The 140,469-nt window shown below is 44.1% G+C and overlaps 13 protein-coding genes and 2 long non-coding RNA genes across 22 annotated transcripts; 9 read left to right on the forward strand and 6 right to left on the reverse strand.

Moving 5' to 3' along the window:
* The first annotated feature begins 9,206 nt into the window (after positions 1-9,206).
* Positions 9,207-11,496, forward strand: LOC4345690 (chorismate mutase 2, cytosolic). Its single transcript, XM_015793648.3, has 5 exons — positions 9,207-9,557; positions 10,488-10,574; positions 10,678-10,821; positions 10,910-11,002; positions 11,129-11,496. Exons 1-5 carry the CDS (start codon positions 9,279-9,281, stop codon positions 11,378-11,380), a joined length of 855 nt encoding a protein of 284 aa, XP_015649134.1. The 5' UTR covers positions 9,207-9,278; the 3' UTR covers positions 11,381-11,496.
* A 1,343-nt stretch (positions 11,497-12,839) lies between these two features.
* Positions 12,840-14,429, forward strand: LOC136351473 (uncharacterized). The gene is made up of 2 exons (XR_010734655.1): positions 12,840-13,784; positions 14,105-14,429. It is a non-coding gene; the product is annotated as an uncharacterized lncRNA (long non-coding RNA).
* A 2,288-nt stretch (positions 14,430-16,717) lies between these two features.
* Positions 16,718-19,809, reverse strand: LOC4345693 (uncharacterized). 3 transcript variants are annotated; one of them, XR_001548391.3, is made up of 4 exons: positions 19,470-19,809; positions 18,773-19,110; positions 17,777-17,934; positions 17,027-17,637 (listed from the first exon to the last, which is right to left on the reverse strand). XR_001548391.3 is itself a non-coding variant. In XM_015795195.3 (3 exons), exons 1-3 carry the CDS (start codon positions 19,543-19,545, stop codon positions 17,512-17,514), a joined length of 540 nt encoding a protein of 179 aa, XP_015650681.1. In that variant the 5' UTR covers positions 19,546-19,700; the 3' UTR covers positions 16,718-17,511. The 3 variants fall into 3 exon arrangements, 2 of the variants coding, with proteins under 2 accessions (XP_015650681.1, XP_015650682.1); XM_015795195.3 differs by lacking the exon at positions 17,777-17,934 and having other exon boundaries at positions 16,718-17,637; positions 19,470-19,700; XM_015795196.3 differs by having other exon boundaries at positions 17,022-17,934; positions 19,470-19,653.
* Positions 19,810-22,297: 2,488 nt separating this feature from the next.
* LOC4345694 (AUGMIN subunit 8) lies at positions 22,298-28,815 on the reverse strand. The gene is made up of 7 exons (XM_026027337.2): positions 28,588-28,815; positions 25,286-26,690; positions 24,999-25,118; positions 24,479-24,595; positions 24,257-24,346; positions 23,948-24,055; positions 22,298-23,037 (listed from the first exon to the last, which is right to left on the reverse strand). Exons 2-7 carry the CDS (start codon positions 26,552-26,554, stop codon positions 22,978-22,980), a joined length of 1,764 nt encoding a protein of 587 aa, XP_025883122.1. The 5' UTR covers positions 26,555-26,690; positions 28,588-28,815; the 3' UTR covers positions 22,298-22,977.
* A 6,525-nt stretch (positions 28,816-35,340) lies between these two features.
* On the reverse strand, positions 35,341-37,419 carry LOC4345695 (protein STRICTOSIDINE SYNTHASE-LIKE 10). The gene is made up of 3 exons (XM_015794103.3): positions 36,693-37,419; positions 36,217-36,483; positions 35,341-36,102 (listed from the first exon to the last, which is right to left on the reverse strand). The coding sequence occupies exons 1-3, from the start codon at positions 36,986-36,988 to the stop codon at positions 35,613-35,615; spliced, it is 1,053 nt and encodes a 350-aa protein (XP_015649589.1). The 5' UTR covers positions 36,989-37,419; the 3' UTR covers positions 35,341-35,612.
* A 210-nt stretch (positions 37,420-37,629) lies between these two features.
* LOC4345696 (uncharacterized) lies at positions 37,630-40,008 on the forward strand. 2 transcript variants are annotated; one of them, XM_015792579.3, is made up of 8 exons: positions 37,630-37,782; positions 37,909-38,055; positions 38,180-38,304; positions 38,446-38,542; positions 38,633-38,742; positions 39,275-39,349; positions 39,798-39,879; positions 39,982-40,008. In XM_015792579.3, exons 2-7 carry the CDS (start codon positions 37,986-37,988, stop codon positions 39,846-39,848), a joined length of 528 nt encoding a protein of 175 aa, XP_015648065.1. In that variant the 5' UTR covers positions 37,630-37,782; positions 37,909-37,985; the 3' UTR covers positions 39,849-39,879; positions 39,982-40,008. The 2 variants fall into 2 exon arrangements, with proteins under 2 accessions (XP_015648065.1, XP_015648064.1); XM_015792578.3 differs by having other exon boundaries at positions 39,798-40,000.
* A 66-nt stretch (positions 40,009-40,074) lies between these two features.
* On the forward strand, positions 40,075-44,317 carry LOC136351117 (uncharacterized). Its single transcript, XM_066303439.1, has 3 exons — positions 40,075-40,978; positions 42,159-43,702; positions 43,786-44,317. The coding sequence occupies exons 2-3, from the start codon at positions 42,230-42,232 to the stop codon at positions 43,807-43,809; spliced, it is 1,497 nt and encodes a 498-aa protein (XP_066159536.1). The 5' UTR covers positions 40,075-40,978; positions 42,159-42,229; the 3' UTR covers positions 43,810-44,317.
* Positions 44,318-49,807: 5,490 nt separating this feature from the next.
* On the forward strand, positions 49,808-54,220 carry LOC4345697 (AP2-like ethylene-responsive transcription factor At1g79700). The gene is made up of 7 exons (XM_066303440.1): positions 49,808-50,265; positions 50,364-50,446; positions 50,695-50,783; positions 50,958-51,031; positions 51,237-51,287; positions 51,379-51,455; positions 53,179-54,220. Exons 1-7 carry the CDS (start codon positions 50,084-50,086, stop codon positions 53,871-53,873), a joined length of 1,251 nt encoding a protein of 416 aa, XP_066159537.1. The 5' UTR covers positions 49,808-50,083; the 3' UTR covers positions 53,874-54,220.
* Positions 54,221-54,541: 321 nt separating this feature from the next.
* Positions 54,542-63,095, forward strand: LOC4345698 (histone-lysine N-methyltransferase ASHR3). Its single transcript, XM_026019861.2, has 10 exons — positions 54,542-55,388; positions 57,448-57,573; positions 58,232-58,258; positions 58,635-58,752; positions 58,901-59,000; positions 59,168-59,261; positions 59,490-59,568; positions 61,066-61,237; positions 61,386-61,466; positions 62,705-63,095. The coding sequence occupies exons 1-10, from the start codon at positions 54,672-54,674 to the stop codon at positions 62,790-62,792; spliced, it is 1,602 nt and encodes a 533-aa protein (XP_025875646.1). The 5' UTR covers positions 54,542-54,671; the 3' UTR covers positions 62,793-63,095.
* A 660-nt stretch (positions 63,096-63,755) lies between these two features.
* Positions 63,756-69,407, reverse strand: LOC4345699 (probable LRR receptor-like serine/threonine-protein kinase At2g23950). Of its 2 annotated transcripts, none has more exons than XM_026019859.2 (11): positions 69,130-69,407; positions 68,901-69,033; positions 68,675-68,746; positions 68,372-68,515; positions 68,179-68,250; positions 68,003-68,062; positions 67,682-67,818; positions 67,368-67,553; positions 66,916-67,284; positions 65,337-65,723; positions 63,756-64,785 (listed from the first exon to the last, which is right to left on the reverse strand). In XM_026019859.2, exons 1-11 carry the CDS (start codon positions 69,218-69,220, stop codon positions 64,754-64,756), a joined length of 1,683 nt encoding a protein of 560 aa, XP_025875644.1. In that variant the 5' UTR covers positions 69,221-69,407; the 3' UTR covers positions 63,756-64,753. The 2 variants fall into 2 exon arrangements, with proteins under 2 accessions (XP_025875644.1, XP_015651005.1); XM_015795519.3 differs by having other exon boundaries at positions 65,337-65,728; positions 69,130-69,403.
* Positions 69,408-76,744: 7,337 nt separating this feature from the next.
* On the reverse strand, positions 76,745-77,931 carry LOC4345700 (glycine-rich cell wall structural protein). The gene has a single exon (XM_015794102.3). The coding sequence runs from the start codon at positions 77,650-77,652 to the stop codon at positions 76,969-76,971; it is 684 nt and encodes a 227-aa protein (XP_015649588.1). The 5' UTR covers positions 77,653-77,931; the 3' UTR covers positions 76,745-76,968.
* A 34,821-nt stretch (positions 77,932-112,752) lies between these two features.
* LOC4345701 (tetraspanin-8) lies at positions 112,753-113,947 on the forward strand. The gene has a single exon (XM_015794067.3). The coding sequence runs from the start codon at positions 112,865-112,867 to the stop codon at positions 113,696-113,698; it is 834 nt and encodes a 277-aa protein (XP_015649553.1). The 5' UTR covers positions 112,753-112,864; the 3' UTR covers positions 113,699-113,947.
* A 3,908-nt stretch (positions 113,948-117,855) lies between these two features.
* LOC4345702 (uncharacterized protein At4g14342) lies at positions 117,856-122,060 on the reverse strand. Its single transcript, XM_015792669.3, has 5 exons — positions 121,809-122,060; positions 120,843-120,913; positions 119,901-119,986; positions 119,694-119,817; positions 117,856-118,235 (listed from the first exon to the last, which is right to left on the reverse strand). Exons 2-5 carry the CDS (start codon positions 120,846-120,848, stop codon positions 118,188-118,190), a joined length of 264 nt encoding a protein of 87 aa, XP_015648155.1. The 5' UTR covers positions 120,849-120,913; positions 121,809-122,060; the 3' UTR covers positions 117,856-118,187.
* Positions 122,061-130,345: 8,285 nt separating this feature from the next.
* Positions 130,346-132,303, forward strand: LOC9269955 (uncharacterized). The gene is made up of 2 exons (XM_015793468.3): positions 130,346-130,698; positions 131,959-132,303. The coding sequence occupies exons 1-2, from the start codon at positions 130,485-130,487 to the stop codon at positions 132,021-132,023; spliced, it is 279 nt and encodes a 92-aa protein (XP_015648954.1). The 5' UTR covers positions 130,346-130,484; the 3' UTR covers positions 132,024-132,303.
* Positions 132,304-132,760: 457 nt separating this feature from the next.
* LOC136351509 (uncharacterized) lies at positions 132,761-139,896 on the forward strand. Of its 4 annotated transcripts, XR_010734726.1 has the most exons (4): positions 134,389-134,747; positions 135,112-135,223; positions 135,424-135,559; positions 136,030-139,896. It is a non-coding gene; the product is annotated as an uncharacterized lncRNA (long non-coding RNA). The 4 variants fall into 4 exon arrangements; XR_010734723.1 differs by lacking the exon at positions 134,389-134,747 and adding an exon at positions 132,761-133,953 and having other exon boundaries at positions 135,424-139,896; XR_010734724.1 differs by having other exon boundaries at positions 135,424-139,896.
* The last annotated feature ends 573 nt before the right edge of the window (positions 139,897-140,469 follow it).

Here is a 140,469-nt window from a genome sequence, read left to right on the forward strand (position 1 = left end):
TCTTGATACACAGACCAAGGATAAGTAGTTCTACTTATCATTCATTTAAGCATGCTACTAGTCATTCCTCGTAAACAAGCGATTCATTAATATTTACATTTCTCAAAGCCCATGTAGCCAATCATGTGTGGAAGAATGAAGAGTCATGCATTAAATTCGAGAAAATCATTAAGATGATAGGTTGTTGGATTGAAATATGCCTATCAAAAATAAAATTTTCAGATTTAAAAATATGACTATCAAAAATAGATGGAGAGAGTAATTTTTTTAAAATAAGATGGACGGTTAAACATTGAACACGGATTCTCATGACAGCACTTATTTTAGATGAAAATAGTATTAAAACGTTAATAATGTTATCCACTAAAAAAACGGATGGAGTATTTACTACGGGTTTTACTTGTAAACGCTCGCGACACGCCGGGCCGTCTCAACGTCGTACGTCTCGGGCTCGCCCTCACGCGCCGCGCCGAAACGCCGGAAACGTCCGCGGGATCACGGCTGAGCTGAGCCGTTAGCCTACGCACCCATTTACGTGTGACGGATGGCATATATATGCTACTACCTGCTGCAGCTTAAGATAGCTAAAATGCTAAACCTGCCGGTCAGCTAGCTAGCTAAGGCCGGAGAATACTAATTAGTGGAATTAAAGTCAATTAGAGATTATTCCTTGGAAGATCAAAATAGAGGTAAAATTAAGTAAGGTAATTAAATAGTTTTCGACGACGATGGACAAGTGACAGGTCGGGTTCAAAGCAATTATGGTGCCAATGTTTTGTCTATCAATATTTAGTTTAGTGAAAACAATGTTCATATATATGTATTTAGTATTTGGGATTGATGATTGATCGGGATTCAATCGGGACCAGCTAGCCGATCGATCCAGAGAAGGACGTACACGATCAATCGATAGAGATGCTCAGTTTGCTCGTCAGAAGCTGGTAGTTGTGCTAGCTAGATCAAAGATATGACGACAAACTCCACGTGAACAATTGGTAGCTCGATTACTACATCAGCATGACGTCACCGGAAGCCCTTTTTTTATTTGGACAAATCCTGAAAAGCCCATATTGTTAACACCATGTACTTATCTCAACTGCCCATGCTAATTAAAAAGGCATTGTCTTCTGACTCGATGCAGAGAGCTAGAGCAAGAATAGAGAATCGCATGTTAATTAATTAGAGATAAACAAAAGAATGTGAGCGTGTGTATGGGTGGCCAAATATTTCAGTCGCATAGTTTAATCGTGCATCGGTTAAAACTTCTAGTCAAGTATGCATGACTTTTTTTTAAAAAAAAAACACAGTTTTCTTAAGCTTCCTAAAAAACTATAGTTTTCTTCTACACAGATCATCTACTCAATCTCCACGTAATAAGAGTTGTTGCTGGTTCTATTGCTGAAGATTCTTCATTTGATTTCTTTGTTTAGATTTCTCTCAAGCGCGAATCTTTTGAGTCTGAAAGTGTCCAATGTTAAGAGATAAACATCAACAAAGAAAAGCACCTAAATATTTGAGGTCCCATTTAGAACAAAATAATTAATGCTTCAATTGCTTCGTACGTAATTTCTGGCTAAGATTCTGTGAAACTCATGTGTTCCAAACAAAGGCATATATAAGGAGAAAGCTAGTCCACCAATGATTATTTCTGACCTTTATTATCGATTTCTAATCGGTACCGACATGTTTCTGTTCGTACAATTATGTTTCCGATATGTTTTTGTTTTTACAGTTCTGTTTCTACTTTTGATATTTTTATGCCGTTTTCATTTCTAGTTTTACTGGTTTTTATTCTGTTTTTGAATTAAAAAATATGATTACGGAAATAATTAAGCCTGATGTCTGACCGTTTTCGACAATTTAGTCTTTAAGCCTTCGAAACACCTTAAGTTTTGTCAAAACCGAGCGTAGCTCTCACGATGGTCGATCCACTTGCCATCTTCGTTTTCATGTCTTCCTTTGCACAGCCCTTACACCAATGATAGTAGCTCTCCACTCCCCTACGGCTGGACTCAACAAACGCGCTCGAGCAACAAATTGAAGTGTTTCTCATGGACCGCCTGGAGCAGTTAATCAAGGGTTCAAAGACGCATCAATTTTCCAAGGTCTCTGCACAAGTGGACTACTAATTTTGTTCTGATATTCATGACGGTCCAAATTAATTCGTTCAGATTTGATTGGTTTAGTCAAAATCATTTGATTTGTTGGTGGATAATCGGGTTAATTAGTTATACATTGGGATCCTTCTTTCTCTCTTTCCATGATTGTTGATGGAGGCAACTATCTGAAATCGATCTAGAATAGACTGGCAAACCATAGGTCCATATTGGTAGCTACACTAAAAGAGAAATGCAAGCAAGAAGCGCAAACAAGGTGAATAGGGAAACAAAAGAATTACACTGGTCCACGGCCTGGTCGAGAAAAGAGAGGAAAAATGAATTTTGAAGAAAAGAGTCAAAGAGTGTAAAAACATATTTTCACAGCCAACATAATAACTCTCTCATATAGAAGTGGCATGGAATGGTGATATCCAACTTTTCGACCAAGTGTCACAATGCACTAAGTTTCTTGAAAGGTAACTAAGAGATTAGGACAAAATTTAGTGGCATGAGATGAAATTTTCTCAAATACTACCTCCGTTTTTTAATAGATGACGCCGTTGACTTTTTCTCATATATTTGACCATTCGTCTTATTCAAAAAATTTACGTAATTATAATTTATTTTGTTACGAGTTGTTTTATCACTCATAGTACCTTAAGTGTGATTTATATCTTATACATTTGTATAAATTTTTTGAATAAGACGAATGGTCAAACATGTGAGAAAAAGTCAACGGCGTCATCTATTAAAAAACGGAGGGAGTATGTAATTTATAAGTAGATAAATTTTACAATATTTAGTATAAACTAACAGATATCAAGACTAAAAAAAATATGTACCTACTGGTAACTTAAATCACTCTTGTAATTAGTAGCCCAACAACTCCCTGTATGTGTGGTGCCGGTTCGATAAAAAAAGAAACTTTTTGTCTATATGGTTAAAATGACATGAGTTATCTCCCCTAAAGAGAAATATATTGTACTCTCTCTGTTTCATATTATAAGTTATTTGATTTTTTTAAACTTCTTTAAGTTTGATTAAATGTATAGAAAAATATAGTAATATTTTTAACACAAAATAAATGTATTATAAAAATATTTAATAATGATAATTTCATATTTTAGATGTTTTTAAATTTCCTATAAACATGATCAAACTTACTAAAGTTTGACTAGGAAAAAAATAAATATTTTGTAAAATGAAATAGAGGGAGTACTGGTTGGTTGGGTGAGGAGGCGTGGGGCTAGACACTAGACAAATACTTCCTTCGTTTCACAATGTAAGACTTTCTAGCATTGCACATATCGATATAAATGTTAATGAATCTAGATATATTATATATCTAGATTCATTAACATCTATATGAATATGGACAATGCTAGAAAGTCTTACGTTATGAAACGGAGGGAGTAGTATCATACTATCATGGCGTCCGGCTCCGGTCTCCTGGAACATGCAAAGCAAAGAGCACAGCACTGGAGCAGCCGAGCAGAACGCACATGTAGATCTAGTGATCACCCACCTAAGCAAGCAGCATGGCCGGCGGTTGGTCTACGCCACAGATGGTGCTTTGCCCGATCATCGACTGTCTCCCTCCGGAGTCCGGACCCTCCCGGCCATGCGGACGTGGGCCAATGCCCAATGCCTGCATCATGGCGATCGAGTTTGTGGAAATCCGGCCGTTTTTGCTTTGGTGTCCCATACGACCATACGCCCGTACGTGGCGACCGAGCAAGCTACATCCCGCGAGGCGCGCGCGTAAACAAAGAAGCTGCTAAGAGCAGGTACAATAAGTCTAGTCAGCAGACTATACTAATACTATTGACCTTGCTCTAAAGGCAAAAGCCGCGTACAACCTATTGGTCCCTGGCCTCTCTCCAACAAATCATGAGACGCGTGAGGACCCTCAAAAAAAATATAAGAAATTATAAACATGTTAGAAATTAAACACGGGATATCGGATTAAAACGTCACACTTCTTACCACTATATGTCAAATGCATCTTGTGAGACGTGAGGCCCCGCCGGTTGAGAGGGAGAGCGAGAGCTGCTCCGGATGCGCGCGGTTGGGTTCACTGTGGTTGTGATTCTCGTGTCCAACATTCAACCGTCTCTCTTATTTGATGAATTTATAAAAATATATTTAAGAACAAAAGTCACACGTAAATTACTATTCATGTTTTATCATCTGATAACAATAAAAATACTAAGCATACAATTTTTTCAAATAAAATGGAACAGTCAAACATTGAATATAATACCATTTTTTAAGGTAAAGTTGCCAAAAAAATATCTACATTTAATTTGTTGCTAAATTTGCTAAATACATAAAAAAATCATGCTAAAATTTGGTAAGATTATTTTAAATATAATCTAGACAGTCCCTAAACAATGTAAAACTATGGTCTTTTTTAGGGAGGGTGGAAGTACTGCAGAATCGATTTTTTTTTCCGGAGCTCCTGTAGCTGACGTCCACTCCCACAGTCCCACTCACGCGAGGGGCATGGCCGCAGCCGCGGACTCCTGGTGTGGTGTGGTGTGGTAGTTGGGAGGCTCGATTTCTCCAAGAAGTTGCCGGTTTTGACGGTCGTGGCCGTGACTCCGTCTAGTTGCGCCGGTTTACTACTCTACGGAGTACTACTACCACAGAGAGCGCGGCGGGCTGCACGAGCGACGACTGACCGACCGGCGAGATTAGCGTCAATTTGCACGGCGGTCTCGGACTCTCGGTCCAGTATACGACACGACTCGGTTAATTTACTTTTTACCTCATCCTTTCAGCTAGTTGTCTGGTACAGCTAGAGGGGCACCATAGGGGAAAAGCGAGACACTCATGTTTTATGTTATGTTCATGATGATCTCATCAGTACAGTACTTTCTCTCTCGATCGGAATCTGTCAACACGGTACAAAAACGTCAAACGCGTGCACAATACAGTATATACTATAGTAGTACTTGTTAAGACAAATAATCATAAGAATCATAAGTTTAATCATCAGTAAGCTACTGACCTACTGTACTGGGACAGAAACAGTACTACGGCTGCATGGGCGTGATCAAGCCACTGTTCATTCCTGTGCAGTTCCTTCACCGGCGAATTTTCCTGCATGCGAGGGTGGAAAAAACGTGCTAGTATCTACTTTTAATTTGCCTAGCTTGGCGACTATTCTTCAGGTTTGGTGGTGGATTCTAGCAGGGTTCAGAGCTCAGATTGTCAAGTTTTGGCAGTTTCAGTTTTCAGACCTCCAGTCGCTTCGGTGAATTTAGCCGGTTAATTAACTTCCTAAAACTGGCGTACAGCTCGAACGTGATAAAGCACTTGAGTAAAAGACCTGTTAGCTGCATGCGGTTAACTCGCAAATGGGGTTTTCTAGAAGAGCACAAGGACGAATTAGAACGCAAATTAAGTTCATTGCTTGCCTGTAAAAACGGGACTCGTGTATGTCAATTCTCATCAGGATTTCTGCTTCCGTTTTCCCTCCTTTTTCTCCCATCAACAACGGCAACAACGAAAGGAGATGTGCACTAAATTATTATTAAGGAATATTACGTGAGATTTACTGTGTACACCGGTCTGCAATATGCGTCGCTTGTTACTCCAGCTCATCCGATTGGAGAAGAGGGACAGGTAGTGAAATACTCCTTACTAAAGTTTTCGGCATGCATCTTTTCCCCTAAATTAATCAATCCCGAGAGCCGACAGTGACTCCTGCATGAGTTATGATATGCTGAAACAACTCCACACGTCGAAAATTCAGACAAAATTCTCGCACGATGCAGGAGAATAAATCGTACACCAGCTGGACCCATCGCCAATGGCTGCTAAATCCTCCGGTGTGTGATGCCGACGTGTCAAGGAAATTAAACGGGATATTAAACACGTGTTCCGTTGCTAGCACACGCTTACACGTACAGGGGATTAACGTGGTTTGGGCACTCTGATCAATATTTAAAAAAGTAATTCTCTCCCTTGCAGCCAAGTTAATTAATTTCCTTATCATTACTTGTAAGATTCAATTCCCACCTGATAATTGATGATAAATCAGCCTTGCTACCTACGTACTCTCTACGTCCAAAAATAAATCAATCTAAAATATGATATAACCCTATTCTAAAATAACGAATTTGGACGAATTCTTTTAGGGCTGGAGGAAGCATACTGGGTGGTGCTAGGAGTGCTTCCAGTAAACTGGAGATGTTAGGTGTCCACTTCACTGCCGGATCATGTTCTGCACTACTAGTAGTACTATCTGTTGGTGCCATTGCTTTCCGACAGGGCAAACAGGACAACGGGAGCATATGCAGCATAATTGGCACTTTTGGCACTTTTGGCACTTGGACACCGGAGACTACTCGTTGTCGGTAAGGCGACCGGCCATGACCGGCGCCGGATGCAGCCCACAAAAGATGGTTGCCAAAGTGCTACTCCGATCCTGCACTGCCCAATACCCATCTATGTGCATCCCACCAGCCTTTTACTATTTGCTATTCCACGAACGCCGCGACGACTAATTCGAAAGTGGCATACTCTTATCTTTGCTTTGCTTTCTTTCTTTCTTAATTTCTTTCCTTTTGTTCATCACTTTTTTTCAAGTTTCTTTTGCTGTGTGTAATGAGCTTACTGGCGGAGTATGTAGGGCTGAGTGCTAATACTTCCTCCGTCTTTAAATATTTGACATCGTTGATTTTTTTAAACATGTTTGACTATTCGTCTTATTCAAAAACTTTTGTGAAATATATAAAACTATATATATACATAAAAGTATATTTAATAATAAATCAAATGATAGGAAAATAATTAATTATTACTTTTTTTTTTAATAAGACGAACGGTCAAATATATTTAGAAAAGTCAACGGCATCAAATATTTAAGGACGGAAAGAGTACTATTTGTTATTCAACGATTGCTGTGACGACTAATTCGAAAGTGGTATACTCTTATCGTTGCTATCTTTCTTTCTTTTTGTTCATCACTTTTTTTTCAAGTTCCTTTTGCTGTGTGTAATGAGCTTACTGGCGGAGTATGTAGGGCTGAGTGCTAATATTATTTTTCAACGGCGTGGAGGGAACCTTTAACCGAACCGAGGACCTAGCTAGGACCATAGTGGCATACTGGCATAGTGACTGAATCTTGATTCGATATGGACCGCCAATGTATGTGGGAAAATGTCGATGAGTGGGGATTAATTTGGGCATTAGGAGTACTTTTTAACTTTTTGGTGCCTGTCTCGCACCGACCTTGCACGTTCTTGAAAAGATGGTTTGGTGGTAGGGTAGAACATTCTAGGCCTTTCCAAAGCCATTACCTACGAGCATTCCAGGCAAATTAATTGATTTCTCCGGAAATTAAGCAGCATCGACGTAAAAGAAGATCAACATTCAGCAAAGACCAATTTAGGACAGGAGCTTCATTAGCCGCTCTACTGAACAGTTTGCACCTACCAACATACTGTGACATACTGTATCGTCGTGGTATCACCATGCATGGCCCATGTGTACCCATCCATTTATTTGCTAGTAGTAAAACATATCCTAACACTTATAATATTGTTACAGTGCCACAGATCACCGAGGATATGTATTCTTTAAGAGAAAAACGGAAAAGAAAATGGCGATATGGATCTGATTGATACGGCAACTCTCTGAGTGGCAAGCATGCCCCTAGTGCTCTGCTTCCTGTCTCCTATACTCAAAAAGCTTGATGGCGAGGTGCAACCACCACCATCCTTAGAGATCCATAGCCTGAGTCTGGGTCCAGAAGGGTATCCATCTGTTAAAAAAAACTCAACCTAAATAAGAATATAATACATTCTAATAGAACGAATCAAGATAATTTGCTATTCAGATTTGTTACACTCGAATGGATCATATTTCTAAATAAGAATATAATACATTCTAATATAATGAATCTAGATAATTTGCTATTCAGATTTGTTACACTCGAATGGATCATATTTCCTTTTAGGTAATTTTTTTTAAGGACGGAGAGAGTCTAATCACAATCTCAAATACTTCACCTATAAAAAAAAACTCTCCATACGAGCAGGCCGGGCCGAACAATGGTGTGAATTCGGCCCAGTATTGGGCCGTGACGGAGAATCACGCGCGACGGCCCACTCACCTCCCGACCTGGGAGCCACGGCCCACAATATTACGAGAGTAGTGTTTTTGCTGGGCCGGATGCGGCTGCGTGTGCTCGTGCGGGCTCCGGGCCGCAGGCTTCTGATGGGCCAATTGCCGATAGGCGGCCCAGGCACTGGCAACGATCAATATTTGGGCTCTGGGCTGGATGGCGGAGAAAGAGGCGGCATGGCCCAATAACACCTCGCCTAGATGGGCCTCAAACTCTCAATTCCGCTGATGGGGAAAACTAAGGCCCTAATCCCAAAGACAATGGGGGACATTCAGATTCTTGGTAGATGAAGTCAATATAAAGGAACATGACTTAATTTTTAAAGAAATCATGGAGCACAGTGCGTTTTTGCACTGGAAGTTTGGAACCTGACATTAATTCCTTCTTTGATTGGAATAGATTATATCCTAGTAGTATTAGGTATACTTTTTTTTATCTAATTAATTACTCTAGTTTTCAGGTTGAGGGTGACGGGGAATGTCACCCCATATCAATTTTTTTGGCATGTTATCCACAATGCTATTGCATTGTTTAACATTTCCTTTCCTGCTGATGAGGATCCTAATTCCTAAACTGAATCGTCAGATATCATTAACTGTATCAGAGGTCATCATCAGGGGATGATAAGATATGTACGCAGCCGCACGTAAATCGTAATATGATCATCTCTGCTCGCATACTGAGACTCCACATTTGTTCACATCCATTTGAGTATTTGACCTCTGAGCCAATCATATTCTGACTTATCATCCGTTTCTGAAGCTTCAACGTAAGCTGCTCACGCTACCTGTTTATTCAACGCTAATTAACCGGAGTTAATTGGATGGTGACTGATCCAGCCAGAGTTAGCCGCTGTGCACACACACACACACACACTGTCTAATCTAATCATCTCTTCCTTTTGACCATCTCCCGGCGTTCTTTCCGGTGACGAGACATATATATACACATATCGCACACACATCTGAATCATCTCATTGTTCTTCTTCTTTCTCCGTCTCTCTCTCTCTCTCTCTCGCTGTCTTTCCGAGCAGCAAGCAGCAATGGCGGCGGCGATGATTCTCTCCTGCAGGTATCTGCTCATCTGCAGCGCGACGCTTGCGCTGCTGCTGCTGCGACTGTGCAGCGGGCTGAGCCTGGACACGGTGAGGGAGTTCCTCACGAGGGAGGAGGACACCGTCGTGTTCGGCCTCATCGAGCGGGCCAAGCACCCGCGCAACACGCCGGCCTACGACCCCGGCTACCTCGCCGGCGGCGGCCATGGCCACGACGCCTCTTTCGCCGAGATGTTCGTGCGCGAGTCCGAGGCGGTTCAGGCCAAGGTGCGGCCGTTTTTGATATCTCAACTCTGGACTCTAGCTTGCTCCTCTTCTTTCTTGCTCCTGTGTGTTCTTGTTAGGATTCGAACTTGCAATGCCTGAACTCTGAAGCAGTATTTGAGTTCATCTCGTTTTTGTATCTTTTTTTATGCTCTTTGTTTTGCTTGCATTGTCAAATGTCAACGGTCTGCTATGTCATCTGGCGGTTGGGAGATTAATTGTCGAGATGTTGATGACCAGAAGTTGTTGTCTAAATGTTTTGACTTGAGCGTATGAAAATCGGAGTTGGACAATTTAATTAATTATCTAGGTGATGGCCTGAAGTTGTTGCTGTCTAAGTGTTTTGACTAGTTGAGCATATGAAAATCCTAGTCAAATGTTTCATGCTCTCATCAAAATTGTTTGAATAAAACTAATAATCTCTTTCATTTTACTCTCTCCATTCTAAAATATAGTAGTAAGGCTTATTAGTTTTTGGCTTGTTCTCCAACATTTTGCTTTGATTATTATTTTATTTTATAATATAATTATACATCATTAACAACTACTGAAATTAACATCATACAAAAATATTTTCAAATATGAATACAGTAGTACCACTTATATTAGCACTAAAATATTTGTATTGTTAGTTTCATTATTAATGAAAAAAGTTACAAATGTTGATTTTCTAATAAATATACACGCTTTATTAATCAAATCATGCATGCATGTCTGATCTGAAGGAGTGAAGAACTAGAGTAGCCATGCCATAAATGTGATATGTTTACTTTAAGCAAAGATAAAGAATAAGCATCTTGCAGTGGATTCAAAAAGCACACGTCAACATTAAACGGCACGTTACCAATATGATGCGTGAATTGTGACAAAAGACATCAACTAAACGTTATTTCAGCATCACTAATCCACATTTTCTGTTGGACTTGTCTACAGGCAGGAAGGTACCAAAGCCTGCAGGAGATTCCTTTCTTCCCTTTCAGAGTGCCTTTCACATTGGCACCTCCATATAACTTCACAACCGTAAGCGTTCAGCTTCCATATCTTTTAAAAAAAATCATCTAGAACAATGCTGAAAAAAATCTCAAAATGATCTTACTGAAACCATGGTTCATATAAATCGTAGGAGCTGTATTCTGCAGCCGCATTAGTTAATGTGAATGATGCCATATGGAGCATGTATTTCAATGAGTTGCTCCCTCTCCTGGCCAAGAATGGCGATGATGGCAACTATGCTGCAACTGTTTCATCAGATCTTGTATGTCTGCAGGTAACAATACATGCTACACTGCAGATCTTGAATTCATATATTCACATTTCATCCTAAATTTACATGGAAAGGTTCATTCTTATTGTAGGCACTCTCAAGAAGGATCAACTATGGGAGGTATGTGGCAGAAGTGAAGTTCATAGGCGACCAGCAGAACTACACAACTTTAATTCGTAACAAGGTAATTTTATCATTTCACCTACTCCTACATAATAAGTAACAAGCTGATCAGTGTTGGAGTGATCATGTACAACAGTACAATTATTTTTTGGAGATGAATCATCCAAGTGAAATTTGTCCTTCACAGGACACGGATGCCCTGATGAAATTGTTGACATCTGAAGCCCAGGAAGATGTGGTGAAGAGAAGGGTTCAGAAGAAGGCCATGGTGTTCGGTCAAAATGTGACATTGGATGGACCAGTTGAAACTGGCAACAGCAACAGTAGCCAAACAAGTTTCAAAGTTGATCCTTCATTAGTGTATAAACTGTATGACAAATGGGTGATTCCATTGACTAAACAAGTGGAGGTCGAGTACCTGCTCCATCGTCTTGATTGAATCAAGCATTTATCTAGCTAACCTATTTGTTCAAAGTGTAACTAAGTTGTCACATGAAAGATTGAAATGATACACCAATAATAACATGCAGCAAGGTCTGCAGATTGTTCAGTTCATCATTTTTTCAGATTGACTAGATTGGCTCAATAAAGCATTGCCAAAATATATTAAAAATAGTATGCTAAACAGATGAAAAGAAATCAAGAAAGACCACATCATCATGCTTTCAACAAGCCAACTGAGTGAAAGCCAATTCATGCTTTGTAGTTCCCATGTGAGCAGTACAAAATGAGCAAAAAGGTATTAAAGCAGCATAAGATCTTTCTCATGGCTACTAACAGTTGCCAATTCATAGCATCATATCCAACAAAAGATACAACATCAGTTAGTGACAAAATAATCGGAGTCCTAAAATCCCTCCAGAACAGATGTTAACACTCTTGTAGCTTCGAAAACTCTGGTTAGATGGGCAAGAGACGAATTATTTCATCCATTACCCAGTAAACACTTGCAGAAACTAACTGCAACATCCCCTGTTGGTGTAAATAAGTGATGTTCCTAGGACCCATTTGTAAATGTTAAGAGAATAGAAAGGAGGAGATGTGGGAACAGGGGAGTAACCCTGAAAAAACCCCCAAAATTAGACAATATGGTATCAGAGCCGAGCTCCTGGCGACCAGCGGCGGCAAAACCCTAGCCGGCGGCGGCGCTCGTGCCGGAGCAGGACGAAGTGGAAGACGGTGTGGAGGCGACCGCTGGGACTCGCGAGGTGGCGGCGCGACCTACGGCGACAGCGGCTGAGCGGCGTGCCGGGGTGGTCGGCCGGTCGCGCGGCCGTGGCGTGGGGGCGACGGCGCAGGAGTGGTGGCGGAGCTGCGACCAGGTGAGCCGGCTGGCCGCTGTTGCTTGCTGTTGCTACCCCGCCGCGGCTGGTTGCTGCGCCGGCACGGAGGACGACAAGAAGGGCACCGGCTGCTGTTTGCTGCTGCTGTTGCTTGTTGTTTGCTATTTGCGGCTGCTACTGCTTGCTGTTTGCTGCTGCTGTGGAGAGAAGGGACTGCTGTTTGCTGCTGCTATTGCTTGTTTGGTGGACTGCTGCTGTGGAGAGAAGGGAAAAGAGAGGAGAAGGTTGCTGTTGCTTGTTGTTGGTAGTGTCTTGTGTGCTGAAAAATTACAGGAGCAGAGAGCAGTAGCAGGTGAGGACTAAGGAAGCTTAGAAAGGGGGAGGGGAAATGTCTTCAGGGGTTGGAAAGGAGGTTGTAGATGCCTCCTCGGTGGTTACTAAGGGTGATATGAAAGATTTGCTAGAGAATTTGTTGAAGATGGGCATGATAGGTCCGAAGAGTGTAGCAGGGGGATTCGAACTGAAACTAGAATTGATGCCAAATGAGTTGAGGTTGGAATGGAGCAAAAATTATTTGAGTTGGTGTAGGAGAGCCCAATTAATGTTGAGAGCAAAGGGGGTGGATCATTTTTTGCAAGAGAGTTGTGAAGAGCCTTCTGATAAGGAGAGCCAAGCATGGAGAATGTGGAATACAACAAATTCCACCGTGGTATCTTGGTTGATGACCTCGGTGGCTCCTTCTATTAGTAGGATGATAGAGACTATTCAGAATGCAGCAATTGTGTGGAAGACATTGAGCAACATGTATTCAGGAGAGGGAAATGTAATGATGATGGTTGAGGCTCAGAACAAAGTAGAAAATTTGAAGCAAGAAGGGAGAACAGTCCAGGAGTACGCTAGTGAGTTGTAGCAGTTATGGGCAGATCTTGATCACTATGATCCTCTACAGTTGAAGCATGAGGAGGACATTGTGATTGGAAATAAATAGATGCAGAGGCAAAGAGTCATTCATTTCTTAAAGGGGCTGAACAAGGAGTTTGAGGACAGAAGAGCGGCTATGTTCTACCAGGCTACATTGCCCACTATGGAAGAGGCTATTTCTGCTATGGTGCAGGAGGAGATGAGGTTGAAACTGATGAGAGGTACAAATCCTACAAGATCAGCATACACTGTGGCTGATAATAGAGAATGCTACAACTGTGGACAAGTGGGTCATGTGAGCTACAATTGTCCCACTCCTCGGAACATTGGCGGTAGGGGGTTGATTCGAGGAGGGTATGGTGGATTTGGTGGAACCCGTGGTGGATTTGGAGGAGACCGTGGTGACTTTGGGGGGAACCACAGTGGTAGAGGAGGTCGTGGTGGAGATCGTGGTGGTGGAGGTCGTGGTAGGGGCGAGGTGCTCCTCAGGCCATGTAGCCATAGAGGAGGGTAAAGCTATTACCTTAACAGGTGAACAGGTGACACAGTGGGAGGAATGGCAGAAGAACAAGATCAATGAGAGCTCCAACACCACCACTCACTTTGGTAACTTCGCCAACTACGCTCAAGTGGGCGAAGGTATTCAGGCACAGGCACTTGCATCTACATACAGACATCCTATAGATTGGATCATAGACTCAGGAGCATCAAAGCATTTCACAGGATTGCATAATACCTTCACATCATACACCCCTTATGTCCACTCTGAAACTATCCAAATCGCTGATGGTACATCCAAACCTATTCATGGTATAGGGTCAGTAGAGTGCACATCATCAATAAACTTATCCTCTGACTTGCATGTTCCTTCCTTTCCAGTAAACCTTCTCTCAGTTAGCTCAGCTATTGACCAACTCAAGTGCATTGTTGTATTTGATGAGAACTCTCATCTGTTCCAGGAGAAGGGGACTGGGAGGAGGATTGGGACTAGAGTCAGGTGTGATGGGTTGTGGTACATCAATCATGAGGAACTGGGGCTAGCTGCGGTGGTTGGAAATGTTGAGAAGGAGATCAGTTTGCTTCATTGTCAGTTAGGACATCCATCTTTTGAGATTTTGAGTAAGTTGTATCTAGATCTCTTTAGTAAAGTGGATAAGCATAGATTGGTGTGTGATGCTTGTGAGCTTGGAAAACATACTCGGTCTACATATGTTGGGATTGGTCTTCGTAACTGTGAGCCTTTCATATTAATACATTCTGATGTTTGGGGACCATGCCCAGTTACTTCTGTGAGTGGTTTTAAGTGGTTTGTCACCTTTATTGATTGCCACACTCGTATGACTTGGATTTATATGCTTAAGCACAATAGTGAGGTCCTTCGTTGCTTTCAGGACTTTCATAAATTAGTGACAACTCAGTTTGATGCAAAAGTTAAGATTATTCGGACTGATAATGGAACAGAATATATCAATAATGAATTTGTGTCATATATCTCAGATGAGGGGATTATTCACCAGACTAGTACCCCTCCTCAAAATGGTGTAGCTGAGAGAAAGAATCGACATTTGCTAGAAGTGGCAAGATCTTTAATGTTCCAGATGAATGTGCCAAAGTACCTATGGAGTGAGGCTGTGATGACAGCTGCATATCTTATCAATCGCATGCCTTCTAGAATACTTGGTATGAAGTCCCCTGTTGAACTTTTATTGGGTAAGCGAGAGTTCAAGGTCCCTCCAAAGGTGTTTGGTTGTGTTTGCTTTGTGCGAGATCATCGACCTTCTATTGGCAAGTTGGATCCTCATGCAGTAAAGTGTGTGTTTGTTGGCTATGCTTCAAGTCAGAAGGGGTATAAATGTTGGGATCCCATTGGGAGAAGACTGTTTGTGAGTATGGATGTGACATTTCGTGAGTTTGAGCCCTATTATAAAAGTAAAGGAGATCTTGACCAATTTCTTGAGGAATTCTCGACTGTCATGGAGGTTGATAGTCGAGAGGGGGAGATAGAGAGAGGTGACACACATAGGAAAAATGTTAGTGACAAGAATGGGGAGACAGTGGTGGTTGGATCAATACCATGCTCTATTGACAATGCAAGTAAAGAAGCAGTGGAAGTTATTGGAGATACACAAGACAAGGATAGAGAAATGGTTCTTCATGAGGAGGATGGAGAAGATGGAGAAGATGAAGAAGTGGTTGTTGGGACAATTCCATGTCCTATGGAGCGAGCCGAAAAGGTGAAACAAAAGGATGTGCTAGTCTACCAAAGGAGGCGGTTTGATAGTCAGGGGGAGAAAAGAAAAGGGTTAGTGCAAAGTTAAGTTGAAGAGTTATCACATCCAGAATGCCCAGTCCCTGAATCCTCTCAGAACCTCTCTCCTACAGTCTCATTGGCTCCCCTTGAGATAATTGGTAATACTCCTCCCATTCTTGAACAAGTAGAATTACCTCTTGCACAGCGTAGAGAGACTAGATCCAATGCTGGTAGACCTCCTATACGTCTTGGTTTTGAGCATCTTAGTTCTATGCATGACATTGCAAACTATATCTTATATTCTCATGTTTCACTGGCATACAAAACATTCATTGCATCATTATAGACAGTGCCCATACCAAAGGATTGGAAGTGTGCAAAACAAGATCCAAGGTGGAAAGATGCAATGAGAGAAGAGTTGAATGCCCTTATGAAGAATAAGACTTGGGAGCTTGTAAAACTTCCACCAGGAAAAAAGGCAGTGGGATGTAAGTGGGTTTTTACAGTGAAGCAAACTCCTGAAGGGAAGGTGGATAGGTATAAAGCAAGATTAGTCGCAAAAGGCTACAGTCAAACATATGGAATTGACTATGATGAGACATTTGCACCGGTGGCAAAAATGGGTACAGTGAGAACTTTAGTATCTTGTGCAGTGAACTTTGGGTGGCCCCTCCATCAGCTTGATGTGAAAAATGCATTTCTTCATGGTGATTTATATGAGGAGGTCTACATGGAGATTCCTCCAGGATTTGGGAATAGCCAGACAGTTGGAAAAATATGTAAACTCAAGAAATCCTTGTATGGGTTGAAGCAGTTTCCACGTGCGTGGTTTGAAAGATTCAGGTGCGCAGTGTGTGATATGGGGTATTCTCAGTGTAATGGAGATCACACGGTATTCTACAAACATAGGGGGACATACATCACCATCTTGGCTGTGTATGTTGATGATATAGTGATCACCGGTGATGATGTAGAAGAAATCAGGTGCCTGAAGGAATGGACACCTAAATGTAGAAGGATATTGTGATGCTGATTGGGCGAGTAGTATGGATGATAGAAGGTCTACATCAGGTTATTGTGTGTTTGTTGGTGGTAATCTTGTTTCTTGGCGAAGCAAGAAGCAGGCAATGGTGGCTCGGTCTACCGCCGAAGCAGAATATAGAGCTATGGCTTTGAGTTTGAGTGAGATGCTGTGGATGAGGAGCTTGTTGACTGAATTGCGAGTGTTAAGAAGTGATACTGTGATGCTTCATTGTGACAATAAATCAGCCATCAACATTGGAAACAACCTTGTTCAACATGATCGCACTAAGCATGTGGAGATTGATAGGTTCTTTATTAAGGAGAAGATTGATAGTGGGGTACTTATGCTAGAGTATATCAAGTCATGTGAACAACTAGCTGATTGTCTAACTAAGGGGTTAGGTCCTAGTGAAATTCAATCAATATGTAACAAGATGGGTATGATTGATATCTTTTACCCATCTTGAGGGGGAGTGTTGGTGTAAATAAGTGATGTTCCTAGGACCCATTTGTAAATGTTAAGAGAATATAAAGGAGGAGACGTGGGAACAGGGGAGTAACCCTGAAAAACCCCCCAAAATTAGACAATATCCCCTCTGCCAACTATATCTTCAGGTCTGCAACCGCATCTCAGTTGTATGCAGTAATGCTTATGCACGGAGCATTACCACGTTTGAACTCCTTCCTACGTTCTGTTGGTGCCTTCTACCCCGGAAGTGATTCTCCAAGTCAGATGCAGATGTGCAATTAGCCTTGCAAGTGCTGCAACTCCATCTTGGCACAAACTTTTGGTTCTTTTCAACAAACTGCGCCACTTCCTTTGCATACACCTTTGCTTCCATTTCCTTGTCTTCTCTCTTCAGGGCTTCTAAGTTTTCTTGGTGCCTCCTACCTCTTAGGTGATTTTTTAAGTCCAGTTCACTTGAACAATTGGCTTTGCAAATACCATAATTCCATGTTGGTGGATAATGCCGTGTGACAGATAAGGACTCTGTTTCTACTTTCTTCTTCGTCCCAATAGCTTCCTTTCTTGATTCCAAAGCATTGTTTTCCTCGTTCCTATGGCCAGCAGAGTGCTCCTCGAAATAAAATTCATTGTGTATTCACTTGGATTCCATCACAGCTCCTTGGCACACATATTTTTTTGTTGTTCATCTGGAAAGTATCTGCACCCCTTTTCCTCTTCACTCCAGATGACACCTTTCTACGCATCTTGGCCTGTGTTATGATGAAAAATTATTAGAAAATAGAAATTACATGGTCAATCTTTTTTGAGAAAAGGCAAGAATAATATTGTTTCTATCCTTGACATAAAAATCATATCTATGAACATATTATTGGGCACCGGTAAAGCTACCGAATTCAGTAATATGATCTGCATAGCTTCAGGTTACATTTCCCTTGGAGATAAATTTCCCTTATCTAGTTATATTGTTTTCCATTCAATTTCAACTGCCAACAAACCAGGCAACATATGTGATCGTTGAGACTGATACGTGTAGCTTCCTTGTAGAGCTGAACAACATGCAAACAAAAAAATAGGTCACACTTCATCCCATACATGAAGTCAAATTCTTTGAAAGTTTGAACTCACCTGCCCTTTTGCATATTGTATCCATAGTCTACATATTAGAAACGTCCCATCTCCAAGAAGCATCGATTCACTTTACCATATTATAGTTAAACTAACAACATTTGTAAACTGCATTGCTTGCCTCTAGCGAAGGAATTGTCAAGAATGCATACAAAAATATTAATATTATTGAGATTATGGCCTCAATTTTATGAGAACTTCAAAACTAGGGTGGTATTAACTATCAAATGTCAATTATAAGAAGTACAAAATCAATGGTCCATTGAAATTAGGAATAACAAGGACTACCACTAGTAATAGAGACCAGAAGGCAAATTGCTTCCCAGTACAGATGATTCACATGAGACACTTTTTTAGTGAAAGATGCACAAAACATATCAAATGGCCTGCTTAGTGGCTAGTCATATTTTTGCACTACAAGCTAAATCAAACATAGTTAAGCATGCATGGTCAACTGGATTAGAAAACAAAAGAAATTGAGTAAGAAACAACTCAACGCTAAGACAAGTGGGTGGCTCCGAGAATACAACTAATATTTGGGAGGACACAAACCAAGTTTTCAGTTTATGTGATTCAGTGATCACTGAGGAACAACATAGACTATTATAACTAGAACACTACAGTTTATAAAGTGGATGGGGGAACAATCTTGAACATGGAACATTATCTATTCGTAACATATGGATAATCGATTAAAAGTTTTGGAAAGGGGACAAAAAGCAAAAAAAAAAACAAGATAATCACAGACACATGGCTCACCGCATTAAAAGATGCATTCTCTTCATCTGCTGTCCTATCCCATGGAGGTCGATACCATTCCTCGATCCGATCTTTCACAGGCACTCTAAACATGGATGCTCCTGCAGGCATTGCCATCGGTCCTCCTAACCAAAGCTCACCATGAGGCGAAGGGAATGTGTCACCGCGGACCGGCTGGAAGCTGACGGACAATCGCGAGGGCACATCACAGAGCAATCCAGTATCGCGCTGGACCTTGGCCTCCAGTTCTCTCTGCTCAGCAATTTCAGCAGCAATGACCTCCTGACGAATGCCCTCCTCCCAGAGCTCCCGGCGGAGCGCGTCCATCGTCACCTGCACTGAAACTCCCCAACCCCACCGCTGTTTAGTTTCTGCGCATGAGTAATTTACTCATAATTTCGCATGATCAATCTATCTCTCAGTCAATAGCACATCATTTACTCACCTTCTTTTATTATTATCGTCGTGTTCTTATAATATTTCGCAGGAAATAATTTTGATCTTGCCATAAACAAATTCCTCAGGAAATTGAAAAAAAATTACTACTGGAGGCAGCATAGAAGAATTGTAACGGGGGTGAAGCTCTAGATTAGCGAAAACACCAAATTCCCCCCTTATTTCAGAGGATACGAACCCACATTGTTCCTTCCACAGAATGACTGAATGAGAACAGCAGGGGAAAGTAGGGCCGTATTACCGCGCGGGGACGGGTGGGGAACGCCGCAGCCGTCGTCGGCGTCGACCGGGGCGGTGGCTCGGCGAGCGAACTCCATGGTTGGGGTGGGTGGGGTTAGGGTTTGGTTGTGGTGGGAGAGATGATGCGGGAAGCGGGATGGCTTCTCCGCTGCTGATGAACGACGCGATGGTTCAGCTTCTGGGCTGGGGAGGCGTGCGCTGCGCAGAGGTGGTAGACGAGCTTCGAAGCCTTGGGCCCTGTGCACGGAGTGACCGCGAGCCGTTGGATCAGACAAGAGGTCATCTTTGTACCGTCGGATGGGGGAAGCCCATCCGTCGCACGGAGGCGCCGGATGAAAGAACACGGGGTCTGATCCCCTACGAGCAAGTTTAAAATATCGTAAAATCTATAACGAGAGGCCTCTCGATCTGCTCTTAAGCAGCGACGTCTGGCGCGGTCATCCAATTTAGTCGAGAAGCATCAGAGTTTAGAATTTGAGAGAAACATAAGAGTGTTAGGCATCCATGTCTTTTTTCCCTTCTTATAAAATTTTCTCTCAAATTACTTGTCTAATCTACAATCTGAGTACACCATTATGTCCGTTGCAATTAAATCTTTACAACAAGATCTCGCATGATTATATTATGATGAAAAATTACAAATTACTTTTATAATATATCTAAATTACTTTTTAGACATATAAAAGTAAATTTAATAAATTCTAAAAGTAATGAAGTAACTTGAGACAAAAAGGAAGTAACTTTGTCGTCACATTAGAAATTAATCCGTTGTAGGGATAAAAACATAATTCTATCTAGAAACTAAATTAATCAGCACAAATTAACGAATTGACTAAAAACAATAATAAAAGTAATCACTTCATAGCATTATGAATGTATAGGAAGTAATTTAATCAAATCTAAAAGTAATTTATATATATGATAAAAGTAACTTAGTATATAATAAAAGTAATTTTCAAACATTTTTTTCATCATAATATAATCATGTAAGATCATGTTGTACAGATTTAATTGCAACAAACACAACGATGTAATCGGATCGTATATCAAATAAGTAATTTAAGAGAAATTTTTATTTGAAATTTAGATGGGTAATGAGGATGCAAATGGCAGGTACTACTACTTTTAGGTGCTACTACTTTTAGTAAGGGCATCCACAATGTAGAAATAAGAGGGGTCTTTAAGCCTCCAAAGAAGTCTATATACATTGTGGAAGTGGTCTATATAGAAGACATTTGGATGAGCTATCCTTAGCTATAAAGACCGGCCACAAGGATTAAAAAATTGGTACATCCTCTCCAATTCTGGTACTTGCCGCTATGAGAAGAAAGAGGAAGGCGGGAGGAGCACCTTGCAGCCGCTGCCATTGAAGCCATCCGTGAGCGTCGACGTGGATCTGCTCACGCGAGCTCCGCCATCCGCGAACACACCGGGGATCAACGGGCCGCCGCGGAACCGCTCGCGTGTGCAAGCTGTTGCCGTTGTCGACCGCGAGCGCCATCGCCGCCTCCTTTTACGAGCACCACCCGCGGCCGTCGGATCCGTTGTAACGGTGCCGTCGGATACATCTGATAGTTTTTTATAGGTCATAGACTGCCCTCACAGATCAACACAAGTCTTTTCTGCACACTTTGTCCTCACTCGTGCGCACCCGGGAAGAATTTCCCGATCAGTAGCACGCTTAACCCTGGAGTTCTTTGGAAATCGGCTTCCGGAAAAGAAGTTGCAACTTGTTGATATGAGTATTCTATTAATCCTATTAAGCCATGGGCTGGGATGTCACATCTGTGGTCCACCGCCAACGAGCGCCGCCGTCGTGGATCCGCTCTCGCGAGCTGTTGCCGTCCTCGTCTGCCGCTGCCATAAATGCCATCGCCATGTCTTTCATCGATGGGTTGGGGGAAGGTGTGGGGAAAGTGGCCGGAGGAAGGGGTTGGTTGGGATGGTAGGTATTTTATTAAAATGTGGGGTCCACCATAATGCCTTCTTCCTCCCATATACATTGTGGAGATGAAATATATTTTTGTGGGACCCACCTAGGGCCCACCATAAGGCCTACTTATGCCATATACATTGCTCATGCCCTAAGAAGGGTAACGAGTTGATACACACTATATTGTTTTTGGTAAAAAGGATAGTCGTTGGTTAGCACTAACGAGTGCATGCGCTCTCTGTAGTCGCGTCCTTAAAATATAGTCAATCCGCACCCTCTTGGGTACCAAACCATATAGAGAAGGCACTCTGTTATTTTTTGTACTCGCACCCTCTAACCATGGATCGTCCCAAAATAGAACAGCCTTGCCATCACCAAGCTGCCATCGCGTTGAGGCCATAAGAAAATCCTTCTCTCGCCGTGAAACTGGCATCGGCAAGCCTTGCCAAGGCTTGTCTGGTGCTGTGCGAAGCGACCAAAGCCATCTTGTACGGAGCACAACCCCTAAGAGGTCAAGGTTGAGGATGCCGAGGCCCCCAAGTTGTTTTGGAGTGCAAACCTTCGTCCAGGCTAGGCGGCAGTGACCCCCTTTTGCCTCCGCCGCTCCCTGCCACAGGAACCCACGTCGCACCTCGTCTATCCCCTTCAGAACCCACTTCGTTTTTATCCTGCTGTTTATGCATATCGAATTTTTAAAATGCACATATATGAGGGCTCTTCTACAAAAAGCAAAAAAGAAAATTCGCATTTTCGAAGCGGAGAAGTATTGCATATGCTAACGTCGCAAGTACATTGGCATGTTTGGTAGCGAAAAATGGAAAAAATTGACTTGCCCCATCTGAAAATTTTAAGAATTTCGTGGGATTTTCACAAGAAACAACTTAGATACTAGAAGATTAGAGAAAAAAAACACATATCCTCTTTTCTATTTCCCCATTTCTCTATTTCCTTTCCAATCGGTTTGTTAACAAGCAAAATACTATACAATGAGAATAGGTAAAGAGGGCAGCTCTCGTCATGACTCATGAGAGGAACACCAAAACTAGGAGTGGAGGCAATTTGAGTGCACTGTACGGCGAAAAAACATTTACACTTGAATCAAGCATCTCCTATCTTCCCTAAACACAATAAGACGTACTCCCTCCGTCCAAAAAAAAGCCAACCTAGACACGGATATGACATTACATAATACAACGAATTTAGACACGCTCATATCCAAAGTTGTTGTACTATGTAATGTTACATCTGTACCTAGGTTGACTTTTTTTTGGGACGGAGGAAGTAAGGAAGTGGGTCTTAACTCACTTGGCAAGGAAGTGAGCCTAATTCACTCGGTGAGAGGTGTTGGCATACACCCCTAACACCCAAGTTAGAAGTATTCTTAGGTTCAAAGACACCTGTTTCTTCTTCAAATTCTTTACGCACTGTGAGATGTTAACTGCAGCCTGCACAGCATCGCCGCTATGCATTGTCCCCAGGGGATGTTACTCCAGGATTTTGTATGTACGCTCCATTTTTACACCGTGCCTGTACATATTGAAAGCATGACTGGTTTCTTCAACTTGGATTATCAAAGTCATCCTAAAACTCCTTCCTTCAGTTGCATCAGATGAGTACGGAGGCTGGACTCCTGTACCTGAATCAACACCATGCAAAGATTGAATTGATGTTAGTACATTGCACAGTTAAGTAAGGCAGATCATGTTGTACAAATGAAGTCTGGGGTGTATGCAAGGACAAAGTATTTCTGCAAATGGCCAGAACTATGGCTACTGATGCCTACTAGAAATTGTCAGTTTCCAATCAGATAAGAACCAGATGTTCATCCCATCAAATAAATCCAAATCAGACAAGGCATGCAACTCTTGCAGGACATGCTACAGGGATTGTGGATATCTATGCTGCCCTCTGGCTGTGTCTGCAGACTGTTTCTGGCAGGTTGACCAACTAAAGTGGTTGGATTAATGCAGAAAACAAGTCGAGTAACCAACAACTAGTTTTCCAAAGGTGGGTAGCTACTGTGGAGAACTAATGGTTAGGAGTGCAAATGGCTCGGCTCATGAAAGCTTTGTGCAAGGGAAGCTCGGTTTGGCTCGGCTCGCTACGAGCAACGAGCTAAAACTAAGGCTCTGCTCAGCTCGTTAATGGGCTCAAGCAGGTCTAGGAGAAATCAAGCAACATTTTAACACATAGAATGTGCAATAAAGTGATAGGTTTCTTCAATATGTCATCCCAACACATAAATAGACAATATGACAATCAATTTTACCATTTTCAACAAATAAATAGCTAGAAAAGGTACAAAATTATTGTATATGACCCTATTGTACTGAGCCAAATGAGCTTGTGAGCGGCTCGTGAGCCAGCTTAGGCTTGGCTCATTTCAAAAATGAGCTAGGAAGGAGCTTGGGCTTGGCTTGTTTGGCTTTCGAGCCGAGCTATGCGAGCATGAACCAAGCTTGAGCCTGAGTTTATTGTCCACCCTACTAATGGGGGTTTTAAAGTGGAATGTTCTTTCGAAAGTTCAGACAGAGATTCATAAATACCTGTAGTTTTGCTGCCGTAGCTAAGAGCTCTCTACACTCACCAAGGGCAACCTTTTCTTGCCTTGCCATGTCTGAAAGTTCAGAAACCAAAGACGTCCTACCTTCAACCTGGTACACATATCCTAATTAATGTTACTAAAAGCAACAAAGACATTGTATCCTAATAAATTGCGGGCAAATTAGAGTATGTACTAATTTTAAAAGTTTTAGTTTATCAAACAATATTCTGAAAAAAAAAATTGAATGTTAGAACCTGAGCTGCTCCTCTTTTTTTGAAAAAGAAAAATATATGGTACGTTTATATCTAACCTTTGATAGGAGGTACAAAATTGAGGAACTCAAAGCTTGCATAACATCAACCGCTGAGCTTATAGAATTCTTAACTGCAACAGCATCTGCCTGTTAAATAACGGTATTGTCAGCATACCAGACAAACCAAGATAAGAGTATTCGATCAAAAAAGGAACAAGATAAGTGTAACTACAAATCCAAGATCATTTGACATTAAGCAATGATGGCTTGATCACGTACCTGTGCTCCTGATGTAACTGGAAGGCGAAGTGTGCATGCTTGTAAAGCTTCAATAGCCCCAATCAAAGTACTACCGTTCTCTCCTTCTAGTTTCGGCCAATGTTGAAGATAAGCAATCTGAATCACAACAATATGGCGAGAAGTAACCCACCAAGGATTTTTTTTAGATATAAAAAAATTGAAATGGGCTAAACACCCCAAATCACCAAATAACCGTACTTTAATCAAAATCTGAAATTTTTCAATGAATTCAATAAATTTCGAAAAAAAAAATCAGGGGGCACAATTACCAAAAAAAATCACTGAAAGATTAAAATTGACAGTACTTCTTCCCTGAATTTGAAAAAATGTCAGCCAAATCAGAAGAAGATTTTTCCAGAGGGACGGTATTACCCAATCACCAACTTTTTTTTTGTTATTTTCAGCCCCATATTTAAAAACCACATTTTTTTTCAAATTTTGAATGACTTCGAATCAAATTTAAAGGAAGCATATTTAGAGGAAAATTTCAACCAAGTACCTGCTCTTTTAAAACGTAGTACAGTTTGAGCTCTTGTTGCAGGAGTTGAACATCAATTCTTCTGACTGTAACAGAATCCCGCAGCTGCACGATACTTTTCCACACACTGTAAAGAATACTCTGTTTTACATGGGAGGAGAGAAATACTATATTAGTTGAACATTGCTTGCCCAATGAAAAAAATAATAATAAAGAGAATGCACCCACTAAGAAACAATGGCTTCATCAGGCACAAACTTGAGCAAAGCAATTAGAGAACAGACAGGAGCAAAACCAATATAGCATACCTCTATGCTACTCTTTTGGAAGGTTAGTGTATCTTCTGAACGAGCATTTACAAACTGCCACTGCAGGCATCTATTATACAGCAGACGTAATTGGTGAATATTCTCAAACTGGCTTGCACTCTTCTTCCCTTTCCTCGCATCAACTATATAGTTAAACACAAGAGGTGCAACGCCTGATTGACTTGTTGAACAACATCGTGATCGGCAAGGTGCCGAAGGCCTTGTCCTCAAAGGACTTTGAAAGGCTGTAGAAGCAGGGGATGCAGCTGACAAGACCTTGTTTGGTGACGACGAGCGATGTAGAACAGGTGAAGACAGAGTCCTGCTCGGGCGAGTAGCAGCTTTAGAGTTTTCTGATGTCTGTGAAGAAACATCACTACCAGATTCTGTCTTATCCTCTCTTCTGCTCTCATGTGTAGCCAATCTCTTTGCCAATCCGTTCAATGGCTGATTCAGACCATTGGCTTTGACTTCAGCTGGACAAATCCTCCTTGGTGAAAGCCCCCTTGTAGGGTTTGATGGAGTGACTGACCTGATAGGCGTGTTGGCAACACCATTGCTTCTCGAAGTTAAGACGGCAGAGCCACGGCCACCCATCATTGCCGCCGGCCATCGGTGTTGCTCAACGACCCTCTTGTTTGGAGTCTCTGATGGCCGAGCATTCTCACATTGGTTGCCAATGTTCCTCCCTCTAAGAGGACTTCTTTTCCTCTCAGTCTCGGTCACGTTTCTTGCCTGCACCTTGGTCTGGTCAGAAGATGAGCCATCAGCAAGCTTGTGTCTCTTCTTGGCAGAGGTTGCCATTGCCATGGACTCCTTCTGAAGCAATGGAGGCACGCTACGAGCTGATGCCCACAAGCCATCAGGGGGCTTTGTACTGGCTGCACGACGAGAGATGCCATGTACCTCGGTGGCTGCCGCAACACGCACCGGCGTCCTGGGCCTCGACGCAGCGCCGCCACCACCACCGGACGGCGTCGAGCTGGAAGAAGGCGTGGAAGACCTCCTCCTCTCAGCTGACTGTGCTCTGTTTGTCGATGCTGTGCCTTCAGCTGCTGAAGCCCTGCTCAGACTTGGAGACGTGCATCGCCTCACCGAGGAAGCAGCAGCCTGTGGCGCCGGCGTGCCGCCGGACTTGAACCTGGAGGCCACCTCCCTCCTCCGACCTGCCGGAGCAGCAATGTTCTTCTCCGGTGGCACCAGCGGCTGCCGCAAGGCGCAGTCGACGGTACCTGCGGCCTTCCTCCCCTCTGTCTTCACGGCATCCATGGAGTCGAGTAGCTGCTCCAAGAAACGCCCACATTGATGTACTGGCCAGCTATCACCAAAGCTACCCACCACTCTCCTCAGCAGGCAATATCACCAGAGAGATCTACCAAAAGACGACGCCAACCACCAGGATAAACTGATACAAAAATCCAAACATGCATGCGTGCATTAACCTTCTGACACAATAACACAAACAAACAAACATGAAGGCTCTCCGCCTCTCCCCTCCCCCACCAGGCCACCACGTCAAAGAACGGCAAATGCAGGCAACCAAACAGCATGGACGATTGCACATTATTCACAACGATGGATGACGACAACCTAGTGTCACGGCCATTTACATGCAAAGGATTGTCCAATTTGTTGCTACTGCCCACCCGGTCCCTCTCGTCGTGTGGGCGTAAAGTGCCCCAAGGAAGAAAAGGAAAGCTCCCGTGTTTGCTTGGTTGGGGCCTAGTACAGGATTGCAACAGTGCAGTAACTGCAAATCTGCAAATTAATCCAACATGGCCTCTTGATGTGAAATGCGAATTGCTGCTGCTACATGGTACTAGTTACATGGATGAGTTCGACCAAGGACGAGGAGAGAATTAGGTTCACCTTTTTTTTCCCCTGAAGTTGTTGGAGCCGACAGGGACACATGCGTCCACGCAACATGGATCTTTGTATCTAGATTCTAGAAAGTTTATTCTACTGCTTTCACTACTTGTTTTCTTCATCGGAAACAAACATTATGGGAATGGGATCATTCTTCGAAGAGTAAATTACTCTTTAAGAGTTAACACCTCACCATTCCAGAAGACCAGAACTACAAACTTGCAATGCATCGTAAGATTTTTGTACTGTTCGATGCAGGCAAGAAAACAAAATCCAAATCTACCAGATACCTATTCACATGGCACCAGCCGATGCAACAGTCACATTTCACTCACTGGAAAACATGAGCAGAATCTCCAAAATTCTCCAAACCGGCTTCGCGATCAAATGTGGCAAGAAAACGAGAAGGAAATAAATCTAGCTCGATGGCGTATATAAGACCCAAATTGAAGGGCCTATCCGTGCTCACGATGTACAGCGAATCGGAGCCCAATCGCACGGAAAGGGACGCTTAGCTTCGGCGCAAAGGGCTCACCCTTTTCAAAGCTCACTGTACGTCTGGATCGCGACGACAGCGCACGCACGCAGGAGCACGAACGCGAAGCGGCTGGGCCAACTCGAATCGTCCACTACCCCCACAAAAAAAAAAGGCAAAATTGGTTATATAGCATCGAAAGTTCACTTTTTAGTTTTATAGCACCGAAAGTTACCGGTTCACTTTAATAGCATCCAAAGTTCACCCTGTTCCCATTTTTAGCACTTCCGTTAATTTTTCCGTCCGTCTTTATCATTATTGATCCAGCCACACACATGATATTATATTTCTACCCCTCATTGACATGCATTATACTTGTACTTGTGAGGGGTAGAAACGTCATATCGTGTGTGTGGCTGGATCAAGACGGACGGAAAACGATCGAGAATTGACGGAAGTGTTAAAAATAGAAACATGGTGAACTTTAGGTGCTATTAAAGTGAACCGGTAACTTTCGGTGCTACAAAACCAAAAACGTAAACTTTCGATGCTATATAACCAATTTTGCCAAAAAAAAAAATCTCCGTTTCGAAACGTTTCGAATAGTAATAAATAAATAATGAACGGGGTTTTCCCGATTACTCGGAACTGTTTCAAATTGACGAGAGCGATTGCGGAATCTTTGAAACGAGAAAAAAAAATTGAAAGCCGTTTGGAATCTCGAATGTGGTGAAGAATGCTACAAACGGAAACAGATGGAAACAAATTTCTCCAATGCCCCCAAAAAATTTCACGAATCCCTAAAGCATTTGGGGGTTTAAGGATGAGGGGATTAGGATTTAGGAAACGCTGGGAGAATGCAGCTTCACGCACGAACCCAATCCGATCAGAGGAGGCGAAGCAACGAACAGGACGCACGAGCAGTGGAGCAGTATGCTACTAAGCTGCAAGTTGAACTCACCTCGGCTCGATCGGGGATCGCGGCGCGAGGAGCCCCCTCCGTTGCCGGACCGGCGGGTCGCCGCCGCCGCCGCCGCCTCGTCGGCCTCCTCGCCGCGCGCGAGGGATCGGAGGTTAGTGGCGGCGATGGGATCCCGAGCTGTTGCCGTGCGGCGAACTCCTGCAGATTTTCTCGCGTGCAGAGGAAGGAGGTGGCGTGGTAGAGGGAGGAACGCGCCGCACGGTTACTACTGAGGGTGGTGGTGGGGCCGTGGAGAAAAAGAGAAATCGTATTAGGGTTGTGTTTAGATAAATGCGTGTAAAGTTTTAGCGTGTCACGGCGAATATGCCGGCATACATTTGAAGTATTAAACATAGACTAATAACAAAACAACTTACAGATTCCGTCTGTAAATTACGAGACGAATTTATTAAGCCTAATTAATCCGTCATTAGCAAATATTTACTGTAGCACTATATTATCAGATCATGGAGCAATTAGACTTAAAAGATTCGTCTCGCAATTTACACACAATCTGTGTAATTAGTTTTTTTCATATATTTAATACTCCATGCACGTGTTCAAACATTCGATGTGGCAGGGTGTAAAATTTTGCGAGGGATCTAAACATGCCCTAAGTTCATGATGGTTTTATCAGGGCTTTTTTTTGTTTGTTTTTTTAATTTTGAGAAGGATTTTTTTTTACCCAACCTCTACATTCAACCGAATATATGCAGCCATTTAAATTGAAAACTTAGCCCCGCAAACAACTCAATACGAAATTTGCTCATATGGAGGTTTAAGCTCAAGGCCCAATCTGAAATTCTATAGGCAGCCATTTTAATCGGAAACTTAGCCCCGCAAACAACTCAATCTGAAATTCGTTCATATGGAGATTTGAACTCAGGACCTAATCTAAAATTCACTTCTATGGATATTTGAACTCATAACCTTGAGCCGCTACTCATGTCACTGCAATTACTAGGCTACATGCCCTTTTTACCTTTGGTTTTATATCGGCATATCGCGAGGACGAAATTTAACGATTTTCAAACAGAGATGATTCTTTTTTTTTTCGAGTGATGATTCTATTGACCTCACTGAACTTGTATCGTGTGAGCTAACGTGTTCATGACAGTGAACTGTGAACTCTTTTTCTATGTCCTAGCTAAATACTCGTGCATTGCAATAAAGTTTTGTAAAGAGATCTCATGATAGTTTCTTAAGTTGTGTTGGTTATTATGGATTAGGAACTAAATCTCTACAGAATACACATAAAATGAAGCGGTGGATTAACACATAATTAATTATACATTAGTTAAAAAAAACTTAAAAATAAATTAATATGTTTTTATAATAACTTTCCTATAGTATATTTTTTAAAAAACTTACTGTTTTAGAAGTTTGAGAAGTGTACACGCAATAAACAGAGAGTGGAAATTAGGAAATTAGTACATGCAAACTCACCCTAAGACCATTTCTTAGGAGTGTTTCGAGAGGAGGAGAAAGAACTAGATACGTAAAACGAGATGAGTCATTAGCGTATGATTAATTAAATATGAATTATTTTAAACTTAAAGATAAATTAATATGTTTTTTAAAACATTCTTTATAATTTTTTAAAAAAATATACAGTTTAATAGATCGGGAAACATTTGCATGGACAACGAGATGAATCATCTCTCTTTGTCCCTCGCTCAAACGCAGCCTTTCTAATGACGAAATAATATTTGCATTAGTCGAGTGTTAGAGATTAATTTTGACACGTTTCATAATAACCATTTCTCATCGTCTAATAAAGATGTTATACTTATATCAATCATATTATTTAGTGATTAACTTGACATATGGTCCATCAATTGTTTGAGATCTTACATAGCAGTGTGGTGAGTAACTGGGAGAATCACTATCACCATCACCAACATTTAAAGAGATGAATGTCTTCTACATCCGAGAGAATGTCTTCCTCACCCATACTAAAAGAGAGGTAAATGTTCACCAAACATTTTGTTTTTAAAAAAAGAAAAAAAAATCTACCAATAGCATAGGTACGTACCAGTGTACCAGCACCACTGCATTATGGAGAGTTGTTTCTTAACGTAACTTAGCTAAGGTTGTGTTTAGTTACTAAAATTGGGAGGAAGTTTGGGGAAAGTTGGTAATTTGGAAAAAAAAAGTTGGGAGTTTTTGTGAGTAGAAAAGTTTTGGATGTGATGTGATGTAATGAAAAGTTGAGAGTTTGGGGTAGTTTGGTGTGAACTAAACAGGGCCTAAACTTGGGTGTGTTTACTTTCATTTACTAACTTTTTACTTTCTCCGTTCTTCATGTGCAAAATATTTTCTGAACTATTAAATGGTGTGTGTTTTTTTTAAAAAAAAATCTATACGAAAGCTGCTTAGAAAATCATATTAATCTAATTTTTTCATTTTTTTAAGTTAATACTTAATTAATTATGAGTCAATTGAGCCACCTGTTTTATATGTACAGGGTAAAGGTTTCCAACCCCTCCTCCCGAACACACCCTTAACCCTACTGCTAGCATTGTAAGGGTCTGTTTGGAGACCTTAAGATTTTGAGAAGCAGCTGGTTAGAAGTCAGCTTCTGAGAATATGGAAAAGATGGGTTTCCCTACTTCTGACTTCTAATTTATTTTCTGGATTCTACAACTACAGCTTCTCAGAATTTGGACCAAAAACTAGACTGATTAGGGAGCTTTTGATTCTGGGAGAAGCTGCAGCAGTTAGAAGCTTATCCAAATATGCCCTAAGTAGGTACTATTTGCACAATAAGCCATGGAAAAATAAAGAAAGCAATGGGTAACAAAGGGTTTTTTTATCCGTGTTATTCTAGGTTTAAAAGCTTCGTTTCAAAATTATGGGCTTATAAAAACCAATGCTGGAAAATAAATAATAGTCTTAAAAATTGAAATCAACTTTGAAGTTAGACCCTGTTCTGTTCTCCAACAAAAGTTGGATTAAACTTTGGATACTCGTGACACGTTTTTCAAATTGCTAAACGGTGCGTTTCGTGCAAAAACTTTCTATATGAAAGTTGTTCTAAAATATCATATTAATCTATTTTTTAAGTTTGAAATAATTAAAATTCAATTAATCATATGTTATTACAACCTCGTTTTACGTGAAACACTTAATCTTCATCTTTATCTTTATCTTCAGAACATTTAAACACCATAAATTTTACGATCAAATTTTGACTATGGAGGGTACCATGGGAGAGGAAACATACGGATCCCACAATTCGTACAGTATTGACTTCTCAAGTCATCTGCTTCTACAGTTCCTTGTACCACCACCTTGTTGTTGTGTCCTCGGCCGATCGAGACCCTCGAGAATTCGTTTCAGCTCTGATTTCGCGGCGTCATCGATGCTGCATTGCTGCGTGCTACAGCCACGCCCTTGCACATGCCGCCCTGGTCCCGTCGTGTCCCGTGGACTGTAGCGACGACGTCCCACTCGATCGGGCAACCGCCACGAAAGCCCACCAACGCTTTGGACGGAGGCGCATTTACGTGCCGCGTGAGCGGGCCCGTCGTCCTCCCGTGCACATGGCACGTGGGCCCCGCGCGGGTCGCTCGCTACTACGCCTACGTGAAGTTGCTGGTCGCCGCAGCGCTGGCTTTTGGTGTTGGTGGTCTCTGGCTGCAATGCGTACGGTACATGGGAGGGAGGTTGAGCTGCAATGCAAAGGCACGTATGGTTGTTTTAGGCCATTTCTAATCCAAGACACTAGACATAGTTTAAATAAACTTCACATTATTAAGAAACTAGTACTAGACAATATTTTTCTAATGCAAACACCACTATTCCACACTTAAATTTAATGCTACTTATCCCACATGATGCCTTGGATGTTGTATAGAAACAGTGTCTCATGCAAGACATGGTTTCCTTCTCTTTCCTCATTTATTCACTTGCCACATCATTTTTTATCTTATGTGACAGCTTATTTAATGCTATAGACACCATCATAGTCATTGGGTTGGGAATAGCCTTAGTTATGGCTGATTTGATCTGAAGCCCTATCAAAATATTGATAATATCCAAATCTAAATAAGTCCAAACACTATAAGTAGGGTAGATTTTTCTATTAGTTAGGCAAAATTTGATCTTAATCAAAATACTATTAAAGTACTATTTGAAGCTACCAAAAAATTGGTAAGCCACATTACGGTGCTCTTTACTAGTAGTATAAAGCAATTTGAACCGTTGATCTTATTTGGCCGAGGGGTTTAAATCTGTTTGTACCACCACCCCATTTAGTGATAGTAGAGATGTGGAGGAACATTATTGTCAAAAAAAAAATATACGGGTGACAGTGACTAAATCCTTTTTTTTCTCCTTTTTGGCTTTTTCGATTGAACGATGCCAGCGGAATCGATTACCACATATTGATATAGATATAGACCCATAAAAACATAAATGATAGTTACCTCTAATCACTATATTAGTAAATTACTAATTTACCCTTAATAATGAATGGTTCAGATCATTTCTACTGGTAGTATAATATTACCAGTAGAGAGCACCGGAACATCGCTCATCCAAACATGCCCTTAGTTTGTAAGGGGGTGTTTAGATCTAGGGGTGTAAAGTTTTGACGTGTCACATCGGGTATTATATAGGGTGTTGCATTGGGTGTTCAGGCACTAATAAAAAAAACTAATTACAGAATCCGTCAGTAAACCACGAGACGAATTTATTAAGCCTGATAAATCCATCATTAGCAAATGTTTACTATAGCACCATATTGTCAAATCATGGAACAATTAGGCTTAAAAGATTCGTCTCGCAAATTAGTCTCAATATGTGTAATTAGTTATTTTTTAGCTTATATTTAATACTTCATGTAGGTGTTCAAATGTTCGATGTGATATGGTAAAAAAAATTTAGAGTGGGATCTAAACAGGGCTTAAGTACCTTGATGTAGATGTGGAAAAAAGCTCGAAGCTCGTGGTTTGGATTGGCTCATGGTGAGCTACTGAGCTCGACTCTGATTGACTCAAACCCATGGTCTTAATGAGTTGAGCCAAGCTAGAAATTTAACTCTTGAGCTTAATGAACTAGCTTGTGAGTTGCTCATTACTACAAAAGATCACCACATCTTCATATATACTTAGTGTTTCTTAACTAGCGAGTAGTGACTAGTCCATTAGTTACATCAAAACTATTTGTATTTTGTGAATTCTTCACTAGTGTTTATTATTAAGTTTATATGTTGTAAACAAATAAATTACTAATTATAAAGGTGATATAAATACGTTAACAAGCTTGACAAGAGCCAGCTCATGATTTTTTGCTCACTTTTTCTCTCACTTCTGTATTCAATGCATTTGCTCTTGTATGTGAAACATTTCTTGTTTTTCGTTGTCTCTATTCTCCACATGTGCTTAAAATAAGTTTAATAGTATAGCCAATTTCTAGCTATAAAATTAACACGTCATCTACAACAACTCTATTAGCCTATCCATACAATAGTTTATATAAATATGCATTACACCGTTAATACTTAACCCACCTTGCCTACACACATAATATTGTAGAGCCTGTGCTACAACTAGCTATAAATCTAAATACAACTATTCTTCTCTCTCCTCTCTTATTTTAGATGTGTTTATAGCTAACTTGTAACCTGCTATTGTTCTTATTATACTCTTATAGTTGGCATAGAGCCATTAAACTTGCTCTAAATCCCTCTTTCAAAAAACATTTATAATTAGCAACGACGAAAAACATTTATAACTAGCAACGATGCATGGCACGTGTGTGGTGACGTGCATGAATAAATAAGTGTGGCATGCATGTCTGGCCATCTTATCATATATGGGCAGAACTGTTTGCGAGCTTGGATCGAGCATCATAGAACTGGTCATCAGTATATGTGTAGTGTCGGGGGTGCCTTAGCTAGCCGGCCATTCATTGTATCACGGGCCCCCGTAAGCATGTGCCGCGTGACATAATGACATGGATGCAAGAACACGGTCCACCGGTCGGTACTGCACGTACGGGAGTTGATCAACCCCTGTGCAAGCTATAACAAAACAAGCATGGTTGATTGGGTACGTAGGCGCGGCCGCATGCGCGCGTATTGACCTCCTCGGCCGGCTGCGTCGACGTCGGCGCGTCGCCATCGCGTCCGGTACTCCGGTGTGCGCGCGGCCATGCATGCAGCATGCACGTACGGTCACGCGAGCGAGGTGACCCGCGCGTGTGTGTTAGCCAGGGGAGGCCTAGCTACGTACGTGTGTGTTCATCGTGACGCGCACGCGCGCTGGACCACCCGGTTAAATTTTGTCCGGTCGCCTAGCGAGCTAGCTAGCTATCGGTAGCTCGCTCCGTTGCACGCGGGATTAGGTCAGATCCAGTCATTAAGGAGGGAGGGCGGTGGGCTATCAACTTCAATTTGTAGTTGCGCGGTGTTGCTTTCCCTCCGTTGTTCGTAGGCGATGATGGTAGGATTAGTTTTATTTAGCGCGGTATAATTGACCACAGCCACCGGTGACTAAAACGATTATACCTCCCTCCGTTTGAGATTATGAACCGTTTTGACTTTGATTAAAGTTAAACTGTTTCAAATTTGATAAGTTTGTTTAAAAATGTTTTCAACACATGATAAATATATTCAACTTGTTGTTTTAATAAAACTAATTTGATGTTATAAATATTAATTTATGTGTTTATAAACTTAGTTAAACTTAATCATATAATTTGAAACAGAGGGAGTAGCTTGTAAGGGTATTTGATTGCACACTGGTATACAAAACTAAATTATATTATTCTACCTTTGTTTCCAAATAAATGACGTTGATTAGTGCAATTTCGAACTAACCGGCGTCAAACAAAAACGAAACGGAGAGAGATTATATATCAAGGTGTGTATATCAAGCACACACTGAAAAAAGACTACTAAAACGTCTAATTAATATAGCTGCCAGCAAAAAAGAGTTGTACCAATCCTGATTCTACTGCTAAATACCTAATTAGCCTGCCTTTATTATTCCTAACACCACTAAACAGATAACTTCTTTCTACTGCAGTAGGCCGACGTAGTCGAGATCGACGGAGCCGAGCCACAACTTGCGGTCCCTCTCCACAACCTCGCTCAGCGTCACAGCCCTACTAGCAGCCGTCAGCTCCTCCACCTCGACGCCGTCGCCGTTGAGCCGGACGCCGACCAGGTGCTTGGCCGGAGAAGCCGCCGCCGGCACGTTGAACGTAATCTTCTCCCGGTTGAGCCCCACCCAGTAGCCCCCCTTGGCGTCTCGCCGGACGTTGTCGGGGTACCCGGGCAGGTCGGCGAAGAGCTCGTACTGGCCGGCCTTGGCCCCCTTGAGCCAATACCTGAACACCTGTGCCGGCCCCGTGTGCGCCACCACGAGGTACCTCCCGTCGTGGCTGACGGCCACGCCGTTGGCGTACGGCAACCGGTCCTTCAGCACCGTCACCTGCTTCGTCTTCGCGTCGTACTTCATCAGCCGAGCCGTCGCGTCGCGGTTCCTCATGATGTTCTCTTGGTATCTGCATGCACACAACTCATCTCCTGTTAATGCTGATGATCAACAACGCATTGCATGCATAATGCAAATTTGAAAGTAAATTAATTTGGATTGTTCTCGATCTGTGTATACGTACCGGCGTGTGATGGTGGTGCTGCTGTCGGTGAAGTAGACGTCACCGGTGTCCTGGTCGACGTCGACGCCGTTGAGGTAATTGAACGGCACGCCGTCGGCCTCCGTGGCGAGCACGTCGGCCTGGCCACCCCGCGGCCCAACCCGCATCAGGCCCTTGTAGGCGTCGGCGAAGTAGAGGATCCCCGTCTTGAGGTGGAACGCAAGACCCAGCGGACGCCCGCATGTGCTCTCCGTCTCCTCAGATGACGACGCGCACGTAGGGTTGCTCCTGCACGGATATATACATGTTAGTCTCGTCAACCAATCTATACGTAAGAAAGTATTTTCTACACCTAGGTCTCATGGCACCTGGGTATATACATGTAATTTAAATAGTTATATAAAAATTTTAAAAAATTTGATAAGATATATAGTACATAATAATATCACACACCATGCAAACATACAAGTCAAAATTCTATACATGCACGTACGTACCGGTAATTCCGGTTGTACGCGAAGGTAGTCCAGCCGGCGGAGTCGCCGCCCCACTTGAGGACGCGGCCATCGGAGACGCCGGTGAAGGGGCCACGGTTGCTGGAGTCGAAGGCGAGGCTCTCGGCGCCGGTGACGCCTTCGGGGAGGCGGACGTGGGAGGCGCGATTTGTCGGGGTTGTCTTCACCTGCGACGCGGTGGTGCACGGTGGGGCTTCGCAGATCACGCGCTGCGCGGCGCACGGCGAAGCTAGGCAGACAAGGCTGAGGAGCAGGAAAACCGTCGAGAAACTAGCCATGACGACGAAGCGATCGATCTGAAGAGGCTACGAGAAGAAGAAGCGACTACTTCGAGGGACTAAGTTACACAGATCGAGGAGGCCATCGGGACGCTATTTATTTGGAGAAGAGGAAGAGACAGCAGCCGACACGACATGGCGAGGAGTTGGAGACAGAGCTCGACACGCCAGCGGCGGCGAGGTTTATCTCTGGTTTTTGAAGCGGCGGATGAAGACGAGGAGACAGAGCTCGACACGCCTGCGGCGGCGAGGTTTATCTCTGTTTTTTTTTTTTTTTTTTTTTGAAGCTGTGCGGATGAAGAGGAAGAGGAGACAGTGCTCGACACGCCTGCAGCGACGAGGTTTATCCCTGTCTTTTGAAACATAGCGAGGATGAGGAGACATAGCTCGACACGGTAGCGGCGGCGAAGTTTATACTGTTTCTCGGATGAGATCGTTTGATTCGAAAAAGATCGTAGACGACAAGACCGGATTTGGTTGAGGACGCGGCGTCGTGGGCACTGCGAACTCCCGGCCGGAGGAGGAAGAACGAGCTGACAGGGTGGTGAGCTGGGCTGGGCTTTGGCGCACTCCCGCGGGCCGGATTGCTGGGCCAGGCCGGGCCGGAAGAGAGAAAAGAGAAACGGGCCATTTTTGCATCTGTCCTCGTTCATCCCCCACACTGCCCCACACATCCATCGCCGGATTCGCCTCCGCCTCTCCCTTCCTCTCGTCGGCGGCAGCAAGCGGCGGCGGCGGCGGAGCTCCGGATTCGAGGGGACCAAGCATCGCCTGCAGAGGAATCCGCCTGAAGGGTAAGCACCCCTCAGCTCGACGCATCGCGCTCTGCCTCCCTCTCGATTTCCTCGTCTGCTCTAGCCGACGTCGAATCGTGATCCCTAGCATCGTGTGTTGATGCGGAATCGTGGTTGAACATCCAGATTGGACTTCGATTCCGGGAGGATCCCCGCCCGGATCCGAATTTTGGCCGACCGGGATCCCCGTCTCCTCCGCCGAGATGGGGAGCACCTCGTCGATGCTGACGCAGTACGACATCGAGGAGGTCCAGGACCACTGCGACCACGCCTGTGAGTTTGCGCGCTTGTGTTTCTCTCTTTCGATTGGATTCTGAACTCTCAACGAAGATTGATGCTGTCTGCCGCTGTTCCCCTCCGATCTGACCTGCTGATTCGGGGTGTTTTGGGAGCTAAGTCTCGCAGCAGGAGATCGTGTCGCTGTACCACCGGTTCTGCCAGCTCGACCGGAATGGGGGCGGATTCGTCTCCGCCGAGGAATTCATGACCGTCCCCGAGTTCGCCGTGAACCCTCTCTCTCAGGTTACAAGACATAACTAGCCTGTTCCTCAATACCTTTTCTTATTCTGTATTGAGAACGAGGGATTAGGAAAGGAATGAATTGGGTGATTGGGTAGATGTTTGAGGAATGCTATTTGTTAATCGATGCGATGTCTCTGTCAGAGGCTTCTGAGGATGCTCGATGGGCTGAACTTTAAGGAGTTCGTGGCGTTCTTATCGGCGTTTAGTCCCCGCGCAAGCCTGCAGCAAAAAATTGAATGTGGGTTCCCAGTTCGTACTTAAATTCTCCATTTGCTTTCTGTCCCGGATGTCTAGATGTTCTGAGAAATATGCTATGTTTTCTCTGTAGTTATTTTCAGGGTTTATGACACTGACTGCAATGGGAAGGTGGCATTTGATGATATCTTGAGCATCTTGCGGGATCTGTCTGGTTCTTTTATGACTGAGCAGCAGAGGCAGGTTTGTGCTTAAGATCTTTGGTGCCATATCATATGTGCTAACATATCCATGTTCATTTATGTCCATAAAAGCTTGTGTAGTTGCAAGTAATTGTAATTTGTTGATTGCTCATGTTGTTGCAACTACAATGCTGCTAAAATTGGTACCTCACATGTTGCTCTGAGCTGGTAGTCAAGTGGTCAATTGGTCATAACTGTTGATCGACTCTAAATGCGGAGGACTACTTTTTTTTTGTTCCATGATCACATTCTAGGCCTTGCTGGCTGGGATAATTTTTGGAATCAATAGCGAATTCTACCTTCGAGTCAATTTAACTAAAGCGTAATAGTAATGTATTTTTGGTAGAGCACTCTACAGAATATTTTTTTTCCTTGTAAGTAGGATTCCGTCTGGTCCGTGCTTCTGCCGGACCAGCATAATAGGTTAATATACATCTTGGTTTACTTCGTAATAAAATAACATCATTTTTTTATGGTAAAGTATACTGTAGTCCTTTTCTGCTATACTGATGTATGCCACTTATGCATTTCAGAAAGTTTTGATCCATGTTTTAGAAGAAGCTGGCTATACAAAAGATTCAAATTTTACTCTGCCAGACTTTATGAAGGTAAGCTCCAATCTACTACTTTATTCCCTTAGATCTCTTTAACCTTAACAGATAAATATTTTCTGCACTAGTATCAGGAGCATACACATTATGCTTGGTGAATCAGATAGATGTTCTAGAAGGAAAATATCTTGTCTGTATTTGACAGGTTTAATTTTGAATAAGCTGATATCACTAAATTAAAATCTAGTTGTCATCATCTCCTTATTTGTTCTAAATCGAGCATCCCATTCACTTGGTTTTATGGCATTTAGCTTTGAAATATCTATTTTGACCTATACTTTCCATACCATGTTATTTTGTTAAATAATGTAGCATTAGCATGTGATCATTTTTTCATTAAGAAATGAATGGTTTTGATTATTGCAATCAGCAGATCTTCGTATTTACTTGATTGTAGCTAAAAATTTTCACCTTTTGTACTCACGAAACTTGTTTTTGTTTCCAGATTCTTGACAATTCTGATGTGAAGATGGAGGTTGAAGTTCCTATTGACTAAGTACTTGTGTCATTGTTCTGTGCCCCGGCATGTATGTCAGCTTGAGAAGATGGATTAATTAGACCCTACTAGTACTTTTTTTATCATGTATTAAGCTGTAATTAGTGAAACATCTGTATTTGATCATTTTCAGGCTTAATTAACTTTTACCACCCGTGCATCCTATGACCTTTCAGGTACTGTTACCCTGTAAGGTCCCCTTCATTTTTTCCTAACATCTTTTCATATTGAAAACGTCTGTGATATTATGGCTTATTAATCCTTTCTAGTACCTTCCATTATGAGTGAAAAAAATGTTCTTTGTTCTCTCGCATCGAGGATATCTGCAAATTGGAGCAGGAACAATTTGGGCTTGCTTGGATCATTGTCAATCCATGCCTTACCAAAATATTGGCATGCTAAATTTTTTTTGGTGGAGTATGATTGGTTGGTTTGTTGCCAAGTTGTTTGAGCTCATGGTTCTCTTGCCATTTTTTTTTGATCCCCAGAGGCCCAGTTCAAATGCACGTCTAGCTTCTCCAGCTACTAATCTTCTGCATGGCAAGTTTAGAGGCAGTAATCCAAAAACAAGCCCTTTATCTCGTCGTACAATGGGCAATGCAACAATATTCATTTCTCTAGGTCAATATGGCTAACCAAAGGTGGCGACGTTAGCTTAAATGTTAACTTGCTAGACTGAAATAACATGCCAGTATGATCAGCACTACTCCATCCGTTTCATAATATAAGTCATTTTAGCATTTCTCACATTGAAATGCTAGAATGACTTACATTGTGAAACGGAGGAAGTACCAAAAAGTCACTGAGGTACAAAACCATGTTGGTCTAACGTGTTTCCGACAGGACATGCTGCTCTGGCTTTTTATCTGCCATCCTCATGTTTGTTGGTATTCCAGGCAGACTGGTGAAGAGTAAATAGGTTTGCTCAGCTCAGATGACTCCAAATTCACATCCCAAAAATAAGGAACACCTTCCTGTCTTTCTCCCTCTAAAGTTGAGGTCATCAATGTTTTCTCCTATTAATAGACGCTAAGCTGATTACCTGCACTTCTCCCTAGCAGGGAGGAAGGAATGGCAGAACCATTGGAGAATTGGATCTTTGGCTCATCGTTGGGGGGTTTCAAATATCGGTGAGTTTGTCTGGGCTTCATGTACTCCAACTTGTCGTTGCTTATTCAAAATTTGTTTTCTATATCCAATTGTTAATCCAGTCATGTCAAATTTTGTGCTCAACTAGTGGAGTAATAAATTATCACCACAACATCCCTCAACACCTCTGGGAATCGAATGCATGATCTATTGTATTAACCCTGACAGCAAAATCATAACAGAATTCTTAGTCAATTTGAACTCTTACATTAGTGCTTCGTTATATTTTTTCAGCACGGCTGTCAATTTTAGATACTGAATTCCAGTTTTTCAATTTATTGCAATACTTTTGGCATCTAATTAGCTTTTATTTAGTCAATGTGCATTATGTTATGAGCATAGAAACATTAACCCTCCATAGAAAACATATTTCGTTAATCTGCTATCTTCTCGACATCTTCGTACCACCTTTGTTTTGTATATTCTTTCCTCTTCTTTGGCCTTTCTAAATGCGCTTGATTGACGCTTTTCAAATTATTCATAGCTACCATGGGCTAATCCATGGAACAGCCAAATGGTGCTTTTTCTTCAAAAGCATATTGTCTTGCCTAGTTTTAATTTGGTCCTCCACTCTCAATATATATATATGATCCTGTTAGTCAGGAAATATGTGGATCATGAGGTTATCATCCTTGCCAACAGTTATTTTTATTTAAATTTTTAACATGTAAGATTCAATTTTCCACATTTTAAATTGAATACGAATATATATATATACACGTAACATGCTACGATGCTATTAATATCATCTCTTTCTCTTATTCTTCATGGCAGGATCACACATTTTAGGCTAGGGGCATAAATTTAAGCATTATAGGATACATGATATGACTTCCGTAGTGCGTACAATGTGGATGGAAGTTTTACCCTATGATAGAAATATTAACACATCCTGGATTAAGTTTTAGTAGGTGCAAAAACTGAAACTCATTTGTGTTATTTATGATATCACATATACAATTACATAATCACCAAACTACTAGAAAGGAATCATATGTACGGTAATATTATTTTTATGGTGCGGAAGAATTGTGACAGTATTATTCTAGGCTGAGTTGATTTTACACTTCAAAATCAACTCCAATTTTTTTTCCTTTTTCAGCTTCATCCAATCCTCGCATGTCTTCAGAGAATAAAGTGAAGTTTTTTTAAATATTGCAGGTTCAATAGATGAATTTAATAGATTCTAAGGCAAATAGTAAACCATATACTAATCAGAGCCTTTGAGAAAGATGGCAGAAACTGAAGATACTCAGTTACAAAAAGCAATATTCGCACAGTACATTATGATGAAGAAGTTATTCATGGAGTTGGAAGAGGAGAGAGAAGCTTCAGCAACTTCTGCAAGTGCAGCCTTGTCAATGATTCGAAAGCTTCAGAAGGAGAAGGAGGAGCAGAGGATGGAAGCATGGCAGTACAAGAGGATAGCTGAGGAAAAGATTAGCCACAGTGACAAAGCACTGGAGATTCTACAGGAAGTCCTTCAACAGAAGGAACTGGAGAATTTTTATCTGAGAAACCAATTGCTGGTGTATAAACACAAGCTATTGGATGTTGGTATTGATGAGTGTGATATTGCAGACGAGACGATAACTAACAATATACCATTATTTGAAAGCAAAACCGTGGAGAATCTTTGTCGTAGCATCAAAAGGAATTTCTCTCTGCCAACTTTGCAGATGAAGAAACTTTTTGCCGAAAAGGACACCGACAGAAATGTTGAATCAACAAAGAGCAGATTAGGTGGCTTTGTTTGTAATTTGAGTGAAGATGAATTGAAGCATATTTCTGGAAATGCTAGTGACTTCAAGGCTCTAGAGGTTCAGAAAAGCTTGCTGACAGATGGGGATGCCACAGAAGAACATGGAGAAGAACCAAATCCTCCAAGCAGTGATCTTTCTCAACAACCTCATCTCTTGGAAGAGTCAAGTTGTTCCTCCTCGTTGTTGAGTAATCATAGAGATACATCCAGTGAAAGAGCAATACAGGTTGGGGAAAATGCGGAAGATACACGACATGGTGATCAACTCAAGCAGTCACATTCAGGCATTGGAAAGGAAGAAGTACAATCACATCCCTTGGAAGAGTCATCAAGTTGTTCCTCGTTCTCCACATCGAGTAATCACAGAGATATATGCAGTGAAAGAGAAATACAGGTTGGAAGAAACGCAGAGGATGCACCACATGGTGATCAAACCAAAGAGTCACATTCAGGCATTGAAGCGGAAGAGGTTGCAGTTCATCCTATAAGTGACATCGTTGACACAATCAAGATTCAAGAAAGAAGCCAAGGAGTAGAAGAATCCTCATGCACTGCAAATGAAATCATCACAAAGGAGTCAGAACTTTCTCCCAAGGACGTTCCGAAAGAGCGGCGGCCTCAGGCTCTATCCAAGTTATCTGCAACAAGAAAAGTTGGCTCCATGAACAACCTCTACAGGAATGTCCATGTAATCACCGATAAGAGTTCGACGCCACGAGGAAAGAATTCAACGCCACGAGCTGGCACTGAGAGGACCAGATCAAGGCTGAAGCGGGTGCAGAGCGAGAAGATGGTTGAGATGAATGACACCAGGAAAAACAAGGAGCAGATCATAATGCTCAAGGAGGTGTACGAGCAGCTTAACATGATAGAATCGCACATGAGGCCTTCGACTTCACAGGAGACCCCTCGGAATGACCAATCCTTGGAATCTGTCTTGGAGGTAACTTGTTAAATTTTCAACTTGTTATGAAATTTTACTTTTGTAGAGTTCTAACATGTCTAATCATGCCAATTTTCCAACAGGCGGCTCTGTCCTTCTCCTTATAGCTAGACCCTTGTGGCCTCTACTCTACCATCTGAACTTCTGAAGCATATATTCAGAGGCCACCTCCAGTTTTGAGGCGGCCATCTATCAGGAACATCTCTTCCATGAATACCCAACAAGGGGAAATGCATAGAGTTTTTATATGCAGTGTAAAACTGCAAACTCCCATGGTGGCGTTCTTTGAGAAGTCTCATACACACACTCATCTATCAAGGCCTCCTTCGAGCGGAGGATTTTCGAAGAAATTCTGCAGGAATTGAACTAATTCCTGTAAAATTCTGTGAAGTTTTCGCGTTCGGGAGTCCAAATAGAAAGAAATCTAGGTGTTGGGTCTGTGGGCTGTGGCCTGACGCCCCACTTCGGCAACCAGGCATCCGTTGTAGCAACGTTCTTTTCACAGTGGCAGCGGCCAATGCAGCCGTTATGTTACTTGTGTGAGAAAGTTTTACGGTTCTACAGAGACAATTTTTTTTACCTTATCACACTAAATATAGTTAATGCCATTTCTCTCTTCTCTCGTTGAGCTATATCATCTTAATTATTTATGGTCTAATTATCTTCCTCATTTTCTTCTTTTATAAAGTCATGTCGCCTTAATTATCTTCCTTCTTCTTTTCTTGTCTTATAAAGTCATGTCACCTTAGTTTCTTAGTTTTACCTCTAGATGATTAACTATATTACCTTTTTTTTTCCTTTTCTCATAAACCACGGCTTTTGAACAACCAATCCATATATAATTTAAATTATTATAAACAACATCATCTTAATTTATATGAGAAGGGGATGGCGGGGAGGAATTAATAATCAAAACCCTTGTTTCTTGGGTATACTCATGCATATACTTGTAGAACTTGATTATTGAATAATTAAAGTTAGCACTCATGTGTGATTATATTTATACGTTGTCCTATAAACGTGAAAATTTTTTGTAGGCTTAGGCACACAGCACACATACCCTCTATATAGACTAGTAGTACTAGGATAAGTCCATTCCGGTACTAGGTTGTTATATTCTGGGATGGGACGGAGGGAGTATGTTTGAGCTTACGGGGGAGCTATTTACTCGCAACTACGACCACACGCTTCCCAAATAATTAAACACTATATTTTCTCAAAAAGAAAACTTTCTATAAAGATTTCTTTGGAAAGATTTTTCTTTAAAAAAATATTAACCTTTAAATTTTATAACAGTAAATATATTTAATTAATTATCTAATGGAGTAATATTTTTTCTTATTTTGCGTATGGCTTATAAACTCATTTCAAAGTTTCAAACTCTGTTTAGAATGGGCCCTTACTCGATATAATTGAACTGGTTCTTCGTAGCCTTTTTAGCTGGCCTTTTTTTTCTCTCTCTCTCTCTCTCTTTCAGAATTTTTCCCATCACACAACATAATTTTTATTCAGTAAAAATACCACTGTTTGTGTGCCGTATAACAAAGACCGGTGATGTAAAACATTTTTATTAACAAAATAATCTATGTGAAAAGTGTACGTGGTCAGTCGGAAAAATATAAAACAGTCATTCGGACAGGTGTTCCGTGTCGGCAGTCAGCTGTACATTTCATTTTGCACACGTGTTGTTTCACAGGCTCACAGCTGCACTACGAAAGCGACCAAAGTGCTACGGCATGTTGGGCCCCTTTGAATCAAAGGGTTTATCTAGAAATTTTATAGGATTCAAATCCTATAGGAAATTTTCCTACTTGACCCTTTGATTCAAAGGATTGAATTTTTCCAAATCCTATAAAATTCCTATGTAATGACACATTGTATGCGGATTTTGGAGGAAATATAGCAAGAGCTTTAACCTCTTGGAAAATTCCTTTTGAGTCTATCTCTCTCATCCGATTCCTGCGTTTTTCCTACGCTCCAATCAAACAACCATTCCTGTGTTTTGCAATCCTCTATTTTACACTTCAATTCCTATTAGAATCCTGTGTTTTTCCTATTCCTCTATTTTTTCAACCCTGGACTTGCAAAATTGCAATTGCCAGTTCACATTTCAGGTTTGGATCTACTGATCCTGGATTAGCCACTTGGTGCTCTCACTCAACGGATACGTGTAGATCCCTTCGCACGGCGCAAACTGATTCAGGTTGGTCACCTAAACACTGCCAGAAAAAAAAGGTTTTTCTTTTAAGAATACACATAAGATTTGTGTATCTTTGTAGTATTAAGAACAAAAAAAAATGGAGAAAGTTTTGCTTTGGGCTTTTGCTCAGTTGACTTTTAACACGTCAAATTTTGCACAGTTCGTCAACTAGTGATGGGATTCAACTGCAGATTTGTCATCTTGATCTGTGACGACGAATGCACGATATGACTATGTAATAACAATTTTCATGTACGTAATTGAAAGCTAAATTGAGTTTCCAATTCAGCTGTTCATGACCCATAACTGATGTATGATCAGTGTCTGATGATCAATTAATTCCTCATGGAAGTACATTGATTCAGGTCATGGGATTGATCAATTCCATGCCATTTTCAGAGACTGTTGCTTTCTTGAGTACTTTGAATTCAAGATCAATCTAACCGATTCCAATTATTTTTCCTGGAGTCACGCTCTTTCTCTTTCATTTAATTGCTGTATTTTATAAACTTGAATCATAATTTAATCAAAGTCAAAACCCACAGCATCTGATTTGTCCGTTGTGCTGTCTGCTACTTGGTTACGTCTGTGTTGTCTGCTACCTGAACTGAAACTGGAACCGGTCCAGGATGGATGCCTTGTTTTCATGTCAAAATCTGCTGGCTACACACAATCACAAGTAACCCAGTTAATTAGTCTACAAAAATAAAAGTAACCTAAGTCTACCAAAAAAAAGTAACCTAGTTGATCAGATCGAGACCGTGGCATGCCCTAGCAGCACTACAGGATTGATCATCGATTTGGTTGACTGCTCATAAATCATCATAACTGAACAATGTTGGTGTAAGTTCATATTTGCCGCCTTCTATTCTGACGGCCAAATTTGTTGGAAGTTGCTACGGTCTGCCATAAATCATTAAATTGTGCCCATGCTATCCACAAGAAAATAACAGGAGAGATTCTTTTGTCTGCGAGATTGTGGAAAAACACAACCTTATTTCTCTTTATTTCATTGTTTCTTGCAACTCCACGATAGTGATGTAAGTATGGATGAACAGTTTGAAATATAATGTATAAAATCAAGGAATGGGAAGAGGAGCAAGAACTTGAACATGACAAAGACATGACAAGAGAAAATATAGGCCAGTCAAACCTGGTATTGCTTCACCGCATGCACTCCTCTTACTTTAACAGTCTATTTTTTTTATAATGTTTGATAGTCTAATTAGGACGGCTATAGATTATTGACGTCTATTTATTTTTAAGTAGTCATTAGATTTTTGTTTATTTTAAGAAGCACATCAAGATACACGTACAGTCATTAGTCAAACTCTTGTTGAACAGTATGGAAATGTCCCTCAGGTTCTCATGCAAAGATTGCCAACTAAGCACGCCCACATTTCTCTCCCAATTTCCATAAAAAATACTTTTTTTCTCCCAAGCTTCTTTGACATTAATTTATTATACTGTAAATTATAATATCCAATGAATGGTTTGTGCTTGACATAATGAAAGGTCAGAATCCGAGCAAATATTTTTCCTTATCTACTGACCCGTTGTGATAAGAAAAGAATTTGAGGATATCTAATGGCCGGAATTTGTTCTTTGTCAATAAAAGAAGCACGTTCAGAAATGAGCTTCTTTCAGTCAGAAAAATGGTACTACTAACTGCTAGCTAGTACTAGCGTGCGTGTCAAATATGAATTCACGCTCCGATCTTCCAATCCTAATCAGTAATTTGTCACGCAATCTTGCTTCAAAACAACCGGCCGTACCGTTCAATACGGTGCATGCTTGCAACATTGACATCTGAATTAAGGAAATGTTCGCCCAATTCTGTTGATGTTTTGATGATGGGAGAGCCATTCAATTTAGACTCGGTTTTGCAAAGACGCATGCTGGCAGCATGCTCAGTTTGACATCGTGTGTAAATACTCTGCAAATTTGGTCATGCAGATCAGCCTTTCAGATTTCAGCTGCATACGTACACAAGTACTTGCATTTACTGATGATCGTTTGGACTTTGGAACAGATTTGAGAATCCCGAGTACTGTACTTATTACTACACAATTAACCTTAAGTCAATTTTCGAGGGCTAGAAAATTCTATTATTTTCTTCGGATCATGATCAGTTACGTTACTGGACATATAATACTATCTGCTAATCCGGTCATAATCAGGCAGTATAGATCAGAACAGATGTGCTACTACTGACGGATGGGTGGAGCCGTTAACGAAATGAAGCGGACAGCTGAAAGTTGCAGTCAGAGACAAGAGAATGTCAGCTACACTCATGAAGTCTTGGAAATTTGCAGAAAGTCTAATCCGTATACTGCTCCTGGCCATTATTAAGGAATTAAAATGCCGGCCTATTTCAGTTAACCCGTGGAAGTAGTAGTCAGCTAGTGCGATCTCTGTAGTGGGATAATAGCACTTGCGTAGCCATGTCATGGGATAATAGTAGCCACAAGAACTAATTTCTCACAAAAAGAATAATCAATAACTAATTCTATGTTCCTCCTACAGACTAATCCTATGATTCTTTAAAATTTTCTATATAAATTGTTTAGAATTGTAATAGTTAATTTTATTCGTTTATAACTCTCGTGCCTCCTCGAATATCAATAAAAACCCGATAATTCATCATTTATTCATCTATTAAAACCCCATGTGAGATAGATTATTCTGCTTCATTATAGGAAGAAATTAAATTTTTAAGAAAGGAAAAAGTCCAAATTACCCTATTAACTATTGCGACAATACAAATTCCCTCTTAACCACAAAACCAGACATCATTCACCTTAACTTCTCATAATGGACGAATTACCCCCCTGAGTCTCTTTAGAGCGGTTTTCGTCTTATGTGACACACACGTAGCAGTCCAATCAGCATTAAAAATTTAAAAATAGTGGGCCCACATATCATACGTGAGCAATGGAGGATGAGGGGAGATATGACATGTGGGCCCACTATATTTTTAAATTTTTATGCTGATTGGACTGCCACATATGCGTCATGTGGAACGAAAACTGTCTAGAGAGACTAGGGGGTAATTCGTCCGATATAAAAAGTTGAGAATGAAGGATATCTAGTTTTGTGATTCAGGAGGTAATTTGTATTGTTGCAAATAGTTCAGGAGGTAATTCAGACTTTTCTCTTTAAGAAATAAACTTAACTTGTACTAACTTATAACATGTGGTCTAAACAATATCGAGAATTTTTCTTATAAGAAAACGTACTGGCTCCATATTTTCATATTTTTTTTATAGATGAGGTCACTGATTTTTAAACATATGTTTCACTATTCATCTGGTCAAATGAATGGTCAAACATCTATTAAAAATTAATGGTGTCATCTATAAAATAATAGAAGAAATGTATTTTGTAGATACATAGAGTAAATAATCAGGTGAAAGAACGGAACCGGAACAATCAAACTGGGACCTCAAATATGCTAAAGATGAAGATTAAGTACGGTAAAAAATTAATACATAATTAGTTGAGTTTTAATATTTTAAATTTGAAAAATCGATTTATGAGATATTTATAAAATACACCATTTTACAGTTTTAAAAAATACATTAATAAAAATCAAAATAAAATCTGTAACTTAATCAGGTTTAACTGTTCAGAGAGTTTAGCAACTACTCCCTTCGTCTAAAAAAAATAAATCTAGTACTGAATGTGACATACTGTAGTACAATAAATTTAAATAGAGATATGTTCAGATTCATAATATTATGATGTGTCACATTTAGTAAGTTGGTTTTTTATAGGACGGATAGTTTGTGGCTGGTTTTTCAGCAACATTGGGGGGAGTTGGGGACAAAGAAGTCAATAATTCACCGCAACACTGCCACCGGTAAATCCAGAGAGAGAGAGAGACAGGACACAGCTGAGGAGAGAGAAACCACTGCAACCCAAGGCTAGCCGCCTCACTCCCTCTCTCTGTTTCCTCTTCTTCTTCTTCCTCCCGCCGGTCAGCTCAGCTCGCCTCGTCTCCTCCATTTTGGCGACGCGAGCGAGCATATTAAAGCTGTGCCGGCGGCTGCAACTTTGCCGCCATTTATTTAGCTCCGGCTCTTTTAAAAGCTCTCTTCTCCTGCTGCCATCTTCTTCTGGTTGGCACCACCATTCCATATATACCATCTCCCTCCTCCTCCCGCGCTCGCTCTTCGCCAATGGCCAAGCGACGCAGCAACGGCGAGACCGCCGCCGCGAGCAGCGACGACTCTAGCTCCGGCGTCTGCGGCGGCGGCGGCGGCGGTGAGGTTGAGCCGAGGCGGCGGCAGAAGCGGCCGCGGAGGAGCGCCCCGCGGGATTGCCCCTCCCAGCGCAGCTCCGCGTTCCGCGGCGTCACACGGTGCGTGCGTTGGCTGGCCGGATTTTCTCACCGGCGTACGTTCGCCGCACTGGGCTGACAGCGTTTGTGGTTTGGATTTTTTTTTTTTTGGCGCGCAGGCACCGGTGGACGGGGCGGTTCGAGGCGCATCTCTGGGACAAGAACACCTGGAACGAGTCGCAGAGCAAGAAGGGCAGACAAGGTATCATCACCAATCACTCCATTAATCCACCTTATAGTTGCATCCCTCGAGCTGCTCGTCAGACAATTTGCTCATTCTGATTTCGCTGCGTTCTCTCTTGTTGCTCTGATTTTGCGATCGGATTGGCGTGGCCGGACGAACAGTTTACCTCGGTGAGCTCCCAATCTGAACATTCTGAAACCAAAATCCATGGCCACGCAGAAGGATTGTTTGCTGACCACCTCACTGTCTGTGCGCCGGCGTTGCAGGGGCTTACGACGGCGAGGAAGCGGCGGCGCGCGCCTACGACCTCGCCGCATTGAAGTACTGGGGCCACGACACCGTCCTCAACTTCCCTGTACGTGGCATACGCCTCTCCAAAAATCCATGGCATCTTTCTCTGAACTGAATCCTCTGCACAAGCGTTCTTCGGAACCCTTCAAGAAATGCACGCACAGTGCAGCTTGTTTGATTCTGTTTGGTTTTCTGAGGAAGATTGTTGCTGTTTTTCTCATGTTGGAACTCTCTGCAGCTGTCAACATATGACGAGGAATTGAAGGAAATGGAGGGGCAGTCCAGGGAAGAGTACATCGGATCGCTCCGGAGGTAAATATTCAGTTAACCCCATGTTACCACTGACTTTCAACAAAGAGAAGTTAATTCAGATCATTACAAACTTTCAGAAAAATCCAAATCAAAACCCATTGAAATATGCTTCTCTGATCAGACATAGTGAAATATTCATGTCTGAGAAGCTGTGTTTTGAAGTAGTTCTTCTTGATTAAGATCATAAACCTTTTTCACCCTGCAGGAAGAGCAGTGGCTTCTCAAGAGGGGTGTCCAAGTACAGAGGAGTTGCAAGGTAGTTAATCAGTACTAATCTACACTGAAGGTTCCAGTTTTCTACTGAACATTGCTAGTAGAATCAGTTAATTAACAGCTGTTTTATTCAGGCATCATCACAACGGCAAATGGGAGGCTCGGATTGGGCGTGTGTTCGGCAACAAATACCTCTACCTAGGTACTTATGGTAAGTAGTTTGTGACTTTGTTATATATGTATGCATTAAAATGTTCTTAAACTGGTAATCAGTCATCTATCTTGCGGGTAAAAAGCTTTGAAATAGTATAAATTTTACAATGGAATAGATTCTTCTTATCTGAGTCAGCTTGCGTTATCAAAAAGGTAGCCATTGGGTGTCGTTGTTAGATAGGTGACACCTGTTAGTTGCAAAGGAAACAGAGAATTTTTTAGACACATCCAAGAACATTGCTGATGTGTTGGCTTCAAGACTTCAGACAAGTAGAACCTAACTACTAACTACTCCTTTGCAAAGACGAAAAGGCACTTGGTGAAGTAAAGATGAAAAGGCACATTAGAGATAGTTTGGAAAGAATGTCACTGAATTCAAAAGAGCTTTCAAACTATGGCTATCCAAACTAGGATTCGAAGAAATTGAATAGGATAAAGTTCATGATCTTTGGGATAAGATTCGCCGAGTTATGTTTGAAGCAGCCGATGGCCATACTCTGGTAGGGCCAGTTCATCTGAATGCCACAGAAATGTTTCCGTACGCTGTAGCTAAAAGCCGACCGATGCGGTCCAGCTCTGACTAGGATGGACGACCTTTGTTTGATTTTGTGCGCAACTATGTGCAAAATTTCCAGCATGAACTGAATTGACGATTTTAGACCTGTTTCCTTTCGTCAATAATTCATAAATCACCATGGCATCCGTATGAATTGGCCACCAACTGTTGTGTCTAGTTGCTGCAGAAACCGGTGGCATGATGTGCCGTGCATCTGCACAAATTCAAATCAGTTTTATTAGCTAACCGTAACGTTGCCTCTTTGTCACATCTGTACAACAATACAAGGGACGTGCAATCCAGAAAAAAAAAAAGTCCACAACGACCGGTATGTTGAACAAGTCGGTATATGTGGATTATTTGCTTCACACTTCTTTTAAAAAATGTGGTGCATTTCTTCTTGGTTCACTTGCTATAAGTTACTTACTCTGTCCTAAAATAAATCAATCTAGGTGACGATCTGACACAATCACACAATCTCTTTGTCCAGATTCATTGTACCACCTAGATTGGTTTATTCTTTATGTATTATGTATTTATTAGGTTTATTATATATAATATTTAAGTTTTCGTATAATCAAGTAGATAATCTATCAACATACATATGCGAGCAATATGTTTGAAACACTAATTCTAAAAGTACACTTTGAAGTCAAGGACGGAGGCAGGAGTTTGCTAAGCCTAAGGCTCAACAAATGTAACTTGTTAGATTTTCAAAATTTTCAATTTTTTTTGGATGAATTTAAATGGGATTGATTTAGCAAGCGCACTTTATAGTCGTTATATTCCCTCCTGTCCGTGGGGCCCACAGACAGACAGGCACCAAGCAGTGGCAACTGGCAAGGCCACTGGTTCACTGGGCCTGGACGCAGGCAGGATGGCAGGAGACAGGAGTCCCAGGCAGCCACACGCCACAGTGACCCACTCCCACACCCAACTCAGCAATGCACAGCCACAAAACCAAACCACGCTCTTTCTTTCTTCTTCTTCTTTTTTTTTTCCTTTTCTTTTCTCTTTTTTTGCGGGAGAAACCTCGCTCATCTCATCTAAGCCACCATCTTGTTTTTTTCTGAACGAAATTTACCATTTCATATGGATTTCCTCTGCTATGTTTTTTTTATTTGTTCATGGCTCACGGTGCTCTTTTTTCCGTACGATCTGTCAGCAACACAAGAGGAGGCGGCCGTGGCGTACGACATCGCGGCGATCGAGCACCGCGGCCTCAACGCCGTCACCAACTTCGACATCAATCTCTACATCAGGTGGTACCACGGCTCTTGCCGCTCCAGCAGCGCCGCCGCCGCCACCACCATCGAAGACGATGATTTCGCCGAAGCCATCGCCGCCGCGTTGCAAGGCGTCGACGAGCAGCCGTCGTCGTCGCCGGCGACGACGCGCCAGCTGCAAACCGCGGACGACGACGACGACGACCTCGTGGCGCAGCTCCCGCCCCAGCTGAGGCCGCTGGCTCGCGCGGCGTCCACCTCCCCGATCGGACTGCTGCTGCGGTCGCCCAAGTTCAAGGAGATCATCGAGCAGGCGGCGGCCGCGGCGGCGTCGTCCTCTGGTAGCAGCAGTAGCAGCAGCACAGACTCACCTTCTTCTTCGTCGTCGTCATCGCTGTCGCCGTCGCCATTGCCATCGCCGCCGCCGCAGCAGCAGCCAACCGTACCGAAGGACGACCAGTACAACGTCGACATGTCGTCGGTGGCGGCGGCGAGGTGCAGCTTCCCGGACGACGTGCAGACGTACTTCGGGCTGGACGACGACGGCTTCGGGTACCCGGAGGTGGACACGTTCTTGTTCGGGGATTTGGGCGCGTACGCGGCGCCCATGTTTCAGTTCGAGCTCGACGTCTGAACTCTCAACTCCGACCAGGGTGTTTCGGGAGGCCCACAATCCCAGCCTGTTCCCGTAGATGGGCTGGAAAGATCGAATCAAATTTGGGCCTATTCAGGGGATGGGCTGGGAGAATTGATATGGGCCGGCAGGGATGGCCGAAAGGGAAGGCCTCCCAAGTTTTGGCTGTCAAGAAGCTAGAACTGAGTTCTCTCTCAAAAGAGAGAGAGAGAGAGAAGCTAGAACTGAGGATTAGTTGCTTACTCGCAAATACTAGTAGTTTGGAGGAAGAGTAAAATATTGGTTTATTTGTTGCCCATCTCTGCGAAGGGGAATTTACCGTAATAAAGAGTACATATTGCCGTTTTTATACGAAGGCTAGTTTATGCGTTTCATCGCAAGTTATTTCCTGTTGCAATAAACCTGCATTGTTATACATCATCAATTCTATTTTTTTCGCATTAAAAAATCTACCTTTTCTTTTTTATGTTAAAAAGAACGCTTCAATAACTTCCACTAAAAATCCGCAAATCCTAGCCATCCGATTAGAGATCAAGGGCTGAAACGATCTCCTTCCCCAACGGCCGGTGCCAAAAACGAACCATTACTTCCACTACCCCACACCGCAGCGCACGCGCATGTGGGATTCCCCTCCTCCTCTTCCTCTTCCCGCCCTCCCCCTCCACTCCACCTCTCTCCCCTCTCCTCAACCCAACCGCCCAATCGAATCCCCCAAACCGCAGCAACGGCGGCGCGGCGCGGCGGAAACCCTAGCTCTACCCTCCTCCTCCGGTCGCATCCTCCCCGGCATCGCCGCCGATGGCGGGCCCTCCCGGCCCGGCACCGGGCACCTCCTCCTCCTCCTCCTCCCTGCCCAGCCGCCGCCGCCGCCGCCCCCCTCCGCGCCTCGGCCGACGCCGCGGCGGCGATGATCAACAGCCCCCGCATCCTCCAAAGGCCTCGTCGGAGGCTCTCCCCTGCGCGGCCTCCCCGCCCGCGCGGTGCCGCGGCGGTGATCACCAGCCCCCGCATCCTCCCGAGGCCGCGTTAGAGGCTCTCCGCGGCGCGGCCTCCCCTCCCGCGCGGCGCCGCGGCGGTGATCTACATCCCTCGCATCCTCCCGAGGCCGCGTCGGAGGCTCTCCGCGGCGCGGCCTCCCCTCCCGAGCGGCGCCGCGGCGGTGATCGACAGCCCTCGCATCCTACCGAGGCCGCGTCGGAGGCTCCCTCCGGCTCGGCCTCCCCGCCCGCGCGGCGCCGCGGCGGCGATCAACAGCCTCCGCCCGCTGTGGCGGTGGCGGTGACTAGTGAAGGCGGCGTGGGTCCCCGCCGCTCGTTCCGCATCAGCCTGCGGCACCGCGTGCGTGTGGTCCCGTGGGTGAAGCCACCCGTGGCGAGGAAGCCCAAGGACCCCGCGAAGCCCCCGCGCCCGTCGATCGAGGCGCTCGCGGCGGAATGGGCGAAGGAGAAGGCAGCTTCCGGGGCCCCCGAGGAGGAGTGCGTCCTGCCTTTCCTCCAGAAAGATGCGCCTAAGAAGGTAGCGAGCTGAAACTATCGAATTCGTTCTCTTCTAGTAGTAGCATTTGGCTCCCAGGGTTCGATCGTTAGGTTGCGTGGGTAATTAATGCACTAGTTCCCCTCTTCGGGCTTCCTTGCGATGTTCTATGGTGGATTTGCCCCTGCACACTACGAAAATTGCAGCCTATTGCTGTTGTGGTGCTTTGATTTCTCCGTGGAAGGGTGGTATTTTGGCAATCTGGGGTTGTATGACCTCAGAATTCAACTATTAGCAAATGTAGGGTCCAACTTTGTGTATAAGGGTTACAACTAGATATGTCTTCATTTTGGTAATATGACAGTATGTTGATATCGCCTTCTACTTCTAGGATATGAAATTAAAGTATAGCTGCCTCCATTTATTTTAGGCAATTTTACACCGTGTCATCTGAAACGTGTTTATAAACGTTCATGCTTTTGGTTAAAAGTTTTTGTTTCCTGTTACTTTTTGACACGTGAGCTGTGAGAAACTCATTGTCTGCATCGCCTGAAGTGTATAGAACTTTATATAACTCTGGGTTTCTTGATGGTTCAGAAATCTAGTGTAGCTGTATATGGTCTGGACATTTGTAGCATCACTGTACAATCTGCTGATTCAATTTTGGACTATCTGTATAACACCCTTTTGTTATGCTTTATATTACAGACCAGCTAATAGCACAAATGTTTGATTCACTGTTAGCACCACTGTATATTGTGACTGGTTAGAATGACTACAATTGTTGTCATGGGTCACCCAGAAATTTGAGAAATACAACATAAGATTTTTAGCTTTCTTGAGAAGAGGTGGATGGCAGAGAATTTGGGGTACAGGCTGAAATTTCATATCGGTTTTCATCATTATATAATCTTGATAAGCTCGACATTGTAAAAGTTCTTGGACTAGATGGATTTGGATATATGGATACAGTGATATTGAGCTTGAAGGTATAGCAAGGGCTGCAACAGGGATATGGATGGCTAAGGGTTAAATCTTCAATTTTTGTAGAGTTACAGGAAAAACATTCCCATTACAGTAGGAAATGTAAGTGGAATGGAAATTCATTTTGTGTTAGGACAGTTGGACTAAGGACACCAACTGTATTTCCAAGAAAGCTAGTTTCATTAAATTTTGGGTAGCTGGTTATTAAAAGCATAATGAGAAACCAAGTTAAATGGTGAATGGTGATGGAATTCAAAGTTTGTAAACAACAGATAACGATTTGTAGAAATGGTACAAATGATAGGTCACTTTCTGTACATATATGAATATGGACTGAACTGATCGTGGAAAGCAAGTAATATCTGAAGAGAAAATATGGAAGAGTTAAGCTCTATGCAAGAAAAAGAGCTGGATGTATAGGAGTAAACATTTTCTTAATTAAGGCAGGGATGGGGCTTGAACTGTAGTCCTCAACTACTGCGCATAATCGCATATGGGAATGGGATGTCGATCTATATGCATGCAACCTGAAGAAACTGAATTTTTGCTGAAGAGGTCAGATATTTGTATGGATGTCTCCCTCTCCCATGAGAAACCCTGATGTATATTATATGTTGCTCAAATGTTCTCCATACAGTAATTATTCAGTAACCTGTATAGAAATTGATGACTATGCGATTATTTAACTAATAACTGGTAGAAGAAGCTCATATTATTAGAGTCTGAATAGATGGAGGTTTGGAGGCATTGCTTGCCGCTGTTATTCAAATGTCTGGTTGCTGATAAATAACAGGAAAGGAAGCTTAGAACTGCTGTATAAATGAAGTCAGTGTGTGGACATCTTCAGTGTAGAATTTTAACCAGAGAATCTTATTAGCTAATACAAGAAAGAAGAAAGCTTCATCAAGAAATGAAGGAAGAATGACAAGAAAATCTTACCATAGCATTCTGGTCCAGCTGGAAAATTTTGGCTCATAGGATGTTAATATCAAGTTGTCTCTGCTCAGTATTACTTGAATGTATACTACTCATCTGCTTTTTTATTGAAGTACAAAAGGTATTGTGACACCTCCTGATTACTGGAAAAAAGGAGTCCTCTAAATCATTTTGGATTTAGGTTGAGTGCCTGGTTTGCTCAAAGAGTATTCTGCCTGATGACAAGATGTGTTGTTCAGTTCGTGATTGTGATGCAAAGCTGCATAAGGCTTGTTCTGAAAAAGGTGATGGATGCTGTCCTCGACATGTACGCTTCTGAAACCAAGTTACTGCTATATTTCAGTTGTTTCTCAATGTTTTCTCATTGCCTGAAAAATGAAGCAGATTGAAATATCCATATGTACATAACTGAGACTTTTGACACATCTCAGCCCTACATAATAGCAATCAATAATTACAGTTTATTGATAAAGAGAAACTGAGAGTTTCAAATTGCATATGTGTGTCAACCACTTATCCTTATCTGCATATGTTGCTTATTTAATAAAGGGGTTAATACAAGAGTTGGATATTGGCTGATCAGAGAATGTGGATGTAACTTGAAACCTTAAACCATTGGCATGTATAGCTGCAAATTTAATGTTTCATCGTTTCCTCACCATGACCAGGCGTTAAAATGATTTTGCACTTAGTGAAGATTAATTAGTAATGTCATGAGAATAGAGTGCCTCATTGAAAACGCCATCCTACTATTTATGAGTTTGCTTACTATATGTTGCAAAAGATTACTGGGTTGACTTAGAGTTTTTCTTAAATCCTTATTTAAAATATTAAGAATTTAATACCTGTACCTGCTTTGTTTCTATTAACATTACTTGATTCTCTGTTAGATGTCTTTATTTCTGCAATTTTTTTCTGTCTTTTGATGGTAATTTCATTGATATCGTGATATCTGCTAATTACAGGATGCAGGTCCAACAGATGGTATAGAGGTGATCTATACTTCCTTTTCATAGGTCTCATCTGTATTATTGAACACTACAACCTATCTATATGTGTAAGGTGCATCACCTATTCTTTAAAGTTGGCTGCTGAGATGTGACTGAGTCTGATGCATAGCATTATGTTAGATCACATGTTTTTGTTTCACTTGCTCAGTGAAGAATTTTATTAGTTGCTAACTTGATTTTTGAAAAATGATTTGATTCTTTACTCATTCTATATGTGCTTGTTTGAATCTGTGATGATTTGTTTCGTGGAAACAAATTGAAGGATAAAATGTGACAGCAATGGATGTCTTTCTAGTTTTTCAGTTCAGTATTTTGTTTCTACAATTTTTCTTTGATGTGTGCTCTGATTGATTTACAGGAAGCCTTCCGGCGCTTACCCCTCCCACACACTTTCCAAGAGTTCAACATTGACCCTATAAAGAAAGAGGAATTGGACAATGGGACAGAACCACCTCCATATGTACACATGAAGCGTAGTATCCTTTTATTGCTTGTAATTTAAAATATGCACCTTTTTCTATTTACAGGTAGCTCTATTTAGTGTAAAAGGAGTTTATGCTTATCCAGTTTTTACTCCTTTTGCTTTGAGTGCTTCAACAACTATTGTTCCCTTAATGAACTAAGATCTTTATCTTGTCAAGAACAAATGTGATGATGATTCCATTGAAGGTGGATGCACTAATTGTCTCCCTGATTTTACCTGTAAATTAAGCTGTTCATGCAGGTACAAAGTATCCATTCCATTTATTATGTGCAGCTTATCAGACTTTCTCCTGTTGCTCATTGGATATAGTGTTTTCTCTTATGCTCATTGGCCATAAATGTATGTGGATTTAAAAAGAAAATATATATTTTTTATTTTTTTACAGAAAATTAAGATAATTCCTACAGGTCTCTATTGGTTAGCTGCTCTCGGGCTTGTCACTGCTCAGATGAGTGCACTAACAAACCATTTCGCCGACAGAAAAAGATTGAGATCGTTAAGGTAAGGCTTGTCATGGACTGCTGAGTTTTTGGAGGGCAGTTAAGTTCCATAGTTGTCTTGGTGATATTGATACATGTAAGGATCTTTTCCTAAAGTACTAATGCTGCCCTTTTCTTTATGTGTTCTTATGCTGTGCTTGATTGTGCTTTGGAGATCTGATTTTGAAATTATTTTCTGTCACTATTGTTTCTCTTTGACAACCTACTTATTAGTGGAATACTTCTGCAGACACAATATTGTGGATGGGGATCTAGAGCACTGGAAGCCATTGAGAAAGATGATTTTGTCATAGAATTTGTTGGAGAAGGTATAAGATATTCATTATTTGGTTTGCTTAGACATTTTATTGTAATTTATTCAGATCACTGCTTCTTCTTACTTATGCTTTTGTGGACTATTTTATCAAAGGATTTTACATATGTTAAACCTGTTAAATTACTTTCATAGGGCAGTACTGAAGGAACTTGCCTGAAAACTTTTTAGCTCTGCTTACTTTTGTTTATTGCAGAACAATAGTTCTACCTTTCGTACCTGCCAACTTTCCCAATTTACCTATCTAGATGATTTGGTAGAAACACACTAATAACTGGGCTTTGTTTTCTCCCCGAAAAAAAAACTATTACCAGGACAAAGTTAGATCTATTTTAGCTTATTTTCCAACTTAATATTGGAATACCTTTTTCCACATGATAATGTATATTTCAGCATAGTTTGATGTTCCATACTATTGCCTCTGTAACACTTTTTTATGCAGTGCTAAGATATGCCCTTTGTTTGTTGTTTATTATAGCAGTCTATCGGTTAATTGTATATGATATTTAAACTTACCTTTTTATCCTTGCTCCTTTCTGGCTGCTAATAATTAAATTAATGTTATATGGTCATGCGTCATGAATCGTTTTAAAACCAGATCTACCAGGCAAACCTGTTACTGTTAAGTAAAACATAGTATAATCCAGTTAACAATTATAACTTGCTGAGTTATCGGTATAATCACCTAACAGGCCATTTGCAAGGTTAGTGTAGTTAAGCCTCACTTGTCAAGCTCATTTATGGCTTATACTCCCTCCGTTTCTAAATATTTGACGCCGTTGACTTTTTAAAACATGTTTGACCATTCGTCTTATTCAAAAAAAATAAGTAATTATTAATTCTTTTCCTATCATTTGATTTATTGTTAAATATACTTTTATGTATACATATAGGTTTACATATTTCACAAAAGTTTTTGAATAAGACGAACGGTCAAACATGTTTTTAAAAGTCAACGGCGTCAAATATTTAGAAACGGAGGGAGTATTTTATTTATTTTGTGCGCAACAACTTAGACATGGTTTTATTTTTTAGTTGATTACACCGTGCCTTACCATCTTTGCAAAATTGTAATGGAGGTATTAGAAAATTAAAGAATCAAGATCCCTCATTTTGTGGATCTACTCATGTAGAAACATCCCTTCTAAGTTCCATGTTCAATGTCCATTGAATTAGTAGTGTGCTTTGGAGCAAATGGTTGTTGTGATGACCTTCATAGTGTCTATTGATCCTAGTGAGGCACTGTTCATAATTTTCTTGCAATTTTTGCTATAGTATTTAATAACACTATTCTGACCAGATCATTGATACAATCTTCTTCCAGAGCTGTTTGAAAAGGCAGTGTATTTTAAATTATAATTTTCTTTCCAGATATCAGTTCTATTGAAGAGAATGCTTTTGAGTGGCGCTCACTAATATACTGGTCTGTCTTCTATGTTTTCCAAATGATGCAACTTCCTTTTAATTCTCTGTTCTTAACATGCTATACCAGTTATTGATGATGAGACTTGTGAAGAAAGGCTTGAGGACATGAGAAGGCGTGGAGATAAGAATTTCTACATGTGTAAAGTCAAAAAGGACTTTGTAATTGATGCAACATTCAAAGGAAATGATTGCCGCTTTTTTAACCACAGTTGTGAACCTAATTGCCAGTTACAGAAATGGTTAGAGTGCTCTTTACTCGCTGATGCATTATATCAATTTCACATTTTGCTTAGGGTTGTTTTCTTGTTAAATTGGTCATTTGGTAGCTAAGCTTTCTGCTTAAACAAATTAAGATTGTTTCAATTACTTTTTTTTTTGTTTTTCCAGGCAAGTCAATGGCAAGACAAGGCTAGGTGTGTTTGCTTCAAAAGCTATAGAAGTGGGGGAACCCTTGACCTACGACTACAGGTACCTGTTCTTATCACCATGAAGGGTTTTTGTCCTTTACAGCACGAGAATTTTAACCTGATTTTTATAACCTATCTTTTTACCATCAAAGATTTTTCTTATTCTCGCATTATTCAGTTTTCGCCTGCTGAAGTGCATAACTCAGAACTGTTAGCTCAGCCTACAAAATATTATGACCATAAAAATATATGTTGAGACTTCTATTCAATTATATGTGTAATACTAATTACTCCCTCCGTTTCACAATGTAAGTCATTCTAGTATTTTTCACATTCATATTGATTTTAATGAATCTAGATAGATATATATGTCTAGATTCATTAATATCAATATGAATGTGGGAAATGTTAGAATGACTTACATTGTGAAACGGAGGGAGTACTAAGTATTGGTAATTATGTTTCATAGTTCTTTTTGCATGTTTATCCCAGTTTCATTTGAGTACTTGGTAAATCCTTGAAAAGTACTACCTCCATTTCAGATTATAAGACTTTCTAGCATTGCCCACATTCATATATGTATGCCTAGATTCGTTAACATCTATATGAATGTGGGCAATGCTAGAAAGTCTTATAATATGAAACGGAGGAAGTATATATTACCTATCACTATATGACAATTGAATCTGCTTTCTTTGGCCTCAAATATATATATCTTTTGTACGGAGTACATACACGCAACCGAGATTTTCAAAACTTAGTATCAATATCTTATTTTAATATTTTGATTGGTAAATATGAGAATCATATGATATTTGCATATTTCTCTTGAAAAACACTATCAGAATAGAATATTATTTCTACTCCCTCTGGTTATTAATATCACTTTTGGGCATAAATGCAATGCAACCAAAATTCGAAATTTTGAGTATCAACATTTTTTTTCCTTATTTGGATTGCATATATGAAAATCGTCTGCTCATTTGTCATGAAAATTACTTTCATAGGATTTTTTTTATTTGGGTCGTACATCCCCTTGTGTGAAAGTAATTTCTTAGTATATATTTATACTCCAAAGGAATTTTTCATGACAATTACTTTCTTATTTGAGTATATATTTAATACACTCATTAGTGACCATCAAAGAGATTTTTCCATAAACAAAATAAAAAAAACAGTTGTCATATTACTTTGGTTCAAAAGGTGTTGAACAGAATCACAAAGAGATCCTCTATTTGCTTGAAAAAGGATATGCATGATGCAGTTGATGACCACAGTATTCTGGCTTCTGTTTTGTAGATTCGAGCAACATTATGGTCCTGAAATAGAATGTTTTTGCGGGGCTCAAAACTGCCAAGGGAATATGTCTGTGAGTGGTAAAGATTGATTTAAGTTGTATGCTGTTAGGAGGTACATAGAAGGTCCAAGGCCATGGCAAATGGCAGTAAATTCAACATATAGTGAATATTGATTGGGAAGCACATTCTATTCCTGTCTTTACAATGTGTCATAGACAATTTGTTCGTACTCATCCTTCTGGTTTAGGCTTGCAATAGTGTTATACAATAGGGTACCCTATACACCATTCTTTGATGTGTTCAAATTTTACTACTATGTAAGTACGACAAACGCATAGTGTAAATATTGATACAGTGCTATATACTATTCTTTAGACTCCATATATCCTAAACTTTGAGTGAACGTCTGTCTAGCACCCTACACTATAAAACCATATGCATCTGAATTTGTTCTGAGTATACTCCATTTCCCTCTAGATAGTTGGAGGGTGTTTTTATACCTAGCAAGGACAAGTATTGGAGGAGATTAGAATTTGCAGTAACTATTTACTGAATGTTTTTGCAAGTGTTTGTTATTAGTATGTCTGAAGTTAGGGCTATCAACCAAGCAAGCTTGAGCTGGATAGAAGCTCAGGTCGAGCCTAAATTGGCCTACAAGCTAGCTTTCATGTCAGGAGGCTCAATGAAGCGCTCGATACCAGCATTTTTTAGCATGAAACCTCTTATTGAAGATGGGAGATCAGCTTTTAATAAATCAACAGCTATATTTTAATACAGTTTGTAAAGAAAGCCTCAGTGAAATCAATTATAAGTTGCAACCATAAAACAATCTGAAGCATTGTGTGTCATCGTTTTGATTATCATAGCTCATAGATGGGCACTCCGCCACTCCGTAGTTCAGTTGTACCATACAGATTCCTCATGAATGACCCACTGGCCCAGACGGCTCCCCAAGAAATCAATCGCCTGGGCCATGACCATGACACTGCCAAGCATGCATAGCATAGTACTCCTTTTGCAGATTAAGGAAAGTGACAATGCTGCACCCTAGATTTTCGTGAGAACAATGCATCCAACATTCCCACTATCAGATTCGATCATTTACTGTTGCACATACAAAAAGAAATGGAGTGATTATCTTTACAGGTCACAAAGCAGTCAAAATGACTCCATGTCTCTCTCAAGGCTCTATCAACATCCCTCCCCTTACATACAGTGATACAGATAAGGAGTTCAGAATTCAGAAGAAGCCCATACATATATGAACAGGGGTGTACTGCAAAAGTTTGCTCGAGATCAGGGCCAGAATGCAAACCAAAGGTCTTCTGCAGCGCTGCATGTGCCATGTCCGTCCCCAAATCAACAAAAGAAAGAGAGAAAAGAAAGCAGCAGCAGCAAAAGATAAAGAAGCCTGTGAAAAGAAGCAAAAGAGAAACCGGAGAGGAGGAGCCCCTTTTTCTTTACATCTTTCTCGGGGAAAGGGCCTCTCTTTGATCAGACAGAAACTACACACTGTGGTCTAAAACTAAAAAGCATCTCAATCACTTTGAAACTACTCGTACTACTCCAGCTAGCAACAAATCCAATCCCTTCCCTCTGTAATATATTTTTCTTCTCTTTTTTTCCTGAAGTACTCTCCCTGAATATCTGATTCTCTGAATTTCTTTTTCAGTGCTCTGAATGCTCTGCTGCATTCTGCTGCTACCTTGGCCCTGACAGCTCCATCTCCTCTACCATGTCGATGGACCGCACCTCGTCGCTGCTAAGGCTGCTGTCGTTGTCGTGGAAGTCGTTGAAGAAGACGGAGCCGTTGGAGTCGTTGCGGTGGTCGTAGCCGAGCTCATGGGGCGCCGCCGCCGCCGCCATCGCCGCCGGCCGGTGGTTGGCCTCCCATTTCTCGGCGAGCCCGTCTCCCTCCAGCATCCGGACCACCTCCGACATCCTCGGCCGGTGAGACGGCTGGAACTGGGTGCAGAGCAGCGCCACCTGCACCATCTCCGCCACCTCTATCCTGTCGTAGTGAGGCCCCAAATCTTGGTCCACTAGCAAGTCATGCAGCTTCTCTTGGTGCACCTTCCTCACCTTCATTTTGATAACACGATCGAACGAAAACAAAAAAGAAGAAAATTTTCAGATCATTTACACATGGAGATTAAGTAGTTGAAGACATTGTCATTTTTCAGAAGCAAGTCATTTGCATGCCATATGCAGAGTGAACAGTACGTGGGAGGACGATCAGCATTCAAACATGCAGTGGCAATGCTTGCAGGATTGCGTTAGTATGTCAGGTTCATAGTACTCGCAATTAATCTTAGACTGACAGTTGGGGCGCCTACTGACTACTGTCATTCGAGCATCAGATTCACTAGAAGTTGCTATTGAATGAGCAGCGCCTCAAAGTGCAGTGAGCCAGTGACCGCGCGCGCAATGAACGCACATGCTAGTGTACTGGATGGATCTTTCGCAAAAGATTTGCGAACTTTACCAAAGACATTCACGTACGGGCTCGATCAAAGCAACCGAGGCTTTTAATTCGTCAAACAAGAACTAGTGCAACATCTTTTCGATCACGGCTCAAACAGCAGCTAAAAAAAGCTGAAAATTGGAGAAGAAATGTGGAAGTGCATGCTTACCCAATCGAGCATGACGCCCTTCTGGTGCTGGATGACGCCGGAGCCCTTGCCGACCTCGAGCGCGCGCTGGCCGGTGACGAGCTCGAGCAGCAGGATGCCGAAGCCGAACACGTCGGTCTTCTCCGACGACTGCCCCGTGGAGAGGTACTCCGGCGCGATGTGCCCCACCGTGCCGCGCACCGCCGTGGTGACGTGGGAGTCGCCGTGGTCGAGCAGCTTGGCGAGCCCGAAGTCGCCGACGACGGCCTCGTGGCACTCGTCCAGCAGCACGTTCGCGGCCTTCACGTCGCGGTGGATGATCTTTGGGTCGCACTGCTCGTGCAGGTACAGCAATCCCCTCGCCGTCCCCACCGCGATCCGCTTCCTCGTCTGCCAGTCCAGCGGCGGCTTCCCTTCATAAATTTTTTGCGTAACAAATGTTTCAACAAAATTTGCTCCAAACAATTTCAGTTCTCAATGCGCAGCACAAGACAACAAAACGCCAATTGCTTGTGAGTATAAATGCTGCATACAGTTGCTATGTTTGAACCAGCAAGGTACGTAGGGTATACAGAACCCGTACGTCCCCCTGCATCGTGAACAAAAACCACGAACGCGGCCAACGTACGTACTACTGAAATAACGACGTGTACAGTATGCCACAAACTTGTTGGCACATGCGAGCACGCAGCAACAAGCCGGCAACAGCGACCAGACACACGGGCTCGTAGCGTAGCTGGGGCACGTATAGCCTGTGCTGCCGCTGGCTGCCTCCCCTGCAACAGCTGCGGCTAGGGAGAGGAGGAGGCCGGCCCCCTGCCGGAATAAAAGAAGAAACAAACGTTTCCCTGCAACTCCCCTGACCGGTGGCCCCCTCCCACCCGGACCACCACACCGATCTCCAAAAACCCCAAGCACCGTGGCAGCACTACTCCTACTGTTACTCCCTCTGTTCCAAAATAAGTACAATTATGGTTTTCCGCGTCTAACTTTAACCGTTCGTCTTATTTAAAAACTTTTTGAAAAAATTAAAAACATAAGCCATGAATAAAGTACTATTCATGTTTTATCATCTCATAACAACAAAAATACTAATTATAAAAAAATTTCAAATAAAACGGATAATCAAAGTTGGGTACAGAAACTTATGGCTACACTTATTTTGGGACGGAGGTAGTACTGTATAAAAACCATCGCAATGATCGCGTTACACCCAGACCTCAACCCTGAGCCCCTGATGACCACTCGTCATCATGTTTGCCCAATTTACTGCTACAGCCGCGGCGGCCGGTGAACCAGCCGCACGCCGTTGTTGCGCCGCGCAGCGAGGAAGGACGCGCACGCCGGTGAAGCGGACAAAACGTGAGTGCGGTGGCGCCTGGCGAGTGGGGCCCGTGGGGGAGGAGGCAAAGTACAGGACGGGGTGGAGGCGCGACCACGCCTGACCACGCTGACACACAGGGGGACGGGGACTACGACTGATCCATCCCCATGACTCCTGCGTGCACCCCAACGCGCACGCGGGACCCACACACCACGCACCCACGAAATCGACACTACCACTGTGTTGCGTGTGTCACGTTAAGCGTACGTAACGTACCTCGAAGGCGGGAGGCGACGCTGCCGTTGGGCATGTAGGGGTAGACGAGGAGGCGCTCGCCGGAGGCCGCGGCGCAGAAGCCGACGAGGCGGAGGAGGTGGCGGTGCACGGCGAGGCTGATCATCTCCACCTCCGTCCGGAACTGCGCCTCCCCGGACGCGGTCGGGTCCTTGAGCCGCTTCACCGCCACGACCGTGCCGTCGGAGAGCCTCCCCCGGTACACGTCCCCGAACCCTCCTTTCCCCAGTATGTTCCTCGCGCTGAACCCGTCCGTCGCCGCGTGCAGCTCCCTCAGCCCGAACTGCCTCACGTTCCCCAGCCTCGCCATCACCTCCCCTCCTCCCCCATCCTCCACGTCTCTCCCCTTCTCTGAAATCACCAATTACACTCACATATTAACTAACTGATCGATCGTGCATTTTAGTACTGGTGTTGATGGGGACGTGGCGTACCGAGGATGCCGAGGACGGAGGAGGGGCCCGAGAGGAGGCAGCGGTGCCGGCGCCTGCGCCTCCAGAGAAAGCAGGAGACGGCGAGGAGCACAAGCGCGGAGGCGCCAAGGCTTGTCCCTACTCCGATCGGCAACCGCGCGGCGCCTCCTCCACCCTTTGACCTCCCCACCGCTGCCGCTGCCGCCCCTGCAGTGCACACGTACACCGCGCATGCATGCACATACGCCCAAACGAACACGATTAAACTCCCTCCGATCCCCCAAACCGATCGATCCCAAGAATGCAAAGACAAGACGAGAGGAGGTTGGACTCACTGCTGCTGCTGCTCGGAGTGGAGTCCAGCGGGAATGGCACGGTGACCGGGGCGACCACGGTGGCGCACTCCGCTGCGTTCGCGTTCCCCGCATGGCTGCCGCTGCTGCTCCCGCATATCATTGGATTGCCCACGACGCTGCATGCGTGCACGCATAACATGATTGAAAAAGGAAAAAAAAACACGGCATCAGATTCGAAAACATCCAAGGGATATTTCTATAGTATTTTATAAGTTGTAACAGAGCTATAGCTAGTGGCGGCTGGAATAGAATAAGAAGACGAATGCACGAGCAGTGGTACTAGGGAGGAGTAGTCCATACTTGAATGTTCTTGTGGGGAAGTGAGGAACAGGGCCAGTGAGGTTGTTGTAGGACAAGTCCCTGCAAAATCGCATGCACACCAAACCATACCAAGATCAATCACATCGATCCGTTCATCGGCTATGCAAGACAAAAAGAATTGAGACGATTTGACAGAGTTGGATTAATTAGCGTACAGGAAGGAGAGCTGTGGGATCTTGGCCAGCGACGACGGGAACGCCCCGGACAAGCTGTTGTTGTTTAGCCTCCTGCGGCAAGATTAACACGCAAGTGAGACAACCATGAAGAACTTAAACTATTTTAGCTTTAGTGTAGAGTAGTAAAGTATGGAATGGAATGGAATGTGTTGGGGGGAGAGAAGTGACTGACAGGTATCGGAGGGTGGAGAGGCGGCCGAGCGTGTCGGGGACGCGGCCGGAGAAGCGGTTGTTGGAGAGGTCGAGCGTCTGCAGCCTCGGCAGCGCGCCCAGCTCCGGCGGCAGCCGGCCGGTGATGTTGTTGTTCTGCAGCAGCCTGAAAACAAAGTCGAAGACAAACGACGTCATCATCACCATTTGATGCTCTGCTCTGCTTCTTCCTCCTCCATTTCTCCCAAGAACACGAGATGAATCGATTGGAATCTCTAACAGAAGCAATTAAACAAGAAAACAAAAGTTTCTTTCTCTTGCTTACACTTGTTCAAGATTGGTGAGGTTGGCGATCCTGCCGGACAGGGTCCCCGACAATCCCTGGCTGGGCGCTCCCCTGAGACGAGGTACACAAGCACGCATTAGTGGAGCTGATCGAGCCGGTCGGCTGCCATTTCCGGTCTCTCGCTAAGTTGCTCAAAACAAGCAAAAGCTAGACGACGACGACGAAGACTGAGAGAGAGAGAGAGAGAGAGAGAGAGCGAGCTTACAGGCCGATGACGAGGTTGTGGGCGGAGCAGGTGACCATGGCCCAGCTGCAGGGGTCGACGGAGTCCTCGTCCCAGTTGTTCAGCACGCCGTGCGGGTCGACCAGCCCCTGCCTGATGGCGATCAGCGCCTCCACTGCACGCGCATTCGCCGCGCCAAATACAACCAACATGCGGTCTCATCAGCCGCAGCCATCTTCGGTTCCAAGAAACGTCAGACAAGGGCACGTACCTTCAGGGTTGAGGGGCTCGGAGGAGAAGGCGAGGAACGGCGCGTAGGAGACGACGAGGAAGAAGAGGAGGAGGAAGAGGTTGGAGGCCATTGGAATGGGGGAGCGGAGCAGTGGGAGGAATGATGGAGAGGAGAGGCGCCCGAGAGGAAGAAAAGTGAGAAGGAGGGAGAAGGAGAAGCAGGGGTGAGGGGAGGCAGGCAGGCAATCAGCCGTCGAGCGAGTGGAGTAGTGGCTCTGCTTTTTCTCGTGTGATGGAGGAGGGAAAGGAGACCGGGGGCGGGGAGTGATGTGACTGAATGCCATGGCAATATTGGGCATCTTTTGGATGAAGATGAAATGATCATGCCATGGAAGCTGACAGGTGGGGCCCACTTTGCAGTGATCAATTTTGGCCTATTGGGGTGAGAGGGGAGAGGGGGAGAGAAGAGGCTTTGTTTTGATCTTCCAAAGGGGGCCCATGATGCAGTGAGTATGTATGTATGAGCTTCTGAGGTGAACATTGTTTTGTTTTATCTTTCTTCTTTGGCATTTTATATGGGAGAATTGTAGGGTTTGTGGATATACAAGAGAAGGAGGCCCGTGAAATCGATAAGCAATAATGCTATTGTTATGGATATGAGTATTTTCAACACTTCATTATAACGTGTTGATTCGCACGGTACATTAGGGATGAGCCTCCGGGGGAGAGAGAGAGCGAGGATGAAGTCTAGCGGTTTGTTTGGCAGAGCTACAACTTCCAAATTTAGCTTTAGGAGGTTGGTCTGCAGTGAAGCTGTGGAGGAGCCTAAACCTAGCACTCTCTAGTTCATTTTGTGAGAGAGCTCCATCCAGCTCCGCTCCTATTTTAGGTGGAGCTGAAACTGTTTGGCTAAGCTCCAGCTTCCAGAGAGATAGAGCTGGAGTTGAGCCAAACAGACCCCTAGGTGTCTTTCAATGCATGGGTTCCTAAGTGAAGAGAGAATGTTGTTTATGATCGAAGGCGAAGAGAATTGAACAAAAAAGTTCAAAAATTGAACCAAGAAAGAATTTAAGAGATGTTACCACCAAGCAGGAGGTCACCATGGGCAGCAGCGCCACAACAGGGATAGATGGATCATAGGTACACAATGCCAGGGACGGAGATAGAGTATGGGAGGGGGTGCCTAGGAACCCAGTCAAAAAAAGTTATAACTACCGATTTTCACCATATATGCACCCCCCTAATACAAATTTAGACACACCCATCAGCTTAAACTTGATATAAAGTAGAGTAAATTAAGCAAGAGGCACCCTCTTCCATTTCGTTCTAGCTCCGCTCCAGTGCCAAATTAAAGCTCTCATGCTCGAACCAAACACTATTGTCTAAGGGGTGATCAGGGGAACAAGAGGGGTTTCAACCCGTACTACCCGTACAAACCAGTGGATACCTTTTTTTTATAAAGACATGTTCATATTTGCTAGGTATAGGAGAATGTATCGAAACTCTATTCTTCTAATATATTGACGTGCAATTCTTTTGTGCGTTCGTGAAAAAAAAGGTATAGGAGAAGCTTAATGATCGTAGCATAATTAGTTCTTTTAGTTTTCTGAATAGATACTTATAATATATTCATGAATTTGTTTGACTTCTCTTATATTTAATCCACTTAATTATATATATTAGTTTGCTTCGTTTCATTGGCACCTCCTAAAGTTTGGTTATGCATTCGCTATTGGTTGTCTCCTTGACCACATTCACTGTGGCTACATTTTCCCGAGACCGAAATGTATTGGAGGTAACCGAGGAGAGATAGAGATAAAGGATCAAGGTTGATGTCTTATGTTAAATTTTCATAGACAACTCTGTCACCACTAGGATAGTGAGCTAGCATCACCATATGTTGGGTTTCAAATTGCTTATTGCTGAGGACATAAGAAGGGTTTCAAATTATTGTTTGACCGTTGACGAGAACACGAGGGGTGAAAATTAGTTAGTATGTCTGATAAGAGCAAGTTTAATAATATAGTCAACTACTAGCTCCAAGTCAACTATAGTCAATATAATAGCCAATTCATACAATAGTTATCTATAAGAGCAGATATAATAGCAGACTATTAGCCGACTATAAACATATTTTAATGAGATAAAATATGAGAGAGAAAAGCAGCAGACTCCAAGACGCAGCGTGTGTAGACAGGTGGGACCATATATTAATAATATAGTAAGCAACTATTGTATGAATTGGCTATTAGATTGACTGTAGATGAATTGGAGCTACTAATGAGCTATACTATTAAACTTGATTTAAACATATACTACACTATTAATACATGGTCTCACCTATCATACACATATTGTGTCTTGGAGTCCGTGCTGCAGCTGGCTACAGACTTGTAGCTCGCTGCTTATCTCTCTTCTTTTATCTTCTCGATGTGTGTTTATAGTTGGCTTATATTCTGCTATTGTATCTGCTCTAAATGATAGTATCCTGAGGCAAATTACACGGCACAAAAAAAAGTGATCAAGTCGATGTATATGAACATACTTGATGAAAATTCTAAAGTGTAGAAAAATCTAATTGTTGTATTATGTTATTTTGTAATCTATTAGATTGACCCTCTCATGGGGTATATATAGGAGTATAAAGGAGATAGAGACTTGGAGTATAATACAAATAAGGGTAGATTTATCTCTAGGATTCTATCTCTAGGACTCTATTTTATCTCTAGGATTCTATCTATATAATTTGTATTTGGCTCTTATCTCTAACCAACATATTTGTACTTCTAACATTCCCCCTCAGTCGTAACGGAAGCGAAGCGAACAATTACGACTGGATTTGAAATTTTCTATTTCTTCATCTTCTTTGACTCACCATCATCGATTGCATCTCTCATGGACGGTCCTCCACCTGGTACCTGCGTCCCCTTATGTTTCGTCCCTTGACTCTCCTCTATTCTCCCTCCCGCAATCATAGCTAGAGTGGCATGGACGATAGCGATGACATGGACGCTTTGACTGAAGTTTCCGTCAATGATTTTTGTTGTGGACGTTCATCGATGTTGCCGATCATGAAGTAGCCATGGTTCTAGGTGTAGCCGCATGTAGCCGAAGGCGAAAATTTTTTTACGTTGTTGTGAAGACGAAACTGCAATTGTTAACATCTTGCACCTTGTAGATGTCAGAGGATGTCATTGGGGACGTCTTGCATATGTCAGGGGATGTCGTTGGCGATGAGGCCACCACTTTTGCTTGGTCCTTCTGTGCCGTGTAGTAGTGATCACAATAGTGATACCGAGTTGATGCAGTCGTTGTCATCGTAAATGACGTGATCGATGTCGTCGTCGTTGATGCGGTCGTTGTCGTCGTAGAGGACGCGGTCGATGTCGTCGAAGAAGCGCCATGCTGATGTATCTGTCAGATGACGTGAGGTGTCCATCTATATGGACGAGTTGGCGGCAGGAAGTTGATGAAGACCACTGGTGACGTAGAATCGGCGAAGACGATCGCGTAGTCGTACAGGTTATCGATGCAGCGGCTGGCCCGATCTTGCTGTAGACTTGGCGATGATCGATAGGTGACGTTGGTCTTAAAGTAGATCAGTAGATGTACATGCTCGTAGCTGATTAGATCAGTACAATACAAGAGTATATTTATCTCTAAAATTTTATCTTTAGGACTTTATTTTATCTTTAGAATTTTATCTCTAGTATTATATCTCTATAATTTGTATTTGACTTTTATCTCTAACCAACGCATCTGTACTTGTAACGTGAAGTACTAATGATAGTTCCAACTTCCATGCATGTACTTATTCATTAGTTAGCCAATTAGATTCCGTTGCCGAGGGGAGCAATGGAATTCAGAATCAGTGGCGTTTTGATTCGTTTGTCAGGGATACAGAGCTGCCGAACCTGGCCCAGGGTATCTCATGAAAAAAAGAAGGGAATAAAAGCCGTTCATTCAAAAAAGAACGGGAAGGAAAAAAATCATATTACCAAATGACATGTCGACCCCGAAAAGTGCTGGGCCCACATGCCAGTGAGACACGGTCCGTAGTCGCGTGAAGCAACAGGTCAGGTCAAAGGTCAGAAGCGGGTACACTGGGCGCTACTGGCCGTAGGAGTTGTCTGCCTCTCCGAGTCCGGGCAGTTGTACAATTGTACTATAAGCCAATGTGCTAGTATACCACTAGTCTACTCTAGATCAGTACAGGCAGCGCACTCACACACACATACTAGAACGCACATACATGGAAAATGCATTGCTGATCCAGATACATTCTCCGGTTGCGAAACACATGGTGTACTACGCTACGCGAACGTGATGATCTCTTTTTCACGTAGTACTACACATACACCCCTCTCTGACAAAGCCAAAGATGCAAAAGATGACAAGAGTGAAAAAAGAAGCAAAAGAAAGACAGAGGAGGGGGAAAGGAGAGAGAAACGTTTGCTGGGAAAGAGAAGCAAAAGCAACCCCCCAAAGATGAGTGAAGAGAAAAAGAGACATGCATGCAGATGCAGTAGTAGGACATGCATGCAGAGGGGAGGCACTCTGGTCTCTGCCGCTGCTGCTGCTGCTGCTGCCGCTATCTCGATCCGTGGCTCTCGTCTTCCTGGCCGGCCGGCCGGCCAGCCGGTCGGGGGTCTCTCTGTCCCTCACTCCCTCTCTCGTTCTCTTCCCTTGCATTCTCTCGGGCCAAAAGCCGTGCGATCCGCTGGGACACCGGCGTGTGGAGCAGGGCCCTGCCGGCTGGCCGCGGCGAGAAGGGGAATCATGGCCGGATGGAATGGACGTGTAGTAGTAGAATGATGCGTGTTCGATCGAGAGGCGCGCGAACGCGAGCTTGTCATGATATGTTCCGCAACCGCGCGTGTCGCATGGAGTGTTCGCGGGGTCTGAGTTGTTCGATCGTGTCGGCCGCGCTAGCCCTGCTTCGCGGCTGCTCCTGCGTGCCAATGGCAGCCGCGACCGGTGCACGGCGACCGGGCTGATCGGCTAAAGCGAGCTAGCGAGAGCGCGACTGGTGCTCATGCATAAGGTGACAAGATTAAAGGTGCGGTTTCACTAGAAGTTGTGTCGTACCGGGTGTATGGCTGTGTGCACTGATCGAATTTGTCACTGGTTCCTCCCTGAAACCGACAGGGTTTCAGGTGCTGATCGAGATGAACCAAAATGAACATATATGGGTTGCAGTGTTTGGTCTGGCTACCGTGTTGCTTAGAAGTAACCTTGCATCAACCAGCATCGGTATACATACAGACATGCCACTTGCTGACTTTCATGCGGGCAACCAGCATCGGTATACATACATACATACATATTCTCGTTAACTAGTATTCATCGAACCGAGTAACTTTAAGTTAGAGCAAATTAATACTTTAAATTGGACAAATGAAAAAAAAACATACATGTAGATTTTCTCCAAAAATTCTTTTTTTTTAAAACAATCAGAACAAGATGAGGGCACGATGATTCATTGAATAGTGTATTAAAAAATTGCAAGGTCAGTACCTTAGAAGGCAGTAATACCAGGAAAAAATACCACCACCACACATCGAGAGCACCTACACAAAGTCAAAGAGAAGGCTAGCACCTGATCGACCATCACTAAACGTGATCGGTCACCGCTAGACCAATAAAGGAAGGTATAGCCAGGACGGCTCAAAACCAATCCCTAGACTGAACTCAACTCTAGCCACGCCTTTGAAATTGAGGAGGAGAGGGTGAGAGAAAAAAAATGGATCCGCTCTCCCCCTATGGCCCGTCAACGTGGCCAACTTGCATAAGCTAGGACACAGTTGCAAGAGGATAAAACAACTAGAAAGAGCTTGCATCAGCTGCCAGAGGGAAGTTTTGGCAAGGGACCTAGATGATGTCTCCAGCGAGATGAACGATGATGAGCACCACCGTCGCCGTCTATTGAGGTCTCAAGGAGGACCAAGATAAGGTTTTCACCTGGTAGTCCTACCAGAGTAAGCCATGTTCTTTTTTCTAACAAGAGTTGGATGAAGATTAAAATTTTCGTGGCACGTTTTTCAAACTGCTAAACGGTGCGTTTTGTGTGAAAACTTTCTATATGAAAGTTGCTCTAAAATGTCATATTAATTTATTTTTCAAGTTTGTAATAATTAAAACTCAACCAATCATACGTTAATACCACCTCGTTTTGCGTAAAAAAACTTAATTTTCATCTTTATTTTTAAGAGAAAAGAACCTGCTTTAAGTTGCCATATCTTGGACGATCGCTACTTAAAAAAAGAAGAATTTTCATAGGCCCTACCTTGGAGGCTTGGACTACTAATATGATGCTAAAAGAAAACAACGTACATTAATTTCGCCTACAATGATTTACACAGGCAAAATGTCTTAGGCAACAACTCACATTAATGTCTAATAGCATAGGTGTGCCACAGGCAAAATGTCTTAGGCAACAACTCACATTAATGTCTAATAGCATAGGTGTGCCACTTAAGGTAATGCACGTGAAAATTACACATAAGATGGTCATAAAGAGGCCCGCCTAGACAAATGTGTATCTGTGTATCTTTAGACAATGCTCCTAATTGTCCGTCCATGACTTACACCTTTTTATTTTCCTCATGCCACTACTTCCACTACCTACACTTCCATCAGTGATCACGACTGGGCTTCTCAAAATTCGAATCACCCGACTCCTCTATTGCCACGCCACACCTCCTCGCCTCCAACTCTTTGCCTATTTTCCAATACATAGAGTGTAATGCAAGTTTTTCGCCGCAATATCTCCCTCTCTCTGCATTCTCTTCTATCTCTGCCATATTGGGTTCGAGATGCCAACACTAGTATGTCACCGTTAGCAAATACTTTTCTCTGTCTCAAATTATAGAGCACTCCTGTTTCTATGAAAATCAAACTCGTTAAATTTTGACTAACAATTACACTAGCAATATTTATACTAAGTATTATGCATACTATATATTTCAAAATATTTTATATTATACTAATTTTATAGTTATTGATAACATAATATTAAATAATTAATAATCAAATTATATCGTTGAAAACCATGTAAAAAAATAGATCTTATAATGTGATATAATGTGAGATAGAGGAAGTAGAATGTAAAGACAGAGTTGAACACAAGAGGACCGCCTCGCCCCAACACCATCACCATCACACAGAACATCGAACGGGGAACTGACGAGTATTTCTTCAACGGGTCGCATATGCTCAACTTGGTGTCACAATTCAACAAGCTGAAGGTGCTAGCAAATCATCAACACAAAGTTCGTTTGAGGCAAAGACATGTGTCTTTTGGTTTTCCTCGGTTCATTTCCTTGTGGATGTAATGTTCGTCTGAATTCACATATGAAAAGAGAGAAAAATTACACCGTTGGTGTAATTTTTAGTTGAAGTTAGTTCGTTGTTCTCTATGTTCAGGAGGGGTACTGCCCCTGTTGAATGATGCCCAATAAAATGTGATTAACAACTGAGAAGACATGACCAACAGATTAACCACTACTTTTCTTTTAGTTATTTTGCATGATGTTTGTAGTTCAGTAGATTGTTACTGATTGCTTGGTATAGTTATCAACTCACAGGGGTACATCTTCAGATAATTCAAAAATCATACAACCATATCCACAATTTCATATATATGCATAAACAAATTCTATACATAAAAATAAAATTCTATTATGAATTATTCATCCACATAAATGTGTACATCGATAGGCAAGCGCGTAGCGCTTATTAATTAGTCATTCATCAACACCTACACACTTATTTATGCATACATGAATAAGGTGATCTGAACACATAGAACACAAACTACACAAGCTAGGAACACACAACAATATAATCTTTGGTAAGCTTCACGCGGGTCGTGACGAGCTTACTTGCCATGGCCACTGCCCGCGTATGAGCCGGCTCTGGACCCTGCATACGAGCCGGAGCCGGCACCAGAGCCTCCATGCGGGCCAGCACCGGAGCCCGCGTACGAGCCGGCTTCCGAGCCAGCGTACGACCCTGCGCCTCCGCCGTTGGAGCCGGCATACGAGCCTGCACTGGAACCAGCGTACGAGCCTGCGCCGGAGCCGCCATCTCCACCATTCGAGCCAGCATACGAGCCAGCCCTGGAGCCGGCGTATGACCCCGCACCACCTGGCCCCGCGTTCGAGCCGGCTCCTGACTCAGCGCTCGAGCCGGCCGATGAGCCTCCTCCACCTGACCTCGAGCTCGAACCCGAGCTTGAGCCAGACCACGAACCTGACCCAGACCCTGAACCGGAGCCCGAGCCTGAGCCAGAGTAAGACCCGGAGCCTGAGCCAGAGTAAGACCCGGAGCCAGAGCCGCCGCCACCACCACCACCACCACCACCACCGATGCCCACTCCAATCCCCGAGCCGAGTCCCAGGCCACCGCCGGTGCCGACGCCCAATCCGCCGCCACCGCCAACTCCGAGGCCACCGCCGAGGTTGACGCCCAGGTCCTTCCTTGCAGCGCGGCCCTCAGCCGCGAGAACGGCCGCCGCGACCACCGCGACGCCCAACACGACGCCGGCCTTCACGGAAGCCATATCGCGCAAACGCAGACACTCTAGCCGTGCACACGCAGGTGTCTCAACCTCCGGTGACCAGTGCTCCTCTGCTGTACTGCTGTGTGTGGTGTGATGAACTGATGGCTTGATGGATTGATGAGTTCGTGGTGGGATTTAGCGGTGAAATTTATAGGGAGCGCGCGCGGTTGTGGTGGTACGCATGCGTGCGGTAGCTAGCGCGGCTCGTCGTGTCGTAAGGTTTTAGTGGGATTTGCGTCGGTGTCGCGAGGTTGTGGCCGCGGCCGGCGGAGGGCGTCGCGTAGTGGAGCAATCCGGCCTGTCCCGCAGATTTGGGCGCGCTCTCCTCAGCAATCCGAGCGACACGTACGTAAGGCAGACCGGACCGAGCTGATCAACCCATGTACGTACCGATCGATCAATCGTACGTCGATCATTCGATCCACTAAACACGGCTAGCTAGCTTCCAATCGATTGAACGCACGAGTGTGACGTATTCGATCATGTTGGGGCGTGTGAGCCAATGTAGGTAAATCTGTAGGATGGAATGCATGCAGAGATGAGTCCATGCAGAGCACTTCAGTTTGGATTACGGAAGCTTCGAGAGAAGGCAATCGATCTGAGGACTCGTGTCTTTTCATCTCTGGTTGACCACTGGCGCTCGTACTGCATGATTAGATTTGGTGGTCTCCAGCTAGCTGGTGCGCCTTGTCGTTTTCTCTTGTTGTCAACGAAATCCATGCCACCTGGAGTAGTTTTGATTTGACGAACAACGACCAAACCATTAGTTCTGCATATGGGCCGCCAAGAAGCAAGCAGTGGGCCGAGCTTCAACTTGACGGGAAAAGGTATACCGGAGGTCCCTCATCTTACCGCCGAGTTACAAAATCGTTCATAAACCGAAAAAAACAGATATATATATATATATGCATCTCTTAACTTACAAAACCAGATCACTCTAAGTCGTTAGACGGTTTTATCCTTGGTTTTACCTGACGTGGCAGTTGAGTCAGCGTGTGACCCACGTGGACCCCTTCCCCTCCTCTCTTCACCTATCTAACTACTGGGTCCCACACCATTGTTCACGCTCAGTTGCCACATTCACATGCCACGTGGGCAAAAGTAGAAACCATCTCTTTAGAGTGGTAAAAAAGAGAGCAAATCTAAAGGGACATTTGGATAACTGCCAAACTTATTAGTGATGAAAATTAAATTTCCTGTAAAAATTAGTCGCCAACAGCTCATACACACTAAAATGTTACTATTCCCCAAGAAAAAAGGTTATCGTCGAACACAAATTGTGAATCAATAATAAAAAGTTTTTATAACATGGCCCTGGCATAACCCACAAGTTTTTTACTCCCTCCGTCTCATAATATAAGGGATTTTGAATTTTTGTTTGCACTGTTTGACCAATCGTCTTATTTAAAAAATTTTGAAATTATTATTATTATTATTTTGACTTACTTTATTATTCAAATTATTTTAAGCACAACTTTTTATTTTTATATTTGCATAATTTTTTTAAATAAGACGAGGATGGAGGGAGTATAACATGGCATTCATGAAAGGAATTTTTTTGGCGGGGCATGAAAGGACTTCAATCTTGACTTACAAGGACAATCTTAAAAATTGTAGTAGGTGGTACGTTCAGAAGAGGTAGATCTCTGGTCTCTGACACGTAGGTGGTACTTAAAAATTGACGGGATATAAAGAAACACGTATGAAACACGTATGGATGAGTCGATGCATGAGCAGAGTATTATAAATTGAGATAATTTATTGTATCGGTTTTACCCCGTTATATAATAGACAAAATTTACCACAGGACACGTAAAAAAACGTGTAATTGGCTGAGAGACACCGCGAAAATATAATACGGCTGATGGACACTAAAAAAGTATAATTAGCCATAGGACATCGGTCGTATTATTTTATTATTTCCAGGTCAAAAGAGGTGAGATATTTTTTAAATGCCCATATTGCCCCTTCTCTTTCCTTCTTTTCACCTTCCCGTTGACTTCGCCGGGAACGACACAACAGCCACAGAGAGCGCGGTGGGGTGAGGTCAGCACGACGAGTTGCGACGACATTGGCGGCCAGGGCGGTTGATGGCATGGCGCCACCTTGGAGGTGTGGCGTCTGGCCAGATCGATGGCGGGCGGTTGACGGTAGTGCCGATGTGGCGGGGCGTGGCCGAGTGGAGGAGGAGCTTGGCCGGGCAGCGGCACCAAGCGCAGGGGGAGGCGCCGACGCACGGTGGCCTGGCGGCGGTGCCAGTCGAGCTATTCTCTCGCGTGCGCTAGCTAGAGAGGCGGTTGGATCGGAGGGAGAGCACCCAGAGGCCGCGTGCGCCGACGAGCTGTGGGCGACGAGCCCCCATCTCCAACTCCCTTATGGCCGTCCTCGATGACCCCTTGTCAGCAGTGTCTTCGCCGAGGCCGGATTCCGTAGTGGGGACATCAAGCTCGCCATCCTCCGCCCAGCTCCACCCATGCCGCTCCTCGGCCGCCTCCCCACGCGCACCCACCCGCCGTCTCTCTTCCTCTGCAGCTTCGCCACCGTGGACGACCGACGTCCCTTCACATGTTGTGAATCTCGCCAGCGCCGGGGAGGACTACGAAGCCGTCGACACTCGGTGGGCAATCCGAGCATTTCAAAAAAAATATCACCAGTTTCATCCCAAAAATGATAAAACAATGTTTCTAGTATCTTACAGCCAATTACACAACTTTTGCAGTGTCCATGAGCAGTGTCACGTTTTTGCGATGTCCCGAAGCCAATTATACGTTTTTTTGCGTGTCTTGTAGCAAAATTTTCCTATATAATATGTCACGATAGTGTATCAATCATTTCTGTAATGTATCACATGACCAAATTCTTTCTCAAAATATACCTAAAACATCCTTAGAAATATAGAAGGCTAACAATTAATTTATCCTACAAGAACTTAAAAAAATGATATTTTTAAGGCCTCCTTGCACAACATAAGGATTTGTATTTGTTTGTAAGTTTCAATATTTTTACAACTATAACTTATCTTTTATAATCTACATACAATACTTTGTGCTCATTTTTTTTAATGTAAATCATCATACATGTGCTATACGCAATATTTGCATGGTACTATCTTTTGAGTAAACAATTCCTCGTTCATATGTCACACACAAATAACTTTAAAAAATAAAACATGAAAACAAATCTTAACCCATATGCTAAAAATTCTATGCAAGAAGGCTAAAAAATTCATATTTTTAAAAAACTTCTAACGGGATTAATCAATCTACAATCTTCTATAGTGCATTTTGGCCATGTTTGAGAAAGTATCCAATCAGACGATACATTGTAGAAACAATTAATAAACTTGATCAATGGCATATTATAAAGAAGGCAAAGTTGATGGTAAATTATTAAACCAATACAATGTCAGTAATATCCTACTTCACTTCTTCTTACAGTTTCTTAGGACACAGTGGCTCGCAACTGGCTCCAAATGTTGGAGATACATAAAACTTTTTAAGAGATAGCTACAACCTACTAATTCTTCATATCCTTCAGCACGAAATTTGGATCTATTTGTTGTCGCTACGTTGGAGTATTATAATGTCACTATACTGCAAAGCACAACCATGCCTACAAGCAACTTAGGCGAAGAAAACAAAGAGCTATAATCTAGCTTACCTTGTTAACCACGATCAACTGGTCAGTCGAGTTACTAATTGCTATCTTCCCGGAGTATCTTCCATGCTTAGAATTTGAGGTGTTTAGGAGGGAGCTAGGATGGCACAATGAATAACATATTGCACAAAATTTCCAATGTTTGCATTTTGGTTCTCCACATTTCAAGAATGCATGGGATCGGACCTTCACCAAATTAGTCAATTTTATCACAGATTCAGTGTTAATCAGAAAAATATATGGTGAAACCACATGTAGGGTGAAAATTTTGAACTTTCTTATAAAGTTTTCAAAAGAATCACACATATGTCGGAAATATGTAAATAGACAACCATGCAAAATTGCAGCAACAAACTCAACTTCATCAGCTATATAATACTAGAATTATCTTAGATAAATGTGATAATTTTTTTAGGCGTCACTACAAATTAGACCATCATGGGTGTATTAGGTACAGTAGTATTTAATAATTGGTGCTAACCAAAGAATTTCTTTTTAAAAAAGAGTCAGTTTTTTAGGCTCCACCCCAAATGTACAACAAATATACACACGGTCTCCAACCCAAATAATCAATACTTGATTTTTTTTATATATAAACATCTTGTATTATATTATGATGAAGATATTTTCTACGAAAAATCTATTCATTTTCATAAAAAATAAATACCCTTAATTTATATACTGTTGGCATATATAATTAAATATATAATTAAGGAAGAAAGTTCCACTGAAACCGTACATTTCCAAACAAGTAAATTGCATTAGCGGTAAACGAATTTGTTAGGTGGGTGCAATCTAGCGCATGAACTTGAAAAACGCTTGTTTTAATGCACAAACTTGTTTGGTGCGTGCGAACCAAGGCCAAAATCACACGACAAGGTTTGATCTTGCTGATTTTTTTATTTGAATGCTATGTAAACATGTATCTTAGAAGGATTCAAGGATATCATGTAGACAAAGATCTGTTTAGCAAAACATACAATAAAGGCATAGTGATTGTATAAAGAATGAAATAAAAAAACAAGTAATAATGCAAGGGGTAGAAACAAAGAAAGATAAAATAGAAACCAAGTTTACAAATATAGCCTTTCTACCATATGTGCATGCACATGATGTACTAATTTATGATGTTCAACTTAGAAGAATTAGCCTTTTGTGTCGTTTTGGCCTTAGTAGTGACGCACCACATAAGTTCATATACCAAAACAAGCGTTTTATAAGTTTATGCATTAAATTGCACCCATCTAATAAGTTCATAAACCGCTGATGCAATTTACTCTTTCCATACAAATCGTTAAATTAATCTATTATCTCTCTATAATACATCTCTCCTATTCATATATCATGAATGAAAATCTACTTGAATCTTCTTTACATGATTTAATCAAATGTATCACTTTTTATTTCACAGACAGCAATGGAGGCATGGAGCAGTGGACACTCTGAATTTTTATGGCGATTGGCGACAACTCTCCATGAACAGTATCAACTGGGACATTTAATTTCTGTCTTAAATTTCTTTTCCAAATACGTTACTCTTATGGTGTTATTGGTCACTTCGGACTGTTTGTCTAACGAGCTTTGTTACCGTCCATCATCCTTTTTAAGTACCTCCCGGTACTTGCAATTGGGGCTATCCGTTGAGCCTGATCCAACGGTTCAGAAGCCTCGGTACCACAAGGTACAAGAATTTGGAAGCCTCGGTACTGCATGCACTTGAACAGGTGGAAGGGCAAATTTGGATTTTTGACATAGTGCATCCGTTTTAGTAGAGTCCGTACGGCCGCCGGCAACCAGCTCCTCCCGATCCCCTCCCTGGAGCATCATCTGCACAGCGGCGCGGCCAAGCTCGCCGGTTGATCCAAGTTAGCTGGACACCTCTCCGCCTCCCTTATTGCAACTTGCCGCCGCCACCCAACCAACCTAGCTCCATTTTCTGATGTTGGGCCCAAAAAATCGGTCCGTCTTCCTCCTGATGCAGATGGCCATTGAAGATGATACAAACTGCTGAATTTGTATCGTCACCATGAGTCCCGAGGGACAACCCAGAAGACACTTCATGCGAGCCTTATGTTTTCAATTTTTTACGCACTCTTTCTTTTCTTCCTCTTTTTTCATTCCTCCCAAGCAAAATCTCTAGGGAGGGTTTGTTTTCTTACTCACCGTATCTTTTCTACAAGCAAGATCTGGGCCGGGGTTGCCGCACCACCACAACTGACCGGCGAACAACGTCAACGTCCCTGTGCGAAGGCCACCGCGTCGGGGTCACTACGCCACCGCAGCCGCTGAACGAAATCGGTGTCGCCGTTCGCTGACGCGACACGCGTGAGTGGGAGGATAGGAACGAATCGACTAGCAGTCGCCACCCCGCCCACACTAGTAACTCGTTTCCTTCTTTGGAATACCGATCATGACCCTGATGACTTAATGGCTTGATTTCATTTGGTACCTGGCAGTACTAGTACCTTGAGGTACCACTTGATGATGGACCGTAGAAACTCTCCTCTAACATCTTGACAACAGAAACTAGAAAGCAAACGGCAAATGACAATTAGAACATTTTTATGATAGTATGGTAACGTCCAGAAGAATCAACCTTTTTTTAAGGGAAAATTGCTCTAGACACACACTTGAGTGTCCATCTCTCCACTTTAGCACAAAGTTGATTGCAATTGTTATTTTGCCACACACTCGCGGAGTCATCGTTTTGCGGAATAAGCAAAATGACATATTTGCAAACGAAAAGTAATTTATGAATAAAACTTTTATACACGTGTTCTTAGTAATTTAAAAGCAAAGGTTGAAAAATAAACTTCGATGAAAAAACCTCAAAATTAGCTCCAAATTTAAAATTTAAAATTTAAATTTTGGCTGATAAGTATAAGCATAAGAGCAGGTACAATAGCAGGCTATAAGCCAGCTATAAACATATTTTAAAGAGATAAAGGAAGAGAGAGAAGAGCAGCGGGCTACAGATCTGTAGCCAGCTGCAGCACGGACTCCAAGATGTAATGTGTGTATGACATGTGGGACCAGGTATTAATAGTATAGTAAACAACTATTATATGAATTGGCTATAGATGATTTGGAGTTAATACTATTAAGCGAAAAGATGAGGCAGGTGGTACTCGGTACATCATACCATTTTTTAACCGGAAGGTAACATTAGCACCGACTCTACCGCCCATATATATAACCACATGTGTCGGGTAACAACAGGCGTAGCTACCCTTTGCCCCCTCTCTCACACAATTTGACTAAACAGTGGCTCATCGTCAGTCATCACCATCCGCGCGCCTAGCTTAGCTCCACCGGTGGGCTAACGGCCGTGCCACTCATGTCCCTCGCATTCACTGCCGCTATATGGGCTGCGGCGGCCGGTCTCGCCGGCCACGACGACGACGAGCTTCCTGATCAGGCGGCTGCGGAAACCACGCCGCTCCTCCTGCTGATCCTGTCTATCACTTACTTCCTAGCGGTCGCCGTGATGTACCGCGAGCTGGCCGGCGGCGGCGGCGTCACCGTCACCGATCAGAAGCAGGACACGGTGGTAAGACGAGACGCTTGCTAGCTCTCGGTTGCTCCTTAGTACGTGAGTGTGTGCACGCCGGCCGATCGACGTCGCGGCGACGCGTATAGCTATATATGTGTACTGACGCGTATAGGTATGTATGTTTGATTGTATATGCTAGAGTGAGATTTCGCGCGCGGTAGAGGTTACTTCGTTTTTCTTTTATTTTCGTGGCTTGTCTGAATGTGAATCGGTTGTGAGACGATGATGTATTCGCCCGTTTGTATATGTTTGGCCCAATTGCGCGTTTGAGTGTGTGCAACTGAAATATTATTTTCGTTTTCATGGGTTGATTGTGAACCGTGATGCTTTATTTTGTATTCCATCCATCCACAAAAGTTACACATATTTCACATTTAAGTTTTTCCAAATAAGTTGTTTCTATTTATAATCTTTATGCATTCAAGACTTAGATGAAGAGATAAATTAAATGTTTGATTAGAACCCAAAAAGTCATCTAAATATTTATTGGTTGCATGGTTACATTCACTCTTTAAATTTATAACATCCAAGATGATTTAATTTCTTTTTGATTTTGGTGACAAAAGTAATATGTGTAACTTTTGTGGATGTGGATGGAGAGAGTACAATTGTAATTCTACTGGTTAAAGGATTTGCAATTATACCGAATAGTAGATCTAGGGACGAGTATAATTACTAGCGTAATACGAGTGTCAAGCGACAAGAAATAAAGACAAACACTCGAAAAGTTGGAACACATAGTAAAAAAATCAGAAGAAGCAACGATCGATTGCTTAATGGCTGACCTGAAGTACGTATCATTGATTTGATCGGTTACTTATGGGCCAGGCAATAGCTAATGTAACAACTTAGTACTGTATATTGAAACGAATTCCAGGTGTCAGGCAACACGGGTCATAGCTGGTCTGGCTAGCCCACCCTACCTAATGGGTAGGTCCGCCTAGATGCGGAGCTAAAACGAGATGGAGAGGATGCCACTTGTTTAATTTACTATGTTTTATATTAAATTTAAACTAATATAGATGTCTAAATTTATATTGGGAGAGATGTACACATGATAAAAAATATGTCAGATATAGGACTGGTTCCTAGGCATCCCCTAAATACTCTAGCTCCCCCTAGGTCCACATCATGTTATTTTGTGGCAACTTACTCTCCGGTAATTCAAAGAACAACACAATAATTATGATACTCGTTTTCAATAATAAACGGACATTTATCCTGCTAATATCGTCAAACCAGCACAATGTTCAGTAATGAGTTTTCATCAGAGACTTCTTCTACTCTCTCTGTCCCATAATATAAAAACATATGACCAGATAAAACATTTCCTAATACTATGAATCTGGACATGTTACATGTTCAGATTCCTAGTAATAGTAAATGTTCCATTTGATTCTAGATTCTTATATTTTATAACGAAGGGAGTATACTTTTAAAATGTTTTTGTCGGAATAGTTTTCTAGAAAAAGCACAACTATTTTTGTTTCTTTATAGTTTTCTAGAAAAAGCACAACTATGTTTACATTTTCAAGAAAATTATAGCCGTGAAAATTTAAGGCTGTTTACCGACCCGTCTTCACCCCCTACTTCCACAAATAATTGAGAGCAAAATGGACTGATGGCAAACATCATTCGAGTATTCCAGTAGATTGGAAAATGTGAGAGCTATGAAGCTAGGAATATATATATAGTATTAATATTACGGATTTGCTGAAAAAGTGTCTCCATATTTTGTGGCTGAGTACAGTCGAATTTTAACGGCTGGAATGCGCTGTGCTGGACATCGTGTGCACGATGCACATCCGTTTCTCCACCTGTTTATCCCTTTGTAATTTTTTTACTTTATTTGTTGATCCGGAATTGCTATGGGTTTGTAGCAGTCAATTTTGTTGTTGTAATTATGTATTTATACAAATTTACATACTAGTTACACCCCACTTACAAATCACTTATATATGTAATTTTGAGATTTACATATGTAATTTTAAGACTTACATATGTAATTATATGTAATTTTAGGACTTACATTGTAAATATACTAAAATTACATATGTAATTTAGAGATTTACAATGTAAATACATACCGAATATTTTTTGATAAAAAATATGGTGTCATAAATATAGCTAGTCCCTTAATATTATCCCTCTTGCTGTCCAAATCAAGCTTAATTAGCTCGGACAAGAGTCCCGCGGTTACCAGTAGCTTTCGTGATTATTATTCTTATTCCATCCAGCTCGACGTTACATCATTTTTCTAACTGAATTGGTTGCGTTGGTAAATTACCCGATACTGACTAATTGACTACGAACACTTGTTCTTTTGCTATCTAACGTGTACTACAATCTGCTGTGAGGTTAAGTTAGCAACCAAATACCAAGGGGGGGTGCGCACTGCGCAGTGATGCTGGCCCGTTTTGACAGATCGGGCCAACATGACAGCATTGACCGAAACCTAAAAGGAATAAGTTCACTTTGAGTCCCTCTATTTGCCACCAGGACGATTTTCGTCCCTTGACCACAAAACCGGGTATGACCCGTCCCCCAACTTACGAAAACCGTACAGACGAGATCCCTCAGCAGTTTTGAAGGTGGTTTTGGCTGATGTGACGCCTACGTGGCTTGTTTGACTAGATATTCGTCACACGTGGCATTGGCGTGACGTTTACGTGGCAATTATATCTCGAAAAAATAATAAAAAACATGGGACCCACATGTCAGCTAAAAATAATAATTTTAAAATGGTGGCCCCACATGTCAGCTACTCCTCCCTTCTTCCCCCTCCCTTCTCTCTCATATTCATCGTCCTCTCTTCTTCATGTGCGCAGGGGGAAGGAGGCGAGGCGAGGCGACGGGACCATCCCCCACACCGACACCACCCCCAGCGCGCCGCCACCGCCGGCATCTTCGTCTTCCTCCTCGCCGCCGCCGCTGCCGCTGCCGCCAGCATCTTCGTCTTCCTCCTCCGCCGTCACCGCCTACATCTTCGTCTTCCTCCTCGCCGCCGCCGCCGCCGCAGCAACCGCAGCAAGCAGGCCGGCGACGACGACGTGGAGATGGCCGAGGGGAGGAACAACAAGGTCGCCGACGGCGGCAGCACCGATGACTCGACGACCAGCGGCAAGGCGGACACCAAGGTGTAGCTCTGGCGTCTCAATCGATCCATGAGCGATCGAGTAGCTCAGTAGCATGCAATCGGCTAAGATTTCCTGCATGTGTTCTAGTACTACAAGTAATAATATTAGCTAGCCTAAAAGGCTAAAACACATAACGTGCATGAAAGGAAAGTACTATCCTAACTGAATAAAACAGCTTTTGCAGGCACAAGTTTAACATAATATGTCTGCTTTGATCTTTATTTGGAAGTTGTAATTAACCATGTTTGTAATAACGAGATAATTAAACGAGAGTATCCATGTGTCAAGAGGTCAAGCGTGACCTCTCCCACACCGTCCATGGCTTCCCCGCCGATGAGCACCACGTCCGGGAGGTGATTGCGCTCACGCTCCACTCCTGCGCCTGCGTCGCGTCGCTGTCGCGCTGCCTGGGCGTCACGCTCAAGATGCTGGTGCTCGTCCACCGTCTCCTCGCCGACGGCGACCCGGCGTTCGAGCAGGAGGTGTTCTACGCCATGCGCCGGGGCACCCGTTCCGTCCACCCCCGCCCCCCAGCGCCGCCACGATGTCGCCCGCTCCAGCCGGCCTCCTCGTTGCTCGGCCGCCGTGCGCCGTTCCAGCCGGCCTCCTCGTCGCTCCGCCGCCCATGAGCGGGAGAGAGACAAGAGGGAGAGAGAGGGGACAGAGAGAAGAGGTTGTGAGGATGACGTTTGGGTCCACATGGGCCCACCTTTTTTTATTAATTTGTGTGTGCAACTGACATGTGGGCCCCCACAAGTTTTTTCGGATTTAATTGCCACATCAGCGCCATGTCAATAACACGTTGGACAAAAATCTAGTCAAAAGAAGCCACGTCGGCGCCACCTCAGCCAAAACCGGAGTCAAATACTGACGAGGGACCTTATTTAAACGGTTTCGTAAGTTGGGGGATCCGTCGTACCCGGTTTTGTGATTAAGGGACGAAAATCGGACTGGGCAACAAATAAAGGAACCCAAAGTAAACTTATTCTAACCTAAAATGGCCGCCCTGGCGCCAATCGCGGATCACAGCCCAAGGCCTAGTGCCCACACGATACTGGGCCGAGCTTTGCCGGATTCCACAGCCCACCATTAGCACCTACCCAAGAACACCGTTTACAAAAAGAACAAAAAAAAAACACACACACACACACAAACTTACAAAATAATCGATTTTATGATATAGGAGTTAGGGAGGAGGAAGAAGAGAAGAACTAGAAATAGTGTTCTCTTAACTCTTAAGCATGAATGTTAGTAAATTTGGGCTGTTGGCCCAGGTGACACCTTTAGCTAGTAGACAATCCATTTAATTGAAGACGTCATCACGTTCCATGTATTCACTAAGTAGAGAAGGATCAAATCAATAGTTCAATATAACTGGAAGTTACAAATCATACAAGGACAGCCTCATCGTCAAAATCGTTCTAGCTAACCAGGCACGAAGCATGCGCCTGGGGCACAATACAAACAACCATGCCAACCTCTACAACCTGAACACACATATGTCGGACTCAAGCAGAGCATTCTCTGCGACAGCAAGCACACTCTAGCGACAGCGAGCCAACAAGAAGGTGGGCACGGGAAGCATGCTCGGGTCCGGAGCAGAGAAGTAGGCGGCAGGACCAGCGAACGGCAGCAGCGCCGGCGGCGGCTTCACCACTGTCTCCGTGTGAGGCTTGCTGATCATCTGCGCACTCGTCGTCGTCTTCATCGTGCGGCTTGTGGAGTTGCTCTTCCCGCTGCAGAGAGCGTAGTCTTCCTCTGGGCGAGGCTTCTTGTTGATGTCCCAGCGCTCGGCCGACGACGCGCGGCTCAGCGGCCGCTTGCTGCTGTCCCAGCGCTCGACGGAGTCGGAGCGGCAGGCGCTCCCGTTGCTGCCGGTCGACGACGCAGGGCTGCCGGGTGTCTTGTGCGCGTCCCAGCGTTCGCAGGAGTCGGCGCGCCCGGGGCTACCGCCGCTGGCTCTCGACGACGTCGACGACGAGGCTGCCGAGCCGCCGGCTTTCTTGTTCTTGTGCGCGTCCCAGCGTTCGCAAGCGTCGGCGCGGCAGGGGATCGCGCTGCCGGAGCTAGACGACGACGACGACGCTGCCGAACCGCCGGCTTTCTTGCGCGCGTCCCACCTCTCGACGGCGTCGGCGCGGCCGGGCTTGGGATCGGAGACCGGCGGCGCGCGGAAGGAGGCGGGGAGGATGATGAGGCACGGCGTCGGGAGCAGCGGCAGCATCTGGCTCCTCAGCGGGGTCGGGAGCAGCGCCGGCAACTTGCTCGCGGGCGGCGTCGGGAGCAGCGAAGGGAGAACCGCTGCCGCCATGGCTAGCTGCTCGAAATGTCACGAAGAGGGAGATAGTTGTACGTGCCGCGACGCGAAGCGATCGAAGCAATTAACCGGAGACGAGAGCGCGCGCTGGAATCGCACGTCGAATTGATGGGCTGCGTCATCCACGCGCGCGCGCCTTATATCCTCGCGAATCAATTCGACTCCCATTCTGATTCGGAGTTCGCACCGCCGATCTCCGATCCCTTCGGAAGTCGGAATACCGCAGAAGAGGTGACTCCGTGACTGGGATTCGGACTGGAAAACAATGGGTCGAACTCGGGCCGCTGTGGCATCCAGGCCCATCTTATCACGGGCCGTTCCTTCGACAGGCCACTCTTTAGGCCCAGTCCGTGCCGGCCCACATTTGCCAGACCAGCGGATCGAGTTGCTGACATCCAGTCCAACATCGGAAAATTGAAATGCTCTCTTTTTTTTTTCTTTGTAGTGCATTGAACTGAATCAGCCAATATGAATATGCATATTGGGAATGCTATTTGACGCACGTTTGCTACTTATGATTCTAGTGCACACTTAGAAAAAAGAGAGAAAGAAGCCGCATACCACCCCCTCGTGCGGCAGGCAGGCGTTCCCCATCAATCGATTCCAACCGTGACTCCGCGTGAGTCTTCACAAGTGGTCCGAAGTGGTTTTTCCTTAAATCTGATGGTAACTTTCAACCCAAAAGTCCTGAAATTTTTAATTTGGATTGGAAAAACTTTCAATCCGAAAGTATAGAAACTTCCATTTTGAATTGGAAGAACTCCCAAATCGAACTTCAAAAGACTTTTTAATTGAAGATCTGAAACTTGAACTAAAAATTCAAAAACTTCACATCCAAATCCTTAAAATTTTGAATGAAAATTCTCCCAATTTTCATTCCAATTCTCCCAATTCTCCCAATGGAGATGGAGTGCACCCCCGGAGACTATACAATATCCTGAATCCCTGACTGCACCTGACTTTCGCAGAGGTGCTCCCTGGAACGGTGGTCCAGGAAGAGGGAGGAGAGGAGGACGATCTGGTAGGGGAAGGGGAGGACGTGGTTGGACTCCCACAGAAAATAAATGGGAAACGGACGATGAGCTGATGGATACTGCATCGAGTCCAGTAAAGATTAATCATGGACCGACCAGATCTTCGTCTTCAAGCAAGAGAAGACTTGATCTTGAGGAGGAACACCAAAAAGATGCAACCAGTGATATTCTGCTTCTGGAATCATCTGAGATGGTGGAGAAGAGGACCCAAGGGGTACAGGAGTCTGGTGACGAGATCCAAAAGATGGAAGAGTTCGGGGCAACAAGTAGAGATGTCAAGAAACAAAAGATGGAGGGTTCAAGTAATAATTCTGATTTGGCAACATCGGCGGGCTCCTTGGAGGAGCATCGCCGGGCCTAATGTGTTTTTAAGCTGGAACTGTCGGGGCCTTGGGCGACCCCGAGCAGTTCAAGAGCTTGTCTGCATGGTGCAGACTCATCGCCCAAAGGTGGTGTTTTTATCAGAAACACGACAGAATCAAGGTTTTGTGGAGAATATTAAATGGCAAATTGGCCTTCGAGGATGTCTGGCTGTCAATGGTATAGGAAAAGGAGGAGGAATTGCCCTGTTCTGGGATGAAAGCGTAAATGTGACTATCAAGTCCTACAATTTGAGACATATCGATGCAGTTATCACAGAGCAGAATCAGGATCCTTGGAGAGCTACCTTTGTTTATGGTGAACCAAAGGCTCAAGATAGACACCTGATGTGGACACTTCTAAGAAGAATCAAGCAAAATACAAGTGATCCTTGGTTAATGATTAGGGATTTCAACGAGGCAATGTGGCAGTCTGAACACTTGTCACAAAACCGAAGATCTGAAACCCAAATGAGAGAGTTCCGATCTGTTCTATCAGATTGTGATCTTCATGATCTTGGTTTCCATGGGATACCTTGGACTTATGATAACATGCAAAGGGGCGACCGCAATGTTAGAGTGAGACTTGATAGAGCAGTTGCCTCGCCAAAATGGAAAGATTGATTCAACCAAGCAGTTGTGACACATCCTACTTCCCCGTGTTCAGATCATGCACCTCTGCTACTGCAGAAGGAAGAACATATAAGATACCAACGACAACAAACTATGAGATATGAAGAAGTCTGGGAGAGAGAGTCATCCCTCCCAGAGGTCATACAAAGTGCATGGAGTGATGGCAACGCTATCACAAATTTAGGCGACATTAGTGCGAAGATGAAAAATACAATGTGCAAGTTATCTAGATGGAGTAAAGAGAAGATAGGGAATGTAAGAAAGAAGATTGCTGCCTTACGAGACAAGTTAAGAGAGTGCAGGAGCATGGGATCCCTTGATTCCGATGTCCAAGTCCGACAAATAAAAAAAGAATTAGAAGAGCTCCTGCATAGAGAGGAAATCTGGTGGAAGCAACGATCACGTATCATGTGGCTGAAGGAAGGTGATCGTAACACCAGATACTTCCACTTAAAGGCCTCATGGCGATCCAGGAAGAACAGAGTAAGAAAGCTAAAGAGAAACGATGGCATGGCCACATGTGAAATAGGTGAAATGGAAGAGTTGGCACACAATTTTTTTCAGCAGCTATATTTGAAGGATGACAGACTTAATCCTGAGAATTTATTAAGCTTTTATGCACAAAATATTACAGAAGAAATGAATGGGAAGTTAACTGAACCGTTCTCGGAGGAAGAAATTAGTGATGCACTCTTCCAGATCAGACCACTAAAGGCGCCGGGGCCGGATGGTTTTCCTGCCAGATTCTTCCAAAAGAACTGGGGGATACTTAAGGAGGATGTTGTCAGGGCAGTGAAAAATTTCTTTGTTGATGGACAGATGCAAGAAGGAGTTAATGACACTGCAATCGTCATGATACCAAAGAAAAGCCTAGCGGAGGATATGAAAGATTTCAGGCCGATTAGTTTATGTAATGTGGTGTACAAAGTTGTGGCTAAGTGTCTGGTGAACAGATTAAGGCCACTGCTACACGATGTGATTTCTGAAGCTCAGAGTGCTTTCGTTCCTGGAAGACTAATCACGGACAACGCTTTAATAGCGTTTGAATGCTTTCATTCCATTTAGAAATGTAATCGTGAGAATCAAAACTTCTGCGCCCTGAAATTAGATCTCTCTAAAGCTTTTGACCACGTTGATTGGCAATTCCTAGATGGTGTGATGGAAAGGATGGGCTTCTGTGATAAATGGCGAAGCTGGATCATGGCATGTGTGACTTCAGTTCAATACAACGTTCGTTTCAATGGGCACTTGCTAGAACCTTTCTCTCCAACGAGAGGTCTTCGCCAAGGTGATCCATTGAGCCCCTACCTTTTTCTGCTAGTTGCGGATGGTTTATCAAATATAATAAAGAGTAACGAATCTGAAGGTCTCATTCAACCTTTGAAGGTATGTAGAAGAGCGCCAGGAATTTCGCATCTCCTGTTTGCTGATGATAGCTTGTTATTTTTTAAGGCGGATACTGAGCAAGCTAGCAGAATCAGAGATGTGCTACAAATGTATGAAAGCAGCACAGGACAGCTTATTAATCCTTCTAAGTGCTCCATGCTTTTCAGTGACTTTTGCCCACAGCAACATCAGGAGGACATAAAACGAATCCTGGGGGTTACTAACTCCTCTTTTGAGGAGAAATACTTGGGACTCCCAACTCCCGAGGGAAGGATGAAAGCTGGTCAGTTTCAACCAATCAAGGATAGATTATCCAAGAGAATGTCAGATTGGAATGAAAAATACATGTCTTCAGGAGCAAAAGATGTCTTGATAAAAAGTGTTGCCCAAGCTCTGCCAACGTATACGATGGGTATCTTTAAAATGACAGACAAGTTTTGTGAAGAAGTATCCCAAATGATTCGCAATTTCTGGTGGGGTCATGAGAAAGGAGAGAAGAAAGTGCACTGGATAGCGTGGGAAAAGATCACTAGCCCGAAGATCCATGGGGGTTTGGGGTTTAGGGACATGAAATGTTTCAATCAAGCTTTGTTAACTAAACAAGCTTGGAGGCTGATCACAACTCCTGAGAGTCTTTGCGCCCGAGTTTTAAAGGCGAAATACTTCCCAAGTGGAAGTCTGCTGGACACAGCCTTCCCGACAGTTTCTTTACCTACCTGGAAAGGAGTCCAATATGGTTTGGATCTGATCAAACAAGGCATAATTTGGAGAAGATGGTGGCACAGGGTGAGCGAGTCAATGTCCTGTGGAAAAATGCAAGGAACAGGCTAATCTATGTGAATGAACTAATGGAACCGGGGTTGAAAAGCTGGAATGAAAACCTAGTTCGTCATGTGATGAAGAAGGATGATGCCGAAGAGGTCCTCAAGATCAGGTTATTGGAATGCCAACCGGATGATTTTCCAGCCTGGCATTTGGAGAAATCAGGACTGTTTACCGTGAAGAGTGCATGTAGATTGGCCTGGAACTTATCTAATCATGGTAGGTCAGATGCCTCGTCTAGCGATGCACCATCGGGTGAGAGGAAGATATGGTTCGTTTTGTGGAAGACGAAAGTACCAGCAAAAATCAAAATCTTTGCATGGAAATTGGCACAGATAGGTTACCAACTTGGGACAACAAGCGCAAAAGAAACATTGAAAGACAAGGTATCTGTCAAATATGTGGATCTAGTGTGGAAGATGGTTTTCATGCAACCGTGGCTTGTCCGAGAGCGAAAGCGTTGCGTGAAGCTATTAGGGAAATCTGGCACTTACCTCCAGAGAATAAGTTTGTAAATTCAGGTCCAGATTGGTTGTTGCTATTGTTGGACGGATCAAATGAAGAAGAAAAGGCTCATACGCTGTTCACATTATGGCGGGCTTGGCATTGCAGAAATGAAATTATCCATGGCAAGGAGATGAGCCCTATAGCAAGCTCTGTCAACTTTTTGATGAACTACGAAGATTGCACTCTAATGACTCGGCAACAACCTGATGATGTGAAAGGGAAAGGACCAATGTTTGTCGAGACACACATACAACGACAGCTGAACGAAAAGCAGGTGTCCAAGTGGCAAACCCCACCAGAAGGTGTAGCCAAGTTGAATGTTGATGCAGGTTTCAAACCGGACACAGGTGAAACAGGCGCTGGGATAATAATTAGGGAGTGTCGAGGGCTCGTGCTACTGGCTTCCTGTAAGAAGCTACCGCGATGCAGTTCGGCAATGCAAGCTGAAGCCTTGGCGTGTTTGGAAGGTATCCGGCTAGCTACTGAATGGGTGAATATGCCACTTATCTTAGAATCAGATAATGCAAGTGTCGTCGCTAAGTTAAACGCGACCAATGTCTCAAGAGCAGATTGGAGTGGCATAATTTCAGATGTTAAAGCGGCAATGTTATGTTTAGTTCAGGTGCAAGTGCACAGGATAAAGAGAGATTCTAATAAGATAGCTCATGCTTTAGCTCAACTGGTAATGGGATCAGGAACTAATGCGGTCTGGAGATTATGCTCCCCTGCAGAAATTCTTGACCTCCTGAACCAGGAATGTAACCCTTTGTTTTCTCATTAATGAATTCTCTCTTTACTGTCAAAAAAAAAATTAATTCAAACTTAGACCCCCAAAACTTCTAATTGATGATATAAAATTTTTAACTCAGAAGGCAAAACTTTGTACTTCAAACTCCAAAACTTTCAATTGAATTTAATTGTTGTCCACCTTGTTGCCATCGGTGAGGATGAGCCTTAGGGCTTGTTGGCGAGGAGGGAAGAAACACCGACGCCCCACCAGGAGGAAGAACATAGACCCAACTTGCTAGGGATAAGGGGATATCACCGGAATCTTGTTGAGGTATGGGGAGCAACACACCATGAGGAAGGAGAGCCCGGACTAACTAACATATCGTCGAAGAGAAGGGAGACAAGGGTAGGCCTTGCGGCCGCTCGCCGCCATCACAACAAGGAGGAGCAATAAGGTGGGGAGTACTGGTTGAAACTTCCGTACAAGCTCGTCACCATCCTGCCGAGGAGGAGGAAATGGATGGGGAGCGGCAATGGCCCTTCCGCTTTTCGAGTATGCAAACAACTGGTGGGAGAAGCCGAGCCTAAGCATGACACTGTGTTGAGGGGGAGGAGATGAAGGATAAGGATGTTCGTGCATGGGCCAAGTGTTCTCTCGGGACAAAGCTGCACGAATTAGCATTTCCATATGAACATGGCCATTCTAATTGGATTTAATTAATCAAATACGATTATGAACATGTTCATTCTTTTTTTTTTCATTGTAGTAAGGCATCAAAAATTCAATTTTTGAATCATTGTCTAATCACAATATTGAGGGGGATATTTTCTTGAAGATTAGTGATGATGATGCAATTGAGTGTTTCTATGGTATGAAAACACACTGTTAAATGTTATCCAATTCAATTCGTTGTGTTATTTAAGACATTATTCAAACTATTTTTACTGTTCTTTTGATCAAAAGTTGTAGCTTGGGCTATATTTTATTACCCAAGTTTTATTTTCGATCGCTATTTATCCCATTTTTTTTACTTTAAACTAGATAAGTTTGTTTTTTAATTAATTTGGATCACCCCAAACCACTTTTTTAAGCACATCAACTATATTTAACACATTGACTCCAACATACCGGATAAAGTCTCTCACCCATGCACAAGCCATATCTTTGCGGGGGGAGTGGTTAGACACAGCTAAAGAAGAAAGTTGAGGTGGTCTAAAGTGTAAAAAAAAAAGTAAAATTAACTACTTCATAGTGAAAACATATGTCAATGAGTTGTGCAAAGTGAAACTTTGGCAATAAAAGATAATGCAAAGTATAACTCATTTTGATAAAAAAAAAGACCTTAATTCTATTTATTTTGCATGAGGATTTTGGTTTGACTAATCTTAAGATTTGTGGAGGCACACCTAGCATAATAAGAATGAAAATAAATTAGGTGAATTCCATGAACACCAGGTATTATAGTGTGAGTTACATAAAACTGGAGGGGTTTTTGTTGGTTGCACAAAATATATAATGGCTTTATAGTTCATAAAACCACACCATTAACTATTTTCTTTTATATACTATACATATGACTTACAAGCTTGTAACCAAAATATATGAGTTATTCAAATTCAACGCATAATGTTGCAGCCATCTAAACTTAATTATTTGTTTATTTTGCTACAGTATTAGGCTAAATTGGTTAATATATATAGTGGTTTTGTGAAATTTTAGAACCATGATATGCGTGATTTTGTGAACCTAAACTGCTAGACAACCTGTTGAATTATGACGTCATAATGTTCGACGTAATCACTAAGTACTGAAGCTTCAAAACAATGGTTCAATGTAACTGGAAGTTACAAATCATACAAGGACAGCCTCTAGCTAGCTAACATTACAAGTACCAGTGTTAATTGAGCACACGAAGCATACGGCTGGGGAACCATACAACAACCATTCCAATCTCTACAACCTGAACACACCCATGTTGAACTAGAATCTAGTACTGCGTAGAAGCAAAGCATTCTTTGCGAGCAAGCACACTAGCTAGCGAGCCAGCAAGAAGGTGGGCATGGAAGCATGCTCGGGTCCGGAGCAGAAAAGTAGGCAGGACCAGAGAACGGCAGCAGCGCCAGCGGCGCCTTCACCATTGTCTCCGTTTGGGACTTGCTGATCATCTGCGCACTCGTCGTCGTCTTCATCGTGCGGCTTGTGGAGTTGCTCTTCCCGCTGCCGACAGCGGGGCGAGGCTTCTTGTTGATGTCCCAGCGCTCGGCCGTCGACGACGCGCGGCTCAGCGGCCGCTTGCTGCTGTCCCAGCGCTCGACGGAGTCCGCGCGGCAGGGGCTCCCGGTGCTGCCGGTCGACGACGCAGGGCTGCCCGGTGTCTTGTGCGCGTCCCAGCGTTCGCACGAGTCGGCGCGGCCTGGGTTCCCGCCGCTGGCCTTCGACGTCGACGACGAAGCTGCCGAGCCGCCTGCTTTCTTGTTCTTGTTCGCGTCCCAGCGTTCGCAAGCGTCGGCGCGGCAGGGGATCTCGCTGCTGGAGCTAGACGATGAAGCTACAGAATAGCCGGGTTTCTTGTGTGCGTCCCACCTCTCGACGGCGTCGGCGCGGCCGGGCTTGGGATTGGAGGCCGGCGGAGCGCGGAAGGAGGCGGGGAGGATGATGAGGCATGGCGTCGGGAGCAGAGGCAGCATCTGGCTCCTCGGCGGGGTCGGGAGCAGCGCCGGAAAATTGCTCGCCGGCGGGGTCGGGCGCAGCGCAGGGAGAACCGCTGCCGCCATGGCTAGCTAGCTAGCTTGGCGAGATGTCACAAAGGAGAGAGACAGTTGTACGTGCGGCGAAGCGAACCGGAGACGAGAGAGCGCGCTGTGGAGTGGAATCACACGTCGAATTGATTGGCTGCTACGTCCCCGAGCGCGCCTTATATCCTCACGAATCAATTCGACTCCCGTTCTGATTCGGAGTTCGCACCGCCGAGGCGCCGCGATATCCTCTCCTCGGAGTACCAGTGTTACCACAGAAGTGATGACTCCGCGACAGAGATTCGGACTGGAAAAAAGTGGGCCGGCCGTGACATCCAGGCCCAGTTCGATATGGGCTTAATTCAACAGGCCGTAGTTTACCACAATCTGTGGCTCTGTGCCCCGGCCACATTCGCCAGACCAGCATAGTCACTGACAGTCCAGTCCAACATCGGAAACCGGTTTTTTTTTTGCTTTGTAGGCTTTAGATTAAATTGAATGAACCGAATATAAATATGAACATGGTAATTCTTTTTATGAAACCTGAGCCAGCTTTGCTGGTTTTATATTAAAAGGGGAGGAAACTGTACAGCAACACTACCGATAACGGTGAGAAACAAAGGACCAAAAGAAAAAACAGAGGAGACGCATAGACAAGAGGGAGCAGAGAGGAAAGCAGAGCTACAAGGATCACGGGAAGGCTACAGCACTAATCTCGCTAAATCTTTTGCCCCGCATCCTATCCATTTGTTGATTTCATCCATGATCTTCGTCAGCAAGTGTGGCATTGCGAGTTCTTTGTTTTTGAAAACTCGCCGGTTTCATTCACACCAAATCTCCCAATTTATCATCATGTGAAAGGGAGCACATCCCTTTTGTTTTGCCCTTTTCGGTTTGGTTAGCTCTTCTTTCCCACCAATCCAGCAGAGTCTCGTCGTCGTTGTGTGGCGTAGGGATGTGATTGTGGTTTAGTCTTAAGGAGACCTTGTCCCACACTTCCTTTGTGAAAGAGCAGTCCTTGAAGAGGTGTTGTGCAGTTTCTAAATTTCTGTAGCAAAGCTGACAAAAATAATTGTTGGGCCATTGCCGGCGTTGTCGGCGATCCGCTGTCCAAATCCGGTTTTGCAGCAACAGCCATGTGAAGTTCTTGCACTTGGACGGCGCCCAGGTCGGCCAGATTAGGTTGGCTGCTCTTGATCCAATTCTGCCACTGAATTGACCCAAATATGCTGATTTTGCTGAATATTTGCCATTGTTTGTCTATCTCCAAAGAATAGTGTCTTCGGTTTTATCTGTTAAGGTAATTTCACCTTCCCAAATCTACTGGTAGACTTTGATGAATTCATGAACTAGTGCCAAATTCAGCTCGTGCCTTATGTCCCTGATCCACTGGTTGTCGATTAGTGCATCGCAGACTGTTCGATGCTTCCCTTTGGAGTGGTTATATAGCGCTGGTGCGAGGTACTTGAGCGACTGGTGTCCCACCCAATTGGATTCCCAGAAATATGCTTTTCTACCATTTCCAATTGTCACCTTGGTTGTTGTAGCAAAAACTTCCTTGTCAAGATCATCACAAGGTGGCGGTGTTCTGATCCACGGTTTATTTGGGCATTGCCACCGAAACAACATGGTAATTCTTTATTTCATTTTAGCAAGGAATCAGGAATTTGATTCTTGAATCATTGTCCATTCACATTTATTGAGAGGGATGTGTTTTTAAAGATTAGTGACGATGATGGAATGGAGTGTTTCTATGGTATAAAAACGCACCATGACTATAAATGTTATTGGATTCAATTCCTTGGTTATCTAAGACTTTATTCAAACTATTTGTGCTGTTATTTTGATAAAAATAAAGAATGTACTGCTACTTGGGCTACTTTTATTGCTTAAGTTTCACTTTGACCATCATTAGTTTACCTCATCTTTAGTTAATTTTGTTTGCATTGCAATTTGAACCACCCCAAACTACTTTTTTTTTACCACATCAACAACCATGAACACATGGGCTGCAGCACACCGATAAACTCTCTCACTCATGCAGAAGCCATGTAAACTAGATTGAACGCATCATTAGATCTACACATGTAAACTAAGCAGTAAAACATGAACATATCAAATATGCGCAACATGTCGAACACGTACCGAGGTGGCGGAAAGACCGGTTGCTCGGCAGGAACTACTCGCGGTTGCGAGCATCGACGAAGGCGCGAAGCACGCGAGCGGAGAGGAAGGCGAGCCGTCGCGGACGAACAGGGAGCAGTTGCGCGAAGCGCTTCCCAAAAACCTTATTGCCGCCTTCTCCCGGTGCAGGACGTCGAAGGCAGAGGTTCCGGAGACCTGCTCTTCCGATCGCCGGTGCAAGCCGGCGAGCGGGATGGAGTAGTCTACGAGCGACGGCGCAGTACAGAGTAGGAGGAAAACCCTAGATTGATTTCGCGTGTGTTGCGTGAAGGCGGCGGCTCGGTTTATATAGAGATAGATCGCCTAATCAGGGCGCCCGTGTAAACCGAACCGGATAAGTCACGCGTAACCTATCCGGACTCCATGCCGTTTTCACGCACCGGATTTTTTGAAATGTTTCCAAAACAAAACAAATCCGAATTTCCCGTAGCAAAACAAAACTGCAAAAGGAGGCTGCATCTGCGCAAGGGTGAGGAGCCAATTTTGCGGACCATTCGACGCGTACGTCGTGCACACGCGCCGCTTGCCCTACCCTGCCAGGCCAGGCCAGGCGAGGCGAGGCGAGGCGAGTGAGCGCGCGCGTGTTTCCCCTCTTCTCTCCACCACACATGCTTCAAGTGGCTAGGAGGGCATCCTCCCTTTTAAGGAGGTCCCCCTCTCCTAGAATAAGCAAGGTTGTACTAAACTCCACATGCATGCCATCCCATGAGGTGGGTTTTTGTGATTTTCCAAAGAATTAATCTTCGAATGGGCCTTAGCCCATCTATTAATTCCAACAATCCCCCACCAAATCTCAAAATCCCTCGTAGATTTGCCTTTTCCAATGTACTGTTTATATACCAGCTGTTCGATGGAGACCGATTAAGGTTGAACATCCACCTAGAACTCCAAGCTACACTTACTCACAACTTGAACAATGGACTACGCCTTGAATTGCAAGTCTTGTGCAAGCAAGTTTCACTCAGAGTCTTATCTGGTCCTAGACCGACTGTAGACTACCCCTTGGGTGGAGCGTATAAGTCATACTCCTAGGTCTTTAGTAAGCTTCCTAGAAGATTCACCCAAAATCTCCATAGACTGCAACCAACAGTCAAGCTTACAAAGGTGAGTTCTTTCAAGAATGCTCTGCAGGACAGCATCTTCGCTAATTAAAGCCAACAGAACTCATTAAGGCACAGTGTCACGCCCAGAAATTCTCGAACCAGAATTTCTAAGCTGAATGTGCATTAAATCCCTGTCCAGGACCAGCCAGGGTACACAAACGACAATTGTTGACATACAGATCCACGTCTTACAAAAATAGAAAAGATTACAAATGCAGCGGAAAAGATAAAAGCGAGCTAAACCGGGAAGCTTGACTTCAGCAGCGGGCGACTCCACTCCACAGGCAATCCTTGACGGCAGCGACGAAACCAACTTTGACAAAACAGCTCCAACTAGGAAGATCTTCAGCTCTGGTGTGGGGGAAAAGAGAGCAAGACTGAGTACTACCCACTGTACTCAGCAAGTCATACCGGAAGAGGAGGTATGATGCAGGATATAACCAAAGGAGGCTAGAGGTTCTTTTGCATAAAGCTAGCATTTAAAAACAGTAGTTGAAGGCAGTAAAACAGTTGTAGTAATTAATCAATATTAACCAAACACTGTCCAACGCTACCCCACGTTGCAACAGGCCCAACCAACCACCTGAACTACACCAGTTCATTAAGCTAAACTAGGGATGAGAATAATCACGGTGAATCTGGTTGATCGCCCATAACCGCGGGCACGGCTATTCGAATAGTTTTACTCTGGCCAGAGGTGTACAACTGTACCCACAAGACACGATTCCACACATGTCGCCATGCCCCGAAGTATCACCATGATACTGCAAAGGGGGAAATCGTGACAAGACCCTCCACATAACCCTCCCCTAACCATCCACACCACGCTAAGGTTTCACCCCCACCCCTCAAAAGGCAGTGGGCGGTCCCCTCTTGCGCCGCGGTGAATCCGGCAGCTGGACAACCGGACACCCCGGCCGACCCAACTCCATCACGCCCACCCTCGCCACCGGTGCCTAGGAAAGGGTCGAGCTATACTTCAGATCAAGCAGTTACCCACTCCCGCTTGTGGAAAGCACGGTAAGTCTCCCAGGGTTTCCCGTGAACCGGTCCTTAACTGCCATGGGTGCGACCAGCAAAACCATGCACCCACAGCCCACCATTCAGTGTATTTTAATTAACTAACACCATTGCGGTGGCACCAATCTAAAGCTATGCCAATAGACAAAGTCTATGTAATAAGGTGATCCCCATTTGTGTGCTAGTTGAACTAAGCATGGCTAAGCATTTCCTAAACCAACATCTAGTCATTTTGATACCCAAGTTATCAACGGCATATGGTAAACAATATGTGGCTGAGGAATAGGACCCATCCCACATTACATTGTAAAAGAATGCAACATTTAATAGAAATGCGGGATACTTGTAAATTGGGTACAATATGATCAAACGTATTGCATGACTTGCCTTGCTCTCGAACTGATGGGACCTCAGCAACGTCTTCGAGAAACTTCGGATCGACGAAACGGCCGAAACCTACGCGACAAACAAAGCACACAAGCAAAACATGCTATAAGACTACTGAAACAGGAAACAAAACCATTTTTAATGGATTCTTTGCATTTTTCTTGATTTACTGAGACTTGAATGGACTTAAACGGAGCTCGGATGAATTACTTATGAATTTTAGAAGATAAACTGTGTTTTTACTAATAAAGAAAAGTTCTTAATCAATTTATTGCGCAATAAGTCCCAGGGCTGACGTCAGCGAGGGGAGGGGGCGGCGCCGACAGGCGGGGCCCACGGGTCAGCGGCTCAAAGCGGCCGGTCTACCGTGGACCAGGACCACGCGGGTGGTCCACCGCCGGTCCACGGGACCGATGGTCCGGATCGGCCGAGGGGCCGATCGGACGGCACGGCGGCGGCTAGGCACGGCTCGGCTCGGCTTCAAAACCGGCCGGCCGGCCATGGCAACCGGCGGCGACGCGCACGGTCGCCGGCGACGGCAATCGGCGGCGTGGGAAGCGACGGAGGACGGGGCGAAAAGCGGCGGCAGCGGCTGAAGGCGACGGCGCACGCGCGAAGGACGGCGGCGCACACGGGAGAGAGGGAAAAAAAGGGAGCGGAGGGGAGCCTCACCGGCGAGCACGGCGACCAAAGCGGAGGATGAAAGGCGGCGGTGACCCGGCGATGCTGAGGTGCGGACGGGCGGCGGCGGCACGCTAGGAGAAAACAGAGAGGGGGTTAGGGGTAGGGAGAGCGACCACGGCGGCTAGAGCGGCCGGCCGGAGTTAGGTGGAAATGGAGAGCTCACCGGCGTGCGAGAGAAACGGCGCTCCGGCGACGATTGGCGGCAACCGAATGGTGGCCGAGGTGCAAGCGGGCTCGGTGAGCGTGACGGTGGCGACTACGCGGCGCGGCGGTGGCTCTAGCGGCGGCGGCGCGCGGCCGGAGATGGGCGGCGGGCGGCGGAGCTCGGGTGCGCGGCGCGAGGGCGGTAGACGGCACGGGAGAGTGCGGTGAAAAGAGGAAAAAACGAGAGAAGGACGCGGGGAACGATTTATAGGCGGAGGGGGAGGCGGACGTGGCCGGGAACCCACCCTATTGCGCCGGCGACGTGGAAAGGTGGGGGGAGAGAGAGAGAGGGGTGGGATTCGAAATCGAATCCCGCCCTCTCGAGCGCGCGCACGGGCCGGGAGATGTGGGGAAGGTGGGCGGCGACGCGGGCGCGGAGTGGGGCGCGAAGAGGGGCGGAGAAGGCGGGCGGCGTGGGGAGGTGGGGCGCCGGCGGTTGGGGCTCGGCTCCAACCGGCTAGAGGAGGAAGACGACCGACAGGTGGGCCCCACCTGTCGGCGCCCGAAGGAGAGAGGGAGGGAGGGAGGACTTCGGGGAGGGGAGAAGGAACGGGCCGGCCCCAGGAAAGGGGCGCCGAGCGCGGGGAGAGAGATGGGCCGACGGCCCATCTAGAGAAAAAGGAAGGAAAAGAAAAGAAAAAGAGGGGAAGGATTTTCCTGGGATTAAAATTGCACTTTGGTGATTTTTAATTGGTTAAAATTATTTCCAAGGCTCTGAAAATTCCACTAAAAATCTTGTTAATGCATTGGAGCATGGGGAACTCAAGAAAAATTCCACCACGCCGAATTCAATTATTAATTGCATTTATTAATTAGGGAATTAGCTCTAGGTTAAATAAGATAATTTCTTCGGACGATTTATTTAGCCAATTTTTAAATCAAGGAGAGGGGGAAACTTCAGGGTGTGACACACAGCCAACCTGTCTTGCAGCTCACGAGAGTACATGCATCTTCACTTAGAGAGGGTATAGATTGGTACTCTCCTCTAGTTTACTAATGATTTGTTCTTCCCAGGTTCTAATTCACGGGATCTCCGATCACATAGACTGGGTTACCACCATAGTATAACTCACATGGGTCTCAAACCCATCTCCTTCGATGCATTATCTATCACATTTCGTGATAGTCCCTTCGTGAAGGGATCTGCCAGGTTTCTAGCTGTTTGGATGTAATCCAACGTTATAACTCCAGAGTTTCTCAATTTCCTGACAGACTTCAATCGTCTTTTCACATGTCTAGACGATTTCATATTATCCTTAGAACTATTTACTTTGACAATTACCGTTTGATTGTCATAGTTCATAAGGATAGCCGGCACCGGTTTTTCAACAATAGGCAGATCCATTAATAGATCACGCAGCCATTCTGCCTCAACAGTAGCAGTATCCAGTGCCGTCAGTTCTGCTTCCATAGTTGACCTCGTCAAAATGGTCTGTTTGCAAGACCTCCACGAAACAGCACCACCACCCAGTATGAAGACATATCCACTAGTGGCTTTGATCTCATCCACATCAGAGATCCAGTTAGAATCACTATAACCCTCCAGTACCGCAGGATACCCAGTATAGTGAAGCCCCAATTCCATATTACCTTTCAGATAGCGCATTACTCGCTCAAGCGCACGCCAGTGATCATCTCCCGGATTAGAGGTAAACCGGCTCAACTTGCTCACAGCAAAGGAGATATCAGACCTAGTTGCACTAGCCAGGTACATCAGCGAGCCAATGATTTGGGAGTATTCCAGTTGATTCCTAGCAATTCTTTTGTTCTTGCGAAGCAACAAGCTAGGATCATAAGGTGTTAGAGAAGGCTTACTATCACTGTAGCCAAAGCGATTCAAGATCTTCTCCACATAATGGGACTGCAAGAGTGTAATCTCATTCTCACCTCTAATTAGCTTAATGTTTAAGATAACATCAGCTACACCCAAATCCTTCATATCAAAATTTTGAGACAAGAATGATTTAACCTCATTTATCACCTCAAGGTTTGTCCCAAATATCAGTATGTCATCAACATACAAGCACAGAATAACTCCCTCACCCCCACCATGGCGATAGTACACACATTTATCTGCCTCATTGACTGCAAAGCCGGCAGATGTCAATGTTTTGTCAAATTTCTCATGCCATTGCTTAGGAGCTTGTTTCAGACCATACAAAGACTTCAACAATTTGCACACTTTGCCTTCTTGACCTTCAACTACAAACCCATCAGGTTGATCCATATAGATCTCCTCATCCAGCTCTCCATTAAGAAAAGCTGTCTTAACGTCCATTTGATGAACGAGAAGACCATGTGAGGCTGCTAGGGAAAGTAGCACACAAAATATGATCAATCGAGCAACAGGTGAGTAAGTGTCAAAGAAATCTTCGCCTTCTTTCTGAGTATAGCCCTTAGCAACAAGCCGAGCCTTGTACTTTTCAATAGTACCCTCAGGCCTAAGCTTCTTCTTGAACACCCACTTTCACCCCAGGGGTTTACACCCATAGGGTCGCTCTGTCACCTCCCAAGTCCCATTAGCGATAATGGAATCCATTTCACTACGGACAGCCTCCTTCCAGTAGTCTGCATCAGGAGATGCATATGCTTCTGAAATTGACTTAGGAGTGTCATCCATGAGGTACACAGTGAAATCACCACCAAAGGACTTAGCCGTCATTTGTCTCTTACTTCTTCGAGGAGCTTCACTGACATCCTCCTCAGAGACATGTTCATGTGTATGTTCAGTTTGTTCTGGTGGTGTGATTGAACTGGGAATTATTTCAGAAGGTTGGCTCGAACCACTATGTGTATCCTTCATTGGGAAAAAGCTCTCAAAGAAGGTAGCATCACGAGACTCCATAATTGTACCAACATGCATGTCAGGTACCTCGGATTTAACTATTAAAAATCTATAGGCAATGCTGTGATGATCATATCCCAGAAAGACACAGTCCACAGTCTTAGGTCCAAGTTTGCGCTTTTTCGTTATTGGTACATTGACTTTCGCCAAGCACCCCCATGTGCGCAAATAAGAAAGTGATGGTTTTCTCCCAATCCATATCTCATATGGTATTTTGTCCTTATTTCTGTTAGGAACTCTGTTTAACACATGATTCGAGGTCAACAATGCCTCTCCCCACCATGCGTTAGGTAGTCCCGCGGTGTCCAACATGGCATTCACCAAGTCAGTCAGTGTGCGGTTCTTCCTTTCAGCAATCCCATTAGACTCGGGAGAATAGGGAGGCGTCCTCTCATGTATGATGCCATGTTCCTCACAGAATAAGTCAAACTCGTTCGAGAAAAACTCTCCACCATGATCAGACCTAAGCCTTTTTATTTTTCTGTCAAGTTGATTTTCAACTTCTGCCTTATAAATTTTAAAATAGTCTAGAGCCTCGTCTTTCGTTTTCAACAAGTACACATAGCAAAATCTAGTAGCATCATCAATCAACGTCATAAAATATCGTTTTCCACCCTTCGTCAACACCCCATTCATTTCACAAAGATCTGAATGTAGGAGTTCTAGTGGTGCCAAGTTTCTCTCCTCGGCAGCCTTGTGAGGCTTGAGAGATTGCTTTGATTGCACACAACTATGGCACTTAGAACCTTTGACAATGGAAAACATAGGAATTAAACACATGCTGGAAAGCCGAGACATCAAGCCAAAATTAATATGACATAAACGTGAGTGCCAAACATTAGCCTCATCATCCACACTGGCACAAATATAGTTCACAGACTTATTGCAGAAATCAGAAAGGGAAAAGCGGAACAGGCCTCCGCACTCATAACCTTTACCAATAAAATATCCATGTTTAGACACGACTACTTTATTAGACTCAAAAACTAACTTAAATCCGTCTCTAGTCAGACGGGAGCCACTAACAAGATTCCTGTCGATAGAAGGGACATGTTGCACGTTCTTCAGCTGCACGATCTTTCCCGAAGTAAACTTCAGATCTACCGTGCCAACTACATGAACAGAAGCATGTGATCCATTCCCCATTAGGACGGTGGAACCCCGTGCGACCTGATAAGAAGAAAACAATGAGATGTCAGCACAAACATGTACATTGGCCCCAGTATCAACCCACCAATTAGTAGACTGATTAACTGAAAAAATAGTAGGTAAATTACCATACCCGCTTCCATCTCCAGTGTTGCCAATGGTCACATTAGCAGACTTAGAAGTCTGCCCTGCAGGTGCCTTCATCCCCTTGCGTTGTGGACACTTCCTAGCCAGATGACCAGGTTGCCCACACACAAAGCAAGTCCTCTCATCCTGGTTAGGATTGTTGTTGTTCTTCTTCTGCTTCTTGAAGTTGGTGGTCTGTTGAGCTTTGTATTTCCCCTTGCTCTTGTTCTGGACCTTGTGCACAACATTGGCACTGGACTGCCCACCATCGCCCTTAGACGCGGCGTCTTTTTCCCGAGCTTTCTCCTCAACATCAAGAGACGCTATCAACCCCTCAACGGAGTATTCCTGTCTCTTGTGTTTGAGTGCAGTACCGAAACTTCTCCATGATGGAGGTAGTTTCGCAATAATGCACCCGGCCACAAATTTGTCGGGTAAGACACACTTAAGGAGTTCGAGTTCCTTAGCCATGGTTTGTATCTCATGAGCCTGTTCGACTACAGAACGGTTGTCAGCCATCTTGTAGTCATGAAACTGCTCCATGATATACAGATCATTGCTAGCATCAGTAGCACCGAATTTAGTATTCAGTGCATCCCACAACTCCTTAGCGTCGGTCATATGCATATACACCTTGACCAGACGATCGCCAAGAACGCTAAGAATGCATCCCACAAAGAGAGTAGTGGCTTCCTCAAATTGCTTCTGGTGATCAGCAGTAAGAATTCCTTCAGGTTTGCCAGTACTCACCCAGAAGCATTTCATAACCATCAGCCACAGAGTGACCCTGATCTGCCATCTCTTAAAGTGCACACCGGTGAATTTATTCGGCCTCAGTGCATCGGCAAAACCAGCCATAGTAAAATCACAGCGCCTATAATAAGGTTTTTGGATTGTTAAAATTATAAACACATAATGATTTAACTTATTCCATAAATAAATTATGACATTGCAGATGTAAACTAGATTGAACGCATCATTAGATCTACACATGTAAACTAAGCAGTAAAATATGAACATATCAAATATGCGCAACATGTCGAACACGTACCGAGGTGGTGGAAAGACCGGTTGCTCGGCAGGAACTACTCGCGGTTGCGAGCGTCGACGAAGGCGCGAAGCACGCGAGCGGAGAGGAAGGCGAGCCGTCGCGGACGAACAGGGAGCAGTCGCGCGAAGCGCTTCCCAAAAACCTTATTGCCGTCTTCTCCCGGTGCAGGACGTCGAAGGCAGAGGTTCCGGAGACCTGCTATCCCGATCACCGGTGCACGTCGGCGAGCGGGATAGAGTAGTCTACGAGCGACGGCGCAGTACAGAGTAGGAGGTAAACCCTAGATTGATTTCGCGTGTGTTGCGTGAAGGCGGCGGCTCGGTTTATATAGAGATAGATCGCCTGATCAGGGCGCCCGCGTAAACCGAACCGGATAAGTCGCGCGTAACCTATCCGGACTCCATGCCGTTTTCACGCACCGGATTTTTCGGAATGTTTCCAAAATAAAACAAATCCGAATTTCCCGTAGCAAAACAAAACTGCAAAAGGCAAAACAAAACAAATCCGAATTTCCCGCAGCAAAACAAAACTGCAAAAGGACGTTTTCACGCACCGGATTTTTCGGAATGTTTCCAAAATAAAACAAATCCGAATTTCCCGTAGCAAAACAAAACTGCAAAAGGCAAAACAAAACAAATCCGAATTTCCCGCAGCAAAACAAAACTGCAAAAGGAGGCTGCATCTGCGCAAGGGTGAGGAACCAATTTTCCGCCTACCAGACATGGCGAGCAAGCGCATGTTTCCCCTCTTCTCTCCACCACACATGCTTCAAGTAGCTAGGAGGGCATCCTCCCTTTTTAGGAGGTCCCCCTCTCCTAGAATAAGCAAGGTGGTACTAAACTCCACATGCATGCCATCTTATGAGGTGGGCTTTTGTGATTTTCTAAAGAATTAATCTTCAAATGGGCCTTAGCCCATCTATTAATTCCAACAGAAAATATAACAAATCATACAAGGACAGCCTCATCCTCAAAACCATTAATTCGATTTATCTAGCTAACATTACAACTGCAATTAGGCTAACACAACCGTGTGAAATTTCCAGTGCTGATTGAGCACAAAGCATGCGGCCGGGGCACCATGCATGCAACGACGACCATTCCAATCTCTACAACCTGAACACACTTACACACGACACCCATGTTGAACTAGAAGCAAGCATTCTCAGCGACAGGAACCACACTAGTGACTAGTGAGCCAACAAGAAGGTGGAATGGGAAGCATGCCCGGATCCGGCGAAGCGAAGAAGGCCGGACCAGAAAATTGAGAGAACGGCTGCGGAGGCTTCACCATCGTCGTCGTCTGGCTTGTGGAGTTGTTCTTGCCGCTGCCGACAGCGTCTTTCTTGGGGCGAGGCTTCTTGTTGATGTCCCAGCGCTCGGCCGACGACGCGCGGCTCAGCGGCCGCTTGTTGCTGTCCCATCGCTCGACGGAGTCCGCGCGGCAGGGGCTCCTGCTGCTGCCGGTCGACGACGCAGGGCTGCCTGGTGTCTTGTGCGCGTCCCAGCGTTCGTAGGAGTCGGCGCGGCCGGGGCTGATCCCGCCCCTGGCCCTCGACGACGACGACGCTGCCGAGCCGCCGGCTTTCTTGTTCTTGTGCGCGTCCCAACGCTCGCAGGAGTCGGCGCGGCAGGGAAGCCCGCTGCTGGAGCTAGACGATGACGATGACGCTGCCGAACTGCCGGCTTCCTTGCGCGCGTCCCACCTCTCGACGGCGTCGGCGCGGCCGGGCTTGGGATCGGAGGCCGGCGGAGCGCGGAAGGAGGCGGGGAGGATGATGAGGCACGGCGTCGGGAGCAGAGGCAGCATCTGGCTCCTCGGCGGGGTCGGGAGCAGCGCCGGAAAATTGCTCGCCGGCGGGGTCGGGCGCAGCGCAGGGAGAACCGCTGCCGCCATGGCTAGCTGCGCGAGGTGTCACGAGGGGAGAGACCGATCGATCGGGTGACTCTGATCAAGCAATTAACCGGAGAGGAGACGAGAGAGCGCGCTGCGGAGTGGAATCACACGACGAATTGATCGGCTGCCACCTCGAGGCGCCCACCTTATATCATCGCAAATCAATTCGACTCCAGTTCTGATTCGGAGTTCGCAGATCGCACCCGCCGAAATACCACAGAAGAGGTGAACCCGCGCGACTGAGATTCGGATTGCAGACTAATGGGCCGGGCTTTCCAATTCGTGGCGCTGTGGAATCAGGCTCATTTTCGTACAGGCCTCTCCTTTGAGAGGCCGTAGTTTAGCCCAGCCCGTGCTCGGCCACATTTCGCCACAGCAGCGGCAGAGTCGCGGCGCGAGAGCTAATTCGCTCCTCCCCACGCCACGCCTTTTTTGGCCTTTTTTTTTTTTTTTGCTTTTTTTCCCTTTTTTTCTGATTACGTTTCTTAATCTTTAGCACACATGTTTTTTAAAAATATTTTGATTTGAAAGTTTTAAATCTTGACTTAAAATTTTTTCAAATCTTAACTTAAAAATTTTTAAATCTCGAGTTGAAAAGTTTTTAAATCTGAGTTGAAAGTTTTCAAATCTCGAGTTGAATGTTTTCAAATCTGGGTTGAAAGTTTTCAAATATCGAGATGAAAATTTTTCAAATCTGAGTGAAAGTTTTCAAATATGGGTTGAAAGTATTTCAAATTTGAGATGAAAAGTTAAAAGTTTTTAAAATTTGACTTAAAATTTTAAATTTCGAGTTAAAAGGTTTCAAATATGGGTTTAAAATTTTAAAAATTCAACTTCAGTTATAAATTTCTTTTCAATTTGTTATTAAAAAAAATTGCGAAAAAGAAAATCCTAACTACTACCGTTATTACCTTTTAAACTGTAATTATAGTCTTGTAGAACTAGCCAATAGTTATTTTGAGAGTTATTTTTTTTAGCACAAGGAAATAGCCATTCAATAAAATAGCTCTAAATTGTTTGGATCCAAGTGTTATTTTTCAGAGCTATTTGGCCTTTAATACACTTTCCTATTAAGTGAGAACTGAGAAAGAGAAAAATACTTTTTCAGTGAGCCCCACCCCAGATAGCACCAATTAGCACCCTTTAAAGGGATAGTTTTTTTAGTAGGTTATTTCTAAATAGACTTGAAATAGCTCATCTGTTTAAAATTTTTGGGCTATTTGAGAATATTTAAGAGAGAGCTAAAAAATAACACATGGATCCAAATAGTGCATAAGACTAATAGATTAGTCTAACTACCGAAACAACCTGCGTCAGGGCGCGCACGCGCCATCCGGACCGTTCACTAACCCCGTAACCGTGTCGCGCGCGCAACCGTGTAGCTCCATGCCGCTTGCTTCGCCACCACTAACCCCGTAACCCGGTGCGCCACCGACCGAGACGACGCACATCTCGCCATTTCTCCAGGAAATCCCACGTACTTTCCCGTGTCGCGCCCGCGGCAACCAGCCACTCAACCACCCCGCGTTTCCAGTCTCCACCACATCAACTCCCCCCCCCCCCCCCCCCCTCCCTCCAAATAACCGGTCAGCCCATCACTCCGTCACAGTTCACAGCCTCAGAGGCCCAGATCACAACCACACCACGCACACGTACTTGCAGTGCAGTTGCAGCGCGAGCGAAGCGAGCGGCCATGGCGTTCCGGCTCAGCAACAACGTGATCGGGGCGCTCAACCTGGTGACGCTGCTGCTCTCCGCTCCCATCCTCAGCGGCGGGATCTGGATGGCCACCCGCGGCGACGGCGGCGAGTGCGACCGCCACCTCTCCTCGCCGGCCATCGCGCTGGGGGCGGTCCTCATGGCCGTCTCCCTCGCGGGCCTCGTCGGCGCGTGCTGCCGCGTCACCTGGCTACTCTGGGTCTACCTCCTCGCCATGTTCGCCCTCATCGTCGCCCTCCTCGGCTTCACCGCCTTCGCCTTTGCCGTCACCAACCGTGGCGCCGGCGAGGCCGTCTCCGGCCGCGGGTACAGGGAGTACCGCCTCGGGGACTACTCCACGTGGCTGCGGCGCCACGTGGGGAGCAGCAAGAACTGGGACAAGATCAGGAGCTGCCTCGCCGGCGCCGACGTTTGCAGGAGCCTGCAGGACAGGAACGAGACGTGGGCGCAGTTCGTCGCCGACGACCTCTCCCCGGTCCAGTCCGGCTGCTGCAAGCCGCCCACGAGCTGCAACTTCACGTACGGCGGCGGCACGCGGTGGGGCAAGACGGCGAGGCTGAGCTCCGCCGACCCGGACTGCGACGAGTGGAGCAACGACGCCGACGAGGTCTGCTACGGCTGCCGGTCGTGCAAGGCCGGCGTGGTGGCCGCGCTCAAGAGGGACTGGAAGCGCGTGGCCATCGTCAACGTCGTCTTCCTCGCCTTCATCGTCGTCGTCTACTCCGTCGGGTGCTGCGCGTTCAAGAACAGCCGGCGCGACAGTGTCCACCGCCGCAGCGGCGGGTGGAAGCAGGCCGGATACGCCTAGCGGTTTCAAAAGTTTGAGTACGAGCAGTAACATAACTACTTGTTAATTAGGAATAGTAATATAGTAGTAGTATTAGTTTCTGATGCTTCTGCTGACGCTATATATGTTCGTACTAGTCTTCTGACACCGTGTTTAGCTCAGGATGGCGTGTTACTAGAGTTGCTGGTATTAGTGTTTTATCTATCCAACACTGTAGTTTGTACATGGGATGAGCATATTATGAGTTAACGATCACATGATATTAGTATATTTATTGTCTATCTTTATGACCAGAGTTAGGCTATACTATCATCGAAGTCACTTCCTTATGAGAAAATCCATTATATTGCTCTGAGTTTGTTATAGGTATATGATTTGCCACTGATTTTCTCATGTTCTACAATATGATATCGACTTTTACGTAACTTCTACAATTTACTATCGCCTTCCGGTTAGCCTTCATTAGTAATGTACATTTTTGTCCAAACGACAAAAATCTCCTTGGGACAAGAACTTCCAAAATTTGAAAAATAATTCAGAAATATTATATTATAAACATAAGATTGTAAACATCAAATTTTTTTTGCCAAAATTTGGTTAAAAATTTCAAAATATCAAATTTTAAGTTTTTTGCCAAAATTTATATGTTTACAATCTTATGTTTATAATATGATATTTCAGGATTTTTGTCCAAATTTTGAAGTTCTTGTTCTAGGGATATTTTGATCATTTAGATAAAAATGTACAGTACTAGCGAAGGTTAACCGGATGACGATGGTAAATCGTAGAAATTAAGTAAAAGTCAATGACATATTGTAGAACATGACAAAATCAGTGGGAAATCATAAACTTGTTGTAAACTCAGTGGCATATAATGGATTCTCTCTATCTTTAAAGAAAGAAATGTGTCTGTATACTACTCCTTGCCTCCTTGGTATACGTGTTTTAATACAGTGCTCTAATGGGTGTGTTTGGTTCCCTGCATCGCACCTGGCTCGCATCCACGGGTGCAGGCCTGTGGTGTTTGGTTGCCTGCACGGCCACTCTAGCCTGGCTCCACGCGTGCAAATCGGGCTTCCGAGCCAGGCCCGAGAGAAACGGTCGATCTGAGATTCGCTCCTCATCCGGGCTGAGCACGTGCAGGCGGGGGACGCGTGGGTGCAAGCTCGGGGACGCGCAGGTGCAGGAGGCGAGAGGGGTTCCAGCTTCTGCTCACCTTCCCATCTCATTTGTCGCTCGGTGCCTCCCGTCTCCATCGCCGCACCGTCGTCGTCATCTCCATCATCGTGCCATATTCGACAAAGCCATCGAAGCTTCCTCAACCAGAACCGCTAGAGCTCCTCCCCTCAAAGCCGCCGCCGCCGCCAAATCCAGCTCCGCTTGAAGCCATCGAAGTCGAATCCGGCTCCTACCAAAGCTACCACTTGCTCTCCTTCATCCGAATCCAGATGTGACGACGAGAGAGGGTTGTCACTGCTGACGCCCGGATCTTCCTCCTAGTCGCCGCTGTCACCGCCACCATCGCCACTGCCTTCGTCTACAGCTGCTGCATCGGGCCCTCTTCCTCTCCCTTCTTTCGTCAGATCCAGAGCCCAGGAGCTCGATCTAGTGGCCTCAGGCTTCTGGTTGCCGGATCCGGACGCTTCCTCTCCCTTCTTCCATCAGATCCAGAGCCCAGGAGCTCGATCTGGTGGCCTCAGGCTTCCGGATCCGAATGCTTCCTCTCCCTTCTTCCGTCAGATCCAGAGCCCAGGAGCTCGATCTGGTGGCCTCAGGCTTCTGATTGCCGGATCCGGACGCACTGATGGCGGCGAATCGTCAGGATCCCGCTACTGCCGGATCTACGCCCTGCCACCGCGGCGTAGTTGGCTGTCTCGGCGACGAGGCCACAGTCACCTGCCCTCTTTTTCCTTTTATTTATTTGCTGTTTTTTCTCACCGCTTGGATGAATTAATTGAACATAACAAAGTTGATGCAATACTGTAGCACCCGATATGGTTCATATACTATTTTATTCGTCAGTGCAAGAAATCCAATGACTTGATTTTATATACAGTGATACACTGACTAATACAATCCTATGCATATTTCGCATATGTTAAAAATCGATATCATATACTGTAAAAAGATCAGCGTTGAGATGATAGAAAATTTCATCCATTAGTTATAGATGGTAATCTTACCCTCAAAGAAAGGAGGTATCCAAACCTCCGATCTATACAACGAACCAAACAAAATCTCGTTGAAGTCGTATTTCTCATGCAAGCAATCAAACAGAATCTCACACCAACCAAGCTAAACTCATACAAACAACCAAACAGCTACATATGTATCCCCTCAACCAGATCAAACTCAGCCAGGATGGGAGAGATGGGCCAGGCTAGATGGATACGAGCAACCAAACACACCCAATGTGTCTGTATCATCTGTTCCTTCAGAGGCTTCCCAGTTCCCACCTAGTATGCATACAGTGCTCTATTGTCGCCTTGGTACGTGTTTTAACGCGGCGGCTGATTGTCGTTGATCCCAGTACGAGAATGAGGTATCCGTAGTTATTGTATTGTTTGTCACCAACGCGGATAGACTAATAGTGGGCCAGCAGCATTCATTGTGCTGTGTTTAGATTCTTAACTTTTTTTTTCTTCAAACTTTCAACTTTTTCGTCACATCAAATGTTTAGACACATGTATAAAGCATCAAATATGGACAAAAAGAAAAACTAATTGCACAGTCCAACTGTAAATTACGAGACGAATCTTTTGAGCCTAATTACGTCATGATTAGCCATAAGTGCTACAGTAACACATGTGCTAATGACGAATTAATTAGGCTTAAAAGATTCGTCTCGCAGCTTACATGCGGAATCTGTAATTTATTTTGTTATTAGTCTACATTTAATACTTCAAATGTGTATCCATATACGTCAAAAAAAAAATTGACAATGAACTAAACACGGCCTATCTCAATCTAAAGATTCAAGTTTGCTTAACTTTTCTTGATTAGGAATAGGCTAGGCTTTATTTTAGAGCTTTATACCACCTTCCACGAAAGGATTGGCACTTTCGTTTTGGCACAGCCATATACGAATTACTAAGAAGAGTTAATTGGATCCATGCCACTGCAAATATAACATTAGATCCATGCCACTGCCATCCAGTTTTCTGTCAATCTCCGTCAGCTCTCTCCCTCTTCCTCTCCTTGCTTCTCCTCCACCTTGGCGACCGGCACGACGCACACGATGGCGCGCGAGGTGCGACATCCAGGGGCGGACGCCGAGGCGGAGCTCACCGTCGAGGAAGCGGCGGCCCATGCCTACTCCAAGGAGCCCACGGCGAGCCTCCCACCTACCTCCCCACCACGTGGCCTACCTACCTCCCCACCTCGTACGTTGGTGATGGCAACCGGCCTCGCGGCTCACTTCCAGTCCGTCCCCATTGGCGATGCCGGCGCCGACGCCCACGCTACTGCTGCCGCACTTCACCCTCCCACCGCTCGCCGGCGAGGACCTCACCTCCTCTTCGTAACCGCCCTCCATGGCCACCTCTCCACCATGCTGTCGCCCGCCTCCCGCCTCCCTCTCCCGCTTCCTCCCCCAGCTCACCCCACTCCGCCTCTCCCGCCTCATCCTCCACCTCACGCCCTCGCCCCGCCACGACGATGGCCACCTCCTTGACTCCCTCCTGCACCACGCCTTCCAGACCTCCTCCAGCACGTCCTCCTCACCGCCCGCCTTGCCGTTGTTCGCTCCAATGGCGCCAGTGGTGGCGTGCAGCAGCGGTAGAAGTTCTTCGTCTGCGTGCAGGGGAAGAAGCTCTCCTTGGCCATGCTCGCCTTCTGCGTCATGCACACCCACGGCCTGCTCCCTTGCGTCGAGTCCTGCAACGTCTTCATCTTCACCGCGCTCGGCCTCAGGCTCCCCAAGATCGCCGAGCCTCGCACCAACGCACAGCACCCATCCAACCATCGCCTCCCAGGCAGACACCCCACCGTAGCTTCATCGCCACTGCTGCCAACGCCCATCTCGTCTCCCCGCCGAGAGAGAGAGGAAGAGAGATGGAAGGAGAAGGGGGGCAAAGTGACATTTCACAGGTGAGATTAGACAGAGATTGACAAAAAAAAAACTAGACGGGAGTGGCATGGTTCCAATTTCCCCAAATTTCAGTGGCACGTAGCCGATATAGCAAATAGTAGTGATATTTTTCTAATATGCCATATTTGCAGCGGCAAGGAGCTTATGCAAACATATGAATGATCGCTCCAGAAACATTTTGTCCCTCAACATTCACCTTAACTAAAAGATCCGTTACACACATGCGCCGAACATTACTGATGAACATGTTCGAAAAGGGTACACAGAGTGCTTCAGATGTTCAAGATGGACAGAGTCTTACATAGTAGTAGTAGGTGGCTAGGCAAAGATTAGTTTGATCTTGCTTTGGATATCAAACTGATACTGAACCCTAGGTTCCAGTAGTTGCAGTAACACTGAACGCCAGACCCGAAGGCCACCTCAATCTTCGTCTCTCTCAGGAGGCAGACCACACGGAAGTAGCATTTTCTGCAACACCAGAAAAATGAATCATATATAAATTTGCACCGTACTATCACATTGAAATGACTGCATATTTAAAAATGGCCACCCGTGCAATGATGACCATGATCACCCATGTACAGCTATTTAAAAAGTGACCATCTCTAATGATGGTATCTATGATAGTTAGAACACTTCAAGCTTGCTGAATCAGAAGAGAACCAAACAATATGTACTTGGAAAAGCCATTGGAGCTCATATGGTAGCAAATGGCAATGCAATAGCTTATCCTTTTACATTAATTGAGCACAAAAAAGAAAGATTACAAAGCTTGGCTAAAAGTCCACAGCCCTAAAATTTTAGCTGCAATTTTCTTGTTAGATATTCAGTTGTGCCCTAGCATATTTTCTTAGCCAATGCTGTCGCAGTACAAAACTGAACTATAGATAGTCATATAACCATAAAAACAACGGACTGCTAACAAACATGCCAAATATGTAAAATCATCATTAAGACAAAGATCTCCGCATTTCCTTGCCCATACCATATAGCATATAAGCTGGATCCTATTCAATAGTAGGTGAATAAATAAAATAAAGCCATAAATCCTGATTTGCATCAAACATTCAGCCTTAAGGGCTAAGACCAAAGGGAACACTTAAAGCTATATTATCAGGAAGTTAACGAAATATGTTCTGAATATATTTCATCATTAAATAAGATAAGAAATTAACTTTTTCACCACAACTTTTGCTTAGGTAAAAATTAACTTGGACAATCAAAGCCACTACAAGTTTGAGGACAGAAGATAGAAGTTGAAATGTACAGGTTATCTCATTTAAGATGTCAGCGCTTTTTAACCGACTAGCTATTTGCCCATGTTGCTTAGGTAAAAATTAACTTGGACAACCAAAACCACTAAAAGTTTGAGGACAGAAGATAGAAGTTGAAATGTACAGATTATCTCATTTAAGATGTCAGCGCTTTTTAACAGACTAGCTATTTGCCCATGTGTTGCAACGGATGGAAAATAAATATAGTATAAGATCTAAGTTAAAACACAAAAATAATCTAAAAAATGTATATTATCATCGCATAAATTTTTTTTAGCACTACATTCGTACATGCATAGATCCTACACACAAATCCAAGGAGACCCATGTCTATCGCTGGTCCTTGCGCAGTTGCGCCAGAAAACCATTGATTCAGTTTGACATGTGGCAACACGGTTCAGTGATTATACCAACTTTGGTTGTCTACCTGTATGATTGTCTCTGCAAGTGGAATAGTTGAACTCAAGTGTAATGATGCTATATTTTGATGAGCTACCACAGACCAGATGCAATACATGTCCAAGAAAACGATTTTCTTTCATTTTTTTCCTATTTTAGGAGCAGTTCTACATCAATATTAATAAACCAGATAAGTCCAACATAATTTTCAACTACCGTACAGAAGACATGTTATAATAAGCTTTTAACATACCTGCATAAAATTGTAACGCTCTCTTCCAATTGATTCATTCTCAGCAATGGAAAAATATGCCAGCATTGGATAGTGCCCAATATAGGATGCATAGCTATCCCTTTGGATGTTTACTGCCCATTCACTGCAATAAAAGAAATCCTCAATACTAAGTTACTACATTCCCAACAACACATTTTTGTTTATTTTGGAAAAAGATATACTTACAATCGATTCAAGTCAGCATGCCCTGTGCCCACATATTTCGCTTGAAGATGCTCAAGTTGAGAATTTATGTTGAACCTGTCGCTAGCCTTTAAAGAAGATGATTTATCATATCAACATCATGGTCAAAATACAAAAGGATATTACCAAAGTTCATTGAAAAGGTACAACATATTTAAACTGAATAAAGCTTAATGCAAAAACAAAACAAACCCTAGCAATATTCAGTAGAGATCTCCAAAATCAGTAAATGAATGGAAAATGAACATCAAGGTATCTGATCTGAAGTATACAATAGCAGGTGAGCTCTAAGACTATCACATGACAGATAAGGACCTAACCAATGGTAATAATACGAAAATGAAAAGATAATGTAAATATCAAATATCTAGAAATTTTGATTGCTTGACAGAGGTATTATTCGTCTTCAAGTGAACTACTATGTCAAATACTTATATTGAAAATATCAATCAATCAAAGAAGTAGACCATACAGAACACAGTCTGTTCTCACAAGCAGACTGATAGATCCAATTGTTCCTATCACAAGTATTGACTTCATGTTAACATCAATTTCCCAAAAGTAAAAAACCTTAGTATGCCCATTCCAAATTGTCCTAAGAGGGAATCACTAAACCTGAACACATCAACTCAGTTTTGAATCACTAAAAGTATATGATGCCACGTAGCAGGGTGTGCACACCCCTGTAAATTGATAACAAACCAGAGGCTATAATTACTACCGAAAAACTCAATACAAAAGCAGTCCCAGATAATTGATGATTCAAGATCAAAAAGGAAAAAACATCTATTCAAACGTGAACTCAAGTGTTCCAGCACCAAATACATCATATTCCAAACAGATCTGCATCAGTTGGGCAGCACAAAAAAGAAAAGAAAACCACAGTAGTGAGTAGCATGGTGATATGGGTCAGAGACAACTAACCTGCATGATGGCTGACGGGTTTGGTCTTGATCCTGGACAGGATAGTTGAGATCCCTGGAGTCAGAACCAAGCTAAAATTAAGAGAACACAAGCATGAATTAGGGCATATTCCACAGTAAACCTCAGTCACAAAACAATTGGTATGGGGCACAATCCATATGAAAAACAAATACCAAAAGCACACAATTGATACAGATATGCAAATAAGAAAATAAAAAGTTAAGAGGCAGAAAGTGCAAAACTGAACTATGGCAAACAGTATGCCAGCAATTTTACACTTGCCGATGGAACTGGCACATGTGGGATCCATGATTGCCATTCACTCACTCACTCACACCAAGCTTGACTCAATAAGAAATTCGATGTGATCATCATGCAGTGCTCATCAAACTTCTTACAACTATGTACAGTATTATCTTTTAAAATAAGTAGTGTGCACCATAAAAACACTATTACTAACTAGGTCGTCCTTCTCACAACAACTAATCACTGAGGATATTTCTTCATCAGACAGCAACGAAATATAGAAGTGTACTGAAAGGAAAAAGGTTTTTTTTATATAGGCATAGACATTCTAGTTGTTTCATTATGCTTAGGAGGACACTAATAAAGCAGAACTTTCCATCTCTCATATCCAACACATCATTTGTTTGCCGTACATACAAAACAGGGAAAGGATCAGTGCAAGCTTAACAGATGCTGCATCGCTGGTCCCGTTTCAAGCTATTAGATAGGTTGATTCCAATGTTGACATCTCTCTAACTACGTACTACTATCGACCCAAGGTCAGGACCGCAAGTTTTTCTCAGATCTGAATTTTCTCAAATTCTTTGTAGAATAGCAACTAATCGTCCTAACAATCATTCATTCCCACCAATAATAATATAGTTTCTTCGAATCCAGCACAAAAACGGTGCGAAATTGAAGAGGGTAGGTGGGGATAAATTTTAGGGTTTAGGGGCATACCTGACTTCAAACGTGGGGAGTGAACCAGAGGGGGGGCCGGAATTAGGGATGGGACGACGCCGTGCGCCGGCGCCTTCTGCAGCGGGAGGGGACGGTAACAGGGGGGGGAGGGGTGCTCCGTGCGCGGTGCGCGGTGCGCCGCCGCTCGACGGCTTCTCCTGGCTGTGCGCCGCCGCCTTGGCTGGACGAGGGTGTGAGGGGCACACGCCGCTGGGACGATTGGGAAGCAAGGCGAACCAGGAAGCGGTGCGCAGTGGGGCCTGCATAACAATCTAGCCCAATAAATATCCATGAGCTAACCTCGTCCAGCCCAATCCATGGGTTGTGCACATTTCCTAGCCCGCAGCGAACCCATGGGTGGCCAACGAGCAGCCCAACCCATAACCGCACGTACTACTTTGACTTCCTGATTTGATTCGAACTACGGGTGTGTTTGGATAATGGGAAATAGGTGGTGGGATTGAAATTGTAAAATGAATGAAGGGTTATGATTAAATGGAAGAGGAAGAATAAATAGTTATGATTTAAATATGTCTTTTGGTGGGTGGGAATTCAATTCCCTATCCCATTAGCCAAACACCGCATATCTTTCAACCACAGAATCGGGTATATTTGTGGATGTCTTGAACCGATGATTTGCGTTGAGGTGTGTGCTACCGTTGACAAAAAAAAAAGGAGGATAGCATAGAAAGGGCCTGTTCGGTTGCATGTCTACGGCTGCGTCGTGTGTGTGTACGGCACTGTTGGTGCCGACTGCGCCGCAGCCGCAGCACCGACAGCCAAACAGGCCCAAAGAGAAAATCAATTCCATGATCTCTTTTGTTTACCATAATACCACGATCTTTTGGTCGAGGCCGCACATCTACAACCAGCTGAGTAAGCTACCGATCTAGTTTTATTTTGCACATGGATGATGTAATTACGTTCACGTGATTTTTTCCATAAAATTTGTCGTGTGATATATATCCGTAAGGGCCCATTTGAATCACAGGAATGAAAAAACAAAGGAATAGGAAAAACATAGGATTCTGACATGAATAAAAGTGTAAAACAAAGGATTACAAAACATAGGAAAAATGTAGGAATGACCGTTTGATTGGACCGCAGGAAAAACACATGAATTTGAGGAGTGATAAAGACTCAAAAGATTTTTTCCATGAGGTTCTACCTCTTGTTAAAATTCCTCTAAAACTTGTATGGGAATAGGCATTTCATAGGAATTTCATAGGATTCCATAAGGTTCATTTCTTTGATTCAAAGGACTTTATAGGAAAAATTTCTATAGGAATAAAATCCTCTAAAATTTCTATGAATTTCCTTTGAATCAAAGGGGCCTAAAAAGGAAAACATTTCAGTATTCCTATATTGGACACTTTGGAGTCTTGGACTACGCTGGTCTGGTGAATGTGGTCGGGTACGGACTGGGCTAAACTACGACCTGATCAAAATGGGCCTGTCACAGCGCCACAAATTGGGAGGCCAGGCCCATTGTTTTCCAGTCCGTATCTCAGTCGCTGAGTCCGAATCTCAGTCGCTGAGGCCCTGTTGATGAACAGCCCATATTGATACACATGGGCTGGGGTGGCACAGCGCAACGAATTGCAAGGCCCGGCCCACTATTTTTCAGTCCGAATCTCAGTGGCGGAGTCCCCCTCTTCTGCAGTATTCGGTATTCCGACTTCCGAGGGCGATCAGAGCGGTGCATGCATTCAGTGGCGGTGCGAACTCCGAATCAAAGCGGGAGTCGAATTGATTCGTGAGGATATAAGGTGTGCGCGTCGAGGTAGAGGCCGATCAATTCGTCGTGCGATTCCACAGCGCGCGCTCTCCTCACCTCTCCCGGTTAATTGCTTCGATCGCTTCGCAGCACGTACGCATCGATCATTCTTGGTCAGACCGATCGATCGGGGTGGGGTGCTCACCTCGCGCAGCTAGCCATGGCGGCAGCGGTTTTCCCCGCGCTGCGCCCGACACCGCCGGCGAGCAAGTTGCCGGCGCTGCTCCCGACCCCGCCGAGGAGCCAGATGCTGCCGCTGCTCCCGACGCCGTGCCTCGTCATCCTCCCCGCCTCCTTCTTCCGCGCGCCGACGCCGCCGCCCTCCGATCCCAAGCCCGGTCGCGCCGACTCCGTCGAGAGGTGGGACGTGCGCAAGAAAGCCAGCTGTTCGTCAGCGTCATCGTCGTCGTCTAGCTCCAGCAGCGGGCTTCCCTGCCGCGCCGACTCCTGCGAGCGTTGGGACGCGCACAAGAACAAGAAAGCCGGCGGCTCGGCAGCGTCGTCGTCGTCGAGGGCCAGCAGCGGCAGCCCCGGCCGCGCCGACTCCTGCGAACGCTGGGACGCGCACAAGACACCGGGCAGCCCCGCGTCGTCGACGGGCAGCAACGGGATCCCCGGCCGCTCCGACTCCGTCGAGCGCTTGGAGAGCAGCAAGCGGCCGCTGAGCCGCGCGTCGTCGGCCGAGCGCTGGGACATCAACAAGAAGCCTCGCCCCGAGGAAGACTACGCCCTCTGCAGCGGGAAGAGCTGTTGGAATTAATAAATGTGTGTACTATCGCCATGGTGGGGTGAGGGAGTTATTTTGTGCTTGTATGTTGACGACATACTGATATTTGGGACAAACCTTAAGGTGATAAATGAGGTTAAATCATTCTTGTCTCAAAATTTTGATATGAAAGATTTGGGAGTAGCTGATGTTATCTTAAACATTAAGCTAATTAGAGGTGAGAATGGGATTACACTCTTGCAGTCCCATTATGTGGAGAAGATCTTGAATCGCTTTGGCTACATTGATAGTAAGCCTTCTCCAACACCTTATGATCCTAGCTTGTTGCTTCGCAAGAAGAAGAGAATTGCTAGGAATCAACTGGAATACTCCCAAATCATTGGCTCGTTGATGTACCTGGCTAGTGCAACTAGGCCTGATATCTCCTTTGCTGTGAGCAAGTTGAGCCGATTTACCTCTAATCCGGGAGATGATCACTAGCGTGCGCTTGAGCGAGTAATGCGCTATCTGAAAGGTACTGTGGAATTGGGGCTTCACTATACTGGGTATCCTGCGGTACTGGAGGGTTATAGTGATTCTAACTGGATCTCTGATGTGGATGAGATCAAAGCCACTAGTGGATATGTTTTCACACTGGGTGGTGGTGCTGTTTCATGGAGGTCTTGCAAACAGACCATTTTGACGAGGTCAACCATGGAAGCAGAGCTAACGGCACTGGATACTGCTACTGTTGAGGCAGAATGGCTGCGTGATCTATTAATGGATCTGCCTGTTGTTGAAAAACCGGTGCCGGCTATCCTTATGACCTGTGACAATCAAACGGTAATTGTCAAAGTGAATAGTTCTAAGGATAATATGAAATCGTCTAGACATGTGAAAAGACGATTGAAGTCTGTCAGGAAATTAAGAAACTCCGGAGTTATAACGTTGGATTACATCCAAACAGCGAGAAACCTGGCAGATCCCTTCACAAAGGGACTATCACGAAATGTGATAAACAATGCATCGAAGGAGATGGGTTTGAGACCCATGTGAGTTATACTATGGTGGTAACCCAGTCTATGTGATCGGAGATCCCGTGAATTAGATCCTGGGAAGAACAAACCATTAGTAAACTAGAGGAGAGTATCAATATATATACCCTCTCCAAGTGAAGATGCATGTACTCTCGTGAGCTGCAAGGCAGGTTGGCTATGCCTTAATGAGTTCTGTTGGCTTTAATTAGCGAAGATGTTGTCCTGCAGAGCATTCTTGAAAGAACTCACCTTTGTGAGCTTGACTGTTGGTCGCAGTCTATGAAGATTTTGGGTGAATCTTCTAGGAAGCTTACTAAAGACCTAGGAGTATGACTTATACGCTCCACCCGAGGGGTAGTCTACAGACGGTCTAGTACCAGATAAGACTTTGAGTGAAACTTGCTTGCACAAGACTTGCAATTCAAGGCGTAGTCCATTGTTCAAGTTGTGAGTAAGTGTAGCTTGGAGTTCTAGGTGGATGTTCAACCTTAATTGGTCTCCATCGAACCGCTGGTATATAAACAGTACATTGGAAAAGGCAAATCTCAGTGGGATTTTGAGATTTGGTGGGGGATTGTTGGAATTAATGAATGGGCCTTAGCCCACTCGAAGATTAATTCTTTGGAAAATCACAAAAGCCCACCTCATGGGATGGCATGCATGTGGAGTTTAGTACCACCTTGCTTATTCTAGGAGAGGGGGACCTCCTTAAAAGGGAGGATGTCCTCCTAGCCACTTGAAGCATGTGTGGTGGAGAGAAGAGGGGAAACACACGCGCGCGCTCGCTCGCCTCGCCTCGCCTGGCAGGGCAGGGCAGGGCAGGCGGCGCGCGTGCACGACGTACACGTCGAATGGTCCGAAAAATTGGCTCCTCACCCTTGCGCAGATGCAGCCTCCTTTTGCAGTTTTGTTTTGCTGCAAATTCGGATTCGTTTTTGTTTTGGAAACGTTCCGAAAAATCCGGTGCGTGCAAACGGCGTAGAGTCCGGATAAGTTACGCGCGACTTATCCGGTTCGGTTATGCGCAGTAGAGATCGTGCGGGCGCCCTGATCAAGCGACCCTTCTCTATATAAACCGACCCGCCGTCTTCACGCAGTATATACGCAAAATCAATCTAGGGTTTGCCTTCTACTCTGTACTGCGCCGTCGCTCGTAGACTACTCCATCCCGCTCGCCGGCGTGCACCAGCGATCGGGAGAGCAGGTCTCCGGAACCTCTGCCTTTGACGTCCTGCATCGGGAGAAGGCGGCAATAAGGTTTTTGGGAAGCGCTTCGCGCGACTGCTCCCTGTTCGTTCGCGACGGCTCGCCTTCCTCTTCGCTCGCGTGTTTCGTGCCTTCGTAGACACCTGCGAAAAGTTTTGACCAAGCAGCCGGTCTTTTCGTCACCTCGGTACGTGTTCAATATGTTGCGCATATTTGATCTGTTCATGTTATACTGTGTAGTTTACATGTGTAGATCTAATGATGCGTTCATGCTAGTTTTCATCTGTAATGTCATGATTTATTTATGGAATAGATTAAATCATTATATGTCTATAATCTCAACAATCCAAAAACCTTATTATAGGCACTGTGATTTTACTATGGCTGGTTTTGCCGATGCACTGAGGCCGGATAAATTCACCGGTGTGCATTTTAAGAGATGGCAGATCAGGGTCACTCTGTGGCTGACAGCTATGAAATGCTTCTGGGTGAGTACTGGCAAACCTGAAGGAGTTCTTACTGCTGAACAGCAGAAGCAATTCGAGGAAGCCACTACTCTCTATGTGGGATGCATTCTTAGCGTTCTTGGCGATCGTCTGGTCGAGGTGTATATGCATATGACCGACGCTAAGGAGTTGTGGGATGCACTGAATACTAAATTCGGTGCTACTGATGCTAGCAATGATCTGTATATCATGGAGCAGTTTCATGACTACAAAATGGCTGACAACCGTTCTGTAGTCGAACAGGCTTATGAGATACAAACCATGGCTAAGGAACTCGAACTCCTTAAGTGTGTCTTACCCGACAAATTTGTGGCCGGGTGCATTATTGCAAAACTTACGCTCAGAGGAAGAAGCCTCGCCCAGAGGAAGACTACGCTCTCTGCAGCGGGAAGAGCAACTCCACAAGCCGCACGATGAAGACGACGACGAGTGCGCAGATGATCAGCAAGCCTCACACGGAGACAGTGGTGAAGCCGCCGCCGGCGCTGCTGCCGTTCGCTGGTCCTGCCGCCTACTTCTCTGCTCCGGACCCGAGCATGCTTCCCGTGCCCACCTTCTTGTTGGCTCGCTGTCGCTAGAGTGTGCTTGCTGTCGCAGAGAATGCTCTGCTTGAGTCCGACATGTGTGTGTTCAGTTTTTAGAGATTGGAATGGTTGTTTGTATAATTGTATTGTGTCCCGGCCGCATGCTTCGTGCCTGGTTAGCTAGAACCATTTTGACAATGAGGCTATCCTTGTATGATTTGTAACTTCCAGTTATATTGAACTATTGATTTGCTTGATCCTTCTCTACTTAGTGATTACAGCGAACATGACGTCTTAATTCAACCGATTGTCTTAGTAGTTTACCCTTGGATTTATCCTACAGCCCTACTGAGGCTGCATAAGTTGCAGTCACACCAGCGACTGCACGGGAACCTGATCCTAAGTGTCACCTAGGCAACAGCCCAAATTAAAAGTAAATTCCTCGAAAATACTCCCTCCATCTACTTTTGATAGTCATATTTCATCTTGGTACACAGAACAAAGATAAGTAATTCTACTTATCATCTATTTAAACATGCTACTAGTCATTCCTCGTAAACAAGTGATTCATTAATATTTACATTTATCGATGCCCATGTAGCCAATCTTGTGTGGAGGAATGGAGAGTCACATATTAAATCTAAAAAAGTCATTAAGATGATAGGTTGTTTGATTGAAATATGCCTATCAAAAATAAAATTTTCAGATATGAAAATATGACTATCAAAAGTAGATGGAGAAGTAGATGGAGGGAGTACCTCATATTGTGGTTTACATTACTACTTTAATTTTAACATGTTACACATAATCACGCGTTATATGGTTCTACTAAGATTTCATAAAATCACAATATTAACCAATCTAACCTAACACCGAAGCAAAATAAAAAATAATAGTTAACTTCAGGTGTCGACAGTGATGAATTAAAATAAGTCATATATTTTAAATAAAAATTACTCATATGTATGGTATATAAAATAAATTAGTTAAAAGTGTTTTATGAAACTATAAAGCTATAATATTTTTTTAACTTCTGACAAGATAAATCAATTATCAACCTTTATATGTTTATAACGGTGTTTTATGTATATATTTCAGAAAGTACTCAGTACAATGATACATTGTACCAGTAATTGATACACTCGGTGATATATTATAGAATGAGATAGAATCGATGACAAATGATTAAATTATCATAAATTTATTGGTATAAAATAGATTCTCTCAATTAAGAATACTCCACTCATGCATCGACTCATCACTCGTACATACTACGTGTTTCTTGCAAGCGCGACTCTTTTTTTTTTGAAAAAACTCCATTTTACATCCATCGACAATAGCCCAACTTTGATTCACATCCCTAAACCGCAAAAGCATATATGGGACATCCTCCAACTACTAAAATCAAATCATTTTATGTCCCTAAGAGGTTTCATCCTACTTGACACATGTGCAGCAACATGGCTGCCTAAGCGGCATTTCGGTATAAGTAAGTAAATACGGTGGTGCCCCACATATCAGTGACATGTTTCTCTCCTCTCTTTCTCTCCCCTCTCATTTTTCTGACTCCACTCACACCGACCGACCAAAGTGGCTGCGGTGTTCTGCATCCCACCACGGGGCATGCTGTTGCACGTACAGTAGGCGTTGGCAGCAGATGCATTGTGCACAATTAGATGGAGATGCTAGGGCGTTCTTCCAAAGAAGCTCCTGCGATGCAGGACCAACTCGACGGCATTAACAAAGGTGAGCCCCCGTGCTTCGGGCATGAAGTTGACATCAAATTTTTTGGAGCCATCGGACGGGAGACCTCACCATGCCGGCGCCACACGGTGGCAAGAAGGAAGCAAGCAGGAGAATGTCCTCTCCCACCTCCCCGCCACTCACCCCTCCTTTCTTGCGGAGGCACAGCTCAGTAGAGGCATCTGGTCGCTTGAGCTCCGACCGGCCTCACCTATGCTCGACATGATGTGTGGCGCGTACCTTGAACTCACTGAACTGGCCGTGGATCTTTCTAAGAAAGTGGGGGATCAGGAAGAACGAGTGGTTGAGGAGGAAGCTAACCGAATCTGGCGCCGGGCCCGTACATGGAGGAGTGTGAAGAGGAATAGATTTCTTGGCGGACGACTTCATCACTAAGGATGACGGGCGCAGCCTCGGCATCATCGACGATGCCGGAGGGGTGCCAAGGTATTTCAGAAGCTGCAGACCATGCCGTTTCGTTCCATCTGCCTCGTCAGTGTGCCACTAGCCAGCCTGCCGAAAGCCAAGCAATGAAGATGGCTAGGCGGCGATAGGTCCAAATGACTGCTCGAGCTCGGTTGGGGGAAGAGAGATTAGCCTTCGAGCACGTGCGCCGCGGCCGCAGGGGTGCATCTGCTTGCCGGCTGTCCCCATTCCACACTCTATCACTGTCTCCTTAGCCCGGTTGATGCCACACCGGCCCCTACTTGCTACGAGAGACCGAGACCACAACACACAGTAAATCACATTACTAAATCCCTTAATAGTGGTGGACATAAATTTCTGAACGAAATTGAGTTAGGTTGTTTTTCCCTCTTTGAAAAAAAGAAGTCACTTTTTTTTTTTAGAAAAGAAAATCGTCACTGGTGGCATATGGTCCCGTGGTCCAATACCATTGGGCCGAAGGCCCAAACTCACCGTCAGGTTCCACGTCTTCTCCGCACGTGGATTCGTGGCTCGCCACGTGTCGCCCTCGAAATTCTGGAAGCCTCCAGAACGCGCCACGTTAATCCCCTCCTCCTTCCTCGTCTCCTCTTCGGCTCTTCCAGATTGCCATCTTCCGCGATTCCCTTCTCTTGCAGTAGCATCGACTCAAATCAGAAAAACCCTCGGGCAAAGAACTGGAATTCGAAATACCGCTCGAAATTCGGGAGCACGCGCGACTCGATCGACATCCATGGAGAAGAAGGAGCTTCTCGGCGTCCGCAAGAGTCCGCCGCTCACCAAGAGGCGGCGCAAGGTGACGGCTGGTGGCGCCGGAGGCGGGAGCATGGCGAAGGCCATCGCCGCCTACCTCGCCTCCGACTCCTTCATGTACGCGCCGCTGGTATCCAACTCGCCGCCGCCGCCGCCGCCGCCTTCCTCGCCGCCTGCGGGAGCAGGTTCTTCCGGTTAGTTACCAACTCCCCCCATTCTCGTAAGCATCATGAGCCCTAGAATTTTCTCGGCGTGGTGATTGCTAGAATCCTAAGCGCTAAATTTTCGGGCGGGCTGGGCTTGATTCCTCTCTAGAACAATGGCCTCATCGGCCCAGATTTAACTAAGAGGCCGCTAGATACAGTGCAGATTCCGTGCTTATTTCGAATGCCATCTCTATTTGTTAGCGTGTTGCTTCGTTGCATCCTACGGTGAACCAACCGTGGCTAGCATTTGTTTTGTTAGAATACTGGATTTTGTGGGTTAAGTCTTAAGAAAGGTAAAGTTTAGGAAGGATGCAATTTTTTTCATTTGTAGTGAATGGTGATACAAAACTACTGAAAAGAGCAAAATGGAAAATTGTCAGGCAACGTTTTGTTGCCCACTAGAATTCAGATACTTCTGGTAAAATAAAAATAAGTCACACTAGTCACTAGGTACTGCCTTGGAAAACAAACGAGAACACTATGAAGTCAAAACTCTGTGTATCAAATGTTTGGACTGCACTTCGAGTTCGAGGCAGTTCTACTGAAATGAAAAAAAAAAGAGAGTAAGGGCCCCTTTGAATCAAAGGATTTATGTAGGAATTTTATAGGATTCAAATCCTATAGGAAATTTTCCTATTTGGCCCTTTGATTCAAAGGATTGAAGCTTTTCAAATCCTATGAAATTCCTATGGAATTGCACATTGTATGTAGATTTTGGAGGAAATTTAGCAAGAGCTCCAACCTCTTGGAAAATTTCCTTTGAGTCTATCTCTCTCATTCGATTCCTGCATTTTTCCTGCGCTCCAATCAAACGACCATTCCTGTGTTTTTCCTGTGTTTTGCAATCCTCCGTTTTACACTTCAATTCCTATCAGAATCCTGTGTTTTTCCTATTCCTCTATTTTTTCTACCCTGCGATTCAAAGGGGCCCTAATAATTGAACTTCCAAAAAAATGTTCATTCCCTTCAATCTCAGCCTAGAACCCCTTGGGAGGAAAAAAAACAACATTACTAACAATGATGTCCAAAAAACTTTCTGCAGCCTTCGACGCCTTGAGTAAATCAACCCTCAATGCATGCATGTCCATCTATTTGAACATGCAGCTATTTGGAATATCGCTTTCAGTGAACAGTGAACACATCCTGCATTCCTGCTTTGCATGTTAATTTTAGATTTTCAGTCTAACACAGTCCTGCAAGGTGTTCATTTATTCACATTACAAATGTATTGTCATGCAAATTGTGCAGATAAAATGGTAGCTTTGGTGCAAAAGTACAGAGGCTCTTGGCGAGGTACATTTACTGCATGCTAGAAGAATTTGCAGACAAGTTGGAGTTCTTCCTGGAGTTGTAGCCTTTTATCACAAGTGTTAGTTAATTTTTGTTTTCTGCTGTAATGCATAGATGTTGTACCTTAACAGTTAACTGTCTGCTAGAGTTCCTATACCCTGTAAAAGGCTAACTGTGTTAATGTGGGGAACTCATTTAACTATCAGTACCTTGTCTTGTGTGCTCTCTAATGCAGCCACACTTTTCACATGTCAAGTACATTTTTCTTCTGTTTGAATGGCATTCTGTACTAGTGTGCTATCACTTTCTTGACTCCGTTTCGCAGTACACTAATACATTGCCTGATACATTGTGATGTGGTTTGATCTTTGTAAGTTTGTAACATTTGTATCGTTGTATTACCTACTTTTCATTGGAAAGTGCCACCGCGTTTGACTGTTGTACATATTTGGTATGTCAAGTACTGACTTATCTTTCTTACGAATGTGGCATGAGATGCGTGCTTTATTTGTTTCAGAATTAGTGACATTTCCAACAAGCATATGTTTATAGCAGGATGAAATAAGAGATGTGGCATTAATCTCTTGAAGCATTGGGGGTTGTAGACTTGCTTCTAGTCTGAATCTCTTGCAAATTGATATTGTTTACTTGGATAGTGCTAGAAATAAGAGATTAATAATTTCTCCCTTGTTGGCACTTGCCTAATGCCTAATTGGGAGCAGCGTTCTTTTTTGAATTTAGGCCAGGAGCTCTGGCATTCAATATAGAAGAGAGTGAGCATCAGTGCAGGCAGAGGCTGGCGGCCTGGCGGGCGAGGTGCGCAACCAGGTCACCTAGCTGATTGCATGAAGGTCAGTTCTCAGCATCAGTCAATATCATTTGCTCTATATAATTTTTACTCTTCCATTTCTAAAATGAAATTAAAAACAATTATGATGAACCAGCATTTTGGGAAAGATATAAACGGTCGTCACACACTAAGGAATCTATGACCTGCGTTTTTAGTAATGTTTTGTTTGATGAGGTTGCAAAACCCCCTTTCGAGTGGTAGTTGGTGGCTTGGTGGGCATAGATTAGAAAAAAGCATGAGACTTTAGGTCTCTTGGGCCACTTATCATTGTCCTCCCTGTGTAACATTGTTTGGGTCTAATAAGGTTAGTCACACGCAACCACGAGCTCGTGCGGACGAGGGCAAGCATGGACAATTATGAGATCTCTTCCAATCTAAACATGGTTGAATATGACCACCAGCTTTGTTGGAACTTATCAGAAAGTACATTTCCATGACCATGCCTGAGATTTTTGTGGTGCTACCTATGGGGATATGGGGAGATTGAATTAGTGGTCCGCGTCATGAGAAATCCCTAAGGAAGGAAGCAAAGGTGGCCAATCTGAATTAGTTGGAACAGAAGAACAGGACCAGCAGCCACATGCGTGCACATGGCCTGGAGCCCCCACATTTGCATAGGTTTGCTACTGAGTTTGCATTGCATTTACCTGCAAGCTAATCTTGGTTTGCTCGTATGGTATTTGATTGTACTGAGCATTTTTCAGTGCAATGACTGGAAATCAGGTTTGGGAGACGAAGAATTTCATGGTTTGGGTGGGTGTTGATTCACTGAAAGTATTAGATGGCATGGTGAGCTGGTGCTGTTCAATTGACATTTCTTGTTCTTTTATGTGAACCTTTTCTGGGATGTGTACTCGACACTTAAAATCAAAGTTGAGTGAGCCAGACAATCATTGGATGGCCTTGGACTAATTGCACCGAAAAGAGGCTATTAGGCCTTGGCTTTGCTCTTCCAGGTCCTGCAGAAGCTACCGGTTGGTCTAACTGCTTAAGACGCAGGAACAGTCTTGTGATGGTTGTTCACTTTCGCTTTCTGCTGGTGAAGCGACTGTCACCTTTATAGCTGCTGTGATCAAGAAATGCTCATGATCAACCGTGTTCAGGTAAACGCTGCTAGATATCTCTGTGATTTCTATTCAAGCTAGTGATTGAATGCTAATTCATGCCAAATCAAGATTACCAGAGACACTTTTGTGAAACCTGTGAAGGTGTGTGACAATCATTGCATGTCTGTTTATGAGGTAGATTCTATCTGCAGGCAGAATTTGCATTATGGATATGCTTTTGGGAGTGCAGTAGTGCACCCTGCTCTGCTACATGTGAAGGCAGATGCACTAAGCTAGAGACCCACGCCACCACCAGCACCCTTTTAAAATAAAAGTTCTCATCGTTGCCTCTATTTTGTCTTCAGGACAAAACCCGGGGGGGGGGGGGGGGGGGGGAGAAATCAAATACTATATGTTCTCTCTCTTTCTGATCTTCTCCTTCATCTTTTTGATGGGTATCTGTAACATCTTATCAAGACGCATGCATCATGAGTCATATCTCTTGTTTGATGATTGCCGGTTGCTTTGAGAGGACATCAGTTGTCTTGGCGCCTAAAAGTCTCCTACTAAAACAACATTAGATAGATCCATGGCGTGGCGCATCCTTGTCGTCATGCCATCTCCATATGAATATTCATATTCTTCTGGTGCTTGGAGAAGTATAACTTCTGCTTCCGAATGCTGATGATGAGATATCCAAAGCGATTAAGACTGCTCGTTGTTGTTGTGAATGCTAGTACCACAAGTTTCAGAGGTTTCCTGGAAATAACGAGATAGCTCAAAGTTCAAAGCGTAAATCATTGTTTGTCCGTGTTGAGGGTTGGCTAGGGAATTCAGCCATGTAGTTTCAGGTATAGCTGTTTTGCTTTCTGCGTTGTGTTCCAGATAATGCCTGGCTGCTCCTGAACCTATGTGCTAAGAGTTGTCATTTATTTGATACTCGAGCCTGTGTAGTGTATGACATGTGACATTCTTGCTATCCTGGCTTCAAACAGACTTCCTCTGGTTTATTCATTCATTCTCTAACATGTGCATACCTTCAACTTTTCTTTGTTTAATCTGAAATGTGTTATCTCTTCATGTCATCTCCTGGCTGAATCCTGAATGGACCACATCCTAGTATTCATCAATTCTCATTTAGTCGTCATATGTGGCTCAAGCCCTAATCCAGTAATCTGCCGTTGTTTCAATTGGTACACATCTGTCTTGTTGCAGGCTAATGCTGAGCACATGCTACTCCAGCCAGAGCCCTGTCTACGTTGGATAGTCCAGATCGTAGAACCACACAAACAACAAGCTCAGTTGCTCACACATGGATGGGCTCCAGGTGCTGCAAAGAAAGCCATACCATTATTTGCGTCTTTTGCCTGAGCTAAATTCAAGTAATCTGGTGTTAGCTTTATGTATTGGATCTTGTGTGGTGAGATTGTTTTAGTTGTTGATTAATTTCGTACTTATGCTTTCCCTTCCCTGTAGTGCGTTTCAGTCAAAACTAATTTAAATTTTGACCAACGAAATAATTTGCAGGTATTTGGATTGTGTTGGATTGGATGAACATAAACTAAGATTTTTAAGAAGACTGCAAAAGGTACAGTTCATCCATGATTTCTGCCTGGCTTGGCTGTGTCTTTAAGTGGCTGAGCGGCTTCATGTCTCCAACATGGTATGTGCAATTGCTTGTTTAATATGTGGATATTATTTGTGGGGAAACGAAGTTGTTTGTTTCTGGCCACATAACCTGCTTTTGCCTTTTGGCATCTTCGAAAAAAATAAAAAGGTTTTTAGATACATGCATATTTAAATCCTAATAAGGGTTTTCTTTTGTATGGTTTGTGCTGAAAATCTAGGAACTGTTTTTAGACCGATGCCAAATTTACCTCATCTCACACCTTGATGGCTCCAAATTAGCCTCCCATGGTTTTGCTAATATATTTTTAAAGAGAAATTTTACGGTACATTGAACTACAAGTATATACTACCAGTATATTTGATCTAACGGTGTAAATTAATCTGATCTTTCTCTAAATTATTCTGCAGTATAAATTAAATAGAGTATATTTGTCTTTTCATCTATTTGCGTGGGGGTAATTTTGTAAATTCGCATTTCCTCACTTAGTCAGATCTGATCGATAGGCGCCCAGTCAAAGCCGCCACTGGGGGGATCGTGCCATAGGCGCGCAGCTGCGGCAGCTCGCAGCAGCAAGGGCAGCCGGGCGGCGGCAGGTGGAAGCAGCAGGGCGGCATGCGGCATTGCGGCAGCAGCAGGGTAGGGAAGCCCGGAGGCGGCGATAGACTATAAGTAATGCACAAATCACAAATTAATAGTTCTACTAGACAAGGACTCTTGTACGACCTTGACCACCATAAAAGTTCACAAATAAACCAATTCACAAGTGTTTGTAGAGAATTAGACTTGTTAACTTAATTACTTAGAGTTGAACTAATTAGATAGAGCTAGATAGGTTTAATTATTGCTTGTGTATCCATTTTCATTGAAGCGGATGAAGCCTGAATCATCAAACAAGTCTAATGCACACATGCAGTAGTTATATCTTGTCACGGGCTCAGGCTTAACACTCAAGAGAACTTATATCGCTAGAGACTGACGGAAGCAAGTTCCTAGAAGCGGACAGCTGCTGCTGGGCCCGACGGCGGCGATAGTTTTGCGCACGACAATGGCAGTACGGTGGCTTTGCTCCCAGCGAAGACTGTGTCGCTTTCGGCTCCGGCGGCGGCGACGGCGTCGTTGCGTACGAGGAGCCACACGCGAGACAACGTGAAGGCAGCTGCCGACTACCCAGTGTACCGCGTACAGGGTAGACTGGATTGGTATCACGAACGGATGACGAGATCCGAAAAATACCATCGATGGAAAATAAATCCCGTTGGAAAAAATCTCAATTAAAAATGACTAAACAACCCCTTTCAGATTTTTAACAATACCAAATCTACCCTTTCATATACTACAAGTATATATTTAAAGTAGAATGTACCGTAAAAGTCCTCATTTTTAAAAGGGATAGGTAGGGGGTATCTTGCCATAGTTTGATAGAAAAAAAACCAAATGTTCGTCGACGAATCTGGTTAAGACATGCATTGGTGAGAGTTGGCACCAAACCAAACATCCCTCTACTACGAAACCGAACAAAGCTCAAGACCCACATTTGAATGTTGGATTTCTTTTGTTTCGAGTTCTTGACAGAACTGAATAACCTGATAGTAGTACAAAATCATGACACAACACAACGTGTCACAAACAAAGTAGCCATGGGGGAGAAGATTGAATGCATTTGCCCTCACAGGTCACAACACCTATCCCCAAGCACAGAAATCCTGGCCCTACACAAGTTGCCACGCCTTGCAAGGCGCCATCCGCTGCTGCGTTGGCAACTTGGCAGGGCTGTAGCTGGCTGAGAAACGCCATGGCCATGGACCTGGAAGCCTGTAGCTGAGCAAGCATGCATTAGCCTGGCTGTGAGTGATCAGATCAGCATGCACGAAGACGAAGCCTGAAGGGAATATCCCACATGGCTGTGCTGTAAAATGCAGAATCTTTACTGTCACCGGCCTTCAGCTCAGCTCAGCTCAGCACGCTCGCTTCTGCAGGCTGGCTGGCTGGCTGCTGCAGCCAGCGCTTCCCTTTCCCCAATGCTCCGACAGGGGAGAAACCCCTCCTCAAGGCTGAATTTATTGTCACCCACTGAGAGACAACTTGCTAGATATAGATTAATGGCGACCTAGCTTCTTCCTTCCTTTGGGCAAAGCCCAAGTTTTAGTACTCTGTACTCCAATCCTGCTTCTTTCCTGAATACAATTAACTCAAGTAGAGAGATTAATCACTAACTTATCTTTGTTAAGGATAACAAACACATGGACTTATCTTGATGTAACCTCAACTTTGTTGAAAGCTTCTTGTGATTGAGTGATGACAGATTGACAGGGGGTAGCAACTATCAAGAACGGAAGAGTAGAGCCAAAGAGTACACAGTGTAAGCTAGAGGCCATCAGGGAGCAAGGCTTGGCACGCACATGCCGTCCTTGGACGCTTCCCCTGATATCCCAGCTGCTATCCATCTGGTCAGCAGTAGTATATGCATGATATCCATTCATCCAACCATCCACACACACTACACATGAATTTAAACCCCCCCGCACGCACGTACGATGCTGGCAATGGCAACAAGCCTCTGTCTTTCTTTCTCGCTCTTCGTCATGCCATCCTTTTCAAGTATAGGATTGTAGATCACCAGTTGATGTGACATGTTGAGCATATATTCCCCATGGGTAAAAAGGATCAAAATCCTGCACAGCCTCTAGCTAGCTCATCACCATGCAATGCATATGCATGCAGCCCCATCCATCCGTCTACCTGAAGAAATGGACTTGACAATGGCAGGAACTATACTTCTCTTTCAGTAGCAATGTACAGCCCCATTTGAAAAATATATCTGATTGGTCGAGACTAATTAAAAAACTAGTACTCTACATTTGAGTATTATTCTGCTTTCATTTTTAATATAGCAGGTGCTTATGCGTGTGTTCTTATCCAGAGGGGAGAGACTGTGCCATGTTGATCAGGTCTGAAGAATCATTTTATTTTATTTTTCTTTTTCCTGAAAACTTGGTGTTGTTTGAAGAATCCTTGACTCTGATGATGAGATTCTGGACAGGGAATTCCTTGTCTCACCTGTTTCACTTGGCGAGAGCCTGATCTAACAAGATCCATAGCTGTCCCTACTATGTAGTAGCTAGCTAACAATTTTAATCATCCGGTTGATGATAATCAGCACATGGATTTAGTCCCCTCAATATTCTGCTCCTTTGCTTTGGACGCTTGCAATTAGGCCTGGCTGGTATGGTAGGCACACACAGACACAGCTGCACGTCCTGATGATGGGTTATTGAGTAGTACAGCCACTAGCTAGTGACTCCATTATTTTGTAATGCGACAAGGTGCCATGCATCCAAATGCTCCTGTACCCACAGAGCTGGATTATCACTTGTGTTGCTTTTCTTCCTCTCCTTGAGTTTTGAATGGTCGCGTGTATTTATCCACACGTACTGTATAATTGTACTTTGCTGATAGCTAGCTAGCTATGTAGTAATGTTTTTCTCATTGCATTTAATCGATGAAGATGGCGAGAGTGCCATGAAGAAGCAAGAAATTTGGATCATGATCATATATTGATCGATACTTGAATCATGCATGCATATTTCTTCATTTTCCCAGCCAACTAACAAACACCAGTCAAAACATTTCCTTGGTAGTAACAACTGAAGAGAATAAACGGTTTGGCTAGCTTTGATTCTGCAGCTAGTTTAGCTAGCCAGGCTAATTAATAAGTGATCGATAATTAACGCACTCCCATATGTGACCAATTAACCAATAATCACATATTGTATTACAGGAGGCACATGATATGCTACTACACTACTAGTTGTGGGGGGTGATAGAAGATGGGAGAGAGCTAAGCTAGCTGAGAGAAAGGGGTAGATCAGAGAAATGGAGGTGGCTAGCTGCTCCTCCCGGCCTTCGTTCTCCTTCCTACATAGGCTACATGTACAGTGCATGGCCGGCGACACTGGCATGCATGCAGAACGGCGATGGCGGCGGCGACATGGCTGTCCGTGGTGCATATGCATGAGCCTAATTAAGCGCCGTAGATGGCGGAGAGCTTGCGGAGGACGGCGACCTTGACCTCCAGGGCGCAGATGTACTCGGCGGCGCGGTGGAGCAGCGCGTCGACGTCGGCGCCGCCGCCGCCGCGACCACCGCTGCTGCGGCGGCTGGTGGCCGGCACGATCTTCTTCAGCTCCCGGAGCCGCCTCAGCACCATCAGCTGGAACGGCCTCCTCCTCCTCAATGACACCATCCCTCCACCGCTGCTCCTCCCATTGCTCCTCCCCACTGCCACCATGGACTTCCTTGTCATCTCCCTCTCTCTCAACAATGTCTGCAACTACTACAATATGAGTTGTAGGCTTGTTGTATTGTGTGTGTGTGTGAGTGAGTGAGGTGTGAGGGTGTAAAGGGAGGGGGTGGTGTATTTATAGGGGAGAGCAAAGGCAAGAGATTTCACTTGGCCATGTGGGAAGAGGAGAACTAGGTTCTAAAGCTGTAGACTTAGCTGTAAGGAGGTATACTTGGAGCCATCAAAGGCCATCAGTTCTGTGAGCTTACCATATCTTATGGGTATGGTCAGGGGCGGATCCATGAATAAAAAGTTGGGGGACTTAACATACAGAGTATACCGGCATAAACGTATCATCTCAGTATTAAACTATCCTAAAATACTATTAAGAGACCTTTAGCACCTTCTATCTTATCAACAATGGTGAAAAAAATTGAAGAGGGGCTCGGGGGTATCCATGAATCCGTCCCTGGGTATGGTAATCTTCGTTTCTAACGAAGATGAAGACGAAGTTAGAACCAAGAAAGTAATTAATATGTCATTAATTAAGTTTTAATTATTACAAACTTAAAAATAAAATTATCTAATATTTTAAGGCAATTTATTTATATATATATATTTGACTTAATTTCTATATATATATATATATATATATATATAT

The sequence above is a fragment of the Oryza sativa genome, chromosome 8 (genome assembly GCF_034140825.1).
Source record: "Oryza sativa Japonica Group chromosome 8, ASM3414082v1".
Classification (NCBI taxonomy): Eukaryota; Viridiplantae; Streptophyta; class Magnoliopsida; order Poales; family Poaceae; genus Oryza; species Oryza sativa.

Bases quoted from the DNA above. Each gene is read 5' to 3' on its own strand.
- LOC4345690 (XM_015793648.3), top strand. From the start codon at position 9,279: ATGGCGGCGGCGATGATTCTCTCCTGCAGGTATCTGCTCATCTGCAGC. The intron at 10,575-10,677 runs GTAAGCGTTCAG...TATAAATCGTAG, and splicing joins CTCCATATAACTTCACAACC to GAGCTGTATTCTGCAGCCGC. The intron at 10,822-10,909 runs GTAACAATACAT...TTCTTATTGTAG, and splicing joins CAGATCTTGTATGTCTGCAG to GCACTCTCAAGAAGGATCAA.
- LOC4345693 (XM_015795195.3), bottom strand. From the start codon at position 19,545: ATGGAGTTCGCTCGCCGAGCCACCGCCCCGGTCGACGCCGACGACGGC. The intron at 19,111-19,469 runs GTAATACGGCCC...GGGGAGTTTCAG, and splicing joins TCCCCACCCGTCCCCGCGCG to TGCAGGTGACGATGGACGCG. The intron at 17,638-18,772 runs GTGAGCCATGTG...ATCATAACACAG, and splicing joins AGAATGCATCTTTTAATGCG to GCCAAGATGCGTAGAAAGGT.
- LOC4345694 (XM_026027337.2), bottom strand. From the start codon at position 26,554: ATGGATGCCGTGAAGACAGAGGGGAGGAAGGCCGCAGGTACCGTCGAC. The intron at 24,596-24,998 runs GTACTTGGTTGA...GTTGTGATTCAG, and splicing joins ACTACGTTTTAAAAGAGCAG to ATTGCTTATCTTCAACATTG. The intron at 23,038-23,947 runs GTATTTATGAAT...GTGTTGATTCAG, and splicing joins CTACGGCAGCAAAACTACAG to GTACAGGAGTCCAGCCTCCG.
- LOC4345695 (XM_015794103.3), bottom strand. From the start codon at position 36,988: ATGGCTAGTTTCTCGACGGTTTTCCTGCTCCTCAGCCTTGTCTGCCTA. The intron at 36,484-36,692 runs GTACGTACGTGC...ATATCCGTGCAG, and splicing joins GCGTACAACCGGAATTACCG to GAGCAACCCTACGTGCGCGT. The intron at 36,103-36,216 runs GTACGTATACAC...GTGTGCATGCAG, and splicing joins AGCACCACCATCACACGCCG to ATACCAAGAGAACATCATGA.
- LOC4345696 (XM_015792579.3), top strand. From the start codon at position 37,986: ATGGGGAGCACCTCGTCGATGCTGACGCAGTACGACATCGAGGAGGTC. The intron at 38,305-38,445 runs GTTACAAGACAT...TGTCTCTGTCAG, and splicing joins CCGTGAACCCTCTCTCTCAG to AGGCTTCTGAGGATGCTCGA. The intron at 38,743-39,274 runs GTTTGTGCTTAA...TATGCATTTCAG, and splicing joins TGACTGAGCAGCAGAGGCAG to AAAGTTTTGATCCATGTTTT.
- LOC136351117 (XM_066303439.1), top strand. From the start codon at position 42,230: ATGGCAGAAACTGAAGATACTCAGTTACAAAAAGCAATATTCGCACAG. The intron at 43,703-43,785 runs GTAACTTGTTAA...ATTTTCCAACAG, and splicing joins CCTTGGAATCTGTCTTGGAG to GCGGCTCTGTCCTTCTCCTT.
- LOC4345697 (XM_066303440.1), top strand. From the start codon at position 50,084: ATGGCCAAGCGACGCAGCAACGGCGAGACCGCCGCCGCGAGCAGCGAC. The intron at 50,266-50,363 runs GTGCGTGCGTTG...TTTGGCGCGCAG, and splicing joins GCGTTCCGCGGCGTCACACG to GCACCGGTGGACGGGGCGGT. The intron at 50,447-50,694 runs GTATCATCACCA...CCGGCGTTGCAG, and splicing joins GAGCAAGAAGGGCAGACAAG to GGGCTTACGACGGCGAGGAA.
- LOC4345698 (XM_026019861.2), top strand. From the start codon at position 54,672: ATGGCGGGCCCTCCCGGCCCGGCACCGGGCACCTCCTCCTCCTCCTCC. The intron at 57,574-58,231 runs GTACGCTTCTGA...TGCTAATTACAG, and splicing joins ATGGATGCTGTCCTCGACAT to GATGCAGGTCCAACAGATGG. The intron at 59,001-59,167 runs GTACAAAGTATC...TAATTCCTACAG, and splicing joins AAATTAAGCTGTTCATGCAG to GTCTCTATTGGTTAGCTGCT.
- LOC4345699 (XM_015795519.3), bottom strand. From the start codon at position 69,220: ATGGCCTCCAACCTCTTCCTCCTCCTCTTCTTCCTCGTCGTCTCCTAC. The intron at 67,819-68,002 runs GTATGGACTACT...GCACGCATGCAG, and splicing joins TTCCCCACAAGAACATTCAA to CGTCGTGGGCAATCCAATGA. The intron at 67,285-67,367 runs GTACGCCACGTC...TGGTGATTTCAG, and splicing joins CTCCGTCCTCGGCATCCTCG to AGAAGGGGAGAGACGTGGAG.
- LOC4345700 (XM_015794102.3), bottom strand. From the start codon at position 77,652: ATGGCTTCCGTGAAGGCCGGCGTCGTGTTGGGCGTCGCGGTGGTCGCG.
- LOC4345701 (XM_015794067.3), top strand. From the start codon at position 112,865: ATGGCGTTCCGGCTCAGCAACAACGTGATCGGGGCGCTCAACCTGGTG.
- LOC4345702 (XM_015792669.3), bottom strand. The intron at 119,818-119,900 runs GTAAGTATATCT...CTTTTATTGCAG, and splicing joins CATGCTGACTTGAATCGATT to TGAATGGGCAGTAAACATCC. The intron at 118,236-119,693 runs GTATGTTAAAAG...CTGGTGTTGCAG, and splicing joins AGCGTTACAATTTTATGCAG to AAAATGCTACTTCCGTGTGG.
- LOC9269955 (XM_015793468.3), top strand. From the start codon at position 130,485: ATGGAGAAGAAGGAGCTTCTCGGCGTCCGCAAGAGTCCGCCGCTCACC. The intron at 130,699-131,958 runs GTTAGTTACCAA...CAAATTGTGCAG, and splicing joins TGCGGGAGCAGGTTCTTCCG to ATAAAATGGTAGCTTTGGTG.